Here is a 144,179-nt window from a genome sequence, read left to right as displayed (position 1 = left end):
CCTTCAAAACTAACTTTGTTATGGTACCTACAACTTAATCACTACTTCTTCGTTAGGTGAATTAATGAGGGTATACCCTTGTGATATACGTACAACCATACAACCATAACTTGATGCGTTAACTGATGCAAGCTCATATGTATTCTGGACTATAACAGCAACGGAAGGCAGGACCACGTCTTCCAAAGGTCCTGGCTTTTGGCTCCAAGTTTAGACTCTGGGGACTTTGGAAGCTTTGAAGTTCAGAAGTGAAATCCAAAACGGGCTGAGATTCACTTTGCATGATCACTCGATGCGATGTCTTGTGCAGAGAGAGAACCAAGCTGTCGTCTTTGTTTAACCATACTGTCCGTGCTCGCTGCACAAAGGAATCAAGCAAAAATAAACCCTGAATCCCCGGAGCAGAATGAAGAACCTCTCTTTGACCTCTGCACGTTCAGAATCATTGTTTGTGAGCTCACGGTCTATTCCAGAGTAGGACACGTTTTGCGGACAACAATCTGACTGATAACGATGAGTAACAAAATAGATCTATATTGGGCACATAAAAAATCTTTGCACCTTCCCGAATGGTTTCTCACTGAGGAACAAGTGACAAAAGTGGCATATGGGCACCAGGCACAGTGCAATGCAATTGTCAATTGAAGGATAGCCTTCGATATTGTGTTATAACTCTATCAGGGCCCATGATCTGTCAAATACTTCAGAATTTGACACAATTTTTATATAAAATGTTCTTTTTTTGTGCCCCTCCCCCCCTTTCTGCCCAATTGTGGAGTCGACAGCCGCTTCTTTTCACCTGACAGTGAGGAGTTTCACCAGGGGTCGTAGCACGTGGGTGGATCACACTATTCCCCCCAGTTACCCCTTCCCAAGAAGGCGCCCAACCAACCAGAGGAGGCGCTTAGTGCAGCAACCAGGACACATACCCACATCCGGCTTCCGGCTTCCCACCCGCAGACACGGCCAATTGTGTCTGTAGGGACGCCCGACCAAGCCGGAGGTAACACGGGGATTCGAACCGGCGCTCCTTGTGTTGTTAGGCAACAGAATAGACCGCCACACCACCCGGATGCCCCTGATGAATGTTCTTGCCTCTTCAGCGACATTGTGTTGTGATGTAACGTGGACTGACGGGTGATTTTGAATGAATAATCTGTTTTGTAGAAGCTAGAAAAAAAGATATGGGCTCGTGAAAGGAGCTTGCGTAACGAAAACACCATTTTTTTTTCAAATGTCTTTGAAATTCACTCAGTCAGTCACAACTGTGAGTCACAATATGGGGAAATATGTGCCATTTTGTAGATCTTCTAGAAACTCTTACGCGTAATGCAATGCATAGTGCATCTAGACGATCAGCTGGAGCTCGTGCAAACCACCATCGCTTAACTCCGTACTATGCTGCGTGATTCAGCTGCAATTTAACCAACTCATTTGTACCAGACCCGCTGAAATTGCCAGGCCACATACGGCCCTTAAAAAGCCTCTATATGTCTTGCAGATAGTCCCGGGGCTAAGATTAGATTCCGTTTAACAGGCTAAGGAAGTCTGCTTTGGATTAAATGGGGACTTTTGAAACGCAAAACCCCCAGGATGTCGGCACTAACTACCCTTGATCCCTGCCCCGGCAGCCCCCACCCCCTCGCTGTTTTATTGGTTCATCGCTGGAGGTGGAAATTAAAAAAGAAGAAGAAGAAGAAGAAGAAAACAACCAGTTCAGGAAAACACAACAAAGTCGTCGGCCCCTACGCACCGGGTTCCCGGGTGTCAGGCTGTATCTGGGCGCCGATACGCAGCAAGTCCAGCGTAAGTCTAGTAGTCGAGAGGAGGAGAAGGGGGGGGGGGGGGAAAACAGCTGTGACGTCCCACCGGGGCCCAGGACTGTTGTTCCTAAGCTCCTTTGTTTGGTTGTCTTAGCGCTGTGTCCATCCGGTAGTCAAGCGGAACAGGAGAAGAAGAAGAAGAAAAAAAACAGTCACAGCCATGGCGATTGATCCGTAATGAAAATCGAAATAAGTAAACAAACAAACAAATAAAGAAGAGTGCCCTTGCAAATCCTCTGGTGCTCGCTATTAGCATACCGACTGGTACATGACGTTTACCCTTATTATATCAGCGTGTCTATGTGGGGCTGTCTCCATGGCGACCACAACGAGGCGTTTTGTTGGCCTTTCCCGTCAGCGAAAACGGAGAGGTGTGACGTCAAGCGGCTCTGCTTCCCCCCCCTCCTTCTGCTCTCTCTCTCTCTCTCTCTCTCTCTCTCTCTCTCTCTCTCTCTCTCTCTCTCTCTCTCTCTTCCCCCTCTCCATCCAGACCGGCAAGGTGTCCGCCGGCCAGATAAGGCGGTGAGTCAGCAGTAGAGAGCGCCATAAATGTTAACGAGGAAGTTCGCTGTGGCGCGGCGCGTACTGAGCCTGCTCAGCGGCGGAGTGCGCGCTTCCTGCGCACGTGAAGCCGGTACGGAGAGCGAGAGGCTTGTCTTTTCCCGCCCTACGCGGAGGGCGGGCTCATCCGGTGGAGGAGGCGGTTCTTCTCACGCCCCGCCCCGTGGTGTGCAGTAATGTGGAGTGACACTCAGTGATTAAAGCGGGCCGCAGCTACCCGGATCCCGACACCGGCGCTTCCCCTCCTCCTCCTCCTCCCCCCCCGAGTCAACCGGAGCCGAGATCCGGCGGCGCTCTGTAGGCAGGAGTAATATCAACCTTTTTGTCACAGTAAAATTTAAAACAAAAAAACACGATGCAGCCAATTCACAAGCATTACGAAATAAATCGCAAATAAAGTCGTTATTCTAGCGGTTAGCGACGTCTCCTGCGGTGCGGGCGATACGGGTTCGCTTCCCGGCCGCGGCACTTCCTGTGGTTGCGTTGTCCCCCCCGAATTCGCTACGCTACTTTACTTTTTCTAAAAGTTTGAATGACGTCGCGTCCTCACGTGACCCGCACCTGCCTGCTGTGTGGCTTCACGAGACTTGACGTCAAGAGAGACGGGCTTCACACTCACGGGTCAGGGTCAGTTCACCGCACCAGGCGGACAAGACTCGAGAGAGCGTCGACCTGCTACCTGCACTATTATCTTGGATTGGGGGGCATAAAGAGTGAGTCTCTTCAGTGTATTTCCAATAGTATTTCCAATAGTTTTGTCTAGCTCTGCTGTGGTTTTCATTCAAGCGACTAACGTTAAGCGAACGTAACGTTAGCTAGCTAGCTAGCTAACTTCCACCCGGTAACGTTGCTAGCTAGTTGCTGACGTTGCTGGCTAGTCGTGGCACTTTCAACTAATACAAAAGACGGATTAAGATGCATTTCAATTTTTAAATTGAACATGTAGCCAGTGATTTATTGAGCATGTAGTGTGTGTGTGTGTGTGTGTGTGTGTGTGTGTGTGTGTGTGTGTGTGTGTGTGTGTGTGTGTGTGTGTGTGTGTTTGTGTGTATATGTGCTCGTAGGGTTAATTTCCTGATTTGAGACGCAGTACTGAGGCCGACTATCACTCCCGCACTTTTGCCCACCTCTCTAATACAGAGACCCCCCCCCCCACTTAGCAAATACCACTTTAACCCCCGGTCACACTTCCATGGCACTGTGAGACTACGCTCTCGTTCAGCTGGGAAAATACAACAGCGGCACATCGTCTCTCTGCTGTGGGCCTCACACGTCGTGCGGCCCGTAAGCGGTGCACGTCTTGTGGTTTTGTTTTGATTCAGCCGTCAGAAGCTTAAGTGCAAAACAAGAAATCAAACTGATTGTGAGCGGTAGCGTAAAGAAATCATAAGCCCCTTATGAACCGGAGGGAGGGAGGGGGGGGATTAGAGGGCCCGGATATCCCTGAAAATCTCCCCGCTGCCGAGCCCGTTGCGCGGCTTTCTCCTCCCCCGGACGTCATAAGAGTCTGGACAGAGAAAAGACGTATTATCCCACATTAACAAAAAACACAATTGATGCAAGAGGAAGTTATGCGTAACTAGGCCTGCCCTTTAACTTTTGGCAATGTTTTTTTAAAAAAAAATTTTTAGTTGGAGGCGTGATGAATGTAACACCCTGATTTCTGTTTCGGCATCTGTTCCCAGCATGCTGAGAGCTTCGCCCAGGTACACATATCCTCACTCTGCCCCGCGCCGTGCGGGAAAGACGGATGTTGAGCAGGGCGGGTCTCCTGAAGTCTAAGAGTTTTGCTTTTGGTTTTGGTTTTGTAGTATGTGTGTAGATAGCATGCAAAGTGACGGGACAGAAAACAAGATTAAGAGGAGAGGGAGAGAGAGAGAGAGAGGAGAGAGAGAGAGAGGAGAGAGGGGGGGAGGAGAGAGAGGAGAGGGGGGGAGAGAGAGAGAGAGGGAGAGAGAGAGGGGGGGGAGAGAGAGGAGAGAGAGAGAGAGGAGAGGAGAGAGAGAGAGAGAGGAGAGAGAGGGGGGGGAGAGAGGAGATAGAGAGGAGAGAGAGAGGGGGAGGGAGAGAGAGAGAGGGGAGAGAGAGGAGAGAGAGAGGGAGGAGAAGAGAGAGAGGAGAGAGAGGGGGGAGAGAGGGGGGGAGAGAGGAGAGAGAGAGAGAGGAGAGAGAGAGAGGAGAAAGGAGAGAGAGAGAGAGAGGAGAGAGAGGGGGGGAGAGAGAGGAGAGAGAGCGAGAGAGAGAGGAGAGAGAGAGGGGGAGAGAGGAGAGAGAGGGGGGAGAGAGAGGGGGGGGAGAGGAGAGAGAGAGGAGCGAGAGAGAGAGAGAGAGAGAGAGGAGAAAGGAGAGAGAGAGAGAGGAGAAAGGAGAGAGAGAGGGAGAGAGAGAGGGAGAGAGAGGAGAGAGAGGGGGAGGGGAGAGAGAGAGGAGAGAGAGAGAGGAGAGAGCGAGAGAGGAGAGAGAGCGAGAGAGAGAGAGGAGAGAGAGGCCGGCGCTCGTAGCTATTTTAGGACGTAAACCCGGGCTAAGGGGTCGCGGCGCCAAAGCTCCGTTCGGCGGCAGAAGGCCCGGTTGTGGTGGCGGGATGCGTTCGGCCCACTGACCAGCCCGTGTTTCCTGTCTGCACTAACGACGCCCCGGGGGCTCGTTGTGCTGAGCTCAAACCCGGAGGCGTCCCACTGCAGCGCTAATCACTACTGACCCGCCTGACACCGTAAACCCTTATGGATCTGTCGACATGCGGCCTTCTCAAATTGCACCTGACGTCTCTCTAGTAACGCCGTCTTTGTTTTAAAGCTCGTGGCAATAACGTAATCCGGGCTCTGGGACATGCACCTCGCTCCTGGTTTGTGTGCGAGTGAGTGTGTGTGTGTGTGTGTGTGTGTGTGTGTGTGTGTGTGTGTGTGTGTGTGTGTGTCACACCACAAGGCCTGAGAGTAGCAGCTATACGACCGACCCAACGCAGCGGCTGCTCGTGCTAATGGCGTTAGCCGCCAAAGGGTATGGGGTGAATCCTGACTTAGAATTAAGTACCATACAGTGTGTGTGTGTTTGAGGATGGGTGCATGAGTTGGGTGGGGGTGTGGAGGTCTTAATGTTGGGCACAGCATCACCTCATTTTGAATTCGTTATGTATTTTTTTGGGCTGGGGCGGTTGTAGGTGAAGCAACAATACCTGTGACTCATCACATCCACCCCGAGTCATCTAGTGCGTCCTCGCGTGACTCACCGCTACCTGGCAAGGTGGAGCGTTTCCCGGCCCCGTCCAGAAACCGGGCCATCTTCTAATCACGGGGTGGGGGGGGGGTAAATGGCTCAGGGCTTCCGCTTCTGAATTATTTACGCACTAAACGCCGTTGAAGTCGTCCCTCTTCTCGGCCTGTTGGCTGTTGTGACGCGACGTCGCCCGGTTCCTCTGAAGCGATGGCTTGCGTAAACGGCCTCGGCTTCAACCGAGCGTACATCCGTCGAAGCTGCTCCGTCACAAGTATGCGGCTTGTCTACGTCGGCGGCGTCTCCCTGTACGCTCCTGATTGATGGCGTTTTAAGGCCTTCTGTACTCCTGGCACAGTAGCCAGACGCGGCTCCCTTCGCAGCTGGCGGGTGGTTTTTCCAGTATAGAAAACCCAGTGGACTTGGTGTTAAAGGGAGACCAGTATCTAGAACAACCCACGAAGGAAGCCGACGGTACACCGCTGATAGGTTTGTTGACAAATAGGTTATGCTAGCCAACGTTAAACGTACTCGGAGCGCTTTCCCCGGGCGGCAGTGTCGACTCTGTCGGTAAACGCTGTCTGCGGCGATAAAGGAATCCAGATCGACAAGACGCTCGTCCCAAGGCCGCGACCATCAAGGGGGGCGAGAGCGAAGTTGCCTGCGTGCAATTTCCACGCACTCTTTTCTTCCCGATACCCCGTGAATTGTGTCAAGGCTGGGTGGCAGGGCCCTTATCCGGAGAAGTGGGTCACATGAAATCCATCTGATGGCGGCGAGCCGTTATGCCCATAAGCAGCCGGCGGTTACAGCCCATGACGGGGGGGGGGGGGGGGGGGCAGAGCGGCCCGGGCGGGACGCTTTACGGCCTGTTGAGCGAGCGCAGCACCCTCTTATGCAACGGGCAGCCTTTGGAGCGTTGTGAAATTTTAGCGAGACGATGGCCAAAGGGGGGAAAAGTTGAGGTAATGAGAAACCACTTTAGTGTTTCCGTACCCGGATGTGGAAAACAAAACAACAACAACAACAACAACAACAACAGAGCGTCAAGTGAATCATTGCACAGCCCCACCAGAGCTCAACTCCTGTCTCACATATGGGATGAAACGGTCGTGCGTCCAGAACTCAGATGTAAGGTCAGAGTATTAATATCCTGTAAAGAGAGAAGACTCTGTCCCCTTCTGCCACCCAGGCCACGTGCCCCTCTTCCCCATAGGTCAATAACCTGCCCTCCGCGGTGGGCCTCTAACCCAACTAGACCCGGTGAGGGTTCGAGCCATGTGAACCGCCACGGTCACATGCCGGGACAAGAAGAAGACACAAAACAAAACAAAACGGGATCCGTCACATATCGTTATGATGGGCATCTACAAAAAGAAGAAGAAGAAGAAGAAGAAGAAGAGAGCTCACGTGTTCTGTCTTTTATTCATGACCTAGAACGATAACATCTCTGAATGCCGCCACTTCCTCCAGCGCCGAGGGCCGGGACCCGGCTCGTGTTTCCGAGGCCGTGGCTCGGCTCCTGGTTTCACACCCCATATGCGTCGCGATGCGGCGGATGCGTTCCCGGGGGGACGAGAGGTGAAAGGGTAACCCGACCCCAGCCGCCGACACGGCCTCGCAGGGGTGGGGGTTGGGGGGAGTACGCTAATTCTGTTGGACAAACAAAAATTGTGTCACCGACACAACAGGTTTGAATAATTCATGACCAGACGTAGCTCCCGGTACTGTCGCCTTGCGGGGGGGGGGGTGCGGAGGGGGCAGAAGCGGTACCCTTTCCGTACCCGCGCCGGTCTCGTTGAGCTGCGTAACCTGACAGGGTCTGTTCTCTGTTTTTCTTTCTTCTTACCCCACTCTTTCCGAGCCGTCCCGGTCGCTGCCCCGCCCCCTCTGCCGATCCGGGGAGGGCTGCTGACTACTGTAAACTACTAATAAGACACGTTAGCCCCCTAGCTAACGGGTCTGACCCTTTAGCCGAGCGGTTAGTGACGTCGCCTTGTGGTGCAGTACACCTCGTATCGAATCCCGCACCGGGCAACAAAATAACCGGTTACATTGGTGGCAGCGGTGGGATCCGGAAGTGTGCAGATCCTCAGAAGTCTCTTCGGAGCGCGGGAATAACAAGCGCGAGGGCGCGCTTCCGGGGAGGGTGACGACTGTAAACTACTAATAAGACACGTTAGCCCCTAGCTAACGGGTCTGACCCTTTAGCCGAGCGGTTAGTGATGTCGCCTTGTGGTGCAGTACACCCGTATCGAAGCCCGCACCGGGCAAGAAAATAACCGGTTACACTACCACGTGCCTCCTCCCATACACGTGGAGTCGCCAGCCGCTTCTTGTCACCCGACGGTGAGGAGTTTCGCCAGGGGGACCGACCCCAGGAGGCGCTAGTGCAGCGACCAGGACGCACGCCCACATCCGGCTTCCCGCCCGCAGACACGGCCCGTTGTGTCTGTAGGGTGCGCCCGACCGAGCCGGAGGCACCACGGGGATTCGAACGCAGAAGTCCCCGCGTTGGTAGGCAACGGACGCCCCTTTTTTTGATTGGATTTTAGGTTTCGTTTTAATCGTCTCGGTAACTTGGACGCGACACTTCGCCCCGCAAATGCTGCTGAACCACGATGGCCCCCGTTGTGTCACTTAACGCTCTGCAATGTGCGTTACGATTCACTTTATAATTCGATTAAGGTTACATCCTCTTTGGGTTTCTCTCCAGCTTGCACACACGCGCAACACACGCACACGCGCACACACACACACCCCCCGGGGAATCAGAGCCGTCACAGTGTGATTGATAATCCTCCATTGTGCTCCATGTGGTCGAAACCAACCGAGTGAACTTTAAAGCCGCGTGGCCCTCGAGTAAATTGGGGCCGTTGGAAGCTGTCGGACAGGCCCACTAGTTCGCTTTGGTGGTGAAACGAAATGAAATACCGGGAAAACGCACCGCCCCTGGAAAAAGGCGCTACGCTGCGGGGGGGCCACAAACGTCCAAAATGTGTCCGGTAACAACGGCTAGGCCACATCCACCGCCGCACACGCCGTATCGAATCCCGCAACAAAGTAACCGGTTACACTACTTTCAGTTTCCCCGGGCCCGAAACCCACGTGGTCACATTCTGACGAAGGAACGTGATTACGTCATCAGATGGGTGTCGAGGCGTATGACGTAGTAGGTTCAGCTTTTGCTCGTTTGAACAGATCCAAGGTAAATACGCCTTACTTGGCATGATTTTTGTGAGCGGAATTTCTGTTATTTGTTTCTTTATTTAACTAGTTGTGTGAAGTCGCTTTGGATAATAGTGTAAACTACTAATAACAGACGTTAGCCCCTAGCTAACGGGTCTGACCCTTTAGCCGAGCGGTTAGTGATGTCGCCTTGTGGTGCAGCACACCGCGTAACGAATCCCGCACCGGGCAACAAAGTAACCGGTTACATTGGTGGGATCCGGAAGTGTGCAGATCCTCGGAAGTCTCTTCGGAGCGCGGGAATAACAAAGCGCGAGGGCGCGCTTCCGGGGAGGGCTGCAGACTACTGTAAACTACTAATAAGACACGTTAGCTCCTAGTTAACGGGTCTGACCCTTTAGCCGAGCGGTTAGCGGTGTTGCCTTGTGGTGCAGTACACCGCGTATCGAATCCCGCACCGGGCAACAAAATAACCGGTTACCGTGGCGAGAGCAAAACCCAACGTGTGTGCAGTTTGTTGTCTGACAAAAACGAGTCTTTGTATTCGTCTCGGTTGTCCCGATGAAGGGTTTCATCCGCAGATCGATTTTGAGGAGTTTTAAAAATCCTAAAAATTTCATTTGCTGCAGTTTGACTCGACCTCTGTACTGATACCTACAAAATAAATTACTTCCCCATTTGCTCAGAAAGGTGTGCTCGTCAACACCAAACTCGACTGGTGCAAAATAGAATAAAAAAAAATGGTTGACGTGCATAAAATGGTCAATAAATATTCACAGTTCTCATTAACCCATGACCTGTGGGTGGCGTGGCCAGCATTACTTGCCCAGGGTGGTATAAACGTGGTACGTATGTGTAGGAAATGCCAGAAATTAACCTGCACCCAGTGGCTGCAGCCGGTTTACCCGGTTGGTGTGAATCCTGAGAGCAAAGTGAAGTTTCTCCCTCCCTTTTTTTATTATTGCATGTACACATCCCCTAGTACCGTGTTATATTGCGGTTGAATTAAGGTGAGTTTGGACGATGCTGCTGGTCACGTGGTTTTTTTTTTTGCAGGTTTACAAGCCGACCATCTGCTCCACATTCATTTGAGCCGGACAAACTTAAGCGACGCACGGTGCAATATAGATGAAGTTCAAAATGTGGAGCGATACACCTGCCCTTTATGACGCCCCCCCCCTCCCTCCCTCCATACACTGTGATAAGAATACACATCGCCGTAGACATGCACTCCCCGGCTCTCCCCCCTCATTTCCCCCCCCACGGGTGATATGTGTGTGTTTGCTTGTTTGTTTGGCAGGGAGCCTGACGTTCCGGCCTGGGCGCCGCTGCTCTACCAACTGCAGCTCCAGGACATCAGGGAGAAAGCCGACCCTCTGACCCTGCCCGTACCGGACCGCATCCGCATCGGCAACCAGAAGAGGGAGCGAGGGAACTTCCATTTCCAGAGGGAAGAATACGGCATGGCCGTGAGGGCCTACTGTATGGCCCTGGAGGTGCTGACCACACGCACCACAGGTAGCTCCCCGTCGCCGGACACACAACTCCGCTTCGTTACCCCACTAACGGCTCACGGCGGTAGATAGTAGGGCCGGCACCTTTCCGCGGTGACTTCTGCTGGGAGGGAAAATGTAGATAAATAGATGCAACGCATGGCCTCTGACCACGCAGACACGAGGGCGTGCGTGTACTCGCTCGTGCACAAACGCACAACTTCCTCGCTTGTCTGTTCAGAATAGTGTAGAACTTTATTTGTCGTTGTTACAAGTACAACGACATGTGAAAGGGCAGTTCTTATTAGTGCAAAGATCTTTGTCCCCCCCCCACCACCACCACCACCACCACCCCTTCCCTTTCTCTGTCCCAGGAAAAACACACACACTCACACACACAGGCGTTACACAAATGCCTCGGAGACAACATTTCCACATCTTCAGCTGAGAATGACATAACACGCTCCGTGCTCTTTAACAGTCACCGCGCTAATCACGCCATCGTGATGCCGGGCCACATCGGTTTAAGGCGGCCGCGTTTGTGCTTAATCTACCTAATTCATGCGATAATCATAGCTAATCAAGTTCTGTATCGTTTCCTCCCCTTTAATCACTTAAATCATCGACGAGGCAGGGTGGGACCCAGGGAGACGCTGGGCGAACGGAGAGCCTGCCGTGCGTCCTAATCTGCCCATCACGATGGCCCCCGGTTGTTAAGCACACTTCAGCACCCGGGGAAGAGCTGAATAAGAATCACATATTTAGTGAGTTAGAAGGCTACAGGGGAAATAAATAAAGCCGGCAAAGATAACACGAGGCCGCGATCAGCCCTTCCACACGCGGACTGGATGTTGTTGTAGGTTTTGGGGTGTTGAGGCCGGGACAAACTCGGTAGGGATCAGCCGTGACCGACGCTTACGCAACGGGTTGTGTCTGTGCCCATTAACTCGTAGACGACGAGAGCGACGGGGTGGTGGACGAGGAGGCGGAGATCCGGGACTACCGGGTGAAGTGTCTGAACAACCTGGCCGCCGCTCAGCTGAAGCTGGAGCGCTACGACGAGGCTCTCCGAACCAGCAGCGCCGCTCTGTCCCTCGAGCCGAACAACGTCAAGGCCCTGTTCAGGGCAGGGAAGGTGATGCAAAAAATTTGCCGCGGCCGAATAGCGCCTCCTCATTGGACACCTTCAGCGTCCAGAAAATGATTAATTCTGCAATGTTGTCTGCACAGCTGCATGGTGTTGTCTCGATGTTACTACCATTTGTGGGTCTTTTAGCACTGCCGCCGCTGCTCATTGGTGCCGGCCATGTCTTTTCCAGCTCCTCTCAGACAAGGGCGAGTATAAAGAGGCAATGGAGATACTAAAAAAGGCCTTGAAACTGGAGCCTGCCACCAAGGTGAGACTTTATCTGGGTGAGCCAGTTTATCTCCTCACCACCTGTTTCTCCCCTCCGCAGTCTGCCTACGAAATCCATCCATCTCTCACCAGCAGGGCAAAGGTCAATCTAAAATAGCTACCCCAAATAACGGGGCAGTTACTTTGCTGCCACTCCACGTTAGCTAGCGGCGAGCGACTCCTTCTCGTCTTAGCTCCACGAGCCTCGCCGCACAGGTCCTCGTGCGGCGTTAAATTGCCGCGTTGCATAACTTGCAATTAATCCAGGTGTGCAAATCCCAGAAAGGTTGCGTCAGTTCACCGGGGCGCCAAGTTTAGCGGGGAAACGTTTCATCTCGTAGATGAGCGATGAAACCCGGGAACGATGGAGTGAGGAAATCTGGCGTCCGTATGACCTTTACGGGATTTGTGTCACACGTCATAACGGATCTGCTGTCGCTACGACGAAAACGGCGCAGACGGCCTGCTGATCTATCTGTTCTGTAAATAGAAAGTATTCATAGGATACCACGGACCTACCTCTCAAAGAAAGAGGAGGAAGAAAAAAAACTGAAGATAATAAGCACTGGTACTTTATGCTCAGCATTTAAGTTTGGAGAATCAAAACAGAACCTAGAAATTGTGATCCTGTGATCGCAGCGCATTACAATTACTGCTCCTCCGAGGGCCTGTTCGGTCTCGCTCGTGGAGAGCCGTCTGCCATCCTCCACTTGACCACACTTATTAAGAGTCGTCTGAGAAAACCCTTCCCTCAAAAATGCAGACGTTTGCCTAAGTGGTGTCACCGAACCGAGTGGCTTATTACAGTCTCATGCTCTGAATCAGTGTTTCTCAACCCAGTCCTCAAGGAACCCCTATCCTGCGGGTTTTCTTTGCAACCCTGAATAGGAACCTGTTTGTAGTTATTCAAACCAATCAGCAATGAATTTTGTCAGATGTTGCACACCTTGCATAATTAAGTGCTGCGAGATGATTGGTCGAGTAAGTACCTATGCAGGGTTACAATGAAAATCTGCAGGGTAGGGGTTCCTTGAGGACTAGGTTGAGAAACACTGCTCTAAATCAAATGAAGAGGGTTTAGGTGGGAAATTGATTGGGCTCGCTGGAACCATCCCTGTCCTCCCAACTGTGCAATGGAGAACTTTTTAAATAAAAAAAATTATATCCAAAAGTAACATCAATAACCTCGGTTTTATGACCACTGGTTGCTGTTATGTGGAAATTTTACCAAAATCCAGTGAAAATGGTCAGGCAGTGTTATTTTCATCCATAAAAACAGGCCCACTTGGAGGGACAGCGGGGTCAGGCAACCCAGTGTGCGGCTTGTCTTCCCCTGGATCTGACCTATAGACTACACTGCCATAGCTGCAGATGTGTCTAGACAAAACCAAAATATCTGCTGTCTTGGTAATGATACCCTTTCTGTCAGTGGTGGATATAATGCTTTCGAGACATAATTTATCTGCCTAGGGAAAAAAGGAATTATCATACTGGTGGCAAAAGAGGAGCAAAACACGAGGCAGATTTCAGTAACGCGTTGCAACCTTATATTTGTGGGGGCCGAAACATCTGACGGGGGACTCTTGTGAAAGGCTGCAAAATTAAGGGCGAATAAAACCAAATGATTAAGTTAAAAGAGGAACACGAGCGTGTCTTTGAAAACGTTCCGCATTTTAAAACGTTCCAACAGCCTTCAACCCAGGGGCCGGCTGCAGAGTTGCATTCGTTTGCTTCCACCTGCTGGTCACTTTTGGTATTGCAACCCCTGAACGTCGCAACTCCCACTGTGTTTATGTTTTTATTGACGTAACATGTGCGTCCAAGTGTTTCTTCTTCTCTTCTCCCCCTCCCCCACCCCTCAGGCCATCCACGTTGAGTTATCCAAGCTCGTCAAAAGGCAGTCGGGAGGTGAGGAAGTCTACAAGTGGAACGCTAAACTAGCCGAGGTGCTTGGAGATAACCTTACACCTTTTCTAATTCCCACCAAAAAGGACTCATCCGTGAGCCACAAGCACACATTTTTTTGTACTTCACCAACACGCGTATGCCTTTTGAGTTCGAGCACACACACACACACACACACACACAACAAAAACACCTGACTCTGCCTTGTTTCTGCAGGGTATTTCTTGGAAGTTCCTGCTAGGAGCTCTGGTGGTGGCCTTGGGCAGTCTAGTGACGTCAGTGATCCTGACGGCAAGAAACTGACGTCATCGTATCCTTTCCAGTCAGGGTCGAGAATCCAGTCAGAGGACCCCTGGACCGCTGGGAAGAAACGGGGCAAGACGTGAACTGGCAAAGGGGCTGATGGCCACTGCAGTGTGGATTCAGATTTTTTTTTAAAATTTTATTTTAAATGTCATTGTAGAAAGGTGACTCTTGACTAAAGAGGGTTTTTATCAAGTAGCTTTTACCGGAGATCCACGTTTCACTTACCTGACAAAGATGCTGAGCAACTGACCAATCTCTCCGGTCTGGGTCTACGTTTTAAAGATTTGGGAGTTTGAATTGTGGGTTAAACTTCCACTTTGTCATCCCTTTCTTGATTTTGGGTAATACAGGCCACGGAATGTGTGTTTATCTTAAATGAAAGGTTTGCAAAAACAAGTGGTCCTTTTAACTACACCCAAAACAAGATTCACCGTCAACGTCACGATCCTCAAATTATCCCTACATTAAACATGTTTTGTGTTCTCCAATATACAAAAGTGTGTCGGCTGAAATGTCTTCCGCTTATGTAGAAGCTAAATAACAGAATATGTAAAGTGATAATTTCATCATTTCCCTTCAGCAACTCTTGGTCCCCGCAGCGCAGAGGCAAAATATATATAAACTGCTGGGCTCAACAAAAAGATCTGGAGCAGGCTACTCTACTCCCAGCATACATGAGGTTTTACCTTGATCTCACCTCATTACTGAATCGATGACATCATCGAGGGAGATGACATTGTTGAAAAGTACCAATTTATTTGAATCTCGCTTGGATTGACAGAAATTAAAAGACGCCATTAAAACTTGCATACAGTCATATAGAGCAGTCGTGTGAATGGAAAAGACTCGTTACAGACATGACAAATTTCATAAAATCAGATTTACACACACACACACACACACACTCTCTCAGAGAATATCTCTATGCATGATTTACACGTTTCCCGCACACTACATGTGTGTATATCAATATTAATAGAAATTTAATGTAAAAACATTTACCACAAAACGAGGGAATAAATACTAGAAAGGGCTCCAGATGTGTCTAAGCCACGGATGTGCAAAGTTTTGATCTGCTGCGCCAGAAAACCAAAAGTACTTCATCATAAAGTAAAATCCCACGGTTCTCCTGCAGTACTGCCGCACCGTAACGTCTGTTGGCTACTGGGCCTACAGTCCACAGCAGCTGTCTAGAGTCTTCTTCGGGTTGGCTGAACTCAGTTTGACCCGAGTATCAGACTCGCGTCTCAGCTTTACATTTTTCTTTACTTCTCTGCCGTGAGGAAGGGGGTGGGGTGGGGGGAAAGCGGGATCAGCAGCTGCTTTCCATCACAGAACAGAAATGATTCAGGAAGATTTGGGACCCGTGTCCTACCTTGCAAGGTGAAGCACAGCCTCGACTACGTTCGTCCCCTCCTTAGCACTGGTCTCACAGAATAAAGCACCGTATGCCTGCAAATAAAGTACAGATGTGTTCAGTTGCCCTCAAGGGATTCGCATGAAGGGACTCGGCTGTTCGTAAATCGGGCGAAACGAAGGCGTGCACCTTGGCCAACTTCTCCCCATGAGAGACGCTCACACAGCTCCCTTCCGGAAGCTCCTCGCGAAGGTCCACCTTGTTTCCGATGACGCACATCGGGATGTGCTCGTCCGTGGAGTCCTGCGTGTGTAAAAGGGGGCGCCGTTCATACCGTGTTTGCTTTTCTTTTCCTATTTGCTAGACCGTTATTCGTGGCCTTCACCACTCACCTGGATCTGATCCACCCAGGCTCGGACGTTAAGGAAGCTGCTTTCTGAAGTGACGTCGTAGAGCAGCAGGACCCCGTGGGCTTTACGGAAATAGGACCTGGCTATGCTGCGGAACCTACGGGGGATGACAATTACTACAAGGAACCGACTCTCGTCCGGTTTCTTGAGCGCTTACTTGGAGTCCGGTGAATAAATCTGATTAAAGCATGAAACGGCACACCGCCATTTCTCTGCCACTTTTTGATGGTCTGATGAAGTCTATTCTCTTACCCCCCCCCCCCCAAGATAAAACATTTCAGCATGTTTGCTTTGACAGTGATAGTAGAGGGACGGGAAAGGCAGGGGAGAGAGAAGGGATGACATGCAGCAAAGGGCCCGGGCCGGATTCGAACCCAGGCCGCTGCGGTAAGGACTCAGCCTTATGTGGTGCGCACCCAACCAGGTGAGCCACCGGGGGCGCCTCCGTTCTCTTACCTTTCTTGGCCGGCTGTATCCCATATTTGGAGACTGGTCCTTTCTCCATCCACAAGCATCTTCTTGATTTGGAAATCCACCCCTGACAAGAGGGCAAACTGGCATCCTCAAAGACCGGATTTGGGTTTTGGTGTCTCAAGTGCGGTGTCTTTGTCGTGTCGCTTACCTAGCGTGGTTTGAATATCCCCTCTGAATTCATTTAGGGTCAACCTCAGCAGGAAGCTGGACTTCCCGGCCCCTGCGTCGCCCGCCAAAACCAGTCTGTACATCGGAGCGGGTCCCTCGTTTTCTTCTATGTCCGTTTGGGAGGGCTTTCCAACAAAGAATATCAACACAACGTTATCTGACGGCAGGTGGGGTTTCTTGTGTTATACTGTAGCCTCCATCATTGAGGAGTCTTATTGCATCTAGAATGTCACGTTTTACCCTCATCGAGAAGGCAGACAAGCGTCTTCGTATCGATGATGCCAGGGAGCCGGTCCTGCTCGCAGCCACCGACGTCGCTTCAGATTTGATATCCGATATCTATTAAATAGCACAGACGGGTCGATTACGAATACATTTCAAATCCTAATATATGATCGCAATAATAGGCTGGATTACTGCAGAGGGTCTGACCTCGATATCGGATGGAACACACGAGTAACTGTGGTGCACAGTTTCTACGGAGTCTCCGCTGTCGTCGCTGTCAATATCGCTGTCGGGGACCTCGACCGTGTCCATCGGCAGGGCGACACCACTGTCCAGGTACTTATCCGCCCAGCTGGACACATGGGAGTAGGTCGTTTTACTGGGATCCTGCCCTGAACTGGGGCAAAGCATGGACGGACATATTTACTCTCACGAGCTGAATTACCACCACTAAAATCAATCAGTAGGCTGAGAGAGGTCTGTGAAAGGACTTGTACCTGCCATGGTTTAGTGTGCTTTGCCGGAGGGGCTTCATCCTTCTGGCTGGGATTACATTTTGAGGAGAGAGCTGGTTGGAAGATAAAAACAGACAAAACTGAGATTGCACAGGTCTCGTTACGCCATCGACAAAATCACTTTCAGACTTCCAACAAAACCAACTTGCATCCAGCAACCGATCAGCTCAAACTCGGTTAACTATACACGCTGCAAGCACCATGCAAAACCATTAGTCATCTGCTACCCAATATGTATGAGAGAATACAACCTTTAGATGGGAACTTACTCTCCTTTTAGTTGCCACCGTTTCGCTGGCTAAGACAGAACGCAGCCCGTCATTGCTGTCGTACAGCTTTTTGTTCGTTTCCCTGTATAAGGAAGCAGAGAAAACCATTGGAAGCTGATCCATGACACTTCGTTGCATAGACACGCTTGGTTGTTAGGGTTATTACAGCTTACAGACTTGAAGAACGTTTGCAAATGCTTAGCAATGGTTCAACCACTCCTGGGATGTGAGACAGGTGGGAGATGCCAGTTTGCACTCTATAATGGCAACGTTTAGCTAACCTTTTTGCGACCGTCACGACCTGAAGTAAAATCTGAGTCGCACTGATAGAGTAAACCCCACCTACTTGGTGCCCCGAGCAGGTCAAAACAGAAATAAGAATTATGTGCAAATACAATTTAATTCAGGTGGGGTGGTGTAGACATGATGGAGAACAGGCGCAAGTGTATAAGAGAGATGTGTATTGGCAAGAATTTGGCAATATGATACATATCACGATACAAGTGTCACTATTGTTATTGTGAAATATTACGATACTGCAAACAAGGAAATATATTGCAATTTTTATGTCAAACATAAGAAAAAAATGTCATATATATATATATGCATAAAATCAGTGTAATGAGAGCCATAGCTGGTGTGGCAATGGCGACGCCTGCTGCTCCTGCCGTTCTGTGCAGCTGTGTTACAGTACTGCAGCTGCCACCTAGTGGCCGCAGATACAAACAGCATGAAGAAGGGCTGGCCACAAACGCTGCCATCAATATTACAGATAGCTGCGAATCAGAAGTCTCGATACTACTCTGACCTGCTGATGCAATGTTTATGAAAAGAGACACAATCTTGTGACAGTATCACAATATGCAAGAGTGTCAGTATTTTCTTGTACCCCACGTGCATAAGTGACCACAAACGTTCCTGGCTGAATGTTCATGGCAGACATTAAAAATTTTTTTAAAAATGCCGGTGCAACTTACTGAAGAACTTGAATCTGACTGGAGTAAGACTGGTACTCTAAAACCATCTTCCTCAAATCCTCGCTGTCCCTGTAAAAACACAGGAATGACCAGATCTCGTGTAACCTAATATTAAAAAAGGCACTGGGGTTTGCTGTGTAAATTGCAATTGAACCAACGGTGGCCTCAGAATGGCGTCTGACCTTTCGTGTTGTGCTTTCTGGTCGGCGTACATGTTCTTCAGCTTGTCCAGCTCCGAGTGCAGGACGGAGATGTTCGTCTGTGCTTTCACAAGCGAGCTCCTCAGCTGCTCGTTGTCCTGCACGGCGACATGGCGCATCGTGTTATACAGGTACAGCTTGTCGCCACGCTACATTCTGCAGCTACGATAACTCCTCGACAAATTTCACCTGCGTGAGCTCCGAGATCTGCCGGTTCAGCCTGACAATCTCCTCCTTTGAGCGGTTGGCTTTATATTCCTCTTGAATCTTGGGGAGAAACAGTTTCGTGAGCACTTTGTAAACCAAACAGGTGATAAGCCAATACGGCCGGTTATTGTAGGGAGAGATTATGCAATATGCACACGTTCACTCTGCAACAGTAAAACAGCTCAGGAAACACAAAAACCTTTTTGGACTTGTAGAAACCTGACACTACACATGCAGGGATCTTTTAAAACCGACCTTTAACAGACTGTCCACGGTTGCATGCAGGTCCGCCACCTCGTTTTCGTGCCTCCTCTGCATGGATGCCATGTTCCCCTCCATTCTTTCACGCTCCTACACGCATGAAACCCAAGGAGTTAGAAAATGCCTCACGGCTCGGGCTTTGGAGGGGTGGGGTGGGGTGGGGGGGGGCTTTCATCAAACTACATAGAGAGGTCCTTTGTGAGACATGGCAACGGCTGCTGTGTTCTGCTTTGCAAATACGTGTTGCAGGTAACTTGCAAGACATACGGGCCGGGGGGGGGGGTGATGCTGCCGATGCGCCCCCGTATTTGATGTAGAATACAAATATATGCATATATTAATGCGAGGAATGCCCTCGTCTTCTTTGAACTCGTACGACTGATAATCTTAAGAGTCCACTAATTCTACATTTAATCAAAAAAAACAACCGACCGGGCCGAACTTCGCGACGAACACCGCGGTCGCACGGACGAATGTGTCCCACTCACCTCTTCTCTCACCCTCTCCTCAACTTTGGCAAGCTGCTGCTCGATGTCGTCCTCCAGTTCTGCCAGCTGACTGCTGTTCATCTCCTCGGTCCTGTTGGGGCGCAGATGTGAGCTTTAGTTTGGGTCTTCAGTCGCTCCGGTGGAGGTGGAGCAACTCCTCCAAGACAGTGGCTGGGACGAGCGAGTCTAGTGAAAGGTTGCCCCCCCCCCCCAAAAAAAAACCCCACAGTCGACGTGGCTTTAAAAATAATAGGTGCATTAACTTTACACACGGCCACTGCTTTGCTCAGGTGCGGCGGCAGGGCTTAAACCGTGGAGGGAGGGGCCTCGGAAAGCACATTCCACCGACGTGCGTGACCGAAACCTGTTAAAGGTGAGATTTTGCAGAACTGTGCAGCCCCACATTAGAGTCATCGCTTCTGATCGAGGGTGAAATTTTCAAGGTTGTTTTTTTATATATATATCAATGGCATGCTGACAACTGGGAGCAAAGCAAAAGGGTGCAGTCCATATCAACTCTGTACAGATCATTCGTCAAAAGAGCAAACAGTGCAACACGTTTAAGTGTTCTGCTTCCTTGAGGATGGAATGTCACCGCTCACCCTTCCCGGTTACACAACATAACACGTCACGGCTTTGGCCTTCCCGTGTGAGAATGTCACCGAGCTACCCCTGGTCCTCCAAAGACATCTCCGCTCGGAGGAAATCATTTGAGCATTTTGGCTCTCGTCTTCCCTGACTAGTTGAAGATGCAACTGGAAGTATTCACAACCCTGTTCACCCTTAGGGATAACTCTACTGCAACAACTGTAATGAATCTAACTTGTTAATCACCGCTGCGGGACCATGGCTGTAATATAAGGTATCTTCCATCAGCAGCCCACTCAGGAGAAACTAGATCATCACGGCGGCCATGTTTTTGGAGTCCCGAGTCCAGTGGTCCCAAGATCCTAAAACGTAAACCCTGTAGGAAATCAGATCTCCTGATCCAGGCCCTACTATTTAGAACAGCTGAGTAAATCTAATGTGACATCATCCATCCATCATTTATACCTGCTTAAACCAATTCAGGGTGGGGGTGCTGGGGGTGCTGGAGCCTATCCCAGCTAACCTGCGTGTATTTGGACAGTGGGAGGAAACCCACGTTAACACGGCGAGAGCACGCAAACACTGTACAAATGGGCTGGGCTCGAACCCAGAACCCTGTCTGCGAAACCTCTCGGGCCACTGTGCCAAACGGAGTAAACAGGATTCCGCTGAACCAGAATTTAAAGTTAAAAAAAAACAACCAAAGCACAAATGACGACGGTACATAGCAGGAAGGGGGAAATGAAGACGGGTCTAATCAGTTAAATCTGGTCCTACAGCGACCTCATCTGGGCCATCTGATATGATCTGGCGGTTGTAAACATACATAAGCTCTGCTGCATCCAGCGCTCACCCGGAGTGCCGCCAGGGGATGTGTAAAACCTATGCAGAGGTGCTGGATTAGACTGAAGAGGTCACCTAGTTCAGTGATGAAACACATCCGTCGATAAACGTTGTCCCCAGATGACCCGACCCAGCCTTCTTTGACTCTCTTACCTGGGTTATTGAGCATGCATGACGACGCTATCCAGTGGTGGGACTAGTGAATGACACATCAAGCGATATTAGTAAACTCACCAATGGCGTGCCGTGCAGGTTTCCTGTTGCACAGGCGTCCCTATGGACATTATTCTTAAGATTTCCCATCGCCTTCACTACCACGCTGGAGATGCCGCTCTGACTTCCCAGCACACAACTTACATAACGGGCTGCCCCTTGTGTTCTCACATGAGTCAAGCACTCACGCCAACACGGTTTCCCTGCCCGTCGCGGAAACGCCTGCTGCGCCTCAACATCCGAAGCCATAATCCACAAAAGTGTGTTCGTCAATCAGAGCCACAAGTGTTCTGATTGATGAAGACACGTCAAGATGTCAAAAACAACCAGGGACGCAATGCACGGCTGGGTGTAACGTTTATGCAGACTTTTTACTGAAACGACCATCTGGGTCGGATGATTTGAGATACATTACTGCACCGGGCAGGTGTTCCCAAAATGACAACGTTTCAAAATATATGTGTGTGAATGTTCTCGTTCATCCAGGTCGTGGTTATCCCCAAGGAGCCGAATCGAGCGCAACTGGACTTGGTTGTATATCCGTGAAGACGTTTCGCCTCTCATCCGAGAGACGTTTCGCCTCTCATCCGAGAGGCTTCACAATACACTAGTTTGTCAAACCAAAAAGGGCCCGGCCCCTTCTTTTCCAGGGGCGTCTTCGCACGAACCCCAACAACTCAGTTCTGCATCAGCTGTCGTTTGTGGGTACGGCAGCCGCCCTCCTCACCAATCCTCTTGAGAGGATGAGAGGAGGGCCTGAATGGATTCATAAACCTGAAGCATCACCTAAAACCACACGCCTTGGTGGGGCTGTCCCAGGCACGTGGGAGGTCCACCCTCAAACCAGCTTCTCCAACAAAACAAGAGCTGCGATTCATCCATCAACCCACAGTTTACAGAGGATGGCTGCATCTCATTGGTGCATTTCATTTGCGTTTTTTCTTTTTTCTAAGACACGTTTCAGCAACCCGGGGGGGGGGCATGTTTTGGGCATCAAGGTAGAAACGGGTGACAGGCCTAGAGCTGGCCTGTGCACAACGCCTGCTGTTGCTCTCACCGCTTCAGGTTGTTCTCCAGCTGCACGCTCTCCATCCGGTGGTCCAGGCTCTCGTTGATCAGGGAGCGGACGACGTCCTCGTACTGCTGCAGCAGACCGCCGCTGGCGTGGGAGTGGATGGCCCGGTACATGTTGGCCAGATGCTCCCTCAGACTGTGGCAGAGGAGAGAGCAGAAAGGAGACGAGAATATGCAACAAAAAGGAGGAGGGAGGGGGGGGTGCATGGATTTTTACCCAACGACAAGAGTCCTAGTGCAATAGCGGGGTTACCCAGGGGTTCCCAAACTTTTCCATGCCAAGGACCCCCCCCCCCCTTAATAGCCGTAGCCTCTGGCTGGACTGCCCCCCCCCACTATTGCAACATGGCTTAAGAAAAATTAAATTACAAAAAAATCCAAACATACAGCTCCTCAATATTTCATTTTTATGAATGTGATATTAATTTAATGTACATTTCAAATAGTTTCTCAGCTGTATTATATTAAATATTCTTCCTGTTATTAACCAAACCTTCGTCATTTATGCTTTACAATATTCACCAACAGTTCTTTTAGTATTTTTTTATATATTTAATTTTATTATTAGTTTTTTTTTAACTGCATTTTTTTCTTCCACTCCCGGAGGCCCTCTAGCGCCCTCTGGCGGCCCCCCCGGGGGGGTTAAACTCAAATCTCCGCCTGCAGACCGGCGGCCAGGCGCGACTTGCCTGTCGGACAGCAGCGCGTCGGCGCCGTCCACCGTGCCCAGGAACTCGTCCCACGGGCAGACCCGGTTCTGCGGCGAGCCGCCGGAGCACGACGCCGCCGGACCCGCGCTCCCGCACACCTCCCGGAACTTGGACGAGAAGTCGCCGTAGTCGATGCGCCCGTCTCGGTCCGAGTCGAACTTGTCGAACAGGGTTCGGATCTCGTCCTCGGGCACGTTCAGCTCGCGGCAGATCACCGAGAAGTCGTCGTACTCGATCATGCCGGACTTGTTCATGTCGCACGCCGAGAAGAGCCTCCGCAGGTCGGGTCGCTCCATCCCGGTTCGTTACGAGCGCCGCTCTCCGCCGGCCGAGCTGCGAACTGCGGGCGTTTGTGCGCGGCTCCCTGGCGCGCGAGCGCACACGTCAGAGAGCCGACGGCCTATCAGGAGCCAGCGCACGCTGTTCCCCCCCTCCCCCTCCCCCTCCCCTTCCGCAAGCAAAGGCACTTGTTGTGTTTTTTTCCCCCCCATCGGTTGCAGCGTCTTCACTCCGCTCTCCGGGAAGGAACCGGTTACAATGTATTTCCTTTCCTTCTGTAGTTGCCGTTGCTTTGATAAAAACGCGGCTACGTTGTTTCGAACGCTGACAATTCGAAACCGAAGAAGTCAGGCAATTAGTTACAAGCGCTCCTGATTGGTCCGAATTGCTTGCCGTAGGCGTGTCATCGTATCACGCGGATCGTTAAACAAACTTACAACGCTGTCAATCAGGGGCGATTCTAGGGTCAGAGTTGTAGGGGTGCTGAGCACCCAGAGTGCTGGCCGGCCAGGCAAGATACATTTTGGGGTGGTGGATCAAACCATTTTCGAAGCGGGGGGGGGGTGCTGTATTTTTGTTGTTAAAATATTACGTTTAAACCGTATACTGAATATGGCTTTGACATTTCTTCAGCTTATTAAACATGGACATACAGTAAAAAATAAAAAATAAAAAAATATCTTCAATTTTAGGGGTGCTGGGGTTCAATTTAGGGGTGCTGCAGCACCCCCAAAATGGGCTAGAAACGCCTATGGCTGTCATTATAGTTTTTTTTGGTGGTATACACACACACACACACACACACACATATATATATATATATATATATATATGTATGTATAATGTATATGTGTGTGTTGTATTAGATGTTGGGCACGACAAAAGCTGTAGTTTTGTTAAAGGTGACATATTCGAGTGCACCGCCTTATTTGTCTTTAAGGTGTGCTGGCGCACGCACGTGGGCTTTGTCAAACACACCTGCTGTAGTTGCCACTCCACCCAGTTTCAGATTACATTTAATTTTAGAAATACTTGATTAGGCTAAATAAATAAAACAAAAACCAAAACCAAAAAAAAAAAAAAACGCCCATCGTTTTATTCAGCTGCAGTGGGCGGCCGACCGTAATGTCTTTACGCCGCGTTACTTCTCCAGTGTGGTTTCTCACACCGGATTTGTTCTCTGCATGTAAACCATCCGGCAGCAGGCCGCTGCTGCAGCCTCCGGGCACCAGCTCCAGCTCCTCTCCCCTATTGCATTGGCCGGGGGGGGGGCAGGCAGGAGGGGTATTAACCGAACACGCGTCTCTGATGGTGGCAGGAGACCGGAGCACCCGGAGGAAGCCCACGCAGACACGGGCTGAACATGCAAACTCCACACAGGAAGGAGGGCGGCCTTGGGTTCGAACCCGGGACCTTCCTGCTGTGAGGCAACAGTGCTAACCGCTGGGCCACCTCGCCGCTACCATTACCGCTTTTGTCGAACTCGTCTTCTATCTATCTATTTATTTATTTATTTATCTATTTGGGGATTTGCATTAACTGCCTGCTAGAGTTGAGTATTTGTCAGTCCTACTGTTGGTGAGCAAACACTGCTGCACTCCACCCAAGGCAATGAACCGTGTGTTGACATTGGCCCAGTGCTCAGCGTTGAACTGCTCACTGCAGCTTTTCCCAACACACGGTAGCCTGATTTACACGTGATCAGGCTTGGGGAGTAATGGAATACAGTAACCATCGTTATGTAAGTGTAGCATGGTTAAAAACGTCATCACCAAATAAAATGTTATATAATTACACAAAGTATCACCACATGATTATTATTATTATTAATATTATTATTATTATTATTTTCATTGCCAACATTGTTATTTTATTTTATTATATCATCAGGAAACGCTTATAGTAGCCCCTCCTTGTTGTGACACCATTTCCTGTTAGTAGCCCCTCCCTGTTGTGACACCATTTCCTGTTAGTAGCACCTCCCTGTTGTGACGCCATTTCCTGTTAGTAGCCCCTCCTTGTTGTGACACCATTTCCTGTTAGTAGCCCCTCCCTGTTGTGATGCCATTTCCTGTTAGTAGCCCCTCCTTGTTGTGACGCCATTTCCTGTTAGTAGCACCTCCCTGCTGTGACGCCATTTCCTGTTAGTAGCCCCTCCTTGTTGTGACACCATTTCCTGTTAGTAGCCCCTCCCTGTTGTGACGCCATTTCCTGTTAGTAGCCCCTCCTTGTTGTGACGCCATTTCCTGTTAGTAGCCCCTCCCTGTTGTGACGCCATTTCCTGTTAGTAGCACCTCCCTTTTGTGACGCCATTTCCTGTTAGTAGCCCCTCCTTGTTGTGACACCATTTCCTGTTAGTAGCACCTCCCTTTTGTGACGCCATTTCCTGTCAGTAGCCCCTCCCTGTTGTGACGCCATTTCCTGTTAGTAGCCCCTCCCTGTTGTGACGCCATTTCCTGTTAGTAGCTATAAAACGTATGTCCCCCCCCTGACTTCTGCCTCTTTCCCGCTTTGGACCTGTAGAAAGAGGTATGTGTTCGTTTTGTCTGCCCCTGTAATGTATTTTATCCATTCCTAATGTGTCTTATGTCTAATGTGGGTCCCAGTTCTTGCCTAGGCTACAGCAGGAGCTGATCTGACGTTTTCTGAAGCCTGTCCTGTTTGGTTTATATGCGACAGAATACAGATCCCACGCATGAGAGAAGCTGTCCTGTCTTTCCTACACAACGCAACGAAAAAGTACACCGGTCACATAAGCAGGATGCAAAAAACCGTAACTGTATTCCACTACAGTTACGGGAAAAAAAAGACTGTCAGATTACCGATACGCTTTCTAAAACCAGGGGTTTATTTTTCAGGATTACATCTTAGAAATAACGTAGAATAAATGTTTTTCCCCACGGCGTCGTAATGACTGCCGCCATGGGCTATGCGTCGCAAATTGAGGTCACTCACTCATGGATGACCTGAGAGCAAGGCTGGATTGTGGACCAGGCATGCCGGGCGAGTGCGCCAGGGCCCCGGACCACGAGGGGCCCCAAAAGGTCAGTTGTATTGTGTTCGCGTATAGTAGGGATCCCCAATCAAACCCTACAAGGGACGTTTGTTACAACCCTGCGTCGCGATGCAGGGCCCAGTCTAGTCTCTATTGATGCAGGGGCCCCAAGCTACAGTCTCTACTGATGCAGGGCCCCAAGCTACAAAGTCTCTATTGATGTGGGGCCCCAAGCTACAGTCTCTACTGATGCAGGGCCCCAAGCTACAAAGTCCCTATTGATGCGGGGCCCCAAGCTACAGTCTCTACTGATGCAGGGCCCCAAGCTACAAAGTCTCTACTGATGCAGGGCCCCAAGCTACAAAGTCTCTATTGATGCTAGGCCCCAAGCTACAGTCTCTACTGATGCAGGGCCCCAAGCTACAAAGTCTCTATTGATGCTAGGCCCCAAGCTACAGTGTCTACTGATGCAGGGCCCCAAGCTACAAAGTCTCTATTGTTGCGAGGCCCCAAGCTACAGTCTCTACTGATGCAGGGCCCCAAGCTACAAAGTCTCTATTGATGCTAGGCCCCAAGCTACAGTCTCTACTGATGCAGGGCCCCAAGCTAGAAAGTCTCTACTGATGCAGGGCCCCAAGCTACAAAGTCTCTATTGATGCGGGGACCCAAGCTACAGTCTCTACTGATGCAGGGCCCCAAGCTACAGTCTCTACTGATGCAGGGCCCCAAGCTACAAAGTCTCTATTGATGCGGGGACCCAAGCTACAGTCTCTACTGATGCAGGGACCCAAGCTACAGTCTCTACTGATGCAGGGCCCCAAGCTACAGTCTCTACTGATGCAGGGCCCCAAGCTACAAAGTCCCTATTGATGCGGGGCCCCAAGCTACAGTCTCTACTGATGCAGGGCCCCAAGCTACAAAGTCTCTATTGATGCAGGGCCCCAAGCTACAAAGTCTCTATTGATGCGAGGCCCCAGGCTACAGTTTCAATTGATGCGGGGACTAAATTATTTGCTCTGAAACAAAACATTTACACTACCGTTCAAAAGTTTGGGATCACATTGAAATGTCCATATTTTTGAAGGAAAAGCACTGCACTTTTCAATGAAGATAACTTTAAACTAGTCTTAACTTTAAAGAAATACACTCTATACATTGCTAATGTGGTAAATGACTATTCTAGCTGCAAATGTCTGGTTTTTGGTGCAATATCTACATAGGTGTATAGAGGCCCATTTCAAGCAACTATCACTCCAGTGTTCTAATGGTACAATGTGTTTGCTCATTGGCTCAGAAGGCTAATTGATGATTAGAAAACCCTTGTGCAATCATGTTCACACATCTGAAAACAGTTTAGCTCGTTACAGAAGCTACAAAACTGACCTTCCTTTGAGCAGATTGAGTTTCTGGAGCATCACATTTGTGGGGTCAATTAAACGCTCAAAATGGCCAGAAAAAGAGAACTTTCATCTGAAACTCGACAGTCTATTCTTGTTCTTAGAAATGAAGGCTATTCCATGCGAGAAATTGCTAAGAAATTGAAGATTTCCTACACCGGTGTGTACTACTCCCTTCAGAGGACAGCACAAACAGGCTCTAACCAGAGTAGAAAAAGAAGTGGGAGGCCGCGTTGCACAACTGAGCAAGAAGATAAGTACATTAGAGTCTCTAGTTTGAGAAACAGACGCCTCACAGGTCCCCAACTGGCATCTTCATTAAATAGTACCCGCAAAACACCAGTGTCAACATCTACAGTGAAGAGGCGGCTGCGGGATTCTGGGCTTCAGGGCAGAGTGGCAAAGAAAAAGCCATATCTGAGACTGACCAATAAAAAAAAGATTAAGATGGGCAAAAGAACACAGACATTGGACAGAGGAAGACTGGAAAAAAGTGTTGTGGACGGATGAATCCAAGTCTGAGGTGTTTGGATCACAAAGAAGAACGTTTGTGAGACGCAGAACAAATGAAAAGATGCTGGAAGAATGCCTGACGCCATCTGTTAAGCATGGTGGAGGTAATGTGATGGTCTGGGGTTGCTTTGGTGCTGGTAAGGTGGGAGATTTGTACAGGGTAAAAGGGATTCTGAATAAGGAAGGCTATCACTCCATTTTGCAACGCCATGCCATACCCAGTGGACAGCGCTTGATTGGAGCCAATTTCATCCTACAACAGGACAATGACCCTAAACACACCTCCAAATTGTGCAAGAACTATTTAGAGCAGAAGCAGGCAGCTGGTATTCTATCGGTAATGGAGTGGCCAGCGCAGTCACCAGATCTGAACCCCATTGAGCTGTTGTGGGAGCAGCTTGACCGTATGGTATGCAAGAAGTGCCCATCCAACCAATCCAACTTGTGGGAGCTGCTTCTGGAAGCGTGGGGTGCAATTTCTCCAGATTACCTCAACAAATTAACAGCTAGAATGCCAAAGGTCTGCAATGCTGTAATTGCTGCAAATGGAGGATTCTTTGACGAAAGCAAAGTTTGATGTAAAAAAAATCTTATTTCAAATACAAATCATTATTTCTAACCTTGTCAATGTCTTGACTCTATTTTCTATTCATTTCACAACATATGGTGGTGAATAAGTGTGACTTTTCATGGAAAACACGAAATTGTTTGGGTGATCCCAAACTTTTGAACGGTAGTGTATGTCCTGTTGGTAAGCCGTTAAAGTGGGAAGAAGGCTTCTCAATGTGTTTGCGATGCTGTGAGCTGCTATTCTCATCTCTGTTTGTTTTGTGATTCAGAATTGTGTTGTACTTTGCAGTCGCCATCCGAATCCCATGCAGATTGACATAGCGTCGACTATCATGTTGGGTATTTGCATTAGTTTTAGTTTTTCAACTCTTACAAAGGAGGACAGCTTAGCCTATCATGCCCGTACAGATGAAACCTTAGGTAATACACATCTGCTTAGAGATGTGGTTATGTGCAGAGACATTAATTGTAAGGATATGAGGCATAGGAGAGGTCTCTGCTGCATGTATGATGATATTCTTAGTGCTCTGTATGAAGGCAGTAAGCCGTACTACAAGTATAAAATAAGACACAAAACATCAGGCCTGGCTGGAGGTATCATGAAGAAGCCTGTGAAGCCTTTAAATCATGGGCTATGGCAGGCAGACCCAGACAAGGGCCTGAGCTTGAACACAAGAAGCTCACTAATGCAAGATACAAGTACGCCATTCGCTTCATCTGTAAAAACGAGCAAGCCGCGAGGGCAGATTCCATGGCTAAGAAGCTGCTAAGAAAGGATCCTTGCTAATTTTTGGAAAGAAGTGAGAGTTCTCATCAACTATAAAACACCTCTACCATGCACTGTTGATGGTATCTCTGGTACAGACAATATTGCTGAGTTATGGCGACAGCATTATAGCACCTTATTCAATTGTGTCCACAGTGATCTGTATAAGGTGGGCGATACTGAGAGTGATGATTCAATGGTGATCATGTCACACGAGGTGTACCAAGCTATAAACAAGCTGTCTGTTCACAAGGCAAGTGGCTCAGATCGTATTACCGCTGAACACCTTAAACATGCCAGTGCGAGGATAGCTCCTCTCCTTGCTATCTGTTTTACTGGCTTCATGGTCCATGGCTTGTTACCAGACACAATGTTGTCTGTACTGTTAGTGCCAGTCATTAAGGGCAAAGCTGGTAAAGTATGCAGCCTAGATAACTACAGGCTTATAGCTCTAGCCAGCATACTGTCAAAAGTCCTAGAAAGAATCCTGCTGGATAGAGTGCATGAGTTTATCACCTCCACGGATAACCAGTTTTGGTTTTAAAGCTAGACATGGCACTGACTTCTGTATATATACCTTAAAGGAAATTGTAAACAAATACAGAGGCCAAAACTCCTTGGTTCTCATGTGTTTTATTGATGCTTCTAAAGCTTTTGATCGTGTTAATCACAGAAAGTTGTTTGTTAAATGAAGTCAAAGAGGGGTGCCTAAATACATTGTGAGAATCCTGGCTTATTGGTATGCCCACCAGACTATGCAAGTGGGATGGGGTAATAGTGTTTCAGGTTGGCAGTGGTGTCAGACAAGGAGGAATTCTGTCTCCAGTTCTCTACAATTTATATATTGATGATTTGTCCAAGCAGTTGAAAGCCTGTAACACTGGGTGCATGATTGGCAATACCTTGGTGAACCATATTAAGTGCGCAGATGACCTTGTCATTCTTAGTCCCTGTAGCGCTGGTCTCCAGCAGCTCCTTGATATATGTTCTGTGTACGGTGTGCAGCACGATATCAGATACAATGCTAGTAAGAGTGTTGTCATGATCTGCAGAACCAAAGAGGTCAATCATCTAAAATGTCCTGATTTTAAATTGTCTGATAATAAGTTTGTGGTATGTAATAAGGTGAAATATCTTGGGCACTGTATTACTGAACAAATGACAGACGATGATGATATTTATAGGCAGTGGCGCATGATGTATGCACAAGCAAACACTCTGTCACGCAAGTTTGGTGTGTGTTCAGTTAGCGTGACGATGTCTCTGTTCAGAGCATATTGTGCAACACTTTATACTGCACACCTGTGGTCAAACTATAAAAAAGCAAGCTAACAGAGGCTTCGAGTAGCTTATAATGATGCTATGAGAATACTGCTAAAAAGACCTAGATGGTGCAGGGCAAGTTAAATTGTTCGTGGCTGCAGGAGTCGGTACCTTTCAGGCTCTTCTAAGAAAGCTCGTGTATAAATTTATTTGCTGGCTCAATGACTCTGATAATGTAATCAACAACAGTTTAACTCATATAAGATTCAGTGCCGTACGCTACCAATCCCGGCAGTGGGACCACTGATATAGCTGCCTTCAATCCTAGACAGCAAGGGAGGGAGGGCTCCAGTCTTGCAAAGCCAGAGGTCTCCTGTCACTATCCTGTCCTGGCACTGTCACTAAGCGCTTTGAGTGGCTGCTGCAGCTAGAAAAAAGCTATATAAAATGCAACTTGATTGATTGATTGATTGATTGATTCTTAAAGACATTGATTTGTACCATTTATGTTATTTTATTGTGTTTACTCTTTGTATTGTCTGGGGTGTGTCTTTTACCTATTTGTCTTTGTCTGTTGTTGACCCTGAGTCTGCAATAAAGTTTTGAATTGAATTGAATTAACAATGTTTAGTATTGTTTGCGTAATGCGTAGCCTATCTGACGGGGACGGGGGCGGGGGGGGGGGCAATGGACGTGCGTGCCCCGGGGCCTCCTCGTGTGTTAATCCGGCCATGCCTGAGGGGGATGCTTGGGACGTTTACTGGGAATTCCCATTGGGAGCGAAGTATCGACGCCGGGGGTCCCGCGCGGGCACGCGTAGCCGCGTACCCTACGCCGGGGCCTCACGTGCACTTCTCCAAAAAAAAAAAAGTAATTACACGTCGCGGCGACGTACGGCTACGCAGACCGGAACTTACCAAGGCTGTACTTGGCCAATTACCCCACTCTTCCGAGCCGCCCCGGTCCCTGCTCCACCCCCGTCCCTGCTCCACCCCCTCTGCCCATCCGCGGAGAGCTGCAGACTACCACATGCTCCCTCCGATACATGGGGAGTCGCCAGCCGCCTCTTCTCACCTGACAGTGAGGAGTTTCGCCAGGGGGACGTGGCGCGTGGGAGGGTCACGCTATCCCCCCCCCCCAGTCCCCCCTCCCCCCTGAACAGGCGCCCAGACCAACCAGGGGAGGCGCTAGTGCGGCGACCAGGATACACCCACCCACATCCGGCTTTCCACCCGCAGACACGGCCGATTGTGTCCGTAGGGACGCCCGACCAAGCCGGGGATTCGAACTGGCGATCCCTGTGTTGCTAGGCAACGGAGCAGACTAAAAAGTGGCACAATGCGCCGTTCACTGATCGTGGCTGCTGATCAGCAAACTGTGGTTTAGCAGATCATCTCGAATCAGGCACAGCATTATGGTAGGTGATGGTTGGAGGCAAGGCAAACTTCCCCCGGATGTGAATGCATAAATTATACATTTATGTTCGTGTTTATTGTCCCTGATTTGTATATTATGTGCAGTGCTGTGTGCCTAGTGGTTCGGAGAGCTAATTTCCCAGAGCTAACCAATGGAAGAAGGCCCCATGGTAGTAGCCCCATGCAGCACTTTCACTTTGCATCTATTCAGCTAAAACTGCCTCTGTGTTCAGTATCATGAGACATAAACCTTCAGGTAAAAGCTGTCGATATGTTTGCCCATCAACATCGCGGTAGGTGTTAAGTGTATATCATGGCCCTGACCCCTGACATTTTGAAATATTGTGTCCCGTAAGGTTTTTTTTAAAAATGACTGCATTCATTTGTCAGCCAACAAAAGGCTCGGTGAAATACATGGCATCCAGTTTAAATGACAGATACAAGCCCCGAGTTAAAGTTCTGTGGTTGCAACATACGACGGTATTCCCCCTGAGTCCAGATAATCAGTCATGCGTTTACAAACTTTCTCTGTGGTAAACCATGGACAGATACACAAGGGAAGGCAGGCTGGTGCCCCCCCCCTTTTTTTTATCCCGGCCAATGGACTATATGCACACTCTCTTCCGCATTCCGACTCGGCCAGCTCGAGCATTTCCGGGCAGCGCCGGAAGTGATACGGGCAACTGACAACGACAGCGAAGCCATCACGGATATGTATACGTAAATGCCTCGTTTGGAATTTGACGTGCGTCTGCGTGGTCAGAGAGTTGAGTCGATAGAAAAATGCCCAGGCATGTGCTGCGTTTGGCTGTTCGAACAGAAGAAGCCTTAAAAACAGGCAATGCGGGATAACTTTTCACAAGTAAGTGGCAATTTTATTAACAATGATTTTATATAACAATATTTTACTGTTTTGGAAGGCAGTGAACGTGAATTATCACCTCAGACTATCCTGGACATTACCTGACACCGGCATAACGTTAGCTAATGTTAGTTAGCTACCTAATGGAAACATGGCTTGCTAGCTAGCTAGCTAACTTACTGAAGCACTAGTACAACTAGGGGTAAACGTGATATTTAGTTACACCTCATCTCATTAGTTGTATAATTTATTTTATAGAAAAGTATCATCTGGAATGTGTTTGTGCTCATGAGATTATACAAACTGCCACGATTAAATTAGCTAGCTAGCTAGATCTGCTAAGCCATATTTATGCTGCTACCTTAATGTACTGGCTGCACCATTCAGCTACATGCCAGAAGGAATATTGAGATGGCCTTGTTTTTGTCAAAGGTTCCCAAAAAATCATGGAGTAAGGAAAGCTTGGGCCATAGCTGTTAGACGGAAGGATTTTGAGCCTACTGATTCTGCAGTTCTCTGCAGCTGTAATTTCAAGACGGATGATTTTGACAGAACTGGGCAAACTGTGCGTGTGAAGGAATGTGTGATCCCTTCAGTTTTTGCATCCTTTCCAGACCATCTGAACAAGGTTACTGTATTTTTAAGTCATTATTTGTGGTAAACAGTATTAATAATGGAAACTGATTGGAATGATGAGCATATACAGTACACGATCTCTTGCTAAAATAACTGGAATTACCACTAAACCTGATATTGAAAGTAGACATCCTTTTTAGAGTTGTCTAATGTTGATTTCTTACTTAATTTGATGGTTCCAAATAAAGCCAGGTCAACTAGGACATCAACACAAGCTGGTGAGGCAAGTGATGATCCTGTCTGAATCTTCTGAACCGCAGAACTCCTCAACCTCAGTAAGTGTAACAAAGCAGTTCTTATCCACAGCACTTTTGCAATATACTTAGTTGTGTTGTATAGTGCTTACCCAACAAGTGCTATATTTTGTAGGATCATCATTATGCCCTTGACCCTGACCAAATTAAATATAAGTTAGCTGAGGCTGAAGCGAGAGTTGAGGAGCTGCAGAGGCAGTTGAGAATCGCCAAGGATTGTGAAAGGAGACAGAAACAAAATGTAAAGTCACTGCTAGGTGAGTTGAAAGAGAAAAATATGATTTCAGAAGAACTACAGTTAAAGCTTGACCACTATTCTGGTAGGTTTTCTTCATTTATGAATATATAGTGGGTTTTATTTCATACTGGCAAAGGCAGTAGATGACATATCACACTACCAGTAACATTTAAATTTGTGACCCGAGTTGCACTGTAATGCAATAATTGAAATCAAATTTCATATTTTTGGGTCTGTTTTTCCTAACACTCCAGATCTTCCAGTTGAACTCCTGAAACAGCACCATGCCTACACTCTGTCTCAAAGGGAGTTTGCTTTAACGCTGCATTTGCATGGCCCCAAAGCCTACAGCTATTTAAGAGATACGATGCACATAACACTTCCTCATCCTCACACACTTCAAAGGTAAACATAATGTATTCTGCAGAAGTATTGTTTGTAATGGGTGCATTATTGTTGGCATGTTCTATTCCCACATCCACACACACTGTGAATGTACAGTACTTTACTATCAGCATCCTTTCATCTCATCTCCAACCTTTACAAATAATGTGTTGTAGTTGTGCATACCTTTTTTTTTTTAGTTTTTTGTTATACAGGTGGTTGCACTCTGTGGACAGCAAGCCTGGAATAAATACCTCACTTTTAGACATACTACAACGAAAGACTCAGGAAGATCCAGTAAAATATTATCAGTTGTGTCTTGTGATTACATCAGCAGCTCATCAATGCAGCGTTTCCCTTGTCAACCACATGGTCCGGTCCGACGTAGGTTCAGAGGATGTGTTCAATCTTGGTGACCATATAATTGAAACTCAGGACGGCATTGACAATCACCACTTTTCCATCCTGTCATTAGTTGTCAGCACATTCCACAAATTGAGGCAGTACCACATTGCCAAACTTCACACTCTGCAATTGCAAAGTGGTAGCTTCCGAAAGAAGCTCTCTAAAGCCATACTGTTTCAGGGATACTAATCCTTATAGCAAAAGGTTTGAAGGTCACATGTTACTGTACATCAAAGCATACAATTAAATAAGAAACACAGATGCCTCACAAGATAAAACAAATCAAAATACAATAGTGATAGTGATGATAATACATGCAATAAATAAATGCAAACCAGCATAAAAAGAAATGTAAATGATGACATGTATAAAACAAAGAAGTCTAAATAAAATAGCTAGTGATAGTGATGATGATAAATGCAATAGACATTGAAAGAGAGCATAAAAATAAAAGTGTAAATGATGAAGTCTCTGTGAGTGTGTGTGTGTATGTAATATAGCAAAGTCAGGATAGTTTATGTGGGCTACGTATGTGTATATTTGACTCAGCGGGGAGATTCTAACCCGGGGTTGTCCTGGGTAAGACGCTGAACTGCAACCGCAGGCTGTAGAGGGGTAGCACCTTCCCTCAGCAAGGGCCCTTTGGCTAAGGACGACATCCCTACTGATAGATCTGGTCCTCCTGCATGTCTGTATGGTACTTCCCATGGTGCCAAGTCCAGCCAACACATTGGGATAGGAGAAGGGAACTCTGATTTCAAATCCACCTGCTGCTTTGTGGGTTGATGCCTCTTTAGGCAAAGGCTAGGAGAAGGTAACTCTGAATTCAAATCCCCAGGCACAGTCTACCCAGCTGTCAGTACCCGGAAAGGGTCAACCATGGTGGCTCCGCTCAGTCAACTCGGCAGCGGTTCCGGCAACTGGCAGATCTGTTTGTCAACTCGGCAGCAGCTCTGGCAAAAAGCAACAGGATTCTTCTGCGGCCGTCTCAACTACGCTGTGCCACCGAACAACAGAAATTCTTGCCAAGGGACATTATAGAGCACCAAACAGTGTCGTCATCTACGGTGCAGCCTCACATTTGAATATGGAGGTAGTGAATCATTGCTATCTTTGTATTAAATTGTGTTTTACTCGTTTCGGGTGAAGGCGTGTATACATAGGAGATCCTAAGCTTATATTTTGAAAATGTTGATGATTGTTTGGCAATAGTGATATAGTAGGAATTCCACAGTATCTTTATTGAATAGAAAACTGATTATTAGTATATTATAGTAGCTAGTTCTGTACACATGATGAAAAAAAAACCTCCCAAATTAGAACAGCCAGATGACAGAAACCTGTGTCAGTGACCCAGCTTGTGAACAGTGTCAGCTTTTTACGTCACATCTTAAATTGTAATTCTCTCCAGATTCATTTTACTTTGTACTTTAACTTCTGTCTTTTTTTCCAAATATGTGTTTAACAGGACTTCCAGTTTTATTGAACTTGTTCATACAGCAAACTTATGTAAGTAAACTTATGTAAGCAAGTTTTTGTCAGTGTGGTGTGGAAAGACTGTTGAATCTTTTACCCGGAAATAAAATATTTGAGATTAACAATTTTTGTGTACTGGAGCTTGCTGAAGTGGACTTAACTGGAGTCATGGGGAACAAAAATAGTTGTTTTGTTTTGGTATCGAGGTGATTAGAACTACCCCCCCCCCGGTAACTTTAATTCCAAATAACCAGTATCATTTATCAATTTATCACGTTTATATCAAACCAGATTTCGTGAATATTGGTTCAGAATTAAGCGAGTCACAGTCGATTTATGTAGAGAAGTCTGCATCTCTCAAGACACATTATATTGGTTCACGTCCGGATATTGACCGCTCCAATATGGCGGACGGGCAGACGCATAGCGGCGGCGTACAGCGGCGGCTAATGGGGTATCTACGTCTCGGAAGCGCTGGCGTTTTTCAGTCGGCCTCTTCGAGGTCTACCCAAACTCACGTTTAACGACGTTAGTCGCATTATCCAAGAAGCATGCCAAAAGTCAGTTACCAAAAAGGAGAAGGGCTTCAAGCTTTACATTTCAAGCTACATCCACGATTACGAAGGTAAGATCCAGACGTGTAATGTTAGCACCTAGCATGTTTTTGTACTAGCCAATGCTAGCGCAGTGTTGTTACTGCTAACGTTATGTTTCTATGTGTCAATCACTGTTACAATTTTTATAACGCCATTGACAATCTCATCCAAAGAAATTGAATCGAGTGCAACTGGACTTGGTATATATCCGTGAAGACGTTTCGCCTCTCATCCAAGAGGCTTCATCAGTTCGTGCCTTTTTGACTAGACCAAGCTAGTCTGCTTGGTCTAGTCATGGTCTAGTCAGACTAGCTTGGTCTAGTCAGAAAGGCACGAACTGATGAAGACTAGACCAAGCAGACTAGCTTGGTCTAGTCAGACTAGCCTGGTCTAGTCAAAAAAGGCACGAACTGATGAAGCCTCTTGGATGAGAGGCGAAACGTCTTCACGGATATATACCAAGTCCAGTTGCACTCGATTCAATTCCTTTGCATAACCATGACCTGGATGAATGAGAACATTCATAGACATTGTCCATCTCAGTTTCAAACAAGGGTTCAACAGAACTATTCATTAGGGCTGACCCGGCTGAGTGCTGTAGATCTACGAGGAAAAGCCAAAAGCCTCACAGTTTGAGCGTAACTAAGGGGAAATTATCTTTCAGGTTCAGTGCAGACTGGTTCATGAGACAGGTTCCTGTTCGTCAAATCAATAAAGTTTCTGTGACTCATATCACTGCTATGAATGTTATACTGTTAAAGGCTACGTTACTTATATATTTCGTATGATGCCCCATACATAACCCTAGAAAACGTGTAAAAGTAGCGGGATTCACAGAAACGTATTGCAGCGAATTCGGGAGGCAAGCACAGGAACTGCCGCGGCCGGGACGCGAACCCGCACCGCGGCAGACATCGCTGACCGCTCGATTAAAGGGTCAGACTCGTCAGCTAGCGGCCAACGTGTCTACGTATCCATGCACGTTACAATATAGAGCTCCGGTAGTTGACGTCACGCAATAGTCGAAATCGAAACACCGCCATTTTGGCAGGAAAGCGGGCCTATTGCTGGGCAAATGACTGCTAGCTAGCACCAAGTCTCTTCGCCTGCTGTATTTATGCAGTGAATATGGTGGATAGCTGTTGTGCGCCGGGATGCCAGAACGGTCGCGTATAAGTAAAAGGGAGAGCATTTTATCGGATTCCTAAAGATCCCGAAAGACGACATAAATGGATTACTGTCACCTCTGCGGAGGTGGCGCTTGCACAGTCCGGCGCCTGCAGCGAGTTTTCCGTACAAGCGTACAAGTCTGAGTAGGGTCTCTCAGATCTTCCCATCACAATACGGTGCATCTCCTGCCTGTATATAAGACTGCGTTGAGGAGAGAGAAAGTACACGTAAGGCAGGCGAAGGTCTGGAATACTGACTCCTCTCTCGCCCTGCAGGGGTGCTCAACTGTACAGACCGGTCGGTGTTTACTGAATCCTCAGACAATATTGAAGAGCTAACGGACGTTGTGTATAGCTATATCTCCTTTTGTACAGACAATGTGATTCCGACCAAGGCTGTCAAGATTTTCCCTAACAACAAACCATGGGCTTCATCAGCCCTTAAAGGTCTGCTTCATAAAAGGAAAAATGCTTTTAAAGAGGGCAATGATACTGTGTTGCTGTTCGTCCGTCACAGCGACAAGGACCATCTAGTCATCCTGTAGGGGCCGAATTCTGTGGGTGCGAAGATGGCTGGTTAGTCCAATCTGCGCTCTGAATGTTCTTTGGCAGTGTGGGCATGGGATAGTGGGAGTAGTTGGAGGGTTGCTGGCACGGTCTTTCCTGGGCTGCCCGCGGCTCTCTGCTGCAGCAATCCTGGCAGCCTCATATGTGTTTGCACCATTTCGGACAGCTGCACGCCACTCTCCTCTGTTCAAAGCTTTCTGTTCCCATGTATCATAATTGATGGTGAAGGCCTTTAACGAAACCTTCAAGGTGTCTTTGAAATGCTTGTATTGACCACCATGGGAGCGTTTGCCTTGCTTGAGTTCACTATATAACAGTTTCTTTGGGAGCCGGGGGTCTGGCATGCGAACTACGTGGCCCACCCAACAAAGTTGTGATTGCATGAGGATGGTGTGTATACTCGGCAGTCTTGAGCGAGTGTCAGGGATCTTGTCATCCCACTTTATGCCAAGAAGTTTTCTGAGGCATGTGGTGTGAAAATGGTTTAGTGTTTTTGCATCGCGTTTGTAAACTGTCCATGTTTTGCAGCCGTAAAGCAATGTAGTGAGAACTATGGCTCGATACACTTTAATTTTTGTCTCCTGGGTGATGCCTCTCCTGTTCCACACATTCTTGTGGAGTCTACCAAAAGCAGTACTTGCTTTAGCAAGCCGTGCGGTCATCTCTTCATCAGTGGTGACATATCTGGAGAGAGAACTGCCCAGGTAAGTGAATTTGTCAGCCGCACTTAATCGATGCCCATTTATGGTGATGTTGGGTACATTGTATACTGTAGTTAAGATACTGTAGTTAATGATACTGTAGTTAGCAATTATGCTGTAGTTAAGGAAACAAAGAAGGAGATCAGGTCAGAAATCAAAAAGGCTAAACTCAGGTACAGAGATAAAATAGAAGCTGAGCTGAGCAGTAACAATTTGAGGGTAGCCTGGAACGGTATGAAATCTATGACTGGGTGTAAAGACAAAGGCAACAGGAACATTGCTCTGGCTGGTTTTAATTCAGATAAACAATTGGCTGATGAGTTAAACAAATTTTACTTGAGATTTGATAATCATGATTTCACAGACAAACTGAATGCATTAAAGAACAGCGCTAGAGCTCCCCCAGCTTGGACTGTTGATATCAAAAGTGTGGAAAAACACTTCAAAGTCACCAAGTCTAGCAAAAGCCCTGGATCTGATGATATCTGTGGCCAGGTTCTTAAAACCTGTGCTGAACAGTTGTGTGGAATATTTCACACTATTTTAACACTATCCCTTCAGCAACAGAGGGTCCCTAAATTATGGAAACATTCCACAATTGTACCAGTTGCCAAGACTAGAACCCCCGTGACATTAAATGACAATAGGCCAGTAGCGCTGACTTCTCTAATCATGAAGGATTAGAAGAAGAAGAAGAAGCTCATTAAAAACGAGGTTTTATTGCAGGTGGAGAAATCCTTTGATCCACTACAATTTGCATACAGGCCCGATAGGGGTTTACAAGATGCCATAATAACACTTACATTTTCTGTACCGCCATCTTGAGGGGACAAATGCTCATGCCAGGCTGTTTATAGATTTCTCCTGAGCCTTTAACACAATCCAGCCACATCTGTTAGCAGATAAGATAATTCATCTTTTCAAACTGGATCTTAATCTAGTTGGCTAGATACTGGACTTCTTGACTAATAGGTCCCAGTGTGTGAGGGTTAATGGCTGCTTTTTCAATCAGCTGTACTCTTCAACTGGTTCCCCTCAGGGCTGTTGCCTCTCCCCGTTACTCTACACCTTGTACACTAATGACTGTCGCAGCAACCATACCAGCAGACACATATTCAAATTTGCCAATGATTCAGTGATTGTAAGTCTTCTTGACGGGGAGGAGGAAAAACACAGACCTGTGGTCGATGATTTTGTGTCTTGGTGTGAGGACTTCTTTCTCCACTTAAATGTGTCTAAAACTAAAGACATGATAATCAGTTTTAGAAAGACTCCTAGTCCTGTACCAACCAGCATTAAAGGTGCTGACACTGAGCTTGTGGACAGCTACAAATATCTGGGGGTTGTTCTTGACAAAAAAATATGCTTTGAAACTCATGTTGCTTCCACATCAGAGAAGGTCCAACAAAGACTTTTTTTCCTGAGGAAAATGTGGACATTTAATGTCTCCTCCCAGATGATGACTCTCTTTTATAGAAGTTTTATTGAAACCGTTTTAACGTACTGTATTGTGGCTTGGTTTGGTAACTTTTCTCTGGCCAATAAAAAAAGGGCTCGATAGACTTATCAAACGGGCTAGCAAGATTTCAGGCAGAAGCCAAGCCCAGCTTACTGACCTTTATAATAGGAGGGTGTTCAGAAAGGCTACTTCCCTTCTGGAGTGCCAAGGTCACCCCCTTTGGCCAAAGTTTGAGCTGTTACCTTCAGGTCGTCGGTTGAGGATGCCCTGTATTAGTACTAAGAGATACAGGGCTTCCTTTGTCCCCACTGCCATCCAGTTGTTAAATAGTAGATAATATTCATCTGTTGTCTGTAGTTCACTAGTTTCCTTGGTCTGTATATTTTATATTTTGTATTTATGTTTTTTATATTACATTTTATATTTGACCTACTTTGGTTCTCCTTGCCTACTATGTCCTATGTCCTGTTGTCAATTCCACCTTGGTGTTTGTATGTTTTGTCTTTGTGTGAGAGTTTTTATACTGGCTGCAAACTAATTTCCCTGCAAGGGACGATGAAGATACTTTGACTTTTGACTGCCATAAAATGTGCTAGAAGCGAACAGAAGAAAACTGAGGGATGGGACCCCACAAGCAACGGATTCCGCTTGTGTAGTGACCACTTCAAATCAGGCACAGAATACAACACTTCCTAACGTTAATATATTATTTATTTAACAGGCTTTTGTTACGTATCCAAAGGAATTGAATCGAGTGCAACTGGACTTGGTATATATCCGTGAAGACGTTTCGCCTCTAGTCCAAGAGGCTTCATCAGTTCGTGCCTTTCTGACTAGACCAAGCTAGTCTGACTGACTGGTGATGAAACTCAGATATTTATCCTCTTTGGAGTCGTTATCAGAGCTATTGATGTCCGTGGCTCTTTGTGTCCCGATGTTTAGCAACGCCCGTCGTTATCAGAGTTATTGGATATGCGTGGCTCTTTGTGATCTGTTGTTAAGCAGCGACGGTCATTGGGGGTGTTAGTTTCAACTTCGTTAGTGCTCCATTCAGTGGTCATGAGTCGTTGGAGTTGTTAGTGACCGACTGTTGTTCTTGGAGGCTAGGCTTCTTGAGTCTCCTGGGTAGAGATGAAAGGACGGCATTGTAAGTGGGAGATAGGTGGTGTCACAGACCTCCTCCTCTGTTGAGGGATGGTTTTTCCAGTTTCGCATAGATGGCTTCCTTCACCCCTCTTTCAAACCATCTATCTTCCCTGTCCAAAATGTGTACGCTGCTGTCCTCGAAGGAGTGTGTCTTCTCCTTTAGGTGTAGATAAACTGCTGAGTCTTGTCCTGAGGAGTTTGGCCTTCTGTGTTGGGCCATCCGTTTGTGTAGTGGTTCTAGAGCCCATGCTATGTGTGGAGGCGAGCCCAACTATATCTAGTTGGTACCGCTCCACCTCCCGCAACAGCTCGGGCTCCTTCCCTGCCAGAGAGGTGACATTCCACCATTTATTATTCATGTAACACAAAATTACCTGGACATCAACTAAATTCTGCAAAGGGGACGAAGTTTGTGTTCATACAAGAAGCCACGTGGTGGCGGTGATACACACAACACCGAAACGAACGTGTTCCCATTTCGTCTTTATTTGGAAAAAAAATGAAAATAAAGTGCTTTTTTTTATATACAGTAAAATACAAAAGAAAAAACAAACGGTTGTGATGTATGATACAAAAAATACAATTCACAATATTTCTACATTGGCAGCTGAATTTACAAAAACAATTTCTACATAAAAAACGTCATTACTTACAACACATGATGACGAAGAGTCTGAGCAACTTGCACCGTCACAAATAGAGAGCTTGCCTACAGTGGTTTTTCAAAGGAAAATGTTTAATAAATACTGTTTCTGTGAGCATTGACTGGCATTCAGAGTATTTAACTTATGAACCATTTACTAGTTAAGAATTTTAATCAAACAATTTTTCTTTACATAGTTTGCTAAATTACTGTTATGGCAAGTTTATTATTCTGTCAATGACAACTTCACTAAAAGCTGCCATTTATTTGTTTTTCCTTAACAGTCTTTCAATATAGCATAAAGTGTTTTTGTCAGAAACACACTGCTTCAGCCAGTATCCTGAATGGGTGAGTACACCGATATCTATACAGAGCCATTTTGCATTGCCATTTACAAGGATTGTATATCAGTACTGTGTTTAACTATATTTCACAATAGAGCCAGTGGTTATATTTGTGTGCTTCTCATAAAAGAAAATCTATGCCCTGACTGAGTTTGAAGCCATTGTGAAAGACTGTTTAGAGCATACACAATGCTAAACACAATAGAAATGTGTCCTCTGCTGTTAAGAATGACCCCTCCTGTCATACCTGCAGTAAAGCATGTGATTCCTCAGCACTAATGCCTGCTTATTTTGGGTCTGAGCTACTAATATTACAGTAGTTTCCCCATGAGGCACATCTTTTGATTACGTTTGACTTGAAGGCATCTTAATTTTTTCCCCCCCAAAGGCAGAGTTCCCACCAAATCCAGATCCTGTGCTTGACTAAGGCCTTCCAACATTATGTGCAAAAGTAATGCATTCTGAGTTAAGCAATTTCTTTTTTTTTTTTATGAAATAGTTAGTATGTTGACAACAATTCAATATTATGATTAAAAAAAAAACTTAAGACATATAACATTGTATTAATTGAGAAGCTTTAGCATCACTATGAAACATTGTTTAAAGAGCCTCTAGTCATAATTCTTTTGGAATAATCTCTGACTGCAAATATGGGAAATCAAAATCCAATTGGGATCGTCATAAAACTTGTTAAATTGTTAACATTAGACTGAAAGCCATTGATAGTTGACTTTCACACTATTTCCGCAAGCAACCTGTACTTTTTTTTTTATTTTTTAGGGAGGGTGTTATTTATGAGCCCTGATAAATAAAGTTCAGGTTACATGGTCATGTGTGTCTAAGTTGTTCTCATATTTCCCTCTGAGAATAGTTATGGATTCAAAGTGGTCAAAATTGGCTTTGGAAAATGCGAGTCATCACACATATTCATATTACCCAAAATGGACAAACAATTTACTGGCTGACAGTATTTCAATAATGTTAATATATAGTGTCCTCCTAACTTGCTTCATAAGATTTCCTTATGAAGTAACTTTTCTGATTTAAAAAAAAAAAGCCATCAATATGCATAGACCTTTATATTTGATCATCCTATTTATGTCAATCTTTCAGAAATCCAAAACATTCTTGTACCAAACAAATCAACAATAGCTGAAGTCACTTGCACATATAATTTGAGTGAGGATGCTTGTGTGTATGCATGTGTATGCGTGCGCGAGCATGTGTGTGTGTAATGCCACTGATCCTCAGTAATGTACAGTGCTGGATCCTTTGTGCTTCCAAAGTCTCAAGGTGAGGTTTCCTTGGTGTTCACCCCACTTCACATTATTAGCTTTGCATAGTCTGCCTTTTTTTATGAAGAATAGCGTGATAATACCTGGAATGGTTTTTTCCCCCCCCCTTTATCACATTGGCAACGTAAACTTTGTTGAATGTCAAGCCTACACGCATTATTTCTATACAACAATGTGGACAATACTAAAAAAGCCCATTTGTATCAGCCTTTACTTCGGAGTCTATTGCAGTTGTCTTTCTGTAGGTCTGCATTAGTTTTAGTTATTGTGTTGGGGTTTCTAGTTGAGCAAAGCACCCAAACATCTCCTTTAAGGCATCCCTCATTTGTGTTTTTAGTTTCATAACCAATGGTCCCGATCTCTTTGTCAGTGGCTCCTTATGGCCTGCCATTTTATTGGCTGGGGCAACTCTAAATTCTGGATTTATGAATGTCGTCCAAGCAATGGGTACGCTAACACAGTTGTGCAAGGGTATAACTGTAAGAAAGACCTTGTGTTTCACCTAGCAGGTAGCAGTTTGTGACATTTCTGGAGTGTGAGTGTTATGCATAGCCTCAGTGTCATGTACGCTCTTGTCAGATAACAGATACATTGAGTCAGTAAGTGGGAATAGAGAAAATACATTTATCTTTAAAAGCGTTACAGATAGGTCAGTTGGACGGACTGAGAGGTAACGCTACGAAATGTCATCCTATGACCATCGTATAACTGGGCAACATCCCCCCCTGTGTTGGTTACATTCCCTCCATGAGCATCATAAGAAAGCTTCAAAAGTCTGAAGGCAAACTGGATCTTCTCCTTGGTTGTGCTTTGAGTGCACATGAGAAAAGGGGGAGTGGCAAAAATAATGACAGAAATATACATGGACCAAAGGGACAAATCATATAAGACAAAGTGCAAAATCTGTGTGATGAAATGTCGCTCAGAGTAGAGTTCAACATTTTTCAGTGTTCCCTCTTCTAGGGTTTTGTCTTTTTCAGCAAGTGCACTCTTTCCTCTCGGTTTACAGTCAGTCACTCAACATGACATAAAGTTTATCTGAGCTGGCCTCACACAATGGAGTCTTTTATCTCAGAACCCAGTCTCACCCGAGGCCGTGGGCATGTGGGAGAAATCTGTACATGGCTCTCCTTCAAGTTCAGAGGCCTCTTCTCTGACTCTGAAAAGCTCTTGCTGTTGTCTGGTGAAGAGCACTCGTGTGGTGGAGTGCTACAGATATAGTTGTCATTTAGGGTCTGATAACCCTTATGATCAGAGACAGACACTGGGACTGTGTTGCCATTTAGCGGCAAGTTCTCCGCTGGCTTTCCTACTATTCTGGGTTTCTTCTGTTGCATGTTGGGGCATTCTCCCTCCTTGAGCATGGACTTCATGTGGTCACGGTTTCTATACACCACAAACAGGGAGAAGACCACCAGGGAAAAGGCCAGGAGAGCACACACCACGATGAGCTCATTCCAGTAGGTCTTGGCATTGATAGGTGGTGAGCGGGCCTCCCCCGGCAGGATAATGATCTCCTCCTGGGGGACCTGCGGGGTACGGGACCGGCCCATCAGGGTGGTGCTCTCCTGCTTGGCCTCACCCCTTACGCAGTAGTTAGCCAGTAGTTGTCTGAAGCCCTCCTCCACTGACCAGCACTCGTAGGTTTCTTGCCTGTTGGCCTGGGCTACCACCACCAGGCCCCCCTCGGGGCTGGGGTAATGGAAGTGACCTGCAGTCTCGCTGTACTCCCACCTCCTCTCTGCCAAGTTAGAGCGCAGCTTACAAGGCAGCACTTTAAATGTGTTGGCTGGTATTATGATCACCTGGCACGAAGTCTTTCCTGTTGAGGCACAGTGAGGCACAGTAAGAATTCAATTTCACGAAGAAGTCTTTTAATTGCATGCTGTAGCAAATAAGCTGTACTGTGCCACACATTGATTTAAAAAGGAGCAGGATTCAGGCAATAATGTTGAGACAGTGCCAGTGTTGAATTGGAAATCTGAGACCATTTAGGGAATAGGATCTGATCCAACTTACGTGTCATTGGAAGTTTAGCAAACCGTGCGCTGAAAATGGTCTTGTTGCAAATAACCGATGTGTCCGCATCATCTACATCCTGCTGCCAGAAACTGAAACAAAAATATTTGATCAGAAAACTGACTTTCATCTGTGGCCACATAGAGTACCTAGATATTCTAGATATGATACAGTTTACATATTTTTTGCACAGAGTGATCATCACCTGCCAGGGGAAGCTTGTCTGACATCCATACACTGCCTCCCGGTCCATGCACAGTACGGATCCCTGGACAGGACACACTCCCCGCAGCTCTGATAATTAGTGCAGTTAGCTACTGGGACCTCCACCAGTCCAGAGAAAGAGGAAACATAAAGCTGGCCCTGTGCAGGAGAGGTGGGATAATAGAGTGTTGGGACGGTATGGTGAACTAGATACAGTCATTGAGGGACTATTTTCATTTCATCTCTGAGCTATCTTGCCCAGATCTCTACACAATACCCACAGCTTTTCTTTGTATGAATTTAGCATCAATTTCCTTCCCTTGGATCAACAAAGCTACACGGTGTAGTAGAACAGAATTAGAGACGACAGGATTTAGGATGTGTCACGTGGTGTTTAAAGCCCAGCTGTTTGCCATTTCCCCTGAGAGAAAGTCGCATGTAATTATCTCAATGAGCATGAGGTCCCCTTAAGTCTGCGACTCTCCATGCCTCATTGAATCCCTGACAACTGCTGATAAAAAGCATTTAGCAAGCGTATTACTTGCATCTAAGAAGAAGCCTTCAGAAATAAATTGCACTCTACCTTTTCAGAGTCCAGCTCAATGTGTTGCACTGGTTGAGAATCAGGGAAAAGTACCATCTCCTCAATGATGTGCATTTTGTTCTTGACATTAATTGCTTTGTGAAGTCTCCCGTCATCTGGAACAGACAAGACAATGACCTTGAATTAGAATGAAACCTTTTAGAATTTGAGAACTGAGAGAACTGGATCAAACTGTGTTCCAAGAATGGACTGCTGTGTTGAAACAGTGAAGGAACAGTGAGTCCAGTACCTGTGCCAATGAAGAGCACATTATAAGCCTTTTGGATGGCCTGGACCCAGTGCACAGCAATCTGTGTATAGCGCACGTTACGCTTGAGCAGGAGGGGCTGGCTGCGGATGACGCTGTCCATCAGGAAATGGTCCTTCACAAAGTTCAGCACCTTGTCAGGCATGTGCAGCGAGGAGGCGATGCCCTGCTCTCTTGCAGCATTCGTGATGCACTGCAGAGGTGACACAAGGAGTTTTTTTTATTTCAACACACTCCCTCCCACATGACAATACCAGCTGCAACAGTATCACTTCCCTCCCCATCGTGCCTCATCAACAGGCTGTATGTGTTGGCTCTCTGCCACTGATAAACCTGACAGGAAATGAAAGCAGAAAGCAACAGTGCTTTGATCAAAATCAAGACTTCAGGGACGAGGGGAGGACAGTGATGGCCAGCAGGACAGACATCTGTCCAACGCTAGACGGACAAACAAGCAGGAGCATTGTCTTTTGTGTTGCACTGCTGTGGGCTGGAAGAAACACAATTTTGTTTCTTTGGGTACACAAGTACATGTATGAAATGACAAATTGTTCCTGATTCCTGATATCAGAGCCACTGAACTTGATTGACTTTGTGTGCTACCCATAATTGGCATGAATGTGACTGTGCTGAATGTCCAGCAGAGGGTAGTGTTTCTCCGTACTCACCGCTCCAGGCCGTGGCTCGGGAATTGGGTGGTTGTATGTGTACCACTGCTGGGTCTCCCGGTTAACCTCTCGGTAACGCCCGTTGAACGCCTTTTCCACTTGGTCCATTGTGAAGGAGCAGACGGCAGAGCTCCCCGAAGCACCCTTGTACCTTGGAATACATAAGAAGTTCCCTCAACAAAGCTATGTCCAACCATTCCATTTGCCTATGCCTTGCGGTGGCATTCTACAAGTCCAACAGGAAAGTATTCAAAATTCTAAAGTTCCAACAGGAAAGCATTCTAAAGTTTAAAATTCCAACAGGAAAGTGTTCTTAATTCAAAAGTTCAAACAGCAAAGCATTCCAAATTCTAAAGTTCCAACAGGAAAGTGTTCTGATTTCCAAAATTCCAAAAGAAAAACATTCTAAATTTCCTTGGGTCTCAGCTCACAGCCCCAACTCAAAAGAACTGGGGGGAAAAAAATCCCTTTTTGACAAAAGAAAATGTATGTATCTCCTAAAGGGAAAAGTTGGTTTTCAATTATGTTGTGAAAGTAAGTGTTATTAAAAAATATCCAAAGGAAAGACTCAATTTCTTTAACCATTTTTTTCCTCACACTTTTTTTTCCTGGCCTCAGTGCAGTCTAACTGACTGGATAACACTTTCTAAACAAAATCTAGTGTCGGATTTAACATTTTTTGTACAAAGAACATTTTTACAGTGAAATCTTGATCAGGAATGAGCAGGTGAGTATTCATTTTGATATTATCTATACTTCCCCCCCCCCCACATTTCTAAGTAAATTTCTGTCATATTTTCAATTCCATGCAGAAAAAATAAACAAGAAATGGTGTTGAATGTGGTTGAAGTGTTTTCACACAGAACTGACTTCCACTCAGTATATTGAAGCAGAAATTGAATAGTGTGTATGCAACTATTTGATATTTTAAGAGCGATAGACTTCAATAGAGCAAGAACCACAAACTTGGACCCAACGGAACCCAGAATTGTTAGGCTATGCAACTGTATAAACAGAGTCCTAATCAGACAGTGTGCAGGGGAAGAAAACTGACTGGGATCTGACACAAGGGATGTGTTAGCCATTGAAACAGTAAGCACCATGTAGAGGCTTGGCTTTTGACGAAAAGGCATTTCTACATAGATATATTTCAAATTCAGATTAAGAAGCTTCACAGGCAGCTCATGAATGACTTTGTTGTTTGCACATTTCATTTCGAGGCTCTACCTTTTTTTCCATTTCACTGCACTCGGGACTTGTACTTGTGTGTATGTGAAAAATAAAACTCTTGAATCTTGAAAAAAACAAAACTATTGAGTGGTTAGGATATTTACTTGGCAATGTGTGTGATTGTCAAAGTTACTACTCACCACTGAGACGTGAAAACGCCATAGAATAACGTGTCCTTCCAGCGCTCTGCACTAGGGGTCAGCACAAACATGTCCTGGATAATGTTGAAGGGGAAGCCATCATCCGGCAAAGAGCACAAGAGCTGGGCTTTGAGGAAGGTGGTCCATTTTTTCTGCAGAACTCTCTCCCCTCCTTTGTCACCCTGCAACACAAACAATGTTCTGCTGTTGACAGCCGTAGCAGGTATAGCCGGTGCACAAGCATACAAGACAAACCGTACTTTGAACTGTTGAGATTGCTTCGCTGCTGTAGAAGCACTTTTAAGCAAGAAGACTTAATGGGACCTCAAAATTTGTCGTAAAAGCATGAAATTATATGTTACATGTGCTATGTTTTTCCACGGGATTATGATTATGCTCGAGCACCAAAATGAAAACGGCCACCACTAGTCAATAATGATGGTCCCAAAAAGGCACTTTTCTCTTTGACCACCATTTAAATTCAACATGTTATAGTATCTAAATTATCAGTTTTTAAGGCCATTTAGGTCCTAAAATTCATTTGCAATTGCTTGATTTGTTCCTACCAATCGTATTTTTATAGCCTATAAATGAGATTAATAAAACCATGATTACCAGCTGTAGATAGTATGCCAAATATACATGTCAGTTACATGGTCATAGTGACGTGAATGACGTTGTGAAAGAAACTAGGAGTACATTAGTTTCCTCATCCTTTTTTTGCATGGTGCACAAAGGCATCTGCATTATTTCATTAGAACATTTTATGGTAAGAAATGTTTAAAGCTGCAATCTGTGACTTTTCTCACCATTTTATCAATTACGCTGGACAAATGATCAATACTGCTGCAGAAAAATGTTCCAATACAGTTCATTGTAGAAGGCAGGGAATAGACCTGTTGCAACTGGTTTACTCTGACTACAACCAAGGTGTAGCAGCCATTGTCACCCATGTGTCATCAGTCCACCAGTAAATAGTCCACGCCCATGTAACAATGGCACCCTCAGACCAAAGCAGTCTCATCAAAATATACTGTAACATTGTTCTACAGAAATATTGATTATCTGTCCGACGGAAACACGGTCACATCGGCATCACTTTACAGTCTTTTTTTCCTGCTGGGGTGGTTTGCTGCTGCACCAGCTGGTGTGACCTGACCAAAACATTTCAACAGCGGTATACAGAGACTGGAGGGTGTCTCCAACCAGTTAGTATTATGTAACCTGACTCTGTGACCCGGATGGCTAAAATTATTTATTAAGGAAGAAAAGTTGTGGATTTTAATAACTGTCCCTTAATGTTAACATCAATGAAATCTGCTTTCCACTTAAGTCTCTGCAATACTTAAATTAATAATGTGTAACATTGATCAGCCAAAATGAAATCATGATCTTTGTTATTTTTGAGCTCATGTCCTGAGTTATTGCCACTGTACTGAACTGTAAAATTGCTGAAATATTCAAAAGCCGGTTATAATCTAAGGAGTGAAGCCTATATTTAGGTGATGGTAGCGATGAAGCAGACAGTTCTTGTTACCCATAATCCATCTGTGAGCCAAAGATGCCCTGCGGCTGTAATTCAAAATTTCGTACTTGGGTGCAACAATGCAAAAGTCCAAGATGTTTGAATGGGCGGCGCTGTTGTCAGCGGCTTTCAGTTTTTACTACAGTTCCCTGCTTTGTATACTTCCTTCATGGCAACGGAAGCGCCGTGCCTGCACACGGAGTTGTTTGATTTGACTTAATTGAAAAACGTTAACCTCCCACTGAAAAACCCTACCAAGCACAATCAATTGTACCCATAACATAGAAATATCCCGAGGCCGTAGACTTTTAGGTCATGAAAACAATGCACATCATCACAACTGGCTGGGATGAAGAAAAAAAATGCTGGGGCATCGGGGAGGGCAAATGCTTTTAAATGAAAGAAGAAATAAAGGGCATTGCCTTCTGCATGTCAGGGACCTACACATGCAGGGTAATTTGGCTGCACGGCTCTTCTGATGGGAAATTCGTTCAAAACGAAAGCGACGCTTCCTCAGCCGACCTACCCGGGAAAGCTACTGCATGTGAGGTAAAACATTAATAATCACGAGGCTGTATACGTCACAGGGAGTTGTAAGTTATAAGGTAAAACATTAATAATCACGAGGCTGTATACGTCACAGGGAGTTGTAAGTTATAAGGTAAAACATTAATAATCACGAGGCTGTATACGTCACAGGGAGTTGTAGGTTGTAAGGTAAAACATTAATAATCACGAGGCTGTATACGTCACAGGGAGTTGTAGGTTGTAAGGTAAAACATTAATAATCACGAGGCTGTATACGTCACAGGGAGTTGTAGGTTATAAGGTAAAACATTAATAAACACGAGGCTGTATACGTCACAGGGAGTTGTAGGTTGTGAGGTAAAACATTAATAAACACGAGGCTGTATACGTCACAGGGAGTTGTAAGTTATAAGGTGAAACATTAATAAACACGAGGCTGTATACGTCACAGGGAGTTGTAAGTTATAAGGTAAAACATTAATAATCACGAGGCTGTATACGTCACAGGGAGTTGTAAGTTATAAGGGGATATAAATTATAAACCTACGCCGGCCATGGATATCTCACCGTCTTGATTGCGCAAAGGGGCGTGGGACTAAAAAGGGAAGATGAGCCGCTGTAGTGGCCAGATTGTCTGTGTACATTAACCCGCCGGGACCAGATATTCCCGTGTTATTTCACGGGCAGTGGGAGAAACACAAGTCACTCTTGGAATGCACAGAGGAATATATGAAAAGGTCCTAGACCGCATTAAAAGTCTTTTCCCTGTAGCTTCGTTTCAATGCGCAGTAACAGTACAGCGCAGACGCGGTGGTTGCTGTTCTGTTTATGAGCGCAGTAAAAAAAAAAATTAACAAAAAATAAAATAAAATAAAGTAACATAAAACAAAGTCTTGACACCAAATGGTTCCAAAAGAGGAAGCAATAAATGCAAAGTAAAATGCAGGCCATGAATGGGGTAAGCTGTTGTGGATATCTTAGTAACAATTAAAATAAATAAATAAATAACAGAAGCTATAGTTAAAAGAAGATATGCAATTATTGGTAATCTGCAGGATGTACCTCTCCCTCTCCCAGCCGCGTCCTGCAAAACATGATCATCTCCTCAGTCTTGTTTATCTTGAGAGAGAGATCAATACTGGGGGCTATAATGCAATAATAAATGTAATAGTAGTATTAGAGTTGTGGATGGCTGTGCAGTAAACAGGAAGTGCAGGGGGGACTGAATACATTGAGCCCATGTTAAGGGTTCATGTGGAGGAGGTGCTGGTGCTCACCCTCACCGTCGGAGGTCTGCCTGTCAGGAAGTCCAGCGTCCAATTACAGAGGCAGGTTTTCAATCTCGGTTCCCCGAGCTTGATAATGAGCTTAGAGGACACCGCGGCGTCGAATGCGGAGCCATAGTCAGCTTCTTCTTGCCCAATGTGTTTTTCTTCTGCAGATGACAGAGTGCAGCTTGGAGAACATCGGTGACGGACGTCGTCTGATGACCTGTTAGCGTGGTGGGGAAATTGCAGTGGGTCCAGAGTGTCTGAGAGGGAGAGGTCAGTTTGGGTTTTGACCAGCCACTCCAAACACTCCATGATGACTGGGATGAGCACAACAGGATGGTACTTAAGGCCGGAAATGATGGTAGTCATCTCAAAACAGAAGTGGATGACAAACGGGAACAAGGAAAGGTTTAAGCTGTCCATGAAGACGTCTGCCAGCTGGTCAGCACAGGCTTTGTGAACACAGCCAGAGGTCCCATCAGGCCAAGCTGCCTTATGTGAGTTCGTTGTTTTTAAATTCTTACTGACATCAGCTCTGGATATGATGGGCGGGCCGTCATCCCGAGCCAAAGGCATTCTCAGGTTTGGTACTGTTGGTCTCAAACCAAGCATGTAATGAGTTGAGCTCGTCGAGGACAGAGGTCGACTCCAGTGCAACATCGCTGGAACTCTTCTTTTTTTAATAGTTTGTGATGGTTCAGAATCTCCTCGGCATATTCAGTGTGTTCGAGCCACGGCAGTATGTCTCCATGTTTGTGACTTTTTGTGTCCTTAATGTCTTCATGTTATTTGTACCCGGATTTCGTGTGCACGGCCCCATCACTGGCTGTCCGTGCTTTGAACATAACGTGGATTTTACCATTTACCTTGAGTTTCTGATTGGGAAAAGTGCAGAATGTATTAATTGGAGGAAACGACGACACAGTACGGCGGGGGAAATTACACATGACCAATCCCAAGCATCTTTGGCAATTACTTGTAGTAGTGAGCCAGGGCAAATAATGAAGAGCATCCTTTCCATAGTCTCCCTGACTTATTCTAGTAGTTATGTCATTTCAAGCCTCTCTCTATCTGAACTGACTTCCAAGTAATTGAGGCAAATGTATTCTCGTCATTTATCCCCCGTGAAAGCATCCCTTTCAAAGGCCGTACAAATTGCAATGGACATGGCAGGAAGTAATGGCTTATTTCTGGGAACACGGACATTACGGCAAATGAGAGCACGTGATGTTTTGTTTGTTTCCAGCAGAACACTGTTTATCCGTCCGTGGCTAGCCTCGGTGAAGTGGAACTTTTATACTAAACACGTGAATAAACAACAGGAGACGGAGGACGCAGTAAACGGAACGAGTCAAATCCAGGATTTGGAGAGAGGGTGTGGGGCTTGAATTTAAGATAATGATCGATTTGGATGAATATCACTATACTAACCCACTGCAAGCGATACCACTACGTGGCCTGCTTTACTCTCCATTTGTTTTTGTTTGCCCCTCCCCCCCTTTTCTCCACAATTGTACTTGGCCAATTACCCCACTCTTCTGAGCCGTCCCGGTCGCTGCTCCACCTCTTCTGCCGATCCGGGGAGGGCTGCAGACTACCACGTGCCTCCTCCGATACAAGTGGAGTCGCCGGCCGCTTCTTTTCACCTGACTGAGGAGTTTCGCCGGGGGGACGTCGAGCATGGGAGGATCACGCCACCCCCCCTCCCCCCAAACAGGCGCCTCGACCGACCAGAGGAGGTGCTAGTGCAGCGACCAGGACACAAACCCACACCCGGCTCCCCGCCTGCAGACACCGCCAATCGTGTCCGTCGGGACGCCCGACCAAGCTGGGGGTAATGTGGATTCGAAGCGGCGATCCCCGTGTTGGTAGGCAATGGAACAGACCACCACGCCACCCGGACGCCCTTACTCTTCACTTTCAACCTGTATTTGTATTTTACATCTTCTTTGATTTGACTTAGTCTAGCTGCTTGGGCCAAAATCTTTGATAAAATGACTCCAAAAAGAGTCCGACGTGATCGTGTGGCGTCCTGGAGGGACGCGGTCGTCTCAAACTCGGTACCTTTGCAGCGGTAAGATGAGACGATGGCTATGCTGCAGTGTGAAAACGCCACTACAATAGCAACGATGCACAAGAGAACAGCAATCCACTGTCAACAGTCTGGGTTTTGTCTGACGGTGACTGACAGTTGGGCTCTCTACCACCCGGGGCTGTATTTCTGATACAAACAGAGGCCGTCCTGCCATTTTCTGACGGCAACATCGTCGCCGGCGCACACACCTGGAGGCAGCCATTTTCTCTAGCTGTGATGGATGCTAGAACACGTTAAAACAAAATGAAAAATATGTGCGCAAGACTGAAATCGCTGTTGGAAAAAAGAAATGGCTTCCTTTAGATTTTTTTGCACGGCGTCTGGATGGCTGCAGGGCCGGGACAGGAACGTTAAATTGCAAACGGCCATGGAGAGCAAGGTTACTGTACGCAGCCGATAATGGCTTCATGTCATGTGCTGGCCCCAGATCCCGGCTCTATTGTGCGTGTGTGTGTACCGGAGGTGGTGGTGGTGGTGGTGGTGGGGGGGGGGCGTCTGTCAAATCATGAAATAAATAAAATGAATTAAAATAAACATGAAAGGTGTCTTTGATGATACAAGGCACGAGCATCGTCGGCCGGCCAGCAGCCGTGGTTCAGAGATGGTGGAGGTGGCGAACATCAAACAAGTCAGCCAGCCTTTCTCATTCTCTTTCGACTGGGGTAAACATAATCCCTCTGACGCAGAGGTGAAAAGGAATCTGATCCGAGCACTGCAAAGCAATGTTTCTTTTACACGTTTGCAGACCATACACCGAAGGCAAAACCAAAACAAACAAAAAAACCTGAAAAATAGTCATATTTCAGTGTCCCGGGCTGTGGCGGCAATCTGGTTCTGCACAGGGTTTCTGTGCAGCAGAATCGGTTCTGTGTGCGTGCTTATGTTTGTTGAAATACGATAAGGAAAAGTGGGAGGAGAGCACCAGAAGAGGAAGGCCCGTACGGAGGGAAGCCATGTGTAATAGGAATGTTCTGTAACCGGAGATCACTGCCCGCAAAGATCACAAGCTGCTCGCATCATAGGAACTACACACACTGACATACAACACAGGCACGCCTAGGCCCCATACCCATACATATGCACAGATTCATGTCACAAACACAAACAAACCTCCTCTTAGCCAACTCGCACACGCATGCAAACGCGTCACATGTACACATACACAAACAAACCCCTCTCCCGCTCCGATAGATTCTGATAAAGTGAATGGGTCATGGCATCGGGAGGGGGTTGACCGGAATGGCTTGCTGAAGGCAAACAACCCGCTTAGACGGGCTATCTCCTTCGGAGCATCGCTCACCTTACACACGCGAGCTATGCGGGACACAATGGTGTTGTCAAAGAAATCGAACTCCTTTCCCACTTCGCTGAAGAAGAAGTAAACCTTATCGTCGTCGCCCACTAGGTTGCCCCTGGGCAGGCTCTCCTGGATGTAGGCAGAGCCAACAAAGGCCGGGTCTGAAAGAGCAGCAGAGGAAATGTACCGTCAGCCCATATCCACTCCCTACTCCGAGGAACAGAAACACCCCGGTAACAGCTCCGCGGCGCCACCGTGTTAAATAGAAAATCAAATGGCGACAGGGACGCCGCGGCGCGCGCGGCAATTTCACAGCTACAATTTCACATTTCGGGCAGGTTTATTTGACGTAAACAGCATAAGCATGCCAAGTTTATCTCGTTTAGGATATTATCATATATTAGATGGGTGTTATATACAGCAGAGGATATTTTAGTCTGGAAACCTATGACCTTACCTTGGAGCCAGTTCAGCGAGTTTTCTGTTTTTAGAGCAGTTCCCTGGCCGAGGCTCTTGTAAATGATGGGTTCGTTTCCTTGAAAATTACTCACAGTGCCGGCATACAGCTCTCCATCTGCAGAAAAATCAAGGCTAATCACAGTGTGATCCAAATGAGGACGGACCCCTGCGTCGCACACAGTAATGTAATTCCGAGGTTGTGTCCCCACTTATGTCTTCACTCCTACCCCTTGTGTCCAGTTCATTTGCTGATATCCGCCGTGCGCCTTCCGATATTTGGTGCGAAGTAAACTCAAATCAACAAACGTTAACTCCCTCACAGCCAAGAGTCACTGAAGGACCTACCAGCCATTATAGCAGTGGACTTGTATTCAGGGTTGAAAGGGCAGCGGCTGCGGCCATCCTCTGAAACAATCTCCCCGTTCTGGCTCTTCACCAAGGAAAAGTCTGCAGTGCTCTAGAGAACGAACACACACACACACACCACGTTCTTAGGCATAACGTTCATTTGGTCCTCTGCAACATTTAGTCCCAGATGAATGGTCCGTCTGCCCTTTTCAGTCAGTATAAACACAGGTCATGCCTTTACATTTGTACATTATTATGGATAGTAATACAATACTCTGAGGCAGTGTTTCCCAACCCCAGTCCTCAAGGACCCCCTATCCTGCAGATTTTCTTGGCAACCCTGAATAGGTACCTGTTTGTAGTTATTCAACCAATCAGCAATGAATTATGTCAAATGTTTTGCACACCTGGCATAATTAAGTGCTGCGAGATGATTGGTTGAATAAGTACAGGCAGGGCTACCTATGCAGGGTTACAATGAAAATCTGCAGGATAGGGGGTCTTTGAGGACTGGGTTGGGAAACACTGCTCTGAGGGATGCACAAGGGGGATTGGCAGCCTCTTCTGTGTACTGTACAACCCCACAATAAACTTTTTTTAAATTTCTATTTTGAATTCAGGCTAATGAGAGACTGTTCATTTTATCTCTGTGATCGGCGTTCTTGTCGGTACGAGAGCTACGAAGCAGGCCAACTACCAAACGAGGCTCCCTGTTACCTCCATTTCACTCCATCGTGTCCAAATAGAGCACAGGGGATATGGGCAAATGGAAAACTTGGGTGTTCAAAACCTAAATCTGATTGTCAGTCTTCTAACATGAGGAATATGTACCATCTTCAGCGCCTGAGGGACGGACGTCTCGGGGTTTCACATGCACTGTTGTGGAATAGGATCAGTATGAAAACCCAACAGATTTTAAGGCCATCGTACACTAGTGCCGGCTGACGCGAGTCAAGAACACTTGTATTCATGTCAATATAAGACCGCCACACCGGGGACATGTGGCTTTGAGTCAACTTGCATCTACTTGAACTGAGAATTCTCAGGAAACTGTTCTTATTTCCAGGTGTCGACGCTCCTATTTCTATGGGGGGGGGGGAAAAACGATTTTGGCTGTTTTTGCAGAGCTGTGCTAAATACAGTGACTTTTCATATTTGACAGGCTACAGCCGGCGCTTCCGGCACGCGCTACAAGCGGCGCTCGACGAACGTCATTTGAGCCGCCGCTGAAAGTGCTGGCCTTTATACCTCCGACAAGGGTAACCTGGAGGAACCTTACTGTGGAGAAGAAATGTGTCTGGAGTCACTAAGTCAGTGACTCAAGATGGCCGTTCAGATCTTGGCAGGGTAGGGCTACGCTCCACCGCCTCTCAGTTACAGCAGCGAGGATATATGATAGTAGGACATACTTACTATGTATGCACAGATGGGGCTGAAGGCATATGTTCCACACACGTATAGATGAGTGCTGTTCAGCCGAAGTAAAATCTTGATGTAGTTGAAGCAATCCGTCTGTTTAAGAAACACAGGAGAGTCTAGTGTTAGAACAGGCTCACGTTTGCCTTCCTTGCTTTTTTAAAATGTCTCCCCCTTTTTCTCCCCAGTTGTACTTGGCCAATTGCCCCACTCTACCGAGCCGTCCCGACTACCACATGCCTCCTCCGATACATGTGGAGTTGCCAGCCGCTTCTTCTCACCCGACAGTGAGGAGTTTCGCCAGGGGGATGTAGTAGTGCGTGGGAGGATCAGGCTATTTTCCCCAGTCCCCCCCCCCCAAACAGGCACCCCTGACCGACCAGAGGCGGCGCTAGCGCAGTGACCAGGACACATACCCACATCCGGCTTCCCCACCCGCAGACACGGCCAATCGTGTCTGTAGGGACGCCCGACCAAGCCGGAGGTAACACGGGGATTCGAACCGGCGAGCCCCGTGTTGGTAGGCAACGGAATAGACCGCTACGCTACCCAGATGCCCCCTGCCTTCCTTACTTTTTTGAGAACTACTTGGTTAATACACCCTGTCCTCCAAGCTACACCCTGAACTACACCCTGTCCTCCAAGCCAGTTTCCATATTACATAGCTGTAGTTAATAAATGAATCATCGAAAATGAATCATTTCCAAACAGGCCGCGGGACATTTGGCAGCGGTGACATAAACTAAGTACGGTGTAAGACACCGTGCTGGTTAGGCTGTGCAACAGGTCACCATGGGAGCCTCCTGTAGCAAATTAGGGGGCGCAGCCCGGGACCGCCACAGCCCGGGACGCGAACCCGTATCTCCCACACCGCGGGCGACGACGCTAACCAGTCGACTAAAGGGTCCGACCCGTTAGCGTCTACTTATCCGTGCCCGTTACACTCCCATTTCCCTGCCAGTTTACTCACTCACGAGTCAACATCACATCAGTGCCACATGTTCATCCCGGTTTACTTTCGAAAGAGCCGGCAGACGCGTGTAAGCGGTGGACGGCAGAGTCCTGCGAGATGTGACCAAGATGAATCTGAGAGAAAATGAGGAACGACACGAGGAAAACGGGGCGTGTGCCGTCGCTGTCGAGTGGGGAAAAAAGCGCAGCTTCCACAAGTCACCAGAGGGGGCGGTACATTTGCCTTGCGCGATTCAGCAACCGAAGGACGGACGAGGTCGACCTGGAATCTGAAAAACAGGGTGGTGTTTTCCTCACGCGTGAGCGTTGTGGGTGTAGCGCCGCCCGCAGTTCACTCGCCTGTAAATCTTTGCCTTTGAAACTGCACTCGTCCCTCTTGCCCTCCGGGGTGTTCCAGGTGATCTGCGGGAAGAAAAGTAAACGGCGTTGGTGGCGTAAGAAGAATAACCCAGTATTCCGAGTCCGGCTCGTGCCGGGCTACAGGTTTTTGTAGTGGTGCACTGCGTATCGTCCGCTGGAGGGGGAGACTTGTGCGTCCTTACCCTCCTGTGTAGCCTGGCTCTGCTGATGTCCGTGAGGTTGAGGGCAAAGAGGACCTCCCTTGCGCCCACGTAGAGCGCGCCGTCTTCTTTGCTGAGGAGAAGAGAGGTAAAGTTGAAGACGCCGTCGACCGAAAAACTTTTGGTCGTTCTCTCCTTTGCATCTGGGGGAGAGAGAGAGAGAGAGAGAGAGAGAGAGAGAGAGAGAGAGAGAGAGAGAGAGAGAGGAGACAAAAGGTATAAATAACCACCTGACTGCCTCCCGCTACATAGCATGGTAATGTCAGAATGCCATTAACATCTGCTGGATGCAGAACACGCCGAAGAGGGCGCTCTTCCATATAAAGTTCCTTTCTTTGCTCTGGTGTGCGTCCACATGTGCATGCGTGCACATGGGCAGGTAGATGTGTGAGTATATATGCCAGTGTGTCTTGTTGGTGTGTGAGTTTGTAGGCCTGTGGGGGGTGGGGTGGGGGGGTGAGCGTGTTTGTTAAATCAAATGTGATGTTACAGCAAGAGGCGCAGGTGTTTTTGTTTCCCCCCCCCCTTTAATCAGAGCCACCGGCACGCCGTGTCGCTAACTCACTGACAAGGCTTCCCCGGGCTGTGTTCTTGTTCCCATGGCAACGGTTTTGACCGATGCCGCTTGCTCGACGTCCACTCTGACCGCAGCACAGCGAGCTACAGCTAAAAACAGAAGGGCTGGGCCTTCCCGCGAATGCAGCGGAATAAAGCCTCTGCAGGGGGCGTCTGTCTGTGTGTGTGTGTCTGTGTGTGTGTGTGTGTGTGTGTGTGGGTGTGTGTGTTGGTGCACGTCAGATAGACGAGGCTCGGCGTTTTCGGTTTTTTTTTTTTACCGAAAAACACCCAGATTTTTAAACTGATTTTCACCCGGATTTTATGTTTCCGCGGCTCCAAAAGTTGTTCCTGTTCGTGCGAGGTTACGTAACAGTGCCCTCTTGTGGCGAAATCCGGCATGCTGGATGGCTTTGAAAAATAAACACCGAAAACACCGAGCCTTGCAGATAGATAGATAGATGGATAGCGATAGGGCGAGAGAAATGGGAAGGAGAAAAACAATCATTCTCTCGTGAGGGGTACTCTGCTCCAGCCATACTGGCACTTCTTAGGAGCTTCCTTACAACAGGAGTAAAACCCCCGACTCTCATCACCGCCGGCTTAAGGACCGATACACCAAGTAACTGAATGAAGAATGGAAGCCCGGAGGCTTTTCTGTGGCGGCCTGGCGCTCAGCGCTTCGCCTTAAATGTACGTGAGCGTAGACAAAGCTGCAGATCACTAAAGCGGTAAAGGCGGGTAGCTTATGCCAACGTGAACACCGAAACCACCCGTGAACACCGCAAGAGCACCCGTTAGAAAATAAAAAAAGGGGTCAAGGTTTGCTTTTTTTTCCAAAGCTATCATTTACAGTCGTCATTATATTCTGCAGATTATAATTGCAACGTGCAGCATGGCACCCAGGGCACCTATGACCTGATATAACCTCACCTTGGAGGATAGGTAGAGCGGGACGAGAAGACTTTCCTCCCCTCGGAAAAGGCACACATTAATAGCAGAGCATCACCACAGCAACAGGGCGTCGTATTCTGGTTAAATCTGTCCCTGGAACCACAAGAGGATCTCGTCTACAGACTGTACAAAGGCCCATTGGGTGCTCTCTCTCCCTCTCTCCCCCTCTCTCTCTCTCTCTCTCTTGCTCTACCACCGGACATAAGGAGTACTGTTCCTTCGCTGTGGCACTCCCCCCTTTTTTTTCCACCTCCTTCAGAGCCTCGGGCAAATTAAGTAGTGATTTACACAGACAAAGACAAAGGCCCAAGTCTTGAAGCAAAACGTTGGTCTTGAGATGTTTTCGCGGAAGATAACAACCTAGACTACAATCCCCAGGAGTCAGCTCGTGGCCTTCGTACCCACGGACCACAGCTAACGCTGGAAACAACGGGGCCAGTTGTTGTGCGCTATTAAGGAGATCCATGATGGCTTGAAACGTGACGGAGCTTTCCGTTCATGATTTAAGGCAAGCGTAAATCAGCGCTGCATTTATAGCGTCAGTATACAACGCCGTGTTCTCATATCTAGGTACCCCGTCATTATTCATCACTGTTTACATAACGGGGTCCCTCCCCGGTCGCATAACGTTTGCTGCTTATCCGTCTTAGTGTCTTAACTTTTTGCAGGTTTGCCGTCCGATAGCTTCTTGCCAATTTAAACAACATGTCAAAGGCAAACATGAAAGCATGCTATAAGGATATACGTATCGCATCAGATTTCAGTACTCGTATAAGAGTTGCATGTACTAATGCCTTAATTTTGTTGACAGTTTTGGGGAGTAATCCTCAAAAGGAAATTCCTAAAAAAAAACAACACGGCTCAGAAGAAAACCGGAGCAGTTTCAGGAAAACGAATGACTCGCAGGGGTATTTCCATATCATCCCAAGCCAGTGCGAGTTCACATGGTTTGGGAGGTTATGGAAGGATGTGGAGGTTATGGTTTCTCTATCGGGAAGGATCTGGACAATAGCCCAACAAAGTCTATCAATAAATGGTGCCTCTATGGATGATGCTGAGTCGGTGGCTTGAATAAATGGCAACATATGGAAAGCTTCTGCAGAGCAGACACAGCTTTGAAGGGAAGGGCTATAAAAAAACTTGGGATTTATTTGAAGGCTTGGTCTCAATAATATTTATAGACGAGTCGTATGGGGGGGGGCGATGCACAGAGAATGAAAGATGTCTCGAGCTTGAGAATATGTTTTAATTGTTTATCGTCAAAATGCTTCAGGCAATTCATTGTGTTTGTCCATGAAAAAGTTTGAAGTGCTTCTGGAGCAAAGCGGATGCTGCACAGCCTGGCTGGTATGCGGAACCAACTCGCCCTTCAGACGCAGTAGATAATGAGTGGGCAACAATGTAGCCATCACAATCATGATGCCAAAACTAAGATGGAGTAACTGTTGGAGGTCACGTGTTGGAGTGTAGACTATTACAAAGCTAAGTAAGATGCATCATTTGAACCCGGGGCAACTCTTCCGGCCTCCACAAGCACCGCATCTCTCAAGGAGCCCAGTCGGGTCATGTGAAGCTGAATCCCGGAGAAGGGTGGTCCCATGACAACACACCTCCAGAAATGCCATGTCGTGTAGAAGGAAAAGAGACAGAGGCCATTTTGAGGGATAACGGATTACATCTATATAGCGCTTTATCTAGACACCCAAAGCGCTTCACAGTCAAGGGGGGAAACTCACCTCAACCTCCACCAATGTGTATCACCCACCAGGGTGATGCAAGACAGCCATTTTGCGCCAGAATGCTCACCACACATCAGCTTGAGGTGGCGAGGGAGGAACCATTGAGCGAATTACACGGGGGGGGGGTTGATTAGGTGGCCAGGTGGAGAGAGCCAGGTTGGGAATGTTGCCAGGCCAACCGGGGAACCCCCTACTCTTTGCAATTAGTGCCACGGGATCTTTTAATGACCACAGCGAGTCAGGACCTCGGTTTAACATCTCAGGACAGCATCTCCTACAGCACAGTGTCCCCATCACTGCACTGGGGCATTGTGATTTTCTTTGTTGTTTTATCAGGACCAGAGGGGAGACTGCCCCCTACTGGCCCATCAACATCACTTCCAGCAGTTTTCCCAGGAGGTCTCCCATCCAAGTACTAGCCAAGCCCATACCTGCTTAGCTTCCATCATTCAGCAGAACCAGGGTACATGTTGGTACGGCTGCTGGAATATATGTAAGTACTTGTCGAGTAGTGAGTATCTACCGGAGCAACAGAGAGGGACTATCAGAAAAGGCAGCCAAGCGGGCACCATGGAACTAATGTGGCGGGTATCATGACCAGGTTATCCTCACTTTGTTGGGCCCCACTTGAAGCCCTAGGCTTTAAGTGTAATACCAACAGCACATCATGGCTCCTCACTGTATCAGAGACACGTCATCACTTCAAGTCCCTAACGCCCATTGAAAACAAAACCAAGACTCTTATAAGCAAGGTTTAAATATGACAAACTTTGGGGGGGGGGTTTATGTGTAAACCTTTCTCACATGCTCAAACCCGTTTTGACCATCAACAGGTTGACGGCTTTGCAAACAGCTTGCACAAGTTAGAAGTCACTGAAAATAAGTGTTCGGTTTTTCTCTTGAGGAAAAAAAAAAAAGAGAAAACTGAGTCAACTGAGTCTAAAGACATTTTGGCCGGCACAGCCTGATATTTCCCAGTGAATATCAGGGCATATTCATTGCCTTCTTGCACCTCATGGACCTGGCTTCTAACCCACTCACTCACAAACAGATATTTAAGGCTCTATTTTTGGGAAACTGGGCGAAGGCACCGGCGTAGGTGCACATGGGTGTGTCGAATCTATTTTTGGCGAATGTGGTGACCCGAGACACAAGTGCTGCCCTGGCACAGCGTGGCGCAGTAGATAAAGGGGTTGGACTAGGATGAATATATCATCAACAGGTGGACTTGCTTCGACTTGACCAATCAAATCAGCTGCTCTCATACCCTTCACATGCACCGCGGTGCAGCGTATTGCCATTTTAGGAATGGATGACGAGGGACGTCTGTTGCACCCGCTCTGCATTACACCTCGATTAACTTGAAGTTAATCAAGGTGGTGGTAAATTCTTTCTCTGTAGCGCCGCCCTATAGGGAACATGCATTTGAAGCAGCACGCAAGATATGAGGTTCAATTCGTGCCAAAATTGTGTCGGCATGCGCAACTGTCCATGTCGACTGAACATGTGACAAAACAGTTGTCTATGTCAAGTCAACCTTTACACTGTACTTCTGTCATCTTGTTGCCTCCCTGTCATTTGATTTGTCATTCTGCATGTCATCCCGATGTGTCGTCCACCCTGTCCTCTGGCTGTGTTGTTGTGCATGTCATCCTGATGTGTCGTCTGACTGTGCTGTTGTGCAGGTCGTCCTACTGTATCGTCCTTGTTGTCCTTGCCGGTGTTGTTGAATGTCGTCGTAGTCCAACTGTGGGCCTGCTTCCCAGAGTTTCATATTTTCGTGGGCCATATTCAACAGTCTGATAAGGCTACCTCTGCCAGAATCAAGTTTGGGTTTCTTAACTTTTTCTAGCCTAAATACTAATACTTATTATCATTATTAAATCATGGTTATTTTATTATATTATAGGAAGGGGTGAGGCCTGAGAGTATTGTGATATGCTAAGACTCTATCAGCCCTATTAAGCATTACAAGTGGGATGTTTACATGCAGGCGGCACATTTTGTACAAAATAAATCTTTGATCTTCAGTCTCGACCCAGAAGAGTTTACATGGGTTCCGGCACATGCTTGGATGGAGGGGAACCAAATGGTAGAACCACTTGTGAAACAAGCAGTTAAATTACTTTTATAGACGTCAGTAAAGATTAATATTATAGGAAAAGTATCGCGCATGAGCTGGAAATGGACAATAAGAAAATATTTGGGTGGCTATTTTTTAACGGCCACGAAACCTCTGCCTTGCGATTTGTAATGCCTCCAAGAGAATGTCCATCCCAAAGCCCATGCTGTCGCCAAGGGGATCAGTTCTGCCCTGAAGGTGTTGGTAAACCAGGTTTTGCAGAGCCTCAGCGATGAGTTGCACCAGCTGGTCTTCACTAAGCCTGGTCCTAACTGCTGAGTCGGTCTTTGTTAAGACTGCTTGGTGGCATGAAGGGGACCTACACTATATATATACATATACATATACATACACATATATATACACATATATATATACATATATATACATATACATACATATATATATATATATATATATATATATATATATATATATATGCCATTCAAACTCATTTATTAACCACAATATTTTTTCTGTCACTATCCATGAAATAAACAGAATAACACAGTTGAATATAAATAGATACCGGCATAATATTGGATTGCTGCTTAGCATCTCTGATAGGCTAAAGGTAGGAATCCCTGCGACTGATGCAAGCGCTCAATTGATCGATGAGGTGTAGGCTAACCTACTGTTTCTATGACTTGTTTTATTATCTATTTAGCCAATTAGCCAACTAAATTTAGCTAACTTATTTAGGAAATCCAAACTTGATTCTGACAGAGGTAGCCTTTGCAGATTGTTGAACACGGCCCACGAAAATATGTAAGTGTCTGGGAAACAGGCCTACAGTTAGACTACTATGACACTCAACACTGTCAAGGACCGCGAGAATGATACAGTAGGATGACAATCACAACAGCACAGTCAGACGACATCGGGATGGCATGCAGACTGACACAGTCAAATGACAGAGAGGACGAGGCATCTGACCGACATGCACAACAACACAGTCAAATGACAGGGAGGACGACACATTAGGATGACATTCAAAACAGTCAAATGACAGGGAGACTGCAAGATGACAGAGGTACAGTTTAAAGTTGAACTGACATGGACAAATGTTTTGTCACGTGTTCATTTGAAATAGACAGTGCGCGTATCGACATATTTTGGCACAAATAGAACCTCATACAATGGGGGTGGCCAAGTTAGCGCAGTATCCACTAAGACTACAACTAGAGCAGGTTGTCCAGTAACTGGAGAGTTGCTGGTTCGGTCCTTGGGTCCTACCGGCAAAAATGTCGAGGTGTCCCTGGGTAAGACACCAAACTCCGAACTGCTCCTGATGAGTGGTTTGTTACTTTGCATTAATGACACCGCCATCGATGTATGAGTGCGTGTGCACGTGGGTATGCGAGGCATTAATTATAAAGCACTTTGGGAAGAAGCGCTATATAAATGCAGCCCCTTTACCATTTAAAACCGGGCAGGATATTAACACAGGGCAGCCTTGTTTATCTAAATGTGACCACTACATCAACCAGGGTTTGAGTTATGTGGGAGCCAGTGGGAGCTGAGCTCCCACAAGCAGTCTGAGCTCTCACGAAAGCAGTAAAATCATACATCTGTGGCGGTCACTAATACATTACCAACAACCATTTTTTAATCATAAATAATGCATTTTTCAATGTAACGAGTATTATGAACGTCAACGAGATAAACGGGCTAAAACAAACACGTTTTCCCAAAAGAACTAAACGCACCGAGAGAGCGGGATAACGTCACCTTCTTAAAATAATGGCCTAAGTCATATTTTCAAGTTTTTCAAAAAACAGAAGAAACTGAAACTGAAACAAAACTTTGTCAGCTCATTCTGGCAGGGAAGGAGCCTGAGCTGGTGTGCGAGGTGGAGCGGTGCCAACTAGACGTAGAATAAACTGACACAACATTTGTCAGTTTATTCTGTTTTTTGAAAAACTTGAAAATATGACTCAGGCCATTATTTCAAGAAGGTGAGGATAAGCTGCTGGATAATGGAATAGGAACGGGATGACAGTATGGCTCCATTTCACCACCAAGCTGCCGTGGGGCGCAGGAGAATATTGCGTGAACGATGCCTGTTGAGCGCTACATGTATCAGCCAACATTCTTTCAGGCTATTGAAACTTTGTTGTTGCAATATCACAGACGTCTCAGCAAGTTTGTTGCAATCTACTTGATACAGTTGTTGCAAGTAGCTGAAAGTGTTGGACCACATAATGAGCATTGAACCCTCTCTCTGTCTCTCACGGAAAGCACACCCGTTAGGCTATTATTTATTTATCTCTGCCCCTAACGTCAGTTATTTTAGACCCCCGCAAAGCTCTCGAACCCATAGATCAACACATTTTGCGCTCGTGTCTCTTCGGTTGCGCCTACTGTATCGGGGAACTCATCTCCGTTATGTAATTCCTATCTGATTGCATCACCGTGATTTGGGGACTGTATGTGATTCTGCACTTTCTGAATTAGTGCATTAAGGACTCGCGATGACATAACGCTGACGGTGACAAACCAGCTACGGAGGCAAACGTTCGCTGAAACGAACCACGGGCAAATAAACGAAACGTGGCCAAGTGTCTCATTACTGCTGGAGCTGCATGACTCCTTTTGGTTTGCGACTCCAGATCTTCTTTGCTTTCCTCCGGCAAATTGGGAATGATGTGATTTGGCAGGCACAAATTTGCACAACGTTTCCTTCTGACGCCGTAAACAGATTTACGTGTGCGGAAGGAAACTCTGTTGTGACACGCTCCCCCCTGTACCCTGCAGTGTGTTCTATGGGTCACGATGATCGCGACCATGTCAAAGCCTTAATTCGTGCTTTTCGGAGTCGTTAAATAGCTCCACGGTCTTTATAACTAACAGCCTCGATAAACTGCATTCTCCTCGGTGTCCTCCCAATGTTTTTTGTACAGGATAACTCCTATAAATACATGCATATGCAATGAAGCCGAGGCATCAGAACGTCTGACCCACCCGTTCCCTCCTCTCCTTTACTGCAGGACGCCCATTGCATCCTCACAGTAAATCTCGACAGCGGATTTGTAACACCGGGCGGGTGTTTAGGGAGTGGAGCTGACCCTTTGTGTCCTCGCTAGTCTGTGTGCCGATACTGGATTCAACTGGTGTCGAGCTACAACTCTGCTTGGCACTCTAACCGCTAACTCTCCTGCTGCATCTGCATGTGCCGAGGCGCTGCATCCCCGCTCCAGACCTCTAATCCCACTTCCTGGAGCTGGAGAGAGAGAGAGAGACGCTTTTGTGTGTGCTCGGAGCATTTCCTCTAACCCCAAGTTGCACCAGCATACAAGTGCTTAAACACATTAACAAGCGCATTAACTCACACTGAGGGGCTCGCTCAACCTCCTGGCAGATGTAAGCAATATGAGATCATTACCATCATTATGTAATTAAATGTAATTTTTGCAAATGACACCGATAAGTGGCTTGAAATACCCAGTCCTGCCTGCTGTGGTAAGCTATTTATAGGGTAAATTAATTGCTGTCATCTTTAAGGGAAGCCTTCGGAGTTTGTTTTTTTTGTGTGTAGTGGATTTCCCAAAGGGTCTCAGCCTCAAAAAGTAGCTAAGTCAATCAAAACCATGGACCCCCACCCCCATAAAAGGACAAATGCAGAGCAATAGGATACGTCTTCTGATGTGACAGATCTAAGTAGCTCGTTTTGTACGGCAACCATATGACAGACGGAGTCGATCTGTGTTCCCCTACGAAGAGTTGCCTGTATCAGCTTTCACCGCTGCGAGGTCACGAGGACTGACGACTCGGAGACTTAATTAAAAACACACGTTCCCCCCGTTGGTTCAAAATTATGGAAAACTCGAGGGAAACAGAAGCAGAAATAAAATATCTTTAGTGGCGCATCAGTACTTGGCAAATTACTTGTGTAATGAGTAAATCCAACTGCCCTTACAACAGGGGAACGACGACCCGTCTCCTCGTGCGAGGTAAAAAGGAACTTAAAGTACAACTGTATCGCATAATTACCCCGCTCAGAGAGGGAATAGGGGGCGGACTTATCTCAAGAATCGCTCCTGACTAAAAGGGATAAGTGATTAGCAGGGCATAACACCAACCCTGCCGCGAGTCTCAAACGGTATTAAACTGCAAAAAAAAAGAAAAAAAAGATTCTCATTACATCACAGCCCCTAACCTGCTGTTAATTGATCACAGGTTCTGTTTTAATTTAATCAATTTCAGTTTCAATTATGTCGTTCTATTTAATTATCACGTTAACTTTTTTTTAAATTTGTATTCTGCTTTACTTGACTTGCCTCCGGGGGCTCCGGTTTCCTCCCCCGGTCCAAAGACATGCAGGCCAGGTGGCTCGGCCGTACCGGACTGCCCCTAGGTGTGAGTGTGTGGGCCCTGTGATGGCCTGGCGGCCTCCCCAGGGTGCCTCCCCGCCTGCCGCCCAGTGACTGCTGGGATAGGCTCCAGCATCCCCGCCACCCCAACTGGGCTCAGCGGCTTGGCTAATGGCTGGATGGATGGACTCTGCTTATTCACGTTGTCTGTTTCTGTCTTTTATCCTTATCCAACCTGTGAAGCGCACCCCATCGTGTTTTAATGTATGAAATGTGCCACGTAAATAAAGTTGTGACGGATTACGTCAGGGCAGAAGTCAGCTCAGTGATCTACTGTAGACTCTACTGGTGGCCAGCTGTTTCAGCCCGACGACCCCTGTGCCCTGTCTTTCTTGTTCCTGCACTCTAATCATCTGCACCCGGAATGGGAAAAGACGGATATTGGGTGTGAAATAAAGGCACAAGTTGCCAAGAGGGGCCAGGAGGAAGAGCGCACAGCGCAACACGATGAATCGACACCGGCGTCGGAGGAGGGAAGCGGCAGTTTGTTTAATGGAGGGTGTCGGTCGGCCGACTTAGGTTAGGCTTGTGACGGCGAGGACGGAAAAGGAAAGCGGTGAACACCGTAGATAGTGGTACGTGGCCGGAACGAAGCGACAAGGCCGGTGTCGTGTCTACGCCGACGTGTGCATGCTTGCAATCCTTAAAAGTGTGTTGTTTTGGAGCGGAGCGGTTAACGCCGCACAGCTCTGATGGATATTTTGGAGGGACGAGGGGAAGGTTAAGCCTAGGGTAAACCTTGAGCCTTGCCCACCGCGCCAATGTGATTTCCTGACATTATCCACACCACACAGCGGACTTAATAAGCCTAAATCGTGTTATGTTGGTTCTTAGAAGCTCCTTAAGGGGTAGTGGTGTGGGAGAGTGAACCCGAGAAGCTGAAGGACAGAGACCGAGGCATCTGGACTGCATTAAGACAACAGGCCAAGAGGGGCCGTTCAACAGGGGATTCATTAGCCGGGCTGCGAGCAGGCTGTTGGTATCGGTAACTTCTGGAGCTCCATCTTGCTAGCAGGGTATCGTCTCCGCTGGTAGTGCGATGCTGCACCGCGGCGACGCCGAGAGCGCCGCGAAGTGTGAGCGGAGCCTCGGCAAATTAGCGACCGCCAGATTAAGGGGTGAAGGTCTGCACATAAATGTGAGGGAATTTAAAAAATCTATGCGGTAAAATGAGTGCTACTTGAGCAGGCTAGTTTCTTTTTGGGTTTTTTTGCGCTCGGCAGGCATGTGCAATAAAAAGTTTCATGAGAACAATTTATTGGTATATAGGCCCAAATTAAGCCGCTCATTTGAGCGAAGCAATTTCTTCCTGCCTCTATAAACTCTGCTGTTTACATGTGAACTTGCACCTCCGCTTTAATGAACGCTTTTCCCACAGGGGCAGTGAACGTTGCTTTTCCCGCGCAGACCTGCCGGTCAGGGAGCGACGCGGGGCTGAACTCGTTCATAGGAAGCTCATCCCGACCCTCCCTCCGGCGCGGGCAAGCAGCTGAACCATGTCACGACCTCATGTATACAGCCGCCGGGGTGAAGTGCACAGCAGGGCTTTGACCTGACTAGCGTGACTCCGCGCTATTGTGTCCAGGGGAGCAGAGGCGCTAGGGATGGCCTCACATTGTTTGTTTGTTTTTGGTTTTTTGTACAGGGGTCTGTTGAGTCTGATTTACAGCCCACTCCCCTTTGGACCGGAGACAGGAGGTCTCGCAAGTACCGGCGATACTGAGATCAATGGGCTGCCGTTTCACGGTGCACTAAAAACACTCAGGAAAATCAATGGCGGTAACAGGTATGTAAGTTAGCGCAGATATTACAGCATCACTTAACGTCACCGTGTGCTGCGCCGACCACCGCCGATCTTTAAAAAGGCTTGTATTTTGCAGCCGTCATATTACTTTATTTACTAATAACAAGTATTAGTTTAAAAGCCATTATGCCTTTCCATTAGGGCTGGGGCAATATTTCACCATTATCGTTTACGGCATCGTTTATAACGGTATTGAACTGGGATGAAATTAAGTTATTGTCATATTGCGATGGATGTTTTTTGTTGTCTAGATAAATGATAACAACAATCCATTAGTCAAAGTGTCCCACAACACGAGGTCTAAAATATCTGAGGGAGTATTATTTGAAAACTGGCTTTGGTTCGATATCGTACTTTGCGTCATGCAATAGTTCAATACGATGAACGTCACCTGGATTCTCAAACGTGATATTTTTGCATATGTAAGCCGATATTGTGATATACTAATTTTGTGCAAAATTTCTTACGATTATCGTAATAACATTTTCCATATCACCTACCGGGTGATATGGAAAATGTTATGCTGCTAATTTTCATACTACAGGCCTCATATTGCTTTTACACCTGTAACTGGCGTGGGATTCACCACAGCAAAACTTGCAGAAATCAGGGTCAGGGATCTCCTGTGTAAACGCTGTGCAATGGCACTCGGACCACATCAACACTCTCCTTAAGCAAAACAGTGCCAATGCATTAACAAATAAACGTTATCTCTCTTCACACAAATGTCACTCTGAATTACTCGCGGCCGGGCGCTTCCACAGGTCTCGACGTGGCAGCTTTCAAATTAATTATGCTTTATATTTAGCATAACATGGCTACGGGCACGGCCCCTAAACTATTTCACAGCACAACTGTCCACATGCATAGTGTGTGACAGAGGGATGAATAGATCCACAGGCAAAGACAGGCCAACCTAAACCGCTTATAGGTGTGCCTTTAAATCGTGTTCGAACACACTAAGCCATCCAGCATGGTCCGCATTAAAGCCAGGAACAAAAGGCGAGAGTCAAGCAGATGTAGGCTCTCCTCCCTGAAACCATGATCCGTCCTGATAGGCGCATAATGAGAACCAGACCAGTGTTCACACCATAACACACACAAATCCCCATTCATTATTCATGGCAGATTACCCTCTTCATTAAGGCAGAGGCAGGGTCCAAGGGACTGAGAGAGAGAGAGAGCGAGAGAGAGAGAGAGAGAGAGAGGAGAGAGAGAGAGAGAGGAAGTCTGTTCTTGAAAATGCTGCTGCCATTGGGGATAAGGGGAAGTGAGGGAGGGTCTGGGTTGCCTCCTTCACTGAGGCTAAGTCGGACTGTCAGGCTAACAGACATTAAGATAGGACAAAGACGGCCTAAAACCACAGGGAGGTGGGGCACATTCTACCGTCTAAAGTTCAGGTCCCGGATGCCTGCAGCCCTGCGCACTGCTTTGATACAGTAAACACAATGTGGCAACTCCCCTCTGCAGGAGGCTGGATAATGTCAGAGCCTATAAAGCTACGCCAAGACGGCTGCTGTCAGGCCACCGTCCTACGCCCCCATTACAGTGAAGCCGGCTTCTGCATCACCGTGCCTCATTTCGTAGTATGATGTCAGTACTGGTCAGTATGCCACTACCCCCCCCCCCCCCCACCAGTATCGGTCAAGGTTAATAGACACTCCGGGTGTCAATGGAATTAATCCCTCGTCACATTCGGTGCATCCAAGTGGTAAGCTGAAGATGACTTTGATAGCGTAACCGACCGTGATAAATAAGCCCGCGTATCCTTTTAAAAACGAAACCACTTCAACCCTCAACGCTCCGTTTGGGTCAAAATGACCCGATTTGAACTTTCGACCCTAAATATGTGTGTCAATGTCATTGATAGTTAATTGAGACGAAGACTCTGAGGGTTAAGTTGCACGGTATGTCTCGGCGTGATGGGCTCTGTGGGTTATGTTGCGTCGTCTCGCTCGACCGCTAAAACGTCAGAGCTTTTCTATGTAAAGAAAAAGAAAAGCAAAAGCGAGCGTGATACAGCTGTCATGAGTGACCGGTGACAGTTACAGCTGGCAATGCGTCATAAGCTCTTAAATCAGGGAAAGCCAACTCTCCCCTGGAAAACGGCTCGAGTGAATAACGTAAATGTTGGGAAGGATGGGCGCGTTGGCGACGCTTGGCTTTGACATGTTTTATGGTGGTCGTCCCCCACCCAGACGGGGCAGAGTGAGGCCGTGAAGGGTCTCTTCGGTGAGTGATTGATGGTATGTGCTGTTGTGAAACGCTCCGCCGGTGCCGAGCCGGGAGCTTTGTACAAGCGGACAGGTGTGAGGGATTACCTGTTGGTGCAGACCTCTGCATGAGGGAGGCTGCAAGCTCAGACAGGCAAGATGGCTGGCCTGTTTGAATGCCTGCCCGGCCATACAGGAACGCCATGCCAGAGCGCTTACCTTAATGTAGAACACCGCAAACGGACAACACAATCATTCTTGTCCCTATAGCAGTTGAATAATGACGACTATAATCATTTCTAACAGTTATTCACTCCAGTCATTCCTTCAAGGCCAGCACGCGGCGGTGCTGACGCGTCAAGGAGGATGCTCCTATTCATTTTAATACACCCCCCCCCCACACACACACCCACACACAGAGTGGCTAGCCTTGGGTCGATGTGTGGCTTCTCGACAAGCCTCGACTTCTCAGGACTCTGTTCTATTCCCAGTTGTCGACACGGCTACAGACCACAGATGGGGAAAAGGTGTTTGCTGGTTTTGCAGAGCAGTGCTAAACACAGGAGGCATCAGCTGGCGCTTCCTGTCTGTGGTACTTGACGGCACTTAACTCAAGCCATTTGACTCGCCGCTCTGCTTCTGTGCTAACAATGTGCTTGCTTTAAGGCTACAATCCTGAAAGTTGCCGTTTTAAGTAAACTTGCCGACACGTAGAGAGACACGGGTATTTGCCCCGGTGTTGGGCCACTCCAAGTCCCAGAGATCCAGTGGGAAGGAAGTCACCGGTGCTGTTGTGTCAGCACCTTACTCAACGCCATCAAAATAAATAAAATAAGATAAAAAGGTTGAAAATGCGTTTTAGCCATTGATGCTTTACTTCCTCCCCAAAGTCACCGCTACTTTTTCGTCTGTACTTGGCTGCTAATGCAAGGAAAACACCCTGTGTCGCTTTCTCCAGGAAAGTCCTACTCATCTATAGCCATTGTTTTTTTTTTTGGGGGGGGGGGGGGTTCCCCCTTTTTCTCCCCAATTGTATCCGGCCAATTACCCCACTCTTCTGACCCGTCCCGGTCGCTGCTCCGCCCCCTCTGCCGATGCCGGGCTGCAGACTACCACATGCCTCCTCCGATACATGTGGGGTCGCCAGCCGCTTCTCTTCACCTGACAGTGAGGCGATGTAGCGCATGGGAGGATCACGCTATTCCCCCCAGTTCCCCCCGAACAGGTGCCCCAACCGACCAGAGAAGGCGCTAGTGCAGCGACCAGGACACATAACCCACATCCGGCTTCCCACCCGCAGACACGGCCAATTGTGTCTGTAAGGACGTCCAACCTAGCCGGGGGTAACACGGGGATTCGAACCGGCGATCCCTGTGTTGGTCGGCAACAGAACAGACCCGCCACGCCACCCAGACGGCCAACCATAAAAAATTTTTAACAGCAAAAGTGATTATTGTTCGGCTAATAGCCATTGCCACACACTATAGAACGTAACAAAGGGGATATTGATCTGCGTGTAAATCTCAAGGAGTGTAGCTTGAAACCACTGGAAGACCACATCACTATCCATTACCCGGCGTTTTGCCCCAGTAAACCTGCTATAGGCTCATCGCAAAAGATAAACACGATAGAAAAAACAAATACTCAGTTCAACCCAGGTCACTGAGAGCAGTCATTTGATAAACAGCACGGCAGATGGTACGGTGTAGTCTCAGCAGAACATCGCAGAACAGGCGCCGATGACACCAGTGGTTATGGCACCTATCAGAATGAGCCGGTGGTGATGCTGCAGAGCATCCATGAGCCTTAACGGTCTACGCAACACTAAAACAACTCGTTTCCACTGAATACTGGTGTACTCGGACACATCCGAGTCAGTCATCCACCCCTGGTGCTTATCTTGACGTTTTAGCGCAATCTATACGATCTATACCTTGTGGTTATAACTGTGTTATTACAACCATGGGTCGTCATAGGCATGGCTATGTGATGTGATACGAGTCACAACCCCCCCCCCCGGCTACGCCCTTCCACCTTCTACTATAAATAAATTAAATTCAAATTCCTCCGCTGAGGAGAGGAGGATTTGAGCGAAGGACATATTGAGAGAGAGAGAGAGAGAGAGAGAGAGAGGGAGAGAGAGAGACGGACCAAAGCAACATGTAATTTGATAGTAGTTTTTTTTTTTACACAGCTTTTGTTTGATTTTCTATAGTTTTTGACAGATCGCTGCTGGTTGCCGTTGACTGGAGCGTTGTCCAGAGCACACCGAGCTCATCCCAAATACCTGCAGCCGTAGCCCGTCCCAACATATCCCCCGGATTCTGGCATTTTTTTGAAAACCTTGAGAACCGGGCTGTTTTGTCGACCTTTAAAGTTGCGATGAGGAGAACACGCTTCCCTAAGCAAAACGACAACACTTGACGGACGTTATATACGGACGCCGCCTCCTAATGCTCGCGGGGCCGTGTCAGGTTGGCCACAGTAAGCAGTCGCACAATACCCCTGTTCATTTGGTAATTATGCCTGACCTGCAGATACTTGACAAAGCCACCCCGGTCGAGCTGCCATTCTCGGTATGGATTTACTTGGATTTACAGCCATTATAGTCTAAACACACAGACTAAACTGAAGCAGTTCATTCTGTTCAGCCACTCCAACATTCCTCTTTTTTCTCCCAGCTCTTAGAATGAACAAGTACCCAGAGGAGAAGATTGATTTTCCTTTTTGTCGTGGTCGACAGTAATGCCTGTAATCCTTTACAACGTAAAGGGCGCTCCTCTGAAGAAAGCCATCGCCGATCATATCAATAAATAAACGCGGGCGTATCAGAACGAAATAGTCGCCCCTTTCTGTCGAGGGCCTTTTCGTTTAAAGGGTATCCCTGTCCTGCGAAAAGCCAAGGATCGACAACACCGTGGGGCTAGATAAATGTTATGTCCAGCCTCTATCTGGCTGTCAACCCAACTCGACTTGCCAAGACACACGGTCCACGGACAAGCCCTTGCAGAAAGCCCGGGCCCCTCCGAAGCTCTCATCACCCCGCGCTCCCTTAAAACCGCACCTTATTTATAGGTGAAGAACGGCCATACGCGAGGGCTGCCTTGCACATGGGGGAATAAATAATGCACAGGTGGGTCAGACGGGAGAGGGGGGAAAAGGTCAGGGTAAACTGAACGGCCTCGCGCTTTGTTTCTCCGGCACTGCAGGAATGCCGAGTCCACAAGCGGCGGTCCAGTTGGTGACTTAACTGCATAGGAAACGGCTTTGTGGAAATACCACGGTCCAGTCTCCACCAAGTGAAGGCGCCGATGACACTTACTGTAGGCGAAGGTGAGGCGCGGAGTGACATCATTATCGGTAGCAGCTATCGGAACAAAGCAGAGGAAGAGGACAGTGACCGCTGGGAGACAAAGAAAGGCCATTTTCATTGTCCGCTCGGCCCCTCGGGACTGCCAGCCAACTCGACGTGTTTGCCTTTCAGGATTTGGGGGAATTCATGAAGAGCTTCTTTCTCTCTCCCCTGTGTTTGTTTTTTCTATCTCTCGCTTCCTGTAGGTCTGGGCTCCCTGAATGGAGGACCTGTGCGCTGTTGTGAAAGTTAAGCCGCAGAGCTCCTCCGGGGGCTGCAGACGACAACCGGGCTTGGAATGACGACCTCTGACCTCGGAACAAGCCTTCCAGGACAGCGAGCCTCCTGGAAGCGGGGATCTGCAGAGACACACAAAGGAAACGTTCATTCAGATCAATACACGTACAGCACGGGGCAGGTCATGCAGGATCCATCCGCCCATCCATCACCCCAACCGCTTGTCCTCTCTTTATCGCTCGAAAATCACGTAAAGAAAATGAAAACTGCGAAAGTTCCAGCGCGTCGTTTACGACTGACTGTGAGCGCAGACACACTTCTCAGCCGCTATTCAGTGAGACAAACAAAAAAATAAATAAAAGCATATGCCTAGTGCAAATTCTTTCCTCACCATTTACGCTTAACTTTGAAAGAGACCACTTTTTATGGCCACCAAAAACAGACAATCGTCCGGCCACATAACAATCGCACAACGCAGGAGCGGGAAACAAAAGCATGACAGGACTCTGACCTTTTCCCTAAGCGTTGCCATCACACACACGGAGTTGTGCGAGCCAGCTGACTGTTAGGAAGGGTGAGCCGGTGCTACGTCTGTGGTAATCTCTGACGCGGCACTTAGCTAGTACTACATATGGATGAGCTTCTCTGCAGGGTGGGTTTGTCCGTGCACAATACGAAGGTCAAGTTAATTTGATAGGGGTCAACTCAACACAAAACAACCTCAGGCCCCCAAACGTGTTATCTCAGTATCTGGACTTGATGCGCCTGCTCCTCCACTGTAACAGAAACAGGACGAAGGCAACTGTTTCCTTGAAGCCATAGGTGATATGCCATGACCCAAAAAGCCCCTGATAAGAGCTCACATGACTGGACCTGGAAAGTCTCCGTCCTACCTTTGCGACGGCATAAGCCCTCGAGTTCACCAGGGATATGAATGAAAAGTGCATCTTGAACAACAGTTGGCAGCTTTAGTTCAGAGTTGTGTTGATCCCTAAGAGGCAAGAGGTGTTGTCGATGGAATAATAACTGATTAAATTCTGATTTCTACAGGATAGGAAAATTATTGCCCCCCCCCCCGCTCTCAATTATCAGGAATCGGGGACACTATTTGTCATTTCACTTGCACACATGAAATAAAACAAGATATTGTTTCCCCCCAGCCCTCAGCACTGCAACACAAAGACAAAAACACATATCTAGAAAAGTACAAGAACACATATCGAACTACAAAAAAAAAAAAAAAAATCACTGTCCAGGAGAACGAACGCCAGGATGACTGTCGGGACTGCCGGTCGGCATGGGCTAGCAGTTAGCTTAGCCTGCCCCCTTCCGCGTCCTGTCAGACCGCCCTCGGTGTTTCCCCCTAGGGTGCAGCTCTAGGCGGGGCCGTGGTCCTTGGGCCCACCGGACGCAGCACACCAGCCTCCCCCGAGCCGATCCAACGCCAGCTCTCCCAGCCGGACACCTTCAACACACCTCCCCCGCACTCCACACGAGGACGACACTAAAAACACAGCCGATGCTAGGCGAGGCGGCCGCCAGACCGCCCCCCGTGCCATCGGAACCGCTTGTCCACATGGGCCAGCAGCCAGCCCAGCCTGCCCCGCCTCCACATCCCGCCCTCGGTGTTCCCTCCTCGGGCGCCGCTCCGGGCAGGGCCGTGGTCCCTGGGCCCACAGGATGCAGCAGACTAAGCTCTCCCAGCTGATCCAGCACCAGCTCTCCCAGCCATCAAATGAAGACACAAACTTAGACACACACCTGGACGGTACTGGGTGAGGCCGCCACGAACGTAAGTTCGCACCGCCATCTTCCCAGACCGGTACTGGGTGAGGCCGCCACAAACCTAAGTTCGCACCGCCATCTTCCCAGACCGGTACTGGGTGAGGCCGCCACAAACGTAAGTTCGCACCGCCATCTTCCCACACCGGTACTGGGTGAGGCCGCCACAAACGTAAGTTCGCACCGCCATCTTCCCACACCGGTACTGGGTGAGGCCGCCACAAACGTAAGTTCGCACCGCCATCTTCCCACACCGGTACTGGGTGAGGCTGCTGCGAACGTGAATTCGCCCCACCATCTCCCCACTCCTCAATATGGATCAACGGATGTGATCAAACCTGAGTTTTTATTGTGCTTGCTCTCTAACAGCGTGGACCCACGCCATCAACATCTCCTCTGTTGATAACTGTTGGGAAAGTATTGGCACAAAACCACAAGACAAATATGAACCTTAATGAAGGACTTGTTTGGTATGCACTGGCACATCTCAGTGCGGCAGGAGGCGAGGGGTAACCTGAGCTAGACGCCCCAAACATTAGTATGTTTTCATTAGGGAGGAGGCTTTTAAATACAGGCGAGAGGGAGGTTTAATGTGGTGTGAGGCATTGCAGTCAATGGCAGGGTGATGGAAACGAGGGAAGCAAGGAAGAGTGTTGCTGGTTTCTATCAAGTTACCCAGCCAGCCCTACAGAATAATTACATAACCACAGACTTCCTTAAACCCGAATCGGGTGAATAAAAAGTTCAGCTAGAATGAGCGCCACAGATGAAACGGGCTCCCCTCCATCTCTGTATTCACACACCGTAAGAATCGCACGGGGGATACCTGCATAACATGTGTGAAGACCCCCTCATCTGCACCACTGATGGAAATGACTCCTTCGTAGTCTTTTTGTTTGCAGCTCTTTCTTTGGTAGAGTAAACTCGGGGGGGGGGGGGTTCTTTTGTAGCGTGGCGTTCCCCTCTTTTTGTTGCTCCCTTTGACCCGGGATCGTCGCTTCAGCATCACTTTGTTGTGGAGGAAGGATAAGTAAAGGGAGCCAATGAGTAAAAAAAAAAACACAATTATGTGAAATGAGTTGGTTCTCTGTTTTATTGTATCTACTGGTTCACTTTCAAAACCCAGCAGTTGCTTCGACGGCAGTGGAACAGCAGTTAAAGAGATCAGCATCGATAAAGCTTCGAGCAACGGTGTGGGAAGCCTCGCCGTGCGTCTGCTGCTCCTATTTCCAACTGGTATAGAGAAGAAAAAAAACGTTGGCATACTGAAGGATGGACCAGGACAGATCGCGGAGTGAGAGGCTGGGTCCCTATTTGATGTACTGACACTGCTGCCTGCCAGGAGAGACTGTGTGCTTGCAGTGGCCTGTGGCGTGCAACAGACAAGGCCGTGGTCATATCCTCCACCGGCAGGGAGCACGACCAGCAGAATTACTTAAGAGCGAGACGCCACTTGACCAGCGAGCAGGGAAGCTAGCATCAATTTTGGGTTCGTATGACAGACGGAAAAAGAGACCCGCACGCATCAGGCTCAGTCCAGCTGAGATGCACAGAGAGAGAGCTCAAGTCAGCATGAACGAGAGAACAAGGGCCCCTCTGACGGCGTGGAAATCTACATGCAACCCTGCACTCTCCCGCTCTCCCCTGCATGCTGCATAAACAGCCCACTGAATCATCCCTTTCACTCACCGAGCCTTCGCAGATTTCATTATCTCCTCTGGCCACGATACCGCTGGCGACATCGTTCTTAAAGATTAAAAAATCAAGATTTCATATTTCTGTTTCGAGAAGAGTGGAATTATTACAGATTGGCTTATTGTGCTTTTGGATGGGTGGCTGGAGGGGGGTACTAATACTCGGTTGCACAAAGCACCCCCACTTTATGACTGACAGTTGCGACGAGAACAAACATAAACACGCAACGAACGTAACCCCTGAAACGTGCAGCTCGCTATCAGTCGGAGTCTTGTGTGTCGATCTCGACCGAAACTTACGGGAGAACTTGGCTCGGGCCTTCTTTGCAGAGAACGAGGCGGTCCTGCGAAAGCGGAATTTATTCATGAAGCACAGATATGGTTATCGGGCTTTCTGTTGAGGTGCATTATATCGACTTGTGCCCGTCATACTTTCCCACAAACGATACTTGCTGGCGGAGTCGAGAACAATGGAGGAAATAGGGTTAATATTTAACTAAACAAGGGAATTCCCGGGTGCCCTCTACCAGTCGTTTCCCAGAATACTGCCTCTCCCTGGTATGAAACCACCAGGAAGCTGTATATCATTGGAACAGAAGAGCCGGTCCAGTGACAGCACTACTTATAAGACTCCGAGACGAACATAAATATAGCCGCGGTGCTTATACCGCCGAAACAGGTGGCGCGACCATTACGACTTGCCATTCGAGTAGTAGTAAGGAGGGGTCAAGGCTTGCTGAATTCCACACACACCCATGCCGACTGGAAAACTGTTGACTGATAAACACAGCCTCTCTTGGCACGCCTGTCATCTTTGCAAGCCACCTGCAAATAAACACGCACACGCACCAGCCGCCGGAGCCGAACTACCTGGGTAGCCCTCGCCACCGGCTCCCAGATGTGGCCTTCAACCCAGGAGCGACACGCCGTCCATTCGACCCGCTTGGCGTGTCCTCAAGTGCTGAAAAGCCGGCAGATGTGAGCACGGTGTGGACAACAACATCTGTCAGGAGAGGCTTTAAGGGAAGGGTGAAGACGGCGGGTTTGAACAGGGGGGCCGACTCACCGGCCTGCGAGGGAGAGGCGTTGACGCAGTTCTCGCCCGGCCCTCTCAAGTCATTTCACAATCACTCACCCGCATTCAGGGCGACGATGACATCAGCGAGCATCACACGAGTCACGTGAGCCCTTCTGTGCCGCGAGTCGGGTATCGGGTACAGCGGGGCGAAGCGACAAGAGCGCTTCCGTGACTTTGGCGGCGACGTGGCGGTTTTCCACATTGTCTTTTCGATACCGCTCGCATTACACCAGCCCACACCGTCGCTCGTGAGGGCGATTCTCTAGTTTCCTCGTTCACTGGAAATCCTGCAGCCTGCATTTGTGATTAGGTGACTGAGGAACCTGACCAAAAAAATAAAAATCCCCTGTCTTTCTTTCCTACTCGACCCATTTTAAATCCAATCCCCAGACCCAACTAAGAGTAATTAATGGCTCATTCATCCATGAGTGAACCATCCAACAGTAATTATGACCATATGCTCTTCCAAAGTCCTTTAATTGGCTAATTAAAATCTTATTAAACTATTGAACAGAGATAGGGAACGTTTTGAACTTAAGGTTCAGGTGAGGTCAACTCATCAAGCCCGCTTCACCACCGGGGCTTGTGGCACGTGGCCGGGGGTCGTTAATTTCACCTTAACGCGCCGGCTGCCTTAAATGTGGCAAATGTGAAGCTATCAGTCAGCGGGTGTATTGATAGATTAATTTAATATATGGCCGTGAAAGTGGATGAGAATATTTCATCACCTCTCTTTGAAAACCCGTACAAGTGCCTAAATCAGCCGGCGCTCAGAAGTGAAAATATTCGAGATGATATTCCGTTTCATTCCGTTTCCCCTTTGTGCAAATGTCCATAACAGATGTGGAGCCGGCAGAAGCAGCTCGCCGAGGAAATGTAAAGTAGCCGCGCTCGGTCTGTGGCCAGGCCTGCGATCCCCATCAGGGTGGAGGTGGGTGAAGGCAGACCAGCAGGGGCTCCTCATTCGGACAAGCGATCGTATTATTATTGGAAAGCGGGAAGAGGCGAAGATGACCCACTTAGAAGGGCGGTCGGACTTGTTTTTTTTTTTTTTTACTCTTTAAAGGTGAAAAGGAAAAAGGTTGATATTGTTGGGAAGGACTTCTCCCGTCAAATCTAACTTCAGCATATTAGTGTTTCGCTGGCACGTGTTCTGCATAGATGTTAATATTCCACCGGGGGGGCTTACTTCTGGGAAAGTCGCTTGGTTTGAACCGCCGTATCCATCTTACTGGACATGTCAAATGGTCAAATGACAAATATTAGCTGCTGAGGTTCAGTGACGTGTTTTCATGTCAAGTGATTTTGGCCCAAGTCTTGAATTTTTGACGGGGGGGGGGAGTGTGGGAGACTTCCAGCTTTTCATTCCTGACTTTTTCCTGGTACTCACGGCTAATCGCCCTGTCAAAACACGCGAGACAGCTCATAAACCCTGATTGAAACTTTTCATGTTTCGTCATGAACAGATAAATACGTGAGGGATTTGGGCGAAATCTGGGAAAGCTCGCACATCTTCCAGTAATCTTGGATTTGTTATGAAAAAGTCCACTGGAAGCCAATCTGCTTTTGGGAAGTATCGTATCCGGTCGATCCTGCTGAGGCGTCCTCTTTCGTTTCCAGGGCGAAATCTTTTTCTTGTTTGTCCACACCTCACATTGTGGACATTACTAGCTACGCCTGGAAAACGAGGGATGCAGCGAGGGCAGCGTTATTTAACACGGCAATATTTGATGATATTTGACTGTTAAGTGAGCCTAGCTTACATGTCTGTCCCTTTTATCGGTGGGTTCTTCCATCAAGAGCAATTTGAAACAAAATGGGGGCATCTAGGTAGCATAGCGGTCTATTCCGTTGCCTACCAACACAGGGATCGCCGGTTCGAATCCCCGTGTTACCTCCGGCTTGGTCGGGCGTCCCTACAGACACAATTGGCTGTGTCTGCAGGTGGGAAGCCGGATGTGGGTATATGTGCTGGTCGCTGCACGAGTGCCTCCTCTGGTTGGTCGGGTGCCTGTTCGGGGGGGGTGCGACTGGGGGGGAATAGCGTGATCCTCCCACGCGCTACGTCCCCCTGGGGAAACTCCTCACTGTCAGGTGAAAAGAAGCAGCTGGTGACTCCACATGTATCGGAGGAGGCGTGTGGTAGTCTGCAGCCCTCCCCGGATCAGCAGAGGGGGTGGAGGAGCGACCGGGACGGCTCGGAAGAGTGGGGCGATTGGCCAGATGCAGTTGGGGAAAAAAAGGGGGGAAAAAATCAACACAAAAAAGAAACAAAATGGCTTTGGCTCCAGCTGGTGCATCCCCCCCCCCCTCCCCGACATGTTCAAAGTCTGGAAAGTCTGCGGTTATGTAGCTTTTGTACCGAGACGCTAAATTTGAGATCATCACTACTTGCAAGTGAGGGAAATTACAATTTTGCCCATTTGCCCTCACCTGCTGTAAGAGTCAAAACACTTTCTGCAGAAATGTTGAGCATCAAAGAAAAACAACCGGGTCAGACGTGATCTTCGTGCGGTCAGAGCCACTGCCGAGGCACATGGCTTTAATGGGCAATATGTGGACGGAAGCAGCATTTCTGTCAGCGTTCCTGCAGTGAACCTGTGCTGAAGTCGACTAAAAGCCACCAGCTTGACTACCACACAACGTACTAGTGGCTAGTGATCAGCCGTTTTCCAAATTCCCCGATCCACTTCAGAAACTGTTGACACCGGGGCATCCGGGTAGCACGGTGGTCTATTCCGTTACCTACCAACACGGGGATCACCAGTTCGAATCCCCGTGTTACCTCCGGCTTGGTCGGGGTATGTGGGTATGTGTGCTGGTCGCTGCACTAGCGCCTCCTCTGGTCACCTGTTCGGGGGGGGACTGGGGGGAATAGCGTGATCCTCCCACGTGCTACGTCCCCCCGGCGAAACTCCTCACTGTCAGGTGAAAAGAAGCGGCTGGCGACTCCACATGGATCGGAGGAGGCGTGTGGTAGTCTGCAGCCCTCCCCGGATCGGCAGAGGGGGGGTGGAGCAGTGACCGGGACGGCTCAGAAGAGTGGGGTAACTGGTCAAGTACAATTGGGGAGAAAAATGGGGGGGGGAGGGGACTGTTGACACTCTCAGGATAGTTAACAAGGCCACTGACTCTGCACAGGCCTTCGTTAGCTTACATATCAGACCAGTCTTCATATTTAAAGTGCTAAAAAGAATATATGGAGTAAGAGCTACAAGTAGAAGAACAAAAATGCATCTTTTTACTGCTAATAATTCACTGCTGTTCAAGATATTGGGGGCTTGATGGCTTTACAAGGGGTCCCTGCATCTGCTCGATCCAGGTGAAGGACTGTTGGGTTTTGGCTGCTGTAAGTAGGTCAGGCCTGTTGAAACACTCGCTGCCGTCCTTAATGTCTCCACTTGTTTGAATTTACCTTGCCGTATAATTCCTTCTGTGTTTGCTATTGTGAAATATTGACTTTGGTAGACGGAGTTCTGATAAAATGGCAAAAACATTCAGTGCTTTATCGCTCTTCTTCATGTTTTGCCTCGGAGCGAGCTTGATTTGTGATCGGAGCGTCTGGGATTAAAAGGCAGCACTGCCGTAGCTGTTAAAAAACAGAAACACAAGCAGGTCTTATTACAGTATAAATGCTGTGTACCATGCACTCTTCCTAATACTTCACTGCAACGACATTTCTACATGATTTGTATGAGTCGCGTTTCGCTGAGGTGAAGGAATACCTCAGATGTCCTGCAGGTCGTAATCTCTCGTCTTTTTCCAAGGGAAAATATCCAAGAAACAAAACGTATTGAGAGTAATTGTTTGGGATACTGTTTGGGGCTTTTAATTGCTCAGATTGATTTTGTATATGTTATTCAGCCAAGAATAATGAAGGAATGCGTTACGTTGGAATATGTTAAACACAGAATTCCCAAATTGTTAAAAAAAAAAGAAGCAAAACCTCCACTAAAAACAAGTGCTTTAAATCGGTCGGATATTGAGCATGATTAGGGGTTGGCTCCTCCATTGGTAGCTGTTACCCGTGTCAATTCCAGGACTATTCATCAAACTGAGAGGCACTGACATTTTTCTTCGCTTTGAAAATCGGTTAAGACGGTATGACGTTCTTGAAAGGCGGCTAACAAAGCAGCGAGGCTGCGCTGCGTTGATGTCCGCTGCAAGAAGCTGCACGCATTCCAGTAGTTTAGAGGCTCAGACAGAAGCTCGGGCCACTGGCCGGCGAGCGGGGAGCTGAGCGCATCAATCACTGTGTTGGGCCGATAAAAGGCTCGAAAGCGTCTGCTCCTCCTCATGTCCATCAGTGACACAGACCGTGGACTTGAGTTAAGGGTAATTCACGTTCTTTTCCCCGGCGAAGCTCTCGGTGAGAGTCGAGCGACGGGTCATCGACGCTTCGGCAATGCATGCATGCGTTTACCTCGACGGCACTTACAGCAGTGCCCCTAAAACGATTTATTGGCTATGCTCCAATGTACACCCAAAAAAATTAACATGGCTGATCCTTGTTTGCAATTTTTTTTTGGCATTTTCTGCCTTTATTTGATAGCGATAGTAGAGAGAGGCAGGGGAGAGAGAGGGGATGGCATGCAGCAAAGGGTCCGGGCTGGATTCGAACCCACGCCACTGTGGAAAGGATTCAGCCTTATATGTGGTACGTGCTCTACCAGGTGAGCCACCAGGGGTGCCCCCGTTTACAATTTTTGATATAGTCATAGGCGTTATGGTTTGTAGTTGACCCCAGTCTGAATGTGCAACAAAATAGTATAGACCGCCCTATGATAAGCCTGATAAAAGACTTCTTCTACAGCCGCTAACAGCATACAATGTCTTCTAAGCACTTTTAGAAAATGTCTAAGTCATTTATGTGGTGCAAAAATTGCCTGTACGATATTCTCTTTCAGAGCAGGTTCACAGAATCCATTCATTCAGAAGTATGGAAATGGTGCACACCTTATCCCTGGGCAACAAAGTTTGCAGACGTTCTTGTCTTGCCCGCGGTTGCACCAGTTCATATTCTTCTCTCTGGCGGCCACCAAGTGTGGAAGGATGATATCAAGTACTAATCAAATCCACCCTCCCTCTCTTTAGCCAGCAGACAAGACGCATTGTTTAGGCTGTCTTTGTGGTAGGTGTCAGTCCTCTTTATGTGGGGTCTGGGTGTGGGGCGGCTGCCCCCCACATGCAATGACCTCACTTAGTGGAGATCAATAGCAAGCTGCACATTCCAGATTCTTCAGGAGTCACTTGGGCACTGGTATCCCAGTCATTCAAGCCATCTTCAGAATCCTATACAATACATATATTTTAGATAAATTCCAATCATTGATATCCAATGTCCTAGACAACCAGATTTGACCTATGTGGGCCGCCTAACTGATGAACCAAAAGGGGGAGATGAGCCCTTGTCACTCATACTATCGACCTGTGTATAAAGGAATGAAGGCTTTTACTCGAGAATATCAACAATTCTGAGTCAGATTTGTCAAGCTGGTATGGCTAATTTGTGGCCCAATTTCACATCTTCATGCATTGCATTTTTCCTGCTGGTTTCAACGACAGGATCAGTTCACACTGATCCTTAGGCAAGATGATTTAAAGGCTGACTGACTGCTCTATTTAGCCAGGCAACCATAATAAAAGGATTAGCTGCCTATCAGATGTCAAGAGTTTAGTCCAGTTTGCCGCAGGTATATGGTTCCATATCTAATGTCACAAGATTGAGACAACTATCACTGTGCAGACGGTAAAATTAGTTGACGACACGTAGGATTTGTCAAACAACGTTTTTCTATTTTTGCCAAATTGCATGTAGTGATCCTTAAACTAATACAGAATGGAGACGGTAAACATCAGAACGACCCTTCCAGCTGTTGTTCCTCTTTGTTTGCGTCGAAAGGCCCACAATGAAGGGCACTTGAGATCTAATCAGAGTCCTGACAGGTCCACACAGCACTCCAGCCCCCACGGCTTGGATGCGTGTAGGTGGGAGCCGATGTCACGGTGAGATGGAGGTGAAATGATCTGCTGCAGGAAATCTGAGCCAAGTTGAGTGATATAACAGCGCACAAAGCATCTCCTCGGACATCTTCACCCACTTTCACAACTCAGAGGTCAGGGCTATTCAAACAACGGCCCTCGATGGCAGCCTGACTTGCAGACAGGTAGAGATTCAGATAACAAAATGCTGGTTGAGTAAAAGAAAAAAAAAACTAACACGCTATGTTGTGGAGAGATGCAGCACAAGGTGAAGCAGAAAAAAGTAATTTAACCAGAAACCCAAATTTCAAGCAACTCTACCAGTTTAATATGCAATAATAAGGAAATGGGCTCCTAAGCCATGAATTGAGGATGTGTGACTGACATGGTGAATTAAAAGCACACTGGGCTATGCTAATACAGAAGTACATCCTGAGCTGACGATCTGTCCTTTTCTCTTTTTTATGGACAGAGGGTTGATGTCTTTAGATAAAGATCCCCTCAACCAAACAAATGGTTTGAAGACCCGTGTGGGCAAACCCCGCTGAAGTGTCCTTGAACGAATCACCAACTTGCTGAAGTTACACAGTCCTATAGACGACCATGACCTTTAACCTCCGTGACCAGATCAAGCAAAATAACTGTACATGGCTGAATAAAGCATCGATTCTTTCTTTAATCATTCTTCCTATTACTATTAGTTTTCCTATCGTTATTCTTAATTTGTCCTTGACAGGTAGTAGGTCTTTGCTTGAGATACACGTTACCTCTAAAAAGACAAAGCGGTTCGTGTAGTTCATGTGATCAGAGAGCCACTTGTATTTCTAGTTTTGCACATGTGGACCTTCGCTCATTGAACTTATCGCATAACAGATGTATAACTTCTAGCCGTAAGAGTGGAGACAGCAGAAGGTTTCATCTGTACTATAACGTTCAAAGGGCAAATGCTTCCATTCCCTTCTTAACTAAGCCAGTTCAAATGTAACTGACCCCACAACATGTATCTTATAGAGGAAAGAGCAAAAAGATTCAACCCCGTTGGTTCCCGAGAAGTGATACTTGCATGCTAAGTAGCTTCATCCCCTCCAGATGTCTGGACGCCTCTCTGGGCCCAGAAGCAGCGTATCTATAACTGTCTCCACGACCGCTCGGATGCCGGTGGATAACTGCCAGTAAGAGGGAATGGATGCAGGGGTTTGGGCCCTGCAGCCAGTCACTTTGCAAAGAAAGCACCGGAATAGGCCACGAGATGGCTTGCACTGTGTCTTAATATATCACATCTTCAGCCCTATCTGATGAATTATTTAGACAGCACTATCTACTGTGCCTCTCACCTAAAACATCTGGCCAGCCAGCCTGTCTGCCAGGCCTGGCTTTCACGCTGCACTACTGCAGGAAGCTTTGGGACTACTTCGCTCCTCCTTTCTTCTATCCTTCTCTTTCCCAACTGTATCGTTAGACCCGAGGCTAACGGTGTAGATAAATAGAGACGATGTTATCATGTCATAAAGAGTTCAGTTTGTAAACAGTTTAAAACGCGTTGGATTCAACCGTGCACTTACTGAGCCGTGAGCTGCCATGTGCCAGCACTTGGCTAACTAAAGTCAGACCTCGCCTGAATCGCCATGAGAAAAGCAGATCTCGCACAAAGTCTTTGACTTTGGAGCGAAGGGGGTCATAAAACAGCTCTGGCCTACATCACTGCTCATCCAGAGACACGTGGAGCAGGAGGCAGAAAGAGAGTGCAGGTTGACATGCCATGCCTGTAGACTGTTGATGGAGGGAGGATGCACAGGGGGGAATAAAACACTCCGGCCCCTGCAACTTCTCGCTACTTCTGCCTCATTTAATGTTTTCAGCTGTGCATGAAATTGTTAAAATACCAGCGTCACTCCTCCCACCCCCCACCCCCCTATCCTCCTGTTTGCACATTTCTCCTTCATTACTTTCAGCAGGGATGTCTGACTACGATACGCACTGGGTAAACATTCTCCCGATTTCCCACCCAGGCTTACGGGAGGAAAGGTGGTCCAGTGAAACGGGAATCAAACCCGTCGGGAGTGCAAAATAAAAGGTCTATCCTCCACGCGGTTCCTGACAAAGTGCAGCACTGTATTCTGGTATCTGAGAGCAGCGGCTTGTTTGGTGTAAAGTAATTAGAAGTCTCTGATCAGTGGGCTGCTGCTGCTGTAACGTCTGAGGGGCGGGGGGGGGGGGTCAGCGGCACCATTAGTGGAGTAAAGGGCACAACCTGAAACGCTCCCAGATATCAAATCACAGCAGTGGGGGAGGGACGGCCTGCCTACAAACGCTGGGTTGCAGGCCGGCTCCATTAATCAGACCCGCTCTCCCGCTCTTGTCAAGACGACACACAGACGCACCGAAGACACGACAACGACCAACCGACGTGTGCATACTTTTGTACGCGACACGTTACCGGTGTCAGTTGTCCGATTAAGTCCAGTTTCGGGGTGACGCAGAGACACCCGCGTTCCACAGTCGATCCGTGTTTAAAATAGAAATGCATTACGGGAGTATCACGGACGCGCAAGAACAACAGCTGTGATGCGAGGGGTGATGGACAACAAGTTCCAGAAAGACAGTGTTGCCGTCCTCACATCAGCACACGAGAAGCGCTGACTCAACGTGTAAACATACACCCAAGTCTTCCTGGAGCTATCTGACCAGCTTGTGTACAGTAAAAACAAGGTGCTGTGTGAATGAGGTCAGGCCCGGGCTGCCTCATATGCATGTGCCATGTTTCTGTGCGGGTCCCACGGGTACTCAAAAAGGCATACGCGACTGTCAAGACACCAGAGCAAGCACAGGGATCTGGCCCGGATCCACGTCCGCAGTCATTTCCCACATCAGGGCACTCTGTGCTGGACTGGGTGGGGTGGGGGTGGGGGGGGGAGAAACAAAAAAAAACAGAGGAGACCGCCGTGCTCCCAGAATGCATGTTTGCAGAGTTCCCATCAGTGAGTACACAGTAATAGGACTCCCTCAAGGCCTGTGTTTAACCTTCAGGTTACAAGTGGCTGGCCGGGCCACTCTACTGCCCCACCCCCCCCCCAACCCCCCCCCCCCTACACAACCCAGCTTCTTAACCCTTTTCTCCACTCGCGCTGCCGCTAGTGACGCACCCGATCGTTGCCGGCGAAGTCGTTAAAGTGTCACGGCGAAGCTCATGTGGCCATAGCAAAGACGTCAGCAACGGGACGTGGAAAAAACGTTTTCTCGGGGACGCCACGTTTTCCGTAAACTCCCGTTTTCCCGCGAGCCGTTCGGTTCGCCGACGCCGACCTCCTCGATCTCGGTTGTCTCGCCTCGCGTTTTAGAACGCCACTTGGTTCCGTAGGCCCGTACTCGGGAACTTGGCTAAGCTTCAGTGCTTGGGGTCTTGGCAGACGGCGTGCCGTGCCCGGGGCTTTTCAGTCGGTTTCTGTACTCCAGGATTTTACTACCAGGATGGATTGCATAACCCAATTTGTGATTTAATTTGTAGCAATGTGCTTGTCAAACAGCCCATATCTCATGTGCAGATCATGTATACTTTCTTACTCTTTCATACACACACACACACACACACACAGGGCCAGAGCGAGAGAGCGGGAGAAAGAGAGAGAGAGGGAGCGAGCGAGGGAGAGCGAGGCTGTCTATGTAAACAGATGATGAAGAAGGATCAGAGTGGGCTAATGCTGAGAAAATGCCCTTGGGATATGCTGACAAAGATTGGAAACATGTGCTGGTGGGGCCAGCATGAGGGATTACGCTACCAACGCAACAATATGACGTATTAGAACGTCATTTCAGTTTCTGTGTGAGAAGGTTCTGTAATCTGTAACAGGTAGTTCGCTGCCCCGAACAGCGTCACAACTGTGGCGCCGTTTCCTCCTCCTCTCTCTCTCTCTCTCTCGTTCTCTCTCTCTCTCTTCTTTTTTGTTGTTTCTTTCGCTAAGACTTTCGGCTATACACAACAATTGCGGATCAAACGATCCCTCTTCGCCGTTCAAATGAGCGCTGGTATAATTAGCTACAGCAGGCAATGGCGGCGTTCGGGCCGATGCATCAAAGCTGCGGCGAGGATATTATGCACAAAGGCTGTGAGTCATTAACACTGAGGGCGCTTACGCTGAACTTGGGTACACATCAGTTTCAATTTGCCTGTGATCCAAACACTGTAGGCTTACTCCGAGCCCCATTCGGATCAGCCCGCTAAACCCGTGGAAAGGGGACCGTCCCGCGGAAAAGAACGCGCGATACACGAACACGTTCGACAAACTCTCGGAAATATTAATGGTAGCTCACGCTCCCGGGCTCTGGATTTGTCTTATTGATACAACAGGCACCATCCTTTACCAACGAGCCAAACTCTTTCTGACAGCATTATACAGGCAGTTCATTGTCAAAGCCCCGGTACCCAGAGTGCTAATGCCAGCTGTTTTCTTTGTGGTTCAAACCAAAAGAAAACACTGGGGCAAGGTCACCAGCACGGGCAGGCTTTTCTCCTTGGAAATCTACAGCAGATAGAGGAACCACCAGTGTGATTCTCGCTGTTAGAAATGAGACGCAGCCGTCCGTTATTCCACCTACGTGTATGCAAATAACACATCGGTTCTGCCGTTGTGCCTACTAGAAGCTTGGCTTGCAGGGCTGTCTCTGATGTCCGGCGGCCCAGTTGCACGATAGAAAGCATTTTCGCCCTCCCACCTAGCAAACGGATGAGAATATGTACAGTCCGGTAGGTCTTGTGACAGACACTTGGATGGAGTTCGACCCCCTTGCTCAGGTACGGACAGGAATGTCAGGATGGAAAACGCGGAGTAACGGTGATATGCTGCAAGTATTATTCTCTCGTTGTGCACACGGCACCTCTCTTAATTGCTACGGGAGAAAACACTGCAGACCTTTCCCAGCACAGGCGACTCGACAATGCATGCAACCCAAAGGCTAGGCAACAAGAACAAAAACAATGAATGGCTCGCCTCTCCCCGCGATTCTGATGCAGTTTCCATTTATGGATCCTAACTTCAGCTACCTCCCACACCTCCAACACTTTGGCATTAGTCACCATGGTGCTGCCGAGAGGAGGAGTAGGAGAGGTTTGGATTTCACACACAAACACCTGATGCCTCTGGCCTGAAACTGCCCTGTACAGCAGCACACCACCAACCCTCGACTATGGACACAGCCCCAACTCCCACAGCGCTAACCCACGAAATGCAGAGTTCCAACATACATGAATAGGACTTAATGCACCGGTTCCTTTCTTAGCTTCTTTCAGTTTGCTTGTTTCTTCAGTTTCAGCTCGACTCTCTCTTTCTCTCTCGTCGTCTGCAAAGTCAAATTAACCAAATATCTAAGAGGGGGGGGGGGTCACAGAAAGTTCCCTGGATGCGAGCGGATGTGTGTACACTGGCTGCTGCCACATTCACTAACTCCTATCTGCAGAAAAAGGGCCCCACTGCCAGTCGTGCGCTGCTGCTGCACCCCTGCTTTAGAAGCTGGAGGCTGAGCCATGAGATCCAACTGGAAAACACACAACGCCGCTTTTCAGCATTACCGGGAGCACTCGCACGTAACGCAAGCACGTCTTAAAACACACCCGGGCAAACAGACGTGTTCCCAAAGACGACAAGTCAAAAGCCTGCAACTCTTCATACGAGGTTTGCAAACACACATGAATGCACAGAGACGCATGCAAGCTTGTGGGCATGCACATTCACAAAGGCACACAAATGCACGCACACAAACTGGGTATTTAACGACCCCCCCCCCCCTTTGCCCTGCTATCAGCTTGTGATAAAGACTTACTGGAGGGAGAGGAGGGCTGTTTTGTGTCAGCTCGCACCCACTTTGCCCCGTTAGAGGCAAAGCAACAACAAACCCCTTTGCAGACGGAGGCATCGAAAAGTTTAAAACACTCCAACGGAGCAATGACGGGACGACACCTCACCAGGTAACCGCAAGTCCAGCATGTACGCACGTCACGGATTCGTGCAGCCGAGGCACTGCACTGATACTGAACACAGGACTAGTCTCTACAGCACCAGCACTTACCCCTAGTAACGCACAGCTCTGAGCCAAAGCACGATTCAGACAGTGCGCTCCAAAGGCTTCCTTTTCGGTGAGTCAGACAGAAGTCTAGTCCGTCCTGGAAGTACCGACAGATTATCCACAAAAGAAGCAATCATGTTTAAAGCTGTAGATGCCTGCCTTGTGTCTGGGAGTCGTGCTCTCTCCCTCTCTCTCTGACACGCTGTCATAGTACAGAGCCTGCCTCTAGCCACTCACTATGGTTAGCCCCTCCCATCATGCTCTGTCAGAGAGAGGGGGGGGAGAGAGAGAGAGAGAGAGAGAGAGGGTGGTGGACAAAAAAAGAGATTTGGGATAGGGAGGTGGAAGGGGAGGGGGTGTACAACAACAGGGTCAATCTGGACTAAGTAGGACTGAAGTATTTAACCCTGGTATGAAAGCTGCAAACAAGTTCAAATACTGCTAATTATTTTTGGGTTGAGGCCGTGGCAGCACCATCATACAGTGATTAGGATTAAAGTACTTTACATTACTCCACGAGACACATGGTTATGTGTACCATGTAGTCCATACAGTGTGATGACGGAGGGGTCCAGCAACGGGGGAAACGGGGAGAGGGTTTTGGTCGGGGCAAGAGCTGGTGAATTCTGGCTACCGTGGGGAGCAAATCCAGCATTTTTGTGAACAGAGGATTGTAGACCATGTTTTTCCTACAGTGCAAACTGCGGAAAAGTGGGTTAATTTGCAGTAATTGAATTTCCCCATGGGGATTAATAAGAGAAACTTAAAAAAACAAAACAAAACAATAACCCTGTAGTAAAGTAACAGGATTTACAACATGCGGAGCACCTTTTTCCCCCGTGTCAATACTAAGAATACACTTCAGTGCCGGCAAACAAATATTTAACTGAAATGGATGACCGGAGTGCACTGACCCGAGTTTTGTATGGTAAGTTTTCAGATTCTTTTGGTTCTTATTTTACCGACTACAGATAGACTACAGCTGCTGGATGCAGCCTTACAAAGAAATTCTATTCTAATTTAATTTGATTTTATTACTTTATTAATCCCCGTGGGGAAATTCTTCCTCTGCATTTAACCCACCCTGGCTGTGCAGCTAGGAGCAGTGGGCAGCCGCTGTGCAGCACCCTGCCATGCCTCGGTCAGGGGCACAGACAGGGGTATTAACCCTAACATGCATGTCTTTATGATGGGGGGGGGGAACCGGAGCACCCGGAGAAAACCCACCGCAGACACGGGGGAGAACATGCAAACTCCACACAGAAAGGACCTGGGATGACCCCCCCCCCCAAGGTCGGACAACCCCGGCGTTCAACAAGGTTCAATAAATGGGCCCGCTTATTTGTCAGTTAGTTTTAAAGTGCCTGTAATTAAGACGAAATCATCTATCATTTATAATACGCGTAAGTAGATGAATATCGTTTTTTTTTTCTTCAAATTTCAAACTTCACTTAAGTCTTCGGTTTAATCCTACGCGTAACAACTCCGACAAAGAGACGTCCGAGACCCTGGCCATTTACTACGCACATAAGAAGTGACCAAAGCAAGTTCAGGGAGTCTCATACTAAGAGAACTTTTTTTTTGGGGGGGGGGGGCTTAAAACGCCTAAATATGATCTCATCGGCATTCACAGTCATTTTTTCTCCCTTTCCAAACTGTAACTCTCGGAAAAAGCCGAGATCAAATGCAGAACACTTGCAAGAACAAGCTTGCGGGGGATGACGCTGAAGGCACCGCAGGAACAGTCACGCTAACAAGTCCGTGTAGGGAACCATTTATTATGCTGTGAAGGGGGGGGGGGGACGGGGAGGGCTGCTCATGTGAAACCGTATCCAGCGCTTCGTATTTCACAGACACGATTCGGATAATCTTGTCATTAACATCCAAGTAACGCCACACACCGACACGGATGTGTCCGAAACGAGACACGCTGAGGGGGGGGGGGGGCGGCGCTGCAGCACCCCCGAAGATGCATGGAGAACGCTAACGGCCGGTGCAGATCTGCGATAGCGTGCTCGTAGCCGTCCTGCTAACGCAGAGCCTCGCCGAATAACCCGGCGCACCCTCTCCAAAAATACACCTCGGGTAAACGGACGGGGGGGGGGGGGGGGGGCGTGAGATAAGCGGGGTGTTGAGACAGGGACGCCTGTTGCAAAAAATAGGCAGATGCTAATTATACACTTCAGGCGCTGCTAAGGAGGCAGCAGGAATGCCAAAGGTTTGAGGTGTCAGGGACGGGAATGTGGGCTCGCGGTGTCACGGTTGCGAGCCGGCGCGGTCACCTGAGAGCCGCTCGGGCCGCGGGAGCGATACCAAGCAGACGTCTCGTTTACGTCCCGTGCTCTCCGGCGTTCTGGGGTCGGCTGCACAGCGGCGGCGGCGGCCTCGCCGGAGACCCGCTGCCTCGCAGCGTTACAGCGCCTCTCGTTGAGTCGGACCACCTGCCTCTGCCACACAGGCGACCCTGTGTAAACAAGCCATAGAACGTAAGGGACCCCCCCCCCTCCTCCTCGCACGGGCTCCTACACCCGCCTCCGACTAAGCAAATGGAGGATGGCTGGTCTCTTTTTTTTTGCTGTTGTTGCTCGTGACCCCATTAGTGTAAATGGTTTCAAAATGTTGCTTTCATTTGCCTCCAGTCGGCGTGACTCCCGAGAAGAATGCGAGCCACCAGTAAACAATTAGAAAACAGAAAACAGCCAGCAAGTAAAAATTTCAGTCGATGAAAACAGTTGAAAGGGAATCTTTCTTTTCTCTTTTATTTTATTTTTTGTGGGGGGGATTTTTTCCCCCCTTTTTCTCCCGAATTGTACTTGGCCAATTACCCTATTTTCCGAGCTGTCCCGGTCACTGCTCCACCCCCTCCGCCGATCCGGGGAGGGCTGCACACTACCACATGCCTCCTCCCATACATGTGGAGTCGCCATTCCCCCTCCCCCCCTGAACAGGCGCCCCGGCCGACCGGAGGAGGCGCTAGTGCAGCGACCAGGACACACACCCACATCCGGCTTCCCGCCCGCAAGACACGGCCAATTGTGTCTGTAGGGACGCCCGACCAAGCCGGAGGTAACGCAAGGATTCGAACCGGCGAGCCCCGTGTTGGTAGTTAAATGCGCCTTCGTGATTCCAAGAGACCAAAATAAATAAATAAATAAATAAATAACTAAAAGGCTGGCTTTGCCCTCCTCTTTAGCATGTCACACCTATACCAGGCGGAGGCGCCGACTGTTCCTCCCATATAAATAAATAACAGCTGAGGAATTACAGCTCCGTGATAAGCTCTTGTGTTACACACATTTGCCTAATGGAAACACACAAGATAGCCTCCTTAGAGTTGCTGAGGCTGACAAGAACGCTAAGACAATTGAGCTGCAATGGTACAACACTAAGAGCCGCGAGTCATCACGTCTGTGCTCCGGACCCGACGGCTGGACGACGTCTTCCGTATGAATCCGGCATTTACAGAAATTGCAGCGATGTCAACATCGACTTCGGACCCTCACACCTTCGATCCTGAGACTTTATCTTTTCTTTTGGATTTGTCCCCCTTTTTCTCCCGTCCCGTCCCGGTTGCTGCTCCACCCCCTCTGCCGATCCGAGGAGGCCTCCTCCGATACATGTGGAGTCGCCGGCCGCTTCTTTTCACCCGACAGCGAGGAGTTTCGCCAGGGGGACGTAGCGTGTGGGAGGATCCCGCTATCCCCCCCGGTTCCCCCTCCCTGCCCAAAAGGCGCCCCGACCGACCAGAGGAGGCGCTACTGCAGCAACCAGGACACACACCAACGTCCGGCTTCCCACCCGCCGCAGACACGGCCAATTGTGTCTGTAGGGACGCCCGACCAAGCCGGAAGTAACGCAAGGATTCGAACCGGCGATCCCTGTGTTGGTAGGCGACGGAGTAGACTGCTACGCTACCTGGAGGCCCTGATCCTGAGAGTTTTTAATCCTGAAAATGGGATTCGTGACTGAGGTGCCACCTCCCGTCATGTGCTGCTGTAGAAACGTTAACCGCACAATAAATACGCCCTCATCTTCCTAAGGCCTTTTGTCCAAAGAGCACCTCCCTCAGGAGCACCGGCTTCCTTTTCTTTCTCTTTCCTTTTAGCGGGAAGGAGCCGGAGCGCCGGAGCTCGGGACGTCTTGCAGCACTGAAAGCGTGAAGGAACCGGAGGTTGGAAACATGGCGGCTTCGTCACGGCTGACGGCTGTGCTTCCACCGGTCTTTCACAGAAGCCGCAGTAGCAGCAGAGGCGACGGCCCGCCGGCGCTAGCAGTTCTCTGCTCGGCGCTACTTGCAGAACAAAAAAGGATGCAACAACTACTGTACCGGTCCCCATATTGCCTTCCCTCAACGGTCCCTCACAGGGACCGGCGCCAGGGAAAACTCGGACCAAGAGAGGGAAACTTAACTTCTGCTTAACTGGCAGAGTCATAATGGTGCACGAAAAAGCCCCGGCCTCCTCTTTTTGTGCACACTACTCCCTTTTGTCCTTGCCCTGATTGTTAGATGAGGCTGCATTCTGCCTCATCCAGGGGATTACATGTAAGCCCCGATAGCCATCCCGCGGAATATAAACATCAACGATGCTAAGACGGCACAACAGAGATGCTACTGTCGCATTAGCTGTAAAAAGGCTTGGGTGCCTCTAAGAAGCTGGTCCACCAGTCAGCCAGATAAGTTGTGCAGCGCAGCTTTTAGTATTCTAGTCGCCGTGACACGTGCACGAGCTGTCCGGAAAGGCGCCAGCAGGAGCGGCGCGCAGTCGCCCTGCTGGAGTTGTATGACTCATTTTGGCAAACGAGACGGAGTAGTGCAGACCGGAATAGGGAGGTTCAGGATCGGTCACGCGCTCCCTCAGATGGGTGACATCACAAACCGGGGGTGAACCGCGGGTGTCGGGGTTGTTCGTTCTCGCCCTCACTCCGCCTGACAAGAGGTACCACACAATACCTCGGCGAATTCGGTCTCATAGTTGGTGTACACTCGCAGCCAGGCGGCGCTATAGTGGTGGCATCCCCCTTTATAATCAGTACGCTTCCTTCTCCCTGCGAGTGTGGACAACAAGTTACTGTATTTCAGCAGAATATCATTTCCCATACGACCGAAAGCGTTACCCCGCCATCGCTGACACCGTAGCTCTCCAGCGGAGCCCGTTTTTGGGACGACTGCCCTCTGGCACGGCGGCGATGCCAATGTCCCGTCCCAGGAGCGTGTCGGAAAGCTTTGTAATAATCTGTGTGACAAACCACAGATCCTTACATTAGAGTGATTACTGCATGCTCTTTCTCTCTGTGTCGCCCTCCTATCTATTACTCACTGGACAGGCACAACTGGAGGTCCCAGCCCCCCCCCCCTCTCCCCCCGGCTCGGTCATGCATCCTCTACTCTAAAACGTGTACACACATTATTCTTTATTTGATTGTCTTCCCTATCTGATTCTCTGTTTGTCTCCATTCCTCGGTAATCTGCATTTAGAGTTGTAGCAGGAACATTTATTTCCCGCACACGATACTTATGACTGACAAACTGCTTATTGGATTGAATTTTCCTCCCAGCCGAGCCGGTGGCACAGTTCCAAGCCAAGCGAGCCTGTTTAAAATTCAATAGAGACAGAGACAGAGAGAGCGAGCGAGAGAGAGAGAGAGAGAGAGAGAGAGAGAGAGAGAGAGAGAGGAGAGAGACAGAGAGAGGAAGGGAGAGAGACAGAGAGTAGAGAGAGAGACAGAGAGTAGAGCGACAGAGGGAGAGAGAGACATGGAGAGACAGAGAGTAGAGAGAGAGAGAGAGAGAGACAGAGAGAGAGTAGAGAGAGACAGAGAGAGAGTAGAGAGAGAGAGAGAGACAGAGAGAGAGTAGAGAGAGACATAGAGAGAGTAGAGAGACAGAGAGAGAGTAGAGAGAGAGAGAGAGAGAGACAGAGAGAGAGTAGAGAGAGACAGAGAGAGAGTAGAGAGAGAGAGAGAGACAGAGAGAGAGTAGAGAGAGACATAGAGAGAGTAGAGAGACAGAGAGAGAGTAGAGAGAGACATAGAGTAGAGAGAGAGAGAGTAGAGAGAGAGAGAGACATGGAGAGATAGAGTAGAGAGAGAGACAGAGAGAGAGTAGAGAGAGAGAGAGTAGAGAGAGAGAGACACATAGAGAGAGTAGAGAGAGACATAGAGAGAGTAGAGAGACAGAGAGAGAGTAGAGAGAGACATAGAGAGAGTAGAGAGACAGAGAGAGAGTAGAGAGAGACATAGAGAGAGTAGAGAGAGAGAGAGTAGAGAGAGAGAGAGAGACATGGAGAGATAGAGTAGAGAGAGAGACAGAGAGAGTAGAGAGACAGAGAGACAGAGAGAGAGTAGAGAGAGACAGAGAGAGTAGAGAGAGACATAGAGAGAGTAGAGAGAGAGAGAGTAGAGAGAGAGAGAGAGACAGAGACATAGAGAGAGTAGAGAGACAGAGAGAGAGTAGAGAGAGACATAGAGAGAGTAGAGAGAGAGAGAGACATGGAGAGATAGAGTAGAGAGAGAGACAGAGAGAGTAGAGAGAGACAGAGAGACAGAGAGAGAGTAGAGAGAGAGAGAGACAGAGAGAGTAGAGAGAGTAGAGAGCGAGACAGACATAGAGAGAGTAGAGAGAGAGACAGAGAGTAGAGAGAGAGAGAGACACATAGAGAGAGTAGAGAGAGAGACAGAGAGAGTAGAGAGAGACAGAGAGACAGAGAGAGAGTAGAGAGAGTAGAGAGCGAGACAGACATAGAGAGAGTAGAGAGAGAGACAGAGAGTAGAGAGAGAGAGAGAGACAGAGAGTAGAGAGAGAGAGAGAGACAGAGAGAGAGTAGAGAGAGTAGAGAGCGAGACAGACATAGAGAGAGTAGAGAGAGAGACAGAGAGTAGAGAGAGAGAGAGAGAGAGACAGAGAGAGAGTAGAGAGAGAGAGAGACGGGGGGGGGGCAGCTCGGGTGCTCCTCAGGTGGCCCACCCTGTCTGTATTAAAGTGGCAGCAAGCTCAGCTTTCATGTATTTTCTTCCCCGGCAAACCCCACACCCCCCCTCACACCCCCCCCCACACCCCCCATCAGCACAGACTAGCATCACATGTCCTCGTACCTCCAATGGCAGCTTGAAATTAATCAAGCAAATTGTTCTCCCCTCACGGAAAGCAATTTGCCACGGCACTCGGCAATATCTACAGGCCGACACGATTCTTCAAAGCGCACAGCGGAGCAGTTGCCCCGCAAGTGTTGCTATAAATCACCCGGCAGATTTTCAAGGCATATTCAAGGCATATCTGTATTTAAGGCACAGTTAAGATTTATATTTAAGGCATATCCCTGGAGTTCTTCAAATAAAACACTCGGTGTGACGATGGAGGGGGGGGGGGTGGGGGGAATCGCCATTTTTCCCCCCCGACATTTTTATTTGTATTTAAATATCTTTTTATTGCCCCGTGTCAAAATGCCATTTATCTTTTTATGTCGAGCGCTTCGCGTTGCGTTGTTGCTGAAACGCGCCATAGAAATATACTGGCCTTGCCTTGCCAACGACTTTTTCTCCAAATAAAAGAGGCGTCGGGGGGAAAAAAAAATCCAAAACCTGTTGAATAAAGACGAAATCAGGTTTGAACGATATTACGATATTTATCCGCCGTGTTCCCTGGAGGCAGAGTCACGTAAAGAAAAAGAAAAAAAAGCAACCGTCCAGATACTTGTTCGGCTTTAACATGGGACGAGCAAATGTCTTCATCTAAAGATCTTCATCTTCAGCATCATTTCTGCCGGGGTGGGGGTGGGGGGGGCTCTGTGCAGCTTAATAAAGACAACACGTCAGTATTCATTTGGTCCCAATGACAGCCGTGATCCCTCCCAATGGACGTCTCTAAAGTCTTACTCCATCGTCGTTTTGTCTTTCGGGCGGCGATGATGAAGGTCAAAATGACAAGTGATGGACTTGCGTCTAATTTGAGCCGTCCACGAACTACTCGTTAACGACCCGCTACGGCGAGACGTCCTGTGCCCTTGCAAAACACGGACGATATACATCGCCCCGGGGAGGGGGCTATTTTCTGTGTGCGCTGCGTCTCATGGAGCCAATTACCATCACTGTAAACATGACCCCTTCCCTACGGGGAAATCATACGCTGACCTTAAAGCGCCACATGGTCTTTACCGGCCAATCAAAGGAGGCGGTCGCTCTCCTCTGCCGAGTCCTGCACCCGGAGGGCGCCGACATTCACACTTACCTCACGTTCACTTTGGGGGTTGGGTTTTGAGCGCCTTGGTTCACGAACGCGCGATTAACAAGGGGGAGAAACGAGGACATCTCAATGAAACAAATGGGATAGAAACGTCCGGGGACAGCTGTGGCGCTCCCCGCCCCCCCCCCCCCCAATATAAGTAGAGGGAGATTGGTGGGATAAATTAGATATGACCACATCCACATCTGGGGCAGACAAGGCATCAAATATTAAAGCGGTATCAGACAAAGTGAGAGCTAAGGTCGGGGGCAAACGCTGGAAATCTATCACGCACGTGTACAAATCCACCGTTGTTGTGTGCACGCCCGAGCCGCTTGGTCATTTCGGGCACCGCCGCCACGACGGCGCTTTCCGCCAAGCATCTAAAGCGGCGCTCCGACTCATTCCTCGCCATCTCTAAAACAGTTGAGAAGTCTGCATGCAGATCATACCTGCTGTACTGTTCATCCGGGCTACGTCATTGTCCAAGCACACACGCCCAATTTCTCCGGAGGCACGCCAAAACGGCAGGAGGCGCGTCATCAAACGAGTAGGGAAGATAAGGTTAAGGGGAAATCAGCTCGGACAAATACGGCTAAAGAGAACGGTATCCTTGTGCTGAGCGCTCGCCGTTAAAATAACTGAAGGGACAAAAAACCAAAAACTTAGTGCCACCTCACGTAGGGTCTGCTCGGGAGAGAGGGACTCACTTCTGCGAGGTGCCTATAAAGCACACTTGAGCCGGCAAATCTCATCTTCGCTGTAAAAAAACCAACAGCAAACTACGGTCACATGCACCGAGGGATGCGGGGCGGGGGGGGGGGGGGGGGAGTAACGTTCATCTATTGCCATGACGCCCGGCGCTGTGGCAACAAGAAACATTTCCCAACCAGACCAATTTACTCAGCGGCTGACTGGAAACTCAGCCAGCCAGCCAGCCTCCCGTCCCCTCCTTCTCTCCGTCCCTCCTTATTTTACTCTCTCTCCCTACTCTCTCCTTCTCTTTTCTCCACAGAGCGCCTCCTTTTTGTCGCCAGCCAGAAGAATTACCTTGTTTCTTTGCAGCAGCGGCAGCAGCAGCAGCAGCAGAGGACCAGGTCCCGCAGTCCTCCAGTAACGCCGGCTCTCGGTCCAGTGGTGACAGAAGAACACAAGCTCTGCAGGGATCCCCAGAGATGCCCAGGGCTGCAGCTGAACCGGCGCAACACACACACACACACACACATGCACACGCACACACACATGCACACACACACACGCACATGCACAGACATCCACCACTACCACCACCAGCAGCAGCAGCAGCAGCAGCAGCAGCACAAGCAGGAGCGAATGGGAGGAGAGAAGAAGAGAAAAAAAAAGAGCAGGAGAGGGGGTTGCTCTATCAGCAGCAGGAACATTACATCATAGGCTGCTCCTGTGGAAGGGTGGGAGAGGAGTGGACCGGGTAGGGGAGGTGCCCCTCATAACAGCACTCTCCCCGTCAGTGATGAGCTCTCTTCAAGGCATGCACAGGGACAGATGCAGTATTCATGAGCTGTTAATTGTGAAACGCTCTCGGTGGCTCGAGTCCGGTCCATATCGTAATTAGGCCGAGGGCTCTTATTATTGCACCGTCAGGTCGGCTTCAGTGTCGTTATGGATATTAATATAACATTAATGTGCACTATTTACTGACTAGTTCCCTTAGGCGGAGGCCCATTGGTGGGTGTGTGTGTGTGTGTGTGTGTGTGTGTTTTAGAGGGCATGGTTGTCGACTCATGTGCGTACTGTAGAGTGATTTGATTGCGTGACTGACAAGAGTGCTTGCTTACCAGTGGTTAAACAGCACGCCGATATTCAACCTTTAAAATAGGTCATTTAAGACGCCTCGCAGTGAGTGGGGAATGGAAGACAGAACCGCTGCGAACAGAACCACTGTACACATCTGCTCGAGCCAGTTTTTGCATTGATGCATTGATGTCCGTCATAATACGTTTGACTCGGACAACTGTCGGAGCTGCACCGCGCCTGCAGCGCCCCCCGGATGCAGAGACCGACCATAGTGGAACAGATGCGATGGCTGTCTTCGCCAGTGGTCAGCTATTAACCACCCACGTGCAGGCACACCGCAGACAGCCGCCGCCGCCGCCGCCGACCACAACACCCACAACAAGTGAAGGCGGACACACAGGCTCGGCGGGAAGGCTGCCTTAGAAACACGGACGCTAACACGCGGCGTCATGAAGACGCGCGGTACTGACTCGGCCTGCCGGGTGTCCGGGTCATTAGACGGCTCAGTCGGCTAAACAGAGATAAGCCACGTTTTCCTGAGCGCCAACGCTTACAGTCTTCGGTCCCCGTGGGAGAACAGGTGGGCATTACTGGACTCCTCCCTTTGCTCGGTGTCAACCCGAGCATGGGTGGATTACCAAACGGGCCTACCGGGCCCTAGAGCTCAGGGGGCCCCTGAACCGGAGCCTCTGTGGGAAGTCGCCGTTATTACCTTTGCATTTCTTGTCGGGGGGGAACAGCGTGATCCTCCCACGCGCTACGTCCCCCTGGTGAAACTCCCCACTGTCAGGTGAAAAGAAGCGGCTGGCGACTCCAGCTGTATGGGAGGAGGCATGTGGTGGTCTGCAGCCCTCCCCGGATCAGCAGAGGGGGGTGGAGCAGCGACCGGGACGGCTCGAGAGAGTGGGGTAATTGGCCAAGTACAATTGGGGAGAAAAACATGGGGGGGAAAAAACCAAAATAATAATAATAATAATAACAATAATTGAACGAATGTGGGGAATGAAAACCACAATACCAGTAGTGATAGGAGCCCGGGGATGGAGAAATACACCCAACGGGTCCCGGCTAACATACCAGAACTACAGAAGACGGCACTACTTGGAACATCTCGTATCCTAAGAAAGGCACTATCCATCAAATAGACTGCTACCTCATTCTAACCCCAGGCCCAAGGAATGGACCCGCCCGCTTATTATGGTGTATTATGGCATGAAGTTAAAGGAACTGTGTATGATAATACTAATAATAGTAATAATAATAATAATAATATGCTGTTGGCGCTGTGTATGTGCGCTGTAAATCCTGTTGAGGTACAGGTGAGCTTAGTTATTGTGCTGTTGGCTGCAAGCCAGTGTACTTGCCCTGCTGGGGGGCGGGGGGGTATGCATCTGTGCCCTGGGGCCCATTGTCTCATAATCCGCCTATGACCCCAAGGGTGGGCAAATTCATCTATTGGGTAAAACCACCTACGAGTGTAAATAGAGAAAAGGGTGAAAATCACGGTCGCACTGTTAATTTCACCTGGAAACAGACACGGATCACACAAACTGTCGTCCATTACTGCTCAAGTCCTCAAACTACAAAGGTGTCAGGGTGACAAGTCAAATGTTTACCCTAGTAAAACCAAACTAAGGATCTGAGTAGCTTAAATAAATATTGTTGGCTAGTAAAAACAGGCGAATTTGGGTAATTCCTCGCGTAATTATAATACCTACTCTCGCCTCCATTCTAGCTGTGCCAAGGTTAAATTCGACAGCATCCAGGACGGATCCTAACACGGAGGCGGGACGCCTCACAAATTAAAGGGTCAACCTGTGTTTGAAGGACAGCTGTCGCGGCATGTCTCAGCTGTCCTAGCAGAAGACTGACAGTTTCAGTTTGAGGGTTGATGACATTGCCGTCCACGCTGGAATGCGGCGGCAGTGGCAGGCCGCAGCCTCTAATTTTTGCCCGGGCGGCCGGCTTCACAATGATCCTGAACCGTCACAGGTCCACCGCAGACCAACGGGGGCCATCTTGCACTGCCGACACCCCGTCCCGCAGCCCTACCCCGACAAAACTAAATAAACAAACGAGATGGAGGGGACATCTCCCGCCACGTTGGCCTCGAACACGAGCACGAGCCAGAAAATATTACACTAATTAAGCCCAGGTGCTCTCTAATACCCAACAATACCACCAAGATGGGGTAAATATCCACCACCCCGACTTGCAGATATGACCTTCATAACAATATCATCTCAGTTAGCCTACACCCGAGCACAACCAGAAAATAATGGAGCACTGTGTGTGCCGTGCACGGCCTAATAAGTGTGACAGGGAAAGCGGGGAAGAAGAAGGAAAACAAAAAAATCGGTCCAACATGGGACATTCCAAACATGCTAAGTGTTGTAGGTTGGGCGGAATGCCGACCCCTCGGACGGGACCGTGTTCCGTACCACACGCCGCGGCGGTCAGTGTGCGGGCAGCGGCGGCGGCGTGTAAACAGCACGCCAGTCGGAGTTGACCTTTGCTAACGGGGAATCGGCCGAACCCTCATAACTGCTGGGGACACAACCCTTGAATTATTATTGCCACGACGTTTCCAGCCGCGGTGAAAAGCCCCCTTTTTGCGAGGAGCCGTTCGATTACGAAGTTGCAAATAGATTCTACTGAAAAAAAAAAGGGGGGGGGGACGACCCAAAACAATGACAGCATTGAAGAGCAAGGGGTGACCTTGACATGATATCTACAGACAGACCACAGTCCTCTCTGGTGGGAGACAATGAGCCGTTTCAGCTGTGTCAAGTTGAAACTTACAGTAGAAATATCATTTGCCGGCGTTACCACACTTTTTAATTTGATGGGCAAGCGCTAGCAGCTCCGCGGAACATTCATGAATACTGATTCCATCCTCACGTAAGCCGCCATTAGGTATTCATTCGAACCCAACCGGTATATTGTGTCTGTGTGCACATTTTACACTGCAGTCCTGCTGAAATAACAGCAATATACATAACAGAAATAATAATGTTTGTGCACCAATTATTATTATTGTTATTATTGTAACAATAATGATGTGAAGAATTACATGAAAGAGCAGTAGAAGTAATATATATAAGAAGCATGTAATCTCTGTTAGTATGAATATGGTATGAAAGAGTCATTGTGGAAAATATCACAAAGGACACATACCAAACTGAAGACAAAAACTATCACAGCAAAAAAAATAAAAAAATCTTGACTTATCCTACTACTACTACTACTACTACTACTACTACTACTACTACTACTGCTACTACTACTACTGCAACTACTACTAATACTGCTACTACTACTGCTACTGCTACTACTGCTACTACTGCTACTACTACTACTGCTACTACTACTACTACTACTGCTACTACTACTACCACTACTACTACTATTACTGCTACTACTACCACTACTACTACTGCTACTACTACTACTACTGCTACTACTGCTACTACCACTACTACTACTACCACTGCTACTACCACTACTACTACTACCACTACTACTACTATTACTGCTACTACTACCACTACTACTACTGCTACTATTACTACCACTACTACTACTACTACTACTACCACCACCACTACCACTACTACTATCACTACTACCACTACTACTACTATTACTACCACTACTACTACTACTGCTACTACTACCACTACTACCACCACTACTACTACTACTACTACCACTACTACCACTACTATTACTACCACTACTACTACTACTGCCACTACTACTACTACCACCACTACTACTACTACTACTACCACTACTACTACCACTACTACCACCACTACTACTATTACTACCACCACTACTACTACTACTACTCTCGGCTGCTCCCGTTAGGGGGCGCCACAGCGGATCATCCGTTTCCATCTCTTCCTGTCCTCTGCATCTTCCTCTGTCACACCAGCCACCTGCACGTCCTCCCTCACCACATCCATAAACCTCCTCTTTGGCCTTCCTCTTCTCCTCTTCCCTGGCAGCTCCATATTCAGCATCCTTCTCCCAGTATACCCAGCATCTCTCCTCCACACATGTCCAAACCATCTCAATCTTGCCTCTCCTGCTTTGTCTCCAAACCGTCCAACCTGAGCTGTCCCTCTAATATACTCGTTCCTAATCCTGTCCTTCTTCGTCACTCCCAGTGAAAATCTTCTCATCTTCATCTCTGCCACCTCCAGCTCCACCTCCACCTCCACCTCCTGTCTTTTCATCAGTGCCACCGTCTCCAGACCATACAACATAGCTGGTCTCACTACCATCTTGTATAGCTGGTCTCTCCACCATCTTGTAAACCTTCCCTTTAAAATCTTGACTTATCCATATCACACAAAAACGTGTATATCATAAATGTTGTGTGTTAAGGAGAAAAGTTGCAGAAGAAATCTTTCATGTATTTATTTATTTTGGGTCACTTGGAACGTAAGCTCTTTCTCCTTGCAGTATTCATACCGCAGTGTGTCAGTGAATTAGATTTCACACGCCGAATAAGACGGAGGCCGACAATGACACACGGTGCCGAGTGACCGTGCTTAGCGGCGGCAGCCTCGCCCGCAAGCGCCAGAGACCACTTCCCTAAACAAAAGGTCAAAGGTGACTGGCTGGCGCCTTCTGTAGCTGGTAAACAAAGGCGAGAACAATCAATGATGGCACGTGCTCTCTGCAAGACGTCTTCTCCCAGAAGGAGGAGGGAGCGGAGGACACATGGGGCTAGTAATCAGCCTGGGGACACGGTTAACATGATGCAATCATTAACGCACCCCAGGTTGCGCAAGATCAAGATCGAGTCCATGCTGTGCTTGGTCTGGCAGGGATGAGCAACATGATCCTGAGAGGGCCGGTGTGGATGCAGGTCTTTGTTCCAACCAAGCCGTTACACACCTGAGTCTATTAGTCAACCAATAGTCTTGTTCCAACCAAGCCTTTACACGCCTGAGTCTATTAGTCAACTAATGGCCTTCGCTAAGGACCTTGATTTGTAGACTCAGGTCTACTTCTGGATCATGTTGCCCATCCCTGCTGCCACAGACGATAAATAATGACCTCATTGTGACTAATATGTCTGCAGAAAATACTAGTATATTTTTATACAATCATGCTTCCCCCCCCTCCCCCTCGGTTCAGGGCTGGTCACGCCCTCTCCACGGGGGGGGGGGGGTAAGTGTACATGTGTCGCCATCTTACACTGCGGCGATTGCAGCTATTCCCCAATTGCTCTTGTTGTTTCTTGCATTGTATGTCGTGTGTTTATTTATTTATTCATTTTGTGTTATTTTATCACCCTAGGACGCCTAACGACATCAGGGCAAAGAGACTGCCGACGGAAACAAGCCTCTTAGCTAACTCGGGTGCATTTACATCTGTTTTGAGTGTTGATTAATGTACATCGTCCCTTCCCCAATTAAACGTTTAAATCCTCTGTGAATTGTACACATGGCCATTGAAACTCGAGTTAATAGTCACGGAAATCTGCATATGAAACTGATCATTGTTTTCGGTCGTTATGTCGCTGTGTTGTTTCTAAGAGTGGGGGCACCCGCAGTCAGCTGAGACTGAAGAGAAACCATCCATCCATTATCTGAACCGCTTCTCCTGCTCTCAGGGTCGCGGGGAGGCTGGAGCCTATCCCAGTAGCCATTGGGCGGCAGTTGGGGAGACACCCTGGACAGGCCGCCAGGCCATCACACAGGGCCGACACACACAAACACACACACCTAGGGGCAATCTAGTATGGCCGATCCACCTGACCTACATGTCTTTGGACTGTGGGAGGAAACCGGAGCCCCCGGAGGAAACCCACGCAGACACGGGGGAGAACATGCAAACTCCACACAGAGGACGACCCCCAAGGTTGGACTACCCCGGGGCTCGAACCCAGGACCTTCTTGCTGTGAGGCGACCGTGCCAACAACCGCACCGCGCGTGATGAAACGTTTCGCCCTCAAAAAACGTTGTGTCCAGTGGAACTGACTCAACTTCCTGCGAGTTCTTTATCTGGATTGTTGAGTACGCATGAAGACCCAAGAAGTTCAGATGTTTAAGCAGGTCTAAGAGTTTAGCCACACTGCGGCCCGCGCCAACGGCAAGTTGCCAAAGTAATCTGCTCCCTGGTCTGCTCCATCCGTTGCTATCAGTGGTATGTGCAGCAGTTGTGCACTTAAAGCACTGGCCCAAATGTGACACAGTCCACTTCCGAGATCCTACAAACAGCCTATAAACCTGGCAGAACCACTACAAGAGAGGCCTCTTAGCATAAAAAAAGGCCGTCAAATTGCATCCCGTGGGATATTCGAGAAGATCATATGTTATTGTTAGCTGCCCTGTATCCGCTGACCTTGTTTTCTCAACCCTCTACTTTGAATAATCCCTTAACAAGAAATGATTTGACTTGACCCGCCGACGACCTCTGGGTATTGGTTTCCTGAATAACACACACAAAAAATCACTTCCATTAAAGTGAATCTAGGACATCGGAGAGGAACTCAAAAAAAAGTGGTTCCAACATGTGTCCATCAACATCACACGGATCGTTTTTTCCTTTTTTGGATTTTTTTCCACAATTGTACTTGGCCAATTACCCCGCTCTTCCGAGCCTTCCCGGTCGCAGCTCCACCCTCCTCTGCCGATCCGGGGAGGGCTGCAGACTACCACATGCCTCCTCCCATACATGTGGAGTCGCCAGCCGCTTCTTTTCCACCTGACAGTGAGGTGTTTCGCCAGGGGGGGGGTGTAGCACGTGGGAGGATCACGCTACCCCCCCAGTTCCCCCTCCCCCCTGAACAGGCACCCTGACCGACCAGAGGAGGCGCTAGTGCAGCGACCAGGACACATCCCATCATCCGGCTTCCCACCCGTAGATACGGCCAGCTGTCTCTGCAGGGACGCCCGGCGATCCCCGTGTCGGTAGGCATCGGAATAGACCGCCACGCTACCCAGACGCCCCCTCACACAGATATTTGTATTCGACTGACTAAGGGATAGCCGGCTCAGCATAAACTAGAGGAGGAAATGTAAGTGTAAACCATTAAAAATAGATCTATTGACACCTCCACATTAACCGGGACCGCTTCTGGTTCCTGCAACGCCCCGATCTCCTGCAGAAGCTCGCCAGACGCTGCCGTCGCTGAAGAGGCAGATGAGCAGCAGTTGCCGTTTATTGCCATGCTGGAACGGTAGTCTTAATCCCCGCCAGCGCGACCGGGCAGAAGGCAGCAGAGCCCCACCCCTCGGCGCCATGTGTCGAAAACTCCCTTCTCCTCCGTGGGAATATGTGAGGTGTTAGCATGAAAGGCTGCGGCTGTGACCTCCGCGGCCTTGGGGGCGATCACACGGACTACGGGACAGCTGCTGAAGATAAGATGCCGGTGGATCGTGGGACATTCCCGATCCTTTCAACGTACCGCTTCCGGGTATTTGGCTGTGTGCCATCTTAAGACGCCGCTGTATGAACCACGGCGTAGGTGCAGCATGCGTTTTTATGTGTTCATGTTTGTTTGTTTGTTTGTTTTCCATGTTGTGTATTTGCAGGAACCCCATTAGCATTCTGTGCAGCCACTTAAAGGGACAACACACGGTGCGATGTGAAACAACATAGGGACGGTGTGTCAATTTTAATACAAAAGAGGCTTTTCCTCAAAAAGAGAACGGTCTTTTGTGACCGCGGTTACTGATTATTCATCCACCCCAACCTCCACCCCCACCCCCAACCCGGCTGTCCTGAAAGGATACAGGTAACTATGGTAGGAGGCTCTCCTGTTACAGCACCACCTATCCATCACCTCCTCACCTCCTCTCACCGCAGGGTCATGTTGTACGTTACCACGGCAACACGGCGATTATGTTCCCCTCCCCATTCAGGTCCCACTCTCGCTCGCCCCCCCCCCCCACCCGAGAAACACGCCGCTTGTCGCCGCAGCCCGAGCTAACAAAAGACCCGTTACAATAAGCACCGCCGCTTCCATCACAAATAAGGCTGAAGCCCTTTCCAGCATGTGGACGACAATACCTGATTTTTTTTGTTTCACACAGCTTAGAAATGTAACATTAATCCGTTGTGAGGGTACTGACGGTACATTGGGACATTTGACGTCTGTATTTTGGTCTCTGCACCTGACAACTGCCGACACGACACACGTCGGCAGAGGTCGAAGGTGGCGTGAAACACTAACGGCAGAGTCGCCGATGGTTTACTTTCCTTCACGCGCCGACTCGTGGTCTGCTGGCACGACCGCCGCAGTTCATAACACCGCACAACAACGATTCACCATAAATTACAGATACCACAAACACACACACACACACACACACACACACACACACACCACTGACGTAATTCCTCCTACACAGTAATTGTGCACGCAGGCAAAGATGCACAAAGAAGACACTGAAATGAAGCAGAAACCGTTCACAATGACAAATGACTGATATCTAAACCGGCTATTACGCAACAAGACCCTCCGTTAAATAACGCCGGGGACTTCTGTTGAGTCCGGAGCAGCAGCGAGGCTCTCGCATCTTGTCTGCGAAGAAAAACAAGCGTATGAAACGGGGTTGTCGTGACTCCTGCGACGGCGCGGTGGATCTGAACGCCGCGCTACCCGGACGTGACCAGGACGTGGTTATCAGAAGCTACTTCAGGCCACGGACCGACGCAAAGAGCTGAGCGCAGATGATCCCCGGGGCAGGATCAAATATTGCCCCCCCCCCCCCAGAAATCAGGCCCCGGTTCTCCTCTGCACTCTTCCAGCGACACCTCTTCTCCAACCGAGACATTATTCTGCTCTCCGTCTGAGTCTACGGTGGGCCGTCTGAGTCTACGGTGGGCCGTCTGAGTCTACGGTGGGCCGTCTGGGTCCACGGTGGGCCGTCTGGGTCCACGGTGGGCCGTCTGGGTCTACGGTGGGCCGTCTGAGTCTACGGTGGGCCGTCTTGAGTCTACGGTGGGCCGTCTTGAGTCTACGGTGGGCCGTCTGAGTCTACGGTGGGCCGTCTGAGTCTACGGTGGGCCGTCTTGAGTCTACGGTGGGCCGTCTGAGTCTACGGTGGGCCGTCTGAGTCTACGGTGGGCCGTCTGAGTCTACGGTGGGCCGTCTTGAGTCTACGGTGGGCCGTCTGAGTCTACGGTGGGCCGTCTGAGTCTACGGTGGGCCGTCTGAGTCTACGGTGGGCCGTCTGGGTCTACGGTGGGCCGTCTGGGTCTACGGTGGGCCGTCTGAGTCTACGGTGGGCCGTCTGGGTCTACGGTGGGCCGCCTGAGTCTACGGTGGGCCGTCTGAGTCTACGGTGGGCCGTCTGGGTCTACGGTGGGCCGTCTTGAGTCTACGGTGGGCCGTCTTGAGTCTACGGTGGGCCGTCTTGAGTCTACGGTGGGCCGTCTGAGTCTACGGTGGGCCGTCTTGAGTCTACGGTGGGCCGTCTGAGTCTACGGTGGGCCGTCTGAGTCTACGGTGGGCCGTCTGGGTCTACGGTGGGCCGTCTGAGTCTACGGTGGGCCGTCTGAGTCTACGGTGGGCCGTCTGAGTCTACGGTGGGCCGTCTGGGTCTACGGTGGGCCGCCTGAGCAGGGCTAATTTGAGGGCTGGAGTTAAACAGCGGGTACGTTCGGGGGCACGGTGAAGTGGGAGCCCGCTGCCAGGCTGTTTATTTGCTGTGCACATGGCTGTCTGTGCTGCACCTCTAATGACAGGCTGGGCTTCTGGCAAAATAATGAGTCATACCCCTCCCGTGACCTTGTAAATCAGAACGTCTGAAGATCACAGAGGATGAGCTACTCTGATCGGCACTGGGAAGCGCAGCGTCTCTATTTGGACACAGTTACTCACGCCGCGTCAGAAAAAACATATATATATATATATATATACATACATATATATATATATATGTATATATACATATATATATACATATACATATATATATATATATATACACACACACATATATATATATATATATATATATATATGTATTTCTTGAGTATAAGTATGGAGAAGGAGAGCGTTCCCACAGGGATGCTGCAAAGCGGTTTGCCGAAGGGCAGAGCTTCACCGCCTGCCCCCTCCTCCGTGGGAAGCACTCCCGACACGCCGAACGACACCTCCCGGTGCGATTCTGAGAGACAGTTAACCGTTCGGTCCAGGACACGGTAATAATTGTCACGGACGGCGAGCTCAACCCAAACACGATTAACCGCGGCGGTAAACACCGCGGCGTCCCGTCTCACACGCGGGTTTGTGCCTGACACGTTTCAAACAGGATAAAGCACGGGCCTTCTTTTATTTTTTCCTTTGATAACAGGATTAAGCCAATTAATACGTTCTAGCCCATTATGCAAAGCGCCGACGTAAAAACAATTCTGAAAAATTAACTTGCGTGGATTATTGCGACTGTCAAACGCGAAACGCCATGACAACGCTGCAAATTGCAATGTACAGCGGCTGCCCGGATTTAGCACATAGTCTGGGTGTAGTGAGCGAAGGGGGGGGGGTGGTGTGCTGAGTAGGTTAAACAGATAGAAGCAGAAAAAAAGAAAAGAGAAAACTCACAGGACCTGGAGGCAGCGTTGGGTAAACAGCAGGGAACTGTCAGATTTTGCACAGGGTTTACAAGAGCAGCTTCGTCATCGCTCCGTCCCCACTCGGATCATTAAATATTTAGTTTGGGATGCACGCTAACGCCGCTGCAGGCATCGCTGCACACTTCGCTCGCTCGCCATCAGCGGTGGAGGACTCAGACCTGCGCCACAGCCGATGAGGGGTAGGCTCCCTGGCGTATTTCCTGCCACGCCGTTCTAGCCTGAACCACGCCAGCTGCAAAAGTGGTGTCTACACCTTCACAGATTACCTTTTTTTTTGAGGGAGGGGGGGGGTGGGGGGGTGCACACACAATGTCGTGAGCTGAAAGGAAAAGTGGAATGGAAAAATCCTTCTAGAGCGCCAAATCAAGTTTCTATTTATGGACCGTCACTTCAGCTCCACTTTGTAAAGGGTTGCTAATAATAACACAACGTGGGACTTTTCTCGTTCTCGGGTGGTGCCGCCGATAAGGCCGACGCCTTTTCCATCACCCGAGCAAGCGCCTGTCACACCTCATCAACTTTTTTTTTAGTCATACGCTCACATCTTTAATTTCATGGCAGTCTAAGCTGTTATGAAACGTGTAATATATCTTCCTGGGATGAAGGTTTTTCTTTTTCTTCTTTACCAGTGGGACAGCGACAAGCAACCATTTGCTTTGTGACATCACTCCATCTTGCTGAGGATCCTTAAAGGAGGACGGCATCGAGGCGGTTTCTGCGGTCCTCTCTGTCCTCTTTAGCCTACAAAGGGCCATTGTGTATCACATTGTTTGTTGTATCTGGCTAGCTTTAATATTGCTTTCAGCTTTGCGAGGAGCCCAGTTTGTCAAGGGAAATAGTTTTTATGGCGCGAATTTACCATTTCCGCAGACGTCAATACTTTACCAATTAAACGTTCTTTTGCTACATCAGAAAGAGTCGCTTGGACATTACTGAGACGTTTAGCTACGACCGCATCCCCACATTTATTGGACAACAAGGAGGACGTTACGAGAAATAAAAGCAGCCTCATGCAGAATCACTATACTTGCTTCACTGCTGAACGGTGTTTATTCTAGGATTGGGCGGCACGGTGGCGCAGTGGTTAGCGCGGTCGCCTCACAGCAAGAAGGTCCTGGGTTCGAGCCCTGCGGTAGCCCAACCTTGGGGGTCATCCCGGGTCGTCCTCTGTGTGGAGCTTGCATGTTCTCCCCGTGTCTGCGTGGGTTTCCTCCGGGGGCTCCGGTTTCCTCCCCCGGTCCAAAGACATACAGGTCAGGTGAATCAGCCGTACTAAATTGTCCCTAGGTGTGAATGTGTGTGTGTGTGTTGGCCCTGTGTGATGGCCTGGCGGTCTGTCCAGGGTGTCTCCCCGCCTGCCCCCCAGTGACTGCTGGGATAGGCTCCAGCACCCCCGCGACCCTGAGAGCAGGATAAGCAGTTCAGATAATGGATGGATGGATATTAGTTTAGTCAAGTTAAATTTATTTGTATAGCCCAATATCACAAATGACAAATTTGCCTCAAGCGGCTTTACAGCAACACAACATCCTGTTCTTAGACCCTCACATGGGATAAGGAACAACTCCCTAAAAAAAAAAAAAAACGCCTTTAACAGGGAGAAAAAATAGGAAGGAGAGAAAAGGCTCCATTTCACTTTTTTCAAAGTGTAACGACGACGCACAAGATGGCAGGGTAATTTCACAAATCAGTGAAAAAGCCATGAGTAAACACTTTACTGCCGCTCTTACGACCAAAACTCCCTTCACGAACTCGTACACAATTTAACACGCAAGGGCCTTGACATTTTCAAACAACTTTGCTCATACATACACTTTCCAGAAATAAGACCATGAGGACAGACTTGCACTTTGCAGGCCACCAGTAGTCCTCAGTTAATTGAGGCCTGTCCAGAGACCGAACTGAATACTATGTGAATTGTGTACAAATTTCAGTCCTGGGCCAGTCCTAATAATACACTGACCAGAGCATGCATGCCACAACCAATACGGCAGCAGAGCCGCCTGTTTCTCCGCCTCGCCCAGAAACCCTCCCAGGTCACTCCTCTCTGCAGGCCTCTAAACTTAGCTCAGCCCAGAAACCGACTACATCAGAGGACGCCCGCTCCGCTGCCGGGTCGCGTGGCAATCCCTCAAAGGCGGCGAAGAAATGCGACAACTGCTGACATTCCCAGGCAACACCGCGGACTGCAACGAGTCACAACGGCGGTTTTGATCCGGCGGAGTTTGAGCTCTGAGGACCTCCGGGAGCCCGACACCCGTGGAGAAAACACTCTTAGAGGGAACGGCAAGGAATTACATAATCTAGGGTTGATTTTTTTTTCCCTAAACCACATACCTGGTCCACAATAGCCACACTGTGGCATTTACAGACAACACGTTGGCGTTTCCCTCATATGCGCAGACTGACCACCTCTCAGTGGATCATCAGGTGGCTCAGAGCGAGTCACTCCCGGCTCGCCGTCTCAGGACTTGTGACCGACGGAGGAAAGTGTGTGTGCAGAGCGTGGGCCTTGATATTGATCTTGTGGGGGCGTTCTGTAGGTTAGTGTGCGCCTAACTGAAGTGAGGCCTAAATAGTAGAGTGGATAGATTTTTCTTTTGGGCCGGAGGTATTTTAAGTACAGATATGTCCACCGCACAGGCAAGTGCGGGAATATCAATGGGGCCGGCCCAGAGAAGGCAACTAACGGGCTTGTGTCCAGGCCCCAAGATCAATTTCTCTACAGCGACTGATAGCATCACCTCAACAAGTGTCAGATGTGATCCCCAGGGCTATTACACATGGCCGATATACATTAACAGAGAGGGCACTAGAGCCCCCACCAATGGCATACCCCCTTATATTCTGCACGGTTCAATATAAGCGTATGCTCTCGCAGCTTCTGCGATGCCGTCTGTCTAAAACTGTCAGGTTTCTCTTCACTGACAAGGAGACGAGCTCCCTGAAGGCCTCAGCACAAACATCCCTCAACGTCATTTCCCAGGGAGCGTTATCAATAACACGCAAGCAGCAGATCTGATTTCCTCAGTCAGAAAAACAGTCACAGAGTGTTAAGATGCCGACCCCTCTCAAAGAAGTAATTTGCAGGAGGGTTGCGCGAGAGCGCGATAAGATCAGCGGTGTAATAGTAATATAAAAGGCATATTGTGGAGGGTTCCTCTGTGGAAAATTAGCTATATTCAAGGCCATCTTATCCTGAGGGGGGGCAAAAAAAATAAAAAAATTATCAGCGATTTCACAAACCCCTGTAACGGACACACACACACACACACACACACACACACCTGATCTGGCAAACAATTTTTACACGACCAGCCTAATGACGGTTTCTATTTACAGGCCGTAAGATCCGATGTATAATTTGCCTCACGTACATCTTACGTCACCTATACCTCGTATCAACTTTTTTTTTTTTAAACTATTTTTGATCTTCTTTCTTGATGGGATTCGATCGTGGAGAACGTAGGCGGGTAAGTGTTCATAATTGCACGGGACAAATAAACCTAAACCCACATTCTCATCGGCATACCCTTACTAACAGGGCACGACGCTGTGGAGACGGCGGACGCAGACGCTGTAGAGGCTTCTGCACCACACGCTTTCCCAGCAGTCTTAGAGAGAGGGAGGTGACCCGTGTGGGTTTGCGGAGCGGCGGCGTTCTCACACATGACCTCGCACAAGTGACGACGGGGCTTTTTGGTCCCTGCCAAAGTTGCTCGTCCCGGCTGACATGTAAACGCCGCAGCCGTGAAGACGAGCCACACAGCCCCCGGCTCTGGCGAGGGAAACCCGCAGAATTGCTACTCCTTCTAAACCCTGCGATGTGCGTCTGGTCTGCTCCGTCGGGCAAACGCAGTCGAAGAACGCTGACATAATAAATAGCCTCGCAACAAGCGGCTGGATGCTGGTGCGCAACAACTCAACATGAGACTGGCTTGTCGCCACCTTGGGTGGTGGCTTGTCGTCGTGGGTGTGGGCCGTGGTGCAGGGGGGGGGGGGCGGCTGCCGGACTTGCTCCTGCTTTGTGGCTTTTCTGTGACGGGCGCCACGGGTGTGGGTGGTGGCGGTGGGGGGGGGGCCGCATGTCTGGCTGTCTGCGGGTGCTGGCGAGGCCCTGTCCGCCCCGGGGGGCGGGGTAGCACCGTCGGGTGATGTGGGCTGGGTGTTTTCGGCTACGTGGGTGTGTGCGGCTGAGGGGGGTATCTATCCGACGGCGGCGCAGCGGGCCTCGTCCCTACATCGGGTGTGGATGGGGATGGGGCATCCCCCTGCCTGCTCGCTGGGCGGGCGGTCCCCATGGTGCGTCAGTCTGTTGGTCGCGGGGCCTGGCTCCGGGCCGGCGGTCTGCGCTTGCCGTTCGCAGCTCAGGTCCCACGCCTGCGGGTGTGCCCTGGGCCTAGGCCTGGGGGTGTGCCTCGGGTGTACAGGCCCGGCTTGTGCCTTTGGGGAGTGGCTTGTTCTCCTCGGAGGCATATGGGGCTGTTGATCTGCAGCCCCCCTCCCCCCGTTGGCTTGGTATTCCTCTAGGGTTACGGTGCTTTGGGCTTCAGCTGTTCTCCTGGACTTGGGGTGTCCACATGACAACGGGGCCCGTGGGTGGCTGCAGATCCTGTCTGCTGCCCGGAGGCACTACGATAAGTCACGGATCTCAGACACCAGAATTTACTGGGATTAATCCAGGGCAGGCGGCACGGTGCCGCAGTGGTTAATGCAGTCACCTCACAGCAAGAAGGTCGTGGGTTCGAGCCTCGGGGTAGTCCAACCTTGGGGGTCGTCCCGGGTCGTCCTCTGTGTGGAGTTTGCATGTTCTCCCCGTGTCTACGTGGGTTTCCTCCGGGGGCTCTGGTTTCCTCCCACAGTCCAAAGACATGTAGGTCAGGTGAATCGGCTGTACTAAATTGTCTCTAGGGTATGAATTTGTGTGTGTGTGTGTGTGTGTGTGGGCCCTGTGTGACAGTCTGCCGGCCTGTCCAGGGTGTCTCCCTGCCTGCCGGGATAGGCTCCAGCCTCCCCACGACCCTGAGAGCAGGATAAGCGGTTCGGAAAATGGAAAAATGGATAATCCCGGGCACTCACAGGCGGACACTTCACATACACATACACACTGCTGGCACACTCCCTGGAGCACTCTCGGGATCATATCCTTCTTTTTTTTTGGTCAATCTCCTCCTTTATCTTCATAACGGCTAACCTAAATGGATATTGATAAGCTCAATTTAATTATGTTCCGTCAAACACATGTCCACATCTATTTCCATTTCAATATCTCGTCAGTTTTCGTTCCCGAGTCTTCTTGTTTCACTTGGGGCGATTGTCCCCCCCTCTTGAAGAAGTGATGCCGATCGGTTGTTTAGCTGATCAGACATGCAGAAGAGGGGGAACGGTGGCGGCGGATATAAATGTAAAACAAAAACCCTGCGCTCTCGTCATCCCGCAGATCATCCAGAGGACAGAGTTACTGCAAATTCCCTGTGTCGTATGCCAAGCCTGCAAACAGCCCAGGTTAAAAAAAGAGATCCATCCACCCATTATCCCAACCGCTTATCCTGCTCTCAGGGTGGCGGGGATGCTGGAGCCTATCCCAGCAGTCACTGGGCGGCAGGCGGGGAGACAACCTGGACAGGCCGCCAGACCATCACAGAACAAAAAAAAAAAAAAAGATTTTGATATTAATTTGATCTATAAATGGCTAGATCATCAGAATCGCGTTTATCGGCCATGTGGGGTTGCACAAACATGGCTCTCTCGGTGTACTTAACATAGAATAACAACGCTACAACACAACAATCTTCAGATATATACACACAAGGATTGACTTATACAGGTGAAATAAGAGGTGATAAAGTGCAGTGGTGCAGAGACCATATATCAGAGATGCTGAAACAGATGTTAGCTGGTTACTTACATACACGCCTGCGGTAGCTGGACAAGACAGAGTGTGCCAGTATACCTACAATGTACAGGACAGTATATACAACGTGGTTGGATTTATTTGACGGTGTTAAGCGTTCATTTGAATGACAGCCCGCGGAAAGAAACTGTTCTCATATCTGGTTGTTTTGGGGTACAGTGCTCTGTAGCGCCTGCCAGAGGGGAGGAGTTGGAACAGGTTGTGACCAGGGTGTGATGGGTCTGCAGTGAAGTTGCCTGCCCGTTTCCTGAGTCTGGAGGTGTGTAAGTCCCGAATGGAGGGCAGGTTGGGACCGATGATTTTGTCTAATTCACAACTATTCTAAAATGAAAAACAAACCCTCTTCTTACGTACAGGCATGACCCGTATAGCCGAAACAGCTTCGATTGGGGCTTCTACAGGCAGCGCTGAATTCCAAGCCAACAGTTGTGTTGACTGTATAGAATGTAATGTGTAGCACTCTTGTGACGGTTAGCATGCTGGCACATGCAGGGCTTATATTCACTAGACTGTGAGCATGGACTTGGAAGCAAGACACTGTGCTTATTTTCTTTTCTCTCTCTGCATTTAGGCCTGGACACGGTTGCAAAATACTTGCAAAGGCTCATGTCTGACCTCTTAGTGGTTTTTAGAATGGATGGACTCGGTCAGGGAAAGAAGACGGCCCACTACAAATGGGGCTGTTCAAAGAAGTGGAACAGAGTTGAGAGGTTACGGAGATGGAAAGCAAGCTCGTTAGTGTGCAGCAGAACCACAGCGCAAAAGAATGCACTCGATAACAATACTAACATGATGTGCGCTGACTATTTGGTCTGAGTGGTGTGTGTGTGTGTGTGTGTGTGTATTCTCCTGGATCGCCACCTTGCCGTGGTGGAGAAGCTTGCATGTTTTAATGATCCCAAGAGCTGTGCCGTCCGGAGCTTGGCTCCTTGCAGGGTCACCCAAGGTGGAAAGTCAAGGGGGAGGTCCCAGACGAAGCGCGGCCCAACAAAGACCTCAACAGCAGAACTGGCAGAAGACAATGCCAGTGAAGGCAGATGAAGGCCGCAACAGAGGGTGGCCCCTAACTGTCTTGGTTCTCCATGCCATTGGACTCTGGCCGCCCCCCTGCCAAGGATTGCGTAAATTGCTGTTATGCGCAGGCGTCCTCCCGCAAGGATACCCACAAGGACCTATAAGGAGGACAGCCATACTCATACTCGACCCTGAGTGAGTGAGTGTGTGTGTGTGTGTGTGTGTAAAACTCAACACAACACATAGATCATCCACATAGTACTGCCATCTAGTATGAAGAAGGCCACGTCAGGTCAGGTTTGACACAACCAGGTATTGTGCGAATGGATGTATGCGTATGAGAACATGCACATGCATGTAGGGATTCCAAAATGGTTCTCCTATGGATCCTTTCTTCACAGTCATCAACCTATTATTAAGTCTGCCGAAAGCCCAAAATGTTATCATTGTACTGGCCTATCATGATGACGAACACCTGACACTTTAAAACTGATTCATTACCGTTGCATATTTTGGGTATTCTGTAGTAGCTCTCGCTCTACCTCAGCCTGCCAAGTAAGTCAATAAACACGCCATTATTTTGTAGTCGGTTTTGGCTATTTTCACCGTAAAAATCCTGAAAATTCAAACGTGAAACGTCGCTAGAGTTTGTGAATTGCAAAAGTACTCTATGTGAAAATGTCCCATCTTTAAAATTCTGCACCCGCTATCTCTGCTTGTGCCTCAACAATCGAAACTTCAGGAATGCAAGTCTACCCTCGATTTATTTAATAGGTCATAAACTAATCACGGGATTATTATTATTAGGCTTTTTTTCACTATTAAACTGTAATTAAATATCATTCCTGGTAAAAAGAAAAGGACAAAGGGCTGGAAATAGCCGGGCTCTCAGGAGTTTGAACGTGACTCATCAGCAGAATGCTTTTTGACACAAAGACGGAGGAAAGTGTCAAGTCTCTGAGCTGATGCGTGTTGAGGTCGAGACTGGCCGTTCTATTTTTTGACCATCTATCGGACAGGGGTCCTGTGTTATTAGCACCTCCCGCGTTTAGTTCCTCCGGTGTTTGCCGAAATCGCTCGGTGATGCGTCCTGTGAACAGATTTATTTTGACAACGCAGGACTCAACCCGCTGGGATTAGCTGTGACGACTTTCAAGAGCAGCCTGGAGAGATGATTTCAGAGGATTTCTTTTTTTCTGAGTCGAGCTTCTCCATCCTCACACTCCCCACGCCCGACGGGTCCAATAATGGCACCGCGTGGCATAATTACACATCAATGCCTGAACACCTACAGCATGCAAATCTAAATCTGAACACCCATTGTATTCTCAAACCGCCTGCAAAGCTGTGTTCGCCACCACTCACGACCAAATCCTTTTTGCAGGAGTCTCACCTTCTTCCGGGTTAGAAACACAACATCTACAGAGTCAGGCAAGTGTATGCAGGATTGGGTGGCAAGGAGGACTGTTTTCATACTGCAAATGATGCGATGACCTCTTCCTAAAACTGTATCACTCTACGTGCAAAAGATTAAACGGGTCTAGCCGCACGCTGCCTTTTCATTAACAACAAGTTCAGATATGTTGCAGCACTATCCCTCTTTGGTGAGGGTTGAAATGTTTGGTTAGGGAAGTGCACTTCAGCATGTTTCAGCGTATGGCAGATAAATGACTAGTGCATAAAACAAGCAAAGCGGAAAAGAAAAAGGAAGGACCTTTTTTTAGGATTCATATAGTTGTAACTAACAGGTACAACCTGTTAGTTACAACTATTCAGTTTCAAGTGACAGGGTCATTTGAGAAGTGCCGTGGCATCATTTCAGTGGGAAAAAAACAAAGCTGATTTTTTTTCTTGCTTTCTGGTAAATCTCCTGTACCATGGATATTGGTATTGCATCAACTGATGCAATGGTGAATGCTTTCCACAATGAGTCAGTGTGTTGAGTAATCTCCTAAATGATCATATTGTAAATGAGAGGCTTTGGACTAAAGTGTACATCATATTTCGAATGCCAAATCACGAAAGGTTGCAACACTGCTATTGCAAAACTTGAGGTGAATTGTAACTGGTCTGTCCAGTTTCATCCGCCATGAGCAGATGTGACTTGGCAAGCAGCTATACGTACCTATGTGTGGACAAGATGAGTGGAACACAGGTAAATCTTTCATAACACATTGCTCACCCATGTGGGTGTAAAGTAAAAAAAACAAACAACTTCACAATTGTTCACTTAACATTAAAGGCTATGTAAGGGTGCAGCTGAAAGATCTAACAGGGGCTAAAATAACTTTTTGCCTTTGATAAAAGGTCTAAGCCCTTCCACAGTTATGGGTTTTTTGTTTGCCCAGAAAAAAAAAGCAGCAGGTGTAGCACCATCTCGGTTTCAGATCAGCGTATAGTGGTGACGTGTTAATCATACAGGTAATACCACCTTTCAGTTAACGATCAGAGGAAGTAAATTTTGGATGAAAGCTTCCTCGACCCATATAACTCACTTGTGAAATATGTTTGTGACTTTCTGTAGTGTCCACAATAACACCTGAAAGGAAACCTACTTCAAAGTTACAACAGTTTACTTGGCTGCTTTTCAACAATTTAGCAACTTCTCTGTCGACTTGCTCTACAGATGCGGGCACGAATGAAGGAGGAAATGTAGGCTTTGAAATCCAATATCTCATCATCAGATGACATTGACCTCGGGGTAACCTGGAATTATTACCAGAATCAAAGAGGATTAAGAAATTCAAGAAGGTTTTTTTTTCTTTGTGCGAGTAGATAAGAGAAAAGGTCTTACATGTTCCTCTGCCAGTATAAACCCGAGCTGATGCAGCAATAACACTCCTGTTGTTTCTGTCAGCTGAGGACATACAATATTTTCTTTATTAATATACAGCCTGTTTTTTGTTTTTTTTCTTCTTCTTCTCTGTGGATTGTCACCTTGTTGTGGTGGAGAAGCTTGCGTGGTCCTGAGATCCCGAGAGCAATGCCATCTGGAGCGATGCTCCTGATAGGGTCACCCGTGGTGGTAAGGTCAAGGGGGTGGTCCCTCATTGGGACCTCAATGGTGGAACAGGTGGAAGATGATGGCTGACTTTAGGGTAATATCACAATGGCTGGGAAGGCAAATGAAGGCTGCAGCAGAAATGGGCCCCCAGTCGTCTTGGACACCATGCCATTGGATCCTGACCCAGATCTGTCAAGGGCCGTGTGGTAGCTGTCTGTGTACCAGTCTCTCCACGTTAAACAACGTCACACACAGGTATCCTCCATAAAGGGAATTCACCCCAACATCCTGGATTAAGTCCTATGGCGACCGGCAAGTGGCGACGGGGGCAGGATTGTGAGATCTGGAAGCCCCTAGTCATGAGCCGGCACATCAGGCAGTGGGTGCTAGATTCAGTCGCTGGGCTCTTAGAATGAGGTAGAAAGAGCCCTTTGGTAGCTACACCCACGACTAAGCAGTCCTCTTTAGGATCCACTCTGCTCACCCCACCTGAGGAAGGGGCTAGAAAAGGTGCCCTAAAAATAGCCTGCCTCAAACCTCCTGACTGATTGCCGTGTGCAGAGGGATCACCACATGCAATCAGAAACATAGAAACATGAACTTTGAAGCCTGGAATGTGCGCACACTGACGGATAGTACAACCAGTGACAGACCAAAGAGGAGAACTGCGATCATCGCTAGAGAACTGATGCCAAGATTGACTGAGATGCCGGATTGACATAGCTGCCCTTTCTGAAACCTGATGGGCAGATGAAGGACAACTGAAGGTGGAGAAGGGTGGCTACACTTTCTACTGGAAAGGAAAAGCTGCTGATGAGCCGAGGAGCCATGGCATTGGATTTGCCATCAGGAACCAGATCATCAGCACCTGTCTGAACTTCCTGTGGGGATCAGTCAGCGTCTCATCCATCTGGTGCTCACCAACAACGAGATGGCAACAGTTGTGAATGCCTATGCCCCTACTTTAGACTCTGAAGAGGAAATAAAAGAGACCTTCAACACCTGCTTAGATGACACACTGTCAAGAATCCCCAAGGAGGAAAAGATTATTCTCCTAGGAGACTTCAACACAAGGGTCAGCTGGGCTCAACACCTCTGGAAGGGCACAATAGGAAAGGAAGGCATTGGGAACATTCACTCCAACGGAGTTCTGCTTCTTAGCAAATGAGCTCAGCATGCTCTCACCATCAGTAACACTGTTTCACCAGAAAAACAAATGTACGGCATCTTGGAGACACCCCTGCTCCAAACAGTGGCATCTCCCTGACTATGCCATTGTACAAACCAGGGACCACTGTGACGTGAACATCACTAGGGCCATGATCGATGCAGATGACTGCTGGACAGATCATCACCTCATTCGCTCCACGATGTCCATCAAACTCAAGAGCAAGAGGAGGATTCAAAAGAAGCAGATCCGGCCAAGACTGAACCTTGAAAGCTTGAATCAAACTGCCATCCAGCAGTGACTTCAGGCCTCTCTTGGGGAAACCATCCAACAGGAATATCCTGATGACATTGAGAAGCACTGGAGCCTGCTCAAATCCACCATTCTCAACACCTGCAAAACCATCCTTGGGTACAAGTAGAGAAAACACCAGAACTGGTTTAATGAGAACGACACAGAGATAGAACAGCTCATCTCCGAGAAAAGGAAAGCCTTTTGTGCCTGGCAAAATTATATAACCTGTGACACTAAACGAGTGGCTCACTCCAGAGCTAAGGCGGATGTCCAGAGACAGGTGAAGGAGCTTAAGAACTCTTGGTGAACAGAAAAGGCTCTGGAAATCCAGTGACTGACAGACTCAAGTGACGCCAGAGACTTTTTCGGCACTACTAAGGCCATCTATGGTCCAAGCAACTGTGGCTTAAACCCCCGTTGCTCAAAGGACAGGCGGGAGCTCCTGAAGGACAACGAGTCCATTAACGCCTGATGGAAGGAGCACTTCCAGGAACTCATCCACAACAGCACAGCTGAATCAGACATTGCCAGTCACATTCCCAGAGACCCATTAGAAAAGACATTTGGGAAAATGTTGTGGAAAAAAAGGCAGCCTTTGCACATGGCTTTCCTAGACCTGACAAAGGTCTTTGACTCAGTAGACTGCCGGGCTCTGTGGAGCATACTATCAAGATATGGCTGCCCTGACAAGTACATCAGATTATTGAAGCTTCTACATGACGGCACGTCAGTTACAGTACTCAGCAACAGCAGCTTTGAATCAGAGCCCTTCACTGTGAAAACAGGGGTCAAACCGGGATGCATCATCGCACCCACCCTGTTTACCTTTTTTACTGCTTCCATACTCCACCTCATTGGCGAAGAGCTGCCACAGGGGATCCCAATCCTATACAGAACTGATGGCAGGCTCCTCAACCTTTAGGTTCAAGGGCAAGAGCAAAGTCTGCAACACCACCATCATAGAGCTTCAGTATGCAGATGACAACGCCTTCGCAACACACTCCACAACAGACCTCCAGGACATTCTGAATGCCTTTGCCAAGGCATACAGAGCCCTGGGTCAAGCATTAAACCTCAAGAAGACCCAGGTCCTATATCCACCTCCACACAACCAGCCAGCTATCCAGCTGACCATAAACGTGGACACAAAATTCTTGAAAATGTTGATCACTTCCCCTACCTTGGGAGCCTTCTCTCCTCAAAAGCTGACGTCGACTCTGAGGTCAATGACAACCAGTGGTGCTTACATCAGACTTGGGAAAAGAGTCTTTGAAGACCGAGACCTAAAGTTCCAAACAAAACTCCTGGTCTACAAAGCTGTTGTCCTCCCCACCCTGCTGTATGGAGTAGAGTCATGGACCACCTACAGTGGGCACCTGAGAGCCCTGGAACAATACCACCAAAGATCCTGAGGATCAGCAGGAAGGACAGACGCACCAACATCAGCGTTCTGGAAAAAGCCAACATGACTAGCATTACCACCACAATAATGCAGCACCAACTCCAATGGACAGGCCATGTCATCGTCATATCCAACATGTCTCCCTAAACAGATTTTGTGCTCCCAGCTGAAGGAAGGTCAGCAAGGTCCCGGGGGGGGAAAGAAGCGTTTCAGGGACAACATCAAGACTAGTCTGAAGAAATTCAACATCACATCGAGCAACTGGGAACACATTGCACTGGATAGGTGCTCCTGGAAGAAATCCGTGCAGGAAATAGCTGGAAATGGAACTCCACTATGCTGCAGAGAAAAAGCAACAGCACCGCAAGGGGAGCGGGAAAAAGACTCAACCACCACCACTTTCTCCTGCCCACACTGCACCAAAATATGTTGATCGTGAATCAGCCTCTACAGCCATCTGAAGACCCACAAGTAGACAACCAATGGAGAGGAGTCATACTCGCTTTGAGTGACCACCGATGATGATTGTTTCAACAGTCTTTACCTAAGCCACTGCACCTACCCATTACCCGTGAAAAATCCTCCATGTGTTGTCATATAAGCATTGTCCTACTAAGTAGACTTGCATGATCAGAGTTGGTGCAGTGGCTGTGCCAAGTGTATATCAGTAGGTCAGACAGTAAATAGCCTTTACACGACCAGGGATAGAGGTTTGATTACCACTTTCTCGATCGCCCCTTAAAATATGTTTTAAGTTGTTATGATGCATGCTCAATAATCCAGGTAATGAAATCTCAGAAAGTTTAATCAGTTCATCTGGACATAATGTTATTGGGAAAAAAGTTTCATCACTCATCTAACACCCTGTTTACACCTGGTTTTAAAATGCGTTCTGGGTGATCGGATCACAAGTGGACAGCAAGACATATCGCCGTTTACACCTCTGTCTATCATGCGTTTACAAATGCATCCTGCTGACCACTTGTGATCAGATTTCGTTACTCCGAAGAAGAAGAAGAAGATTTCGTTACTGTCTACGTCACTTACGCTACAAGGTCAAAGGGCCTCAGTCAAGCACCAGATTTGCCGACTAGCTGTGAAAACAATAGCTAATGTTTGAAGATGTTCCAAGCACTAATATACATGTATGGACTATTCCAACTGTTGAGATTGACAGGACTGATTCTTCTGCCCAAATGGAGATTAGGCGTCTCGTTTCACTTGTACTCCAACCACATACACTCTCCTCTCTTTCCATTTTTTCGAAAGTTGGCGCGCTGTTACCAAAACAACCACCACACCCTGCATGGACAACATATTTTCCTGTTACATCCTTGTCTGGGATGCATCAGGACACATTAGCGTTTACACTACAAAAGATATGTGGTCAAATGTGTCCCAGACCACCGGTTGAGTTACCGGTTCACCAAACGTTTTGGTGGTCGTTTACACTTGTATTTAGCGCTGTCCACTTGTGATCTGGTCGCAAAAAACGCATTTTAAAACCAAGTGTAAACGGGGTGTAAGTGACCTCTTCAGTCTCAGCTGACTGCAGGTATCCCACGACCAAAACCAACGATCAGTCTCATATGCAAATTGCGTGACAATTAACTAACCACCGCATCTCTAGTTAATGGTCACGGCAATTTGCAAGTGAAACCGATCGTTGTTTTCAGTCTCTATGCCACTGTATTATTTATAAGGGTGGGGATACCTGCAGTCAGTTGAGACTGAAGAGGTCACTTAGATGAGTGATGAAACGTTTCTCCCACTAAACGTTGTGCCCAGATGAACTGATTCAACTTTCTGTGATATGTTTGAAGTTATTTTTCTTTTAATTTCTTCATTTTTGTATTCCTTTTTTAGCTTGCATTCAAAGAGTTTCTTTTCACATGTCCTATTGGGACAAGATCTAAACTCGCGAGTTGGTATTTTTAAGAGGACAACAAAATCATCAACTTCACCCTTGTACCTTAATTTCATGACACCACTGAGATTGATTTAACATTTTTCTGTTGTACGTTCTTAATTACATGCAGTAATGTCTTTACTAGAAGAGAAAGACAAAGGCAAAGTCATCTTTGGGAACGGCAGTGATGACTAATGTTGCCTGTGAAGTAACAATGGTATTTTGCTGAGGCTCTGCAGATTACAAAGATTGAAAATGATACCTTTTGGGGTGATAGAATGCATCAAAGCAGAGAATTAGGCCTGCGGCACAGACCTTTTACATATCCTTGACCCGAAGAGTCTTTTGTGATGGTTTCACCCACTATCTGACCAGTTTTCCCTCTTGCCTCTGGTTGTGATATAGGCTAAAAGAGATATCCACTTACAGGGTTATATTCAGATCAAACACCGAACAGTTTTTGTCTGACCAGACCTTAGGCACACTCACTCAGGCAAGTTGAAGGAGTGGAAACCCAAGAGGCTGTCACCGGTTAATTACTTATATGACGCTAGTTTTAAGACCAAAATAATCAAGACCAGTCTGATCAAGTATCTGTGCTCCCTTTTTTACGGAGCAGATCCAGTGGGTAATATAAAGTACACTAACATAAGCATCGACGGTGAAGGCATGGCATGTTACATAAAGGTTTATTTCTAAGAGTAAGAGGATTAAATAATAAACCGCTGAAAATATTTTTGACTGAAGTGCTGGTGCGCAAATATTTCAATAGGGTCTTTGTTTGGCACTGTGAGGACCGATGACCTTGCCATCTAATATGATATGAAAGTTATTAAATGCTCTTGTATCAATACAAGTAGTGTGTTTGTAAGACATGCCTACCTAATACATCTCACGGTTCCAACGTTAAGGCACATCAGGTTTTTGGTATCGTATCTCCATAGGAAAACATTTCCAGTTTATATGCACAGTGAAGGTAGGCCGGTGCTGACTATCATCATTCAGCAAAGATCTCCAGAGGGAGTTAACATGGTAGATTAGATAGTGTTATTATTATTCCATATTATCATCCATCCAGAGACTCTACTGACTATGACCCATCGAGACTCAGGAAGGACATGTCTTGATGCATGCTCTATAATCCAGTTAAGAACATTAAAGAAGGTTGAAACAGTTATCTGGATACAACGTTTATTGGCAGATACTTTTTGGATACATTCATTGACAGATACATATAAAAGGTATCTGTCCATAAACGTATCCAAATGAACTGATTCAACCTTCGTTGACTCAGGAGGACAGTATGCAGATAATTTGTCAACGTCAGGTTGAAGAAAGGCTTTATTCCTCTCTGCGGGGTCATTCATTCTTTGCATTTGATGTAAACTAGTGGGCAGACAGCATGAAGCCCAGGGTTTTGTTTTTTTAAGAAAGTCTTTATGTTCGTATACAGTAAATATCCATGTATCCACATAGATATATGAGTCCCACATACATTAACTATAAAGATTCAAAGTCTTTATGAAATGATTTATCTTTGCTTGGGGCTGGACAACTTCAAGAGGTTTATGTTCTTAAAATCCTTACAGGGCCATTGAGACATTGTCCTGCTGATTATATCAGTCACTTGTGTGTTATGTGTTTCATTGTATTATGTTGTATTGTACGGAATTGTATTGTGATGTATGGTTTTGTGAGGTGTATAATGCTGTATTGTATATATTGTTGTGTATTTTAGAGTTATTGTATTGTGTTGTGGTGTACCACATCTGTTTTTATTTTTTGCTTGACCTGCCTAGGGGCAATGGATGTAAAGTAGCAGTATTGCTACAATCCGGCATGCTTACATGTGTATTTGCGATACCAATGTTCATTAACATGCACTGTCTCTATTCAAATAAACTAAACTAAACTAGACTAAACTAAACATTTCTTATGAGCTCTTCAGCTGAATGTTGTTGCACAACATATGCATGTTCCCTGCATGATATCACAGTTCCTGTAAAAGTAGTCTGATCTTCTCAAGTTGAACATATAATACACAAAAAACATCCATTATGAGTTGTACAGAAATAGAAAAAAATATTTCAGTAGTATCAGCAACATGCTGATATGTTGTGGTGAATATGGAGCTGCCAGGGAAGAGGAGAAGAAGAAGGCCAGAGAAGAGGTTTATGGATGTGGTGAGGGAGGACATGCAGGTGGCTGCTGTGACAGAGGAAGATGCAGAGGACAGGAAGAGATGGAAACGGATGATCCACTGTGGCGCCCCCTAATGGGAAAAGCCGAAAGTAGTAGTAGCAGTAGCAGTATCAGCAACACACTCAAATGGAACATCAATACAGACCACAGTACCAAAAAAGCCCAGCAAAGGCTGCTTTTACTTAAGACAGCTCAATAAATTCAAAGTAAAACAAAGCCTCCTCGTCCAATTTTACACAGCCATCATTGAGAGCATATTCACCTCATCCATAACAGTTTGGTACGGCAACGCGGACAGTCACACTGCAGCGTAAAGTCTATAAATTATCCAAGATTATTGGTACTCCTCTCCCGTCAGCTGAATCACTATATCACAAAGCACAATCAAAAGAGCAATACATTTTTTGACCCCTCTCACTACCTCTTCCAGCTGATGCCCTCTAGGTGGGGCTACAGGCCCCTGCCCACCAAAGCATCCCGCTATAAAAACCGTTTTCCCCCACAGCAATAAGGACTCTGAACACTTCTCACTAACCCTGACAGATGTACCCGCAGCTAAAACTTCTGTATCAATCTCGTAAATGTTGTCGGTGAATTTTGTCTAGTGGTGATCTGTGATTGTCGGTTGTGCTGGTCACTGTGTCTAATGTCTAGTATCTATGTATAATATCCGCCTGTGTCTGACATCACTGAAACTGTTGAATCGAGCTTACCAACCTTGCTGCACCGAAAGCAAATTCCAATGACCTCGGTTGTGCGCTCATTAATAAATAAATAAAGGATGAATGATGACGACGATGCTCTGCTTCTAAATTACGATTTATCTATCCCACCCACGGAAGATCAAATACAAGCGTATTATCTGAAACGAGCACCATTTGTATTCCTGTAAAAACTTCTAAATTGTAATTACCATACATGTGCATTATATGGAGTCAGCGTTTTGAATTTGGCTTTGCACACAAGTTCATGCATACAGATGGGGCACTTCTGAGGCCTCTAAGCCTCGGCACACTCCAGGCTAATGGTATTCACAAGTTTTTACATCCTCCTCGAGCTCACACCTGCAGGTCTGCCCAAGCTGTTCCGGGGAAAGAACACGAGCTGCTAGAGATCGCCTTTGCCTTACACCCGGGTATTCTGCAACGCTGCCTTTGCTAGGTGCACATATGTCAGAGTACCGTTGGATGCATACAGGCCACCTTTCACACAGGTGTTTCACACACTCTTCTCCTGGACCGCCACCTTGCCGTGGTTGAGAAGCTTACGTGTACCAATGATCCTAAGAGCTATGCCGTCCAGAGCTTGGCAGCTGGTGGGGTCACCCATAGCGGACAGGTCAAGGGGGAGGTTCCAGACGAAGCGCGATCCAACAAAGACCTCAACGGTGGAACTGGCGGAAGATGTCCCCAGGTCACAACAGCAGTGAAGGTAGATGAAGGCTGCAACAGAGGGTGGTGCCCAATCGTCTTGGTTCTCCATGCCATTGGACTCTGGCCACCCCCTGCAAAGGGCCATGTGGTGGCTGCAGGGGCATCAGCCGCTCCACGTAAAAAGCGGTCACGCACAGGCGTCCTCCCATTATGCGGCTCCAGGATCGGTTTCTACACCCACCTGAGGACCCCGAGGGAGGACGGTCATACTCGACCCCGAGTGACCGCAGATGATGATGATTTACACACCGCAGCTGTCCTGCAGTATACAGTCTAATGACAGCTGCAGTGCTCCATCCTTTTAGAAAGGCGTTTTTGAACCGTTAATGTGTCTATAAAAGATTCCAGAAAGATGGCTGCCATGTTTGTAAATCAACATAGAAACCCGTCAAAGAAAAAAATTTAAATATATGAAATCAATTAGTCCATAACATCCAGCATCTTTCTGGGGGAGGTTTTAACGAGGGTTTTCAGTAATACTGGTGATTCAATACAGACAAAAGCTTAAAAAGAAAAGAAAAGAGAGAGACAATAAAATATAAACAGTATGATCTGGACACCGGAATTTGTTTTATGTTCAGGCTATCTATGGATCTTCCTCTCTTTGTGAAGTCGAAGGAATGAAAGAAAGTAGTTAATAAAATCCCTGCAGTCCCTTAAAAGACTAATGGCTGTAATACTTTATTCTATGCAAGTGTTAGCCTGGATTCAAAAACTACAGCAGACAGGCTGAATAAGAATTGGCTCAGCTGATACAACTAATCAATTAATTAACTCTGTAGACATTCCCTCCTATCATAAGTAATACATTGAAGAAAAAAAAATCATGACCGTCCCTGTAGCAGATTAGTGACTGCATCTCCTGTTACTGAAAGCACGGGACCCAGCACTGAGCAACAAACTCGCACTCAAATTATTGTCTCTGATTACTGCCAGTAATTGGGTTATTGGTTTCCATGAAAATGTACTCACTGCCCCACACACACACACACACACGTCACCCTATACTTGCGGGGACCCCTCATTGACCACATTCATTCCCTAGCCCTTAACCCTAACCTTAACCATCATAACTACATGCCTAACCTTAACCCTTACCTTAACCTAAACATTAACCTAATCCTAATTCTAATCTTGACCCTGAAATAGACCCTTTTCCTCATGGGGACCCATAAAATGTCCCCACAAGGTAGGTGGTTTCAGGTTTTTGTATCTTCATGGGGACATTTGGTCCCCATTAGGATAGAAAAACCTGGTACACACACACACACACACACACACACACCTTCTTGAAGCTAGGCAAACAGGTGCTAGGTTGAATTATAATGACGAAGACAAGAGCTCAGTTTCTGTCACCACAGAAAGCAAGTTACAGCCTGAAATAATAAACATCGTCCACTGCAAAAAAACCAAGAACCATTTAAAGATGAATACGAGGAGATGGCTTATAAAGCACTTATCCGATCAAAAGACGACACACTGAGATGGCAAAGGCAGTTACCAAACTTTGGTCCTCACACTGGAAGCAATAACATCACTTTATATGTCGTACATGAACCCCCAAAAACCCCCAAAACAAACGGGGCATTAAAGTATAAGCCAATTTGGCGAGAAGCACCACCATGTCCCAGCGCACTACAACAGGACCTTACCCATCGCACCAACAGACCAGTGAACAGGGCACACTTTAGAAGGGTCAGAGTCTCGCATGTGTGACGTCATCACACAAGTCTCAACGCCACACGAATGCAAAGCAAGCTGCTGCTGCTGATCCATGTCTATGTTAGATTGTCTATGTTAGATTGTTTATGATAGATTGTTTATGGTAGTGATAAGGCTTGCATTTGCCGTAGCTGTAGAAACAGCAAACTTGGCAGCACCAGTGATCTCTATACATCGAGTCGTAAAGGATGAAGCAAACCTAGGTCTGGTATGGAAACTCGGCACCAACCAGCAATAAATTACTTTTACCATTTATCACTGCTTGGAAAAGCACAGGCTGATCCAAAAATAAATAAATAAGAGGAAAAGAACGTCTCTTAAACTCACAGAATACATGGATTTGTCATTACAAACACATTGCGCTTTGGGTTATGGCACATGGTCTGGCTAGCCGTTGTGACGGCTGTCTAATTTCACTCGTTCTGGGATTGTGTGGGTTTTACCTTCTCTTTGTGCGATAAACTCCTATGGCTTGAGCGGACAACTTTTCTTCTTGTCGGTTCATTAACCCATAACCCCACGTGTGTTTTCAAAGCCAAGTTCTGACACCACATTCATAAATATTGCATTAGGGCTTAACCCCGCAGGCACAGGGTCTCCTCTGAACACCAGGAGTAAATCAACAACGCAGCCACAGACGGGACAGGTCCGCACCTGCACAGCTGGGTGCTGTGGGTCATGACTTCATACCGGGTAACACAATTCCCACACCAACCTGTTGTCAGCAACCGCGTAGCCACGGGTGTGCCCGGATGTGCCCCTCAAGCTGGCACACCCAGCATAATCATAACAAATGTATGAGTTAGCTGCGAATTACAAATAATCTTGATATTATTTCTTACACTATTGAAATTGTGGGGGGGGGGGGGGGGGGACAATGCGACAATAAAAATTTTCCTTCTTGGATTTCCCCCCCCCTTTTTTCTCCCCAGTTGTACTTGGCCAACTACCCCACTCTTCCGAGTCGTCCCGGTCGCTGCCCCACCCCCTCCGCCGAGCCGGGGAGGGCTGCAGACTACCACATGCCTCCTCCCATACATGTGGAGTCGCCAACCGCTTCTTTTCACCTGACAGTGAAGAGTTTCGCCAGGGGGACGTAGCGCATGGGAGGATCACGCTATCCCCCCCCCAGTTCCTCCTCCCCCCTGAACAGGCGCCCCGACCAACCAGAGGAGGCGCGAGTGTAGCAACCAGGACACATACCCACATCCAGCTTCCCACCCGCACTTTGAGGTGATTAGTAGCGTGTGTGTGTGGCGTGTGTGTGTGTGTGGCCACCATGCCAAACTATGCGATACTGTTAACGTTCATCTTGGTGCCTGTAACATTACCTCTGATGACGTATAAGGCTTGTATGATTAAACTGTGCTGCATTCAGACAAGTATAGTTGGTCCGCGGTGGTGTAGCGGTCTAAGCATCGGCTTTGTGTCGATGCAGTTGCCCACTGGGGACCGGGGTTCGCGCCCCGGTCTCGTCAGATCCGACTATGGCCGGACTCGATGAAGCAGCAATCATTGGCAAACGCTGTCTTCGGGAGGGGGGCGGAGTCGGCTTGTGTTCGTCACGTGAATGCGTCTCTGTGTGTGTCGGAAGAAACAGTGGTTCGGCCTGGAGTCGCCTTGTCACGAAAGTGGGGAGGCGGTCTCCTTCGAGACTGCCGGCCGGAGAGATGCAGTTGGCGAATGCATGCAATACGAGGGTGGGTGTTTGAATTAAAATAGGGATCGATTGGCCACTAAATTGGGAGAAAAAAGGGAAAAATCAGAAATGAATAAAAAAAAAAAAAAAAAGACAAGTATAGTTGTAATGGCCTATTTTGGTTAACATATGTGATCGGTCCTGGACGAGCTAAGCCCACCTGATTTTCTCTGTGCCCAACCACACTGTAGTTTCCGCCTATTCTTTCACACACACATACGGGCATTTGGGGGCGGTGACCATTCCGCCATTGTGTTAGGAGGTGCAAGCAGAAAGGCTATCGGTGCTGAGACCGCAAGATCAATTGTTCATAACTCTGAAATATTGCTATTTTTTTTTCGGTGCCAGTGTGTAGCTATGGTGAAGTGGTGTAGTGCCGGGACCTGCAAGAACCATGAGCTCATGAAAAATTAAAGCTGAGTCCTTACCGCACCGGCTTGTGTTCGAATCCGGCCCAGACCCTTTGCTGCATGTCATCCCCTCTCTCTTTCCCCTGCCTTTCCTGTCTCTCTCTCAACCATCGCTATCAAATAAACACAGTAATTGCCAAAAAATCTTTACAAAAATGCAGAACCTTGGAGACTACTCGTCGTTGAGTAACATGATCATAAGTTGTTACACAGTAATTGTGAATTATCTCCAGCACTAAACAAGAACCAGATAAAATGCTTGAAAGAATGTTATTACTCCGTGGTCTTTGGTAATAAGCTACACTAACATTAGCATATGCTAAATGTAGATGCTCCAGAACTAAGCCTATAGAAGAGCACAAGACCTTTCTTAAGGAAAACGAGATCTGTTTTAGGTGTTGTAAGTCAACCCAGTATGTCGCCAGACTGCATAATTCTGATCAAGTGCTTGGAGTGCAGAAGTGAGAAGCACATTGCCACCTTGCATCCATGTCCACTTGCTCCAACCACAGCAGCTATAATAGCAGACATGGAGGATGGCGGGGAGCAGATCAATGACACATCTATTACTGTCACCATTAAGCACACAGAAATCTGCAGCGAGGCTGATGTTCGCAGTCCATGCGCATGCTCCAAGATATGCCTTGTGAAAGCATATCCTGAAGGGCAAAAAAAGGAAGCTGTGAGGATGTACACAGTTTTAGACAAACAAGAGTGACTGGTCATTAGCCAAGACTGAGTTTTTTAAATATCTCTGGCATCAAGACAAGCACCAGCCCCGATACACTGAAGACCTGTTCAGGGACAAGAGACATCAGGTCGAAGAACTGTCAACTTTGTGATTGATCCCATTAGCAAAAAATTGCAGCTGCCTCTACCTACCTTAACTGAGGTGTGACATGATTCCTGGCGACAGGTCCGAGATCCCTAGTCCTGACATTGCTCTACATCATCCACACCTAAGGCCAGTTCCAGAGAATATCCCTACTGTATACCCTCATGCTCCTATACTTCTGCTCCTAGGCTGAGATATTTTGAGTGTACAAAGTATGTGAGCAAATAGATGGGCCCCATAATTCTCCTTATGCCCAGCGTCTCAACCTAGGATGGGTCATCGTAGATAAAGCTTGTTTAGGAATGGTCCATAGGTCAAAGAACAAACTTTTTCAAAGCAAAAATTCTCTGTAATGGCCATGCATCCATCCTCAGCCCTTGTCCAAACCATCTCCAGGTAAAGGAAAACTTCCGTTGGCACAATGCAGCCCCAGAGGTTTATGCTGCTCAGCCTGTATGGAAGTTGTAAGCCTCACCGTGAACACAGATGGCCTTGGACATTCAGTGTTTGAGCGGACAAAAGACGATTACAAGCCAGCATTGTCTGTGGAAGACAAACAGTTCCTTGATGTCATGGAGAAAGAAGTACCTCAAAATGAGCGGAATAGCTGGGTGGCGCCGCTGCCATATTGGTCTCCAAGCCAATCTCTGCCCAGCAACAAGCAGCAAGCAATGAAGCGGCTCTGCTCCTCTTTGAAAGATGTTAGAGGAAGACCTGAAATTAAGAGCCACTTTGTAGAGTGTTCATTCAAAAGTTGCTGGGTAACAAGCACACTGAACCTGCCCCCACCTTAGATGACAGCAAAGAGCAGTGGTACCTACTAATGTTTGGTGTATACCATCCGCAAAAGCCAGACCAATTATGTGTTGTGTTTGACTCTACCACCTGCGGGTGATTTGTGGTGCCATTACATACATTAGTGAGGCATTCAATTTCGTTTCAGTTTACAGCGAGCCGGTGAACTTGAATGTGCTTCGTGGTCAAATAAAAAAGAAAAAAAATCCTTGCATGCAGAGCCTTGGAGACTATTCGTCTGTGAGTAACATGGTTATAAGTTGTTATGCAGTAATGTAAATTATATCTAGCACTAAACAAGAACCAGATAAAAATCTGGAAAGAATACTGATATTAATCTGTGTTCTTTGGTAATAAGGGACACTAATGTTAGCACATGCTGTTTGGTCTATTAGCATAAGCTGGCTATGATGTAAATCCTCGGTGCCGCCCAATGGCTGCTGGGATAGGCTCCAGCATCCCCACGACCCCGAGAGCAGGATAAGCGGTTTGGATAACAGATGGATGTATAATGATGTGCATATTTTTTCTGCTCTTATTTTCAGTTTTACAACAAAATCATTGCTTCAGTTAAATCAGGAAAAGTCACGCCTTGGTCTTTATTGGGGAATGCTTAGTTGTTCACTGGCTGTCTAGCGCTGTAACATAGTGACGCTCTGTGAGGACACCATACTTACTATATTTAAAACTGAAATTTAGTGTAATACAGATGCTTTGGAAATGATAAATAAGTGGATTATAGTATGAATAAAAATATTTTTAACACTGGAACCTCAACTTGAAACAGACTAAAAACAGCAACAGATATGATCATCTATATTAAGAGGGAACGACGATCCCTGAACTGAGGGGGTACCTAAGAGTTCATCTGTCGCCATCTTACAATGCTGTGATTGCAAAAATTCCCAAATCCTCTGTGAATAGTACACATGGCCATTGAAACTGTAGTTAATGGTCACGCCCATATTTGCAAATGAAACTGGTCATTGGCTTTGGTTGTTATGCAACTGTATTGTTTAATAAGGGTGGAAATCTGATTTATGATCTGTATATTTGATTTGGCCAAGATTTTACACCGGATGGTGGGACCCGGACCAGTGGACTATGATGTTCGCGGATGACATTGTGATCTGTAGCTAGAGTAGGTTGCAGGTTGAGGAGAGCCTGGAGAGGTGCCGGTATGCACTGGAGAGAAGAAAGTCAGCAGGAGCAAGATGGAATACATATGCGTGAATGAGAGTGAGGACAGTGGATGGTGAGGATGGAAGGAGTAGAGGTGACAAAGGCGTATGAGTTTAAATACATGGGGTCAACTGTCCAAAGTAACGGGGAGTGCAGTAGAGAGGTGAAGAAGAGAGTGCAGGCAGGGTGGAGTGGGTGGAGAAGAGTGTCAGGAGTGATTTGCGACAGAAGGGTACCAGCAAGAGTTAAAGGGAAGGTTTACAAGACGGTTGTGAGACCAGCTATGTTATATGGTTTGGAGACAGTGGCACTGATGAAAAGACAGGAGAAGCTGGAGGTGGCAGAGTTGAAGACGCTAAGATTTTCACTGGGAGTGATGAAGGACAGGATTAGGAATGAGTATATTAGAGGGACAGCTCAGGTTGGACGGTTTGGAGACAAAGCAAGAGAGGCAAGATGGAGATGGTTTGGACATGTGTGGAGGAGAGATGCTGGGTATATTGGGGGAAGGATGCTGAATATGGAGCTGCCAGGGAAAGAGGAAAAGAGGAAGGCCAAAGAGGAGGTTTATGGATGTGGTGAGAGAGGCCATGCAGTTGGCTGGTGTGACAGAGGAAGATGCAGAGGATAGGAAGAGATGGAAACAGATGATCCACTGTGGCGACCCCTAACAGGAGCAGCCGAAAGTAGTAGTAGTAGGTTGTTCATAGGGGTGGGGATACCTGCCGTCAGTTTAGACTGAAAAGGTCACTTAAGACGAGTGATGAAACGTATCTGTCAATAAACGTTGTATGCAGATGAACTGATTCAACCGTCTTTGACTGTCTTACCTGGATTATTGAGCTTGCATCAAGACACCAACAGATATGGGACGAAACTCCGAATTATCACCAGTGGCGCCCCCAAGGGGTGGCCAGGGGTGGCCCCGGCCACCCTGATAATATCCCTGCCCCCCCCCCGCTGGCCCCCCCCAGGCACGAGTCGCATATGCAGAATATGCTTCTGATTATGCATAATATGCTTCTATCTGATATCTTACATTAGGTGCTGTTCATTTAAATCAATAATGTATATTTTTCTTAACTTCCATATTGACAGTTTTCCACTAGCCTATACAGTATACTACAACAGCATCATAGAATTCCCCAAATTCAGTCCTGGCTTTTGGTTTTGGTGTGCCACCCCAAGATTTTCAGTGGCCCCCATTTGCCCCCCCTATGAAACATGTCTGGGGGCGCCACTGATTATCGCCCAATGCGCCACAGCTGTAAACAAATGACAGAGGAAACACTGTATCAGCCACCTATAGCACATTCAGATAATTAAAGATCTAAAGATTTCAATAAGTAAATTCGATATGAACTAACCAGGAGCGTCTATCAAGTAAACGTAAATGTTTCCGATGTCAACCGGCGGCCATTCCGCAGGATGACCACCCACTGCGCTGCGCGGTCGGTCCCTCGGTCCACCAAGCTTCAGCTTCTGTGCTCGATAGCGCGCTAGAGTTCTTGGCTCGAGCTCAGAAATGTTACCAGATATCTACTAAAAAGTAAAAAACAGCTCCAAAAGCTCCGAAAGTCAAACATTTGCGCGCTAACAAAGCAGCTCTCTCGTGACTCCGTCTGAGCGCACGCACGTTCGCGTCTCCAAAACAATGGCGGATATTCACGCGGAATTGTGGGTAGAGGGTGTCGTCACCGCAGTAAAAGAGTACGCGGTGGGTGGTGAGCAATATAGGGCCGTAGTACAAAACGTGACAAAAACATTGATTAACGCAACGTTGCGCAACTGATTTAACCCTAAAACGACAGCTTCGAAATCATTTTGATGGTAACACTGACTTGCAGAATGGTGCCTCCTTCATTCCCACCCCGCTCCCCGGACGCCTGCCTGCACTATGTAGGCTGGGTAGAGCGGATACGATCTCTCGCGATGTAGCGAATTTGGGGGGGGGGGGCAACCACAGGAACTGCCGCAGCCGGGACGCGAACCCCTATTTCCTGCACCGCGGGACATATCGCTGACCCCTCGACTAAAGGGCCCTACCCGTTAGTCAATAGTCAACGTGTCTTCTTACCCATGCACGTTACTATATATATATATATATATATATATATATATATATATATATATATATATATATATATATATATATATATATATATATAAACTACTAATAAAACACGTTAGCCCCCTAGCTAACGGGTCTGACCCTTTAGCCGAGCGGTTAGTGACGTCGCCTCGTGGTGCAGTACACCCCGTATCGAATCCCGCACCGGGCAAGAAAGTAACCGGTTACACTACTAACCAATATTTTCAGATTTTACATTTATATAATACATATGTCTGTCATGTCTGTCCCTTTTATCGGTGGGTTCTTCCATCAAGAGCAATTTGAAACAAAATGGGGGCGTCTAGGTAGCATAGCGGTCTATTCCATTGCCTACCAACACAGGGCTCGCCGGTTCGAATCCCCGTGTTACCTCCGGCTTGGTCGGGCGTCCCTACAGACACAATTGGCCGTGTCTGCGGGGTGGGAAGTCGGATGTGGGTATGTGTCCTGGTCGCTGCACTGGCGCCTCTTCTGGTCGGTCGGGGCGCCCCCGGATCGGCGGAGAGGAGGTGGAGCAGCGAACGGGACGGCTCAAGAGGAGCTGGGTAATTGGCCGGATACAAATTAGGGAGAAAAAAGGGGGGGAAATTGGAAAGGGGAATAAAAGTTAGTGTAAACTACTAATAAGACACGTTAGCCCCTAGCTAACGGGTCTGACCCTTTAGCCGAGCGGTTAGTGATGTCACCTTGTGGTGCAGTACACTCCGTATCAAATCCCGCACCGGGCAACAAAATAACCGGTTACATTAGTTATCGGGGTAAGCCAATCAGAGGCACAGTAGTAAGCCAATCAGAGGCACTGCCCTCAGCAGTATAGCTCTAAGCTAAGAGAAAACAGAAAAGCTAAGCATCACAAAATCCGCCTTTATGTCCAATGTGCTGACATTTGCCACCAAGATTACCGCTTCACTTCCTTGCAGAGCAGCAACTTGTGAGCATCAGAGAGACCAAGGATTTTATTTTCATTTTACCTCAAACACCCCACATCTGTTCAGTGTCTGTCTCGACGACGTCCACGAGCTCCTCTTTGCACACATTAATCACAGAGCTCGCAAAAGTCTTTACGACTCTCAGGATTTGTAGCTGTAGCCCAAGAAAATGGTAATGGTCCGCCTTTCAATTCTGGGTAAATCGATCAGGATGTTGCAAGTGTGAGGATCTGCCATGGCTTTCCCATCCTTTATCCTGTTTTCCAAAGTGGTGGCTTAAACTTGGACAGAAACGTTGTAGTCTTATTGTGGAACTGAGGAAAAATAGAAAAACAAAATAAATTAAACAAAAATATGCTTTAAAAGAATCATCCCTTGCACACCACTGGCAATAGGACTGACAGGGAAGAAGTATTCGTCTGAATTGTGAGGTCATTGGTGCCATGACACCCCCCCCCCTATGTACTGTAGCTAATACCATTCAAAATACTGTGGCTGAAGTGAAGGAGTGGCATTGTTCATTTAATTTCACATTCAGTGGATTTTAGAAGCAGAGATATGCAGAACTCAGTGAGGACCCGGGTTTGAGCAGTCCAGCTTGTAGAGCAAGCCATTGGTGATGTGTAACTGAGACACACGCTTTATAGAGACTTTTCCTATCATACTTCCAACACTTAACCCGTCCATCCTGGGCCCCGTCTAAGCTTTGAAGTGACCTAGATATGGAAACTGTAAGAATGGATGGACGTCTTCAGATTGTAACTCCCAAACAAAATTAATTTTTAATTTTCACCTTTTTTGTGTTTCATTTTGGGGTTCGTCTGTCGTAAAATGATGAAAATACCAATAAAAACTAAAGTGGAGGTGGTGGTGGGGGGGGGTATATCTCTTGATTCACTCCAAGTAGAAAAAATGAGATCAGACGAAATTTCCCCCAGAAAAGATGCAAGCTGCTCTCCCCAGTGGCTCACTGGATCCACTTTGGGTGGTGACCTCATGGCTGTGCATCGGTGGGCCAGATGCATTCAGGGGGTTTTGGATTGAATCCGTTGCCTCTCTTACACGGTAACGTCAGATCGTCTACACTCAACGCCCGTTCTTGTCAAGCCAGAGAAGAAAAACGAGGTGCGATCCCCATACCGGCTGCAAGCTTCGTGCACCTGCTCGGTTGAGTTAGTAGTGCTGAATAAGCCGTGCAGCTTCGGTACCAGAGAAAGCCAGACAGGGGCTGGAATATCTGCTCTCCATAAGACAACACACACAAGTTTCCACACCGAACACAGGTGGTTCTCATTTTCTGTCCTTCTTTCATGTTTGTAGCAACAGCGCCGGTTTGTTGCTCCTCGCTCAGCCGAGCACCCTGCCTCACACCACATTCGCTTTGCTTTGTGGCCACCATCGGCTCCACCGCATCACACTGTTCAGGGCAAATATTCAATCAATCACGCATTTGGTCAGCGTCTCACAACATTCTCCAAATTCTATTTATTCGAAAAATGCCTCTGACGCAGCTACGGCTAATTATATCCCGAAATGACAACATCAAAGCTTATGTGTCAATTTGTGGTGATGTGACTGCACCCTTTGCCACCGTTTAATCAGCTCATTAAGATAAGAGCAAGAAAGGGGGGCATGCGTGCGCACGCATCTGTAATGTAAATCTCTCTCTCTCGCTCGCGCGCGCTCTCTCTCTCTCTCTCGCTCTCACATTATTTTTTAAACAGAGCACTAGCGCCATCTAGTGTTTTCCCTCGAGCCTACATTAGCAGGCATTTCCAAAACGAGCTGTCTCTC

General features: G+C 47.9%; 3 protein-coding genes and 1 pseudogene across 4 annotated transcripts in view; 2 read left to right on the top strand and 2 right to left on the bottom strand.

Moving 5' to 3' along the window:
- The window catches only part of fkbp16 (FKBP prolyl isomerase 16), a 35,147-nt gene extending 21,215 nt beyond the window's left edge, over positions 1–13,932 (top strand). Inside the window, exons 7-11 of one of the 2 annotated variants that reach the window (XM_056281320.1) lie at positions 10,087–10,304; positions 11,233–11,414; positions 11,599–11,676; positions 13,538–13,621; positions 13,797–13,932. In XM_056281320.1, the coding sequence (XP_056137295.1) occupies positions 10,087–10,304; positions 11,233–11,414; positions 11,599–11,676; positions 13,538–13,621; positions 13,797–13,883 (649 nt within the window). In that variant the 3' untranslated portion in view covers positions 13,884–13,932. Of the gene's footprint in view, positions 1–10,086; positions 10,305–11,232; positions 11,415–11,598; positions 11,677–13,537; positions 13,676–13,796 lie in introns of both variants that reach the window. The other variant, XM_056281319.1, reaches the window with a different exon arrangement.
- A 1,094-nt stretch (positions 13,933–15,026) lies between these two features.
- Positions 15,027–23,183, bottom strand: zgc:162879 (ras and EF-hand domain-containing protein). The gene is made up of 17 exons (XM_056281316.1): positions 22,845–23,183; positions 22,139–22,291; positions 19,438–19,528; positions 18,944–19,039; positions 18,671–18,748; positions 18,464–18,579; positions 18,282–18,350; positions 17,305–17,386; positions 17,018–17,088; positions 16,728–16,917; positions 16,536–16,634; positions 16,276–16,420; positions 16,110–16,191; positions 15,636–15,750; positions 15,433–15,546; positions 15,262–15,338; positions 15,027–15,159 (listed from the first exon to the last, which is right to left on the bottom strand). The coding sequence occupies exons 1-17, from the start codon at positions 23,159–23,161 to the stop codon at positions 15,057–15,059; spliced, it is 1,998 nt and encodes a 665-aa protein (XP_056137291.1). The 5' UTR covers positions 23,162–23,183; the 3' UTR covers positions 15,027–15,056.
- An 8,196-nt stretch (positions 23,184–31,379) lies between these two features.
- LOC130114622 (THAP domain-containing protein 6-like) lies at positions 31,380–38,628 on the top strand (annotated as a pseudogene).
- A 3,790-nt stretch (positions 38,629–42,418) lies between these two features.
- Positions 42,419–93,941, bottom strand: sema4ba (sema domain, immunoglobulin domain (Ig), transmembrane domain (TM) and short cytoplasmic domain, (semaphorin) 4Ba). Its single transcript, XM_056281480.1, has 15 exons — positions 93,767–93,941; positions 76,904–77,292; positions 59,804–59,964; positions 59,601–59,663; positions 58,287–58,385; positions 56,871–56,982; positions 56,524–56,640; positions 56,070–56,227; positions 49,351–49,532; positions 47,981–48,131; positions 47,295–47,505; positions 47,045–47,160; positions 46,463–46,620; positions 46,258–46,349; positions 42,419–46,060 (listed from the first exon to the last, which is right to left on the bottom strand). Exons 2-15 carry the CDS (start codon positions 77,010–77,012, stop codon positions 45,288–45,290), a joined length of 2,502 nt encoding a protein of 833 aa, XP_056137455.1. The 5' UTR covers positions 77,013–77,292; positions 93,767–93,941; the 3' UTR covers positions 42,419–45,287.
- Between the last annotated feature and the right edge of the window lie 50,238 nt (positions 93,942–144,179).

This window comes from Lampris incognitus, chromosome 6 (assembly GCF_029633865.1).
Source record: "Lampris incognitus isolate fLamInc1 chromosome 6, fLamInc1.hap2, whole genome shotgun sequence".
Classification (NCBI taxonomy): Eukaryota; Metazoa; Chordata; class Actinopteri; order Lampriformes; family Lampridae; genus Lampris; species Lampris incognitus.
The sequence above is the reverse complement of the archived record's forward strand: the minus strand, read 5'-3'. Positions and strand labels throughout refer to the sequence as shown.

Excerpts from the sequence above, each read along its gene's own strand:
- zgc:162879 (XM_056281316.1), bottom strand. The coding sequence starts at position 23,161 with ATGGAGCGACCCGACCTGCGGAGGCTCTTCTCGGCGTGCGACATGAAC. Across the intron at positions 19,529-22,138 it reads CTGGAGAACAACCTGAAGCG|GACCGAGGAGATGAACAGCA; the intron begins GTGAGAGCAACA and ends GCGCCCCAACAG. Across the intron at positions 17,089-17,304 it reads CGGTGGCAACTAAAAGGAGA|CTCTCTCCTCAAAATGTAAT; the intron begins GTAAGTTCCCAT and ends TCTTCCAACCAG.
- sema4ba (XM_056281480.1), bottom strand. The coding sequence starts at position 77,012 with ATGAAAATGGCCTTTCTTTGTCTCCCAGCGGTCACTGTCCTCTTCCTC. Across the intron at positions 56,983-58,286 it reads GCCCCATCTGTGCATACATA|AGCACTGCAGACTTTTCCTT; the intron begins GTAAGTATGTCC and ends TTCGTTCTCTAG. Across the intron at positions 47,161-47,294 it reads TGTGCTCTTCATTGGCACAG|ATGACGGGAGACTTCACAAA; the intron begins GTACTGGACTCA and ends TGTCTGTTCCAG.